Genomic DNA, 144,179 nt, shown 5'->3' with positions numbered 1-144,179 from the left:
GTGTTATGACATCGTTTTTTGTTGTCGTAGTCGACAACACGACATTAATACTACGTGTTGTCATCGTGATTTGGTCGACAGTATGACATTAAATTCGTGGTTGGAATGACTTCGATATAAAATGCTTAGCTTTTTTTTTTCCTCAGTCAGTTTCCATGACAAACATTGCAAGAACAATTTTGTTATGAGGATGAAATGTTTTTGACAATGATCTGTTTGTGTTACTGTATCTTCATAATACATAATATCATGTTCTATATAAACATACCACAGAGTGTTCTCCGAGTATAAAAAAAAATGAGTTAACATGTTGTCAGTAATATCTTTTTCTCACGGTGGCTGATTTAGGACGTTTCTTTATGTCATTTTGACGTGTGTGCGGTTTAGGCAGCACATTTCGTTGTGTCGTCCTGGCACGCAGGCCAAGGCTAAATATAATTTTTCGTACTGTCGCGTGTTTCGCTATGGCGCGTTGTTAGTTTCGTTTGGTTTTAATTGAGAAAAACTACAAAGGTGCATATCTTTGTAATTATATTTAGAGTGTATGGAACGGCCACAGATAAAACAAAATTGAACATTTAACGTAATAGAGTTTTAACATTAAAAATACAGATCACTATAGGAATTAAAATGCATAACGCATCATCGAAATTGACCAAGGCTTACGATTGAGCTAACCTCTGTACCAAAATGTTTAAATGCATTTTAAAATTTCTGTTTTGTCAATTCAACGCTAGATCTATATATATATATATTATCTTAGCATAATATGTTTTATCGTGGCACGACACACCATCACTGTAGTCGGATTTAGCGACATAGATGATTTTTACATGTAAAAAAAAAGAACGATGTTGCAATATAATCGCATCTAAGTATTTATCATCGGCCTGTCAGTTGTTCAAAACCTTAGCCGTTGGTGGCAAAGTAACATGTATACTCGTACTGGTCCAGTGGCCCGGTGGTCTAGTCGGTACACGCTTGACTGTTAATCCAGAGGTCCTGGGTTCGAATTCCGGCCCAGACACGGGCAATTTATGAGATACGAGGGTTATGCAGTAAATACTTAAACTTGTGTTACGACGTATGTGCAATAACTGGTACCGTTATAATCAGTAATATGTCTGCTTGTAACTGTAATTAATAAAACAGAAAGATATCGCACAAAACAAAACATGAGACAGCAAAGTGCTAACGGCGAAGTCGATGTTTTGATGTTATATTTGTAAAATCATTAATAACTGCAAATTAAGTTACATAATTTTTACACAAGAAAATCCACCAACATTTTGAACATATTTTTATGATATTCATTAATGAGTTGTCTCAATGGTCATTCGAGTTTAAAATAAAATACGTTTTGTCTAGGGCAATCCTATTTTTTAGAAAAGTACTTATTCCCACTCCCCACTTCAGCTAATACAAAGCGCATGTGTTTTCTCATCTAGTGTTTTCCGCTGTCATATAAAATTAAAATGTCTCTAAAAGTAATCTTGAAGAAGCAGCTGGTCATTAAATACGACACAATAGATTCATTTGAATACGATTTAACATTTACCATCATTTGTAAGCAAATATGTGTTAATGTACAGTACAAAATGCATTTTGAAAGAAATGTACTCTTAACATCAAAAGAGACTACTTTATGATATGTCTATAACACACTGAGAGCTACGGTCATCTGAGTACCGCCTAGATTCTACTGCGGCGGAAATATGCCAATCAAGACGTTAGTTCCTTCAATAGAACTACTGATATTTATCATTAGGTCGAATGGCATCGTCACAGGAAAGCGTGGTTCCTTAGCAAGTGTCGAATGTAGAGTTAACGCACCCTTTTTCATCAACTTCTGCAGAATCCCGAGGAATCGGTTGATGCACGAGCCCGTATGGCGAGTGTACCAACGTAGCCCGAGTAACAGTGCATATTTTGTACATGTCGAACGGGCATTCCGATATGTGATAATTTATTTGACAATTAAATATATGTAAAATAAGTATGACTCCCCTTTCTCCGATATATCGGTATACAGTGAAACGGCATCCTCTTTACACAACTTGAAACACAATTTATTCTTCCTGATTTAATATATCCCTTACGCCTAGCCCTTTTTAAATGTAAACATTATCGTGTAAAAGAAATAAATCCCCATATTCTTCATATCCTTAAAATGAAATCTACATGCCTATTTATTTTGTAACAAAACATAGAAAATTTTGCTTTGCACCAAGCCCTAACGCGATCACAGTTTGATAGAGACAAAAATTTGATTTTTCCAACATCGAACTCGGACTGGATTGATAAACTCAAACATGGTTGGGGAGATCTACAAATAAATTGAAAAATATATAACAAATACCATCTGCTCATCAAATATTTAATAATTATGGAAAAAATCCTTCAAACCTGAAATTTGCAGATCATGCTTCGTCATGTTTATGCTTTACACTACACATCATCAGTAGGCTGCATAGGTCCCAAACATTTTTAATAGTTTTAGTGTGAGATATAAAGTCGCATGTCAATTTTCTCGATTCAAATTCATTTATGAACGAAATGGATGAAATCGCGACTTTTGAGTCAAACACGCGCAATAATACAATAATACGGTCGCCTATAACGAGAGGAAGCACTTATTGCAATTTGAAAATAAAGTAAGGTTGAAAAATGATATTTATTGACATTTAATAAACAGGCAGACGAAAAGATTTTATAAGTCTGTCTTGGAACTTTTGGCTTCGATAAAAACTGATTCGATGCCCATTTTTGTCCACGCTGGACCCGGAACTGCATATCCAAACCGTTCACCAACAACGCGTGCTCACGAGAATCTCCTTGTTTTATACACGTGTTTTCCCTGTTTGTGCATGCCCGAAATCTGCAAAAACAAAGGTTTTATGCAAGAATTAATATTGTGTATCGTAAAACCCGGATTGTAAATAATCCATACAGTTTACACACACATTTGAAGAAACCAACTTTGCCAAATTTGCTGATTTCTTGTAATTTCGTATCAGAAATTAAAGACTTGCTTAAGATATATAAATCGAACTGATAAAATATTCGCACGCATACGTTAATGATTTGGCATTAACTTACCATATGCATCATGCAATGAACTTGGAAAAGAAGAAAAATAACTTCAAAGTCAGAAGAAACACTTAACGTTACAGATTAAACACACAGAAGCACACTTGTTTGTAATAAAGTCTCCGCGTTTTCCAGTTTTAGAACCTTTCCCAGAATACTTTGAATACGTTTTATTGACAGATGTTATTTGATCATTGCATTGAATACAATCGTTTACGTTCATTCAAGTGTCTACATAGGTCGACAATGACGTCATTATGAACCAGTGTCCGATGTTTATGATTCTTGCCAACTGTATGCGAAACCTATATGTACATAGTCTCTGTTTAGATAGAATGTTAACCGTTTGTACCGCATAATGAATGTTTGACATTCAAGTACCAGTGTAAAAGAAAAAATCTTATTTCCATTTGAAATCGACAATAATAAGGTGCCTTTCCCTTTCTTGTCTAAATAGTCCGTCATTTCCCTCTACCGGATAACAATAAATGCAGTAACAGTACTGAGTTGACACTGTTAGAACTTATTCAAACAGCATTTCTTCTTAATATTTACGGTTTTCCCCATAGTATCTTATTTAATTGATACTTCATGCAATGGTGATATCATTAAAATAAAAGATCCCTATGAAAAGAAATGGCTTGGTTTGTTGAGGAAATAGAATCTAGAGAAGGCAGTAGTTTTAAGGTAGTTAGTGTCCGTTGCTTGAAAATTTAGTATATGTATACACGATATCCTGAAAAACAATTTTTGTAACCTATTTGCTGAAGCTGTATAAAGATTGTTGATTGTTAAATAACATTACCCCTTTACACACTTATGGGATCGGCCACAACATAAACACAGAAAGGTGTGGCAAAATGTCCTGTGCAATACCCATTTGTTAAATTACATTACTTCGTCCCTTCGGTCAATAAAGTCTTCCTCTGGTGTATATCACATCATATTGAACGCTCGAGAGTCAACAATTGTTTTATTATAATATCAAAGTTCCAATATTCCTAAATGATGGAAGACAAAAAATTAGAAACCTTCATAATTAATTATGTAAGTATCAAGAAAGTGTCATATGTAGATCTAGTTGTTTTTGTCGTATCAGACGCTTCCCTTTCATTTACAACTTTATTCCTCTCAGGGACAAACTCATTGTTTGTTTCTGTCGTCTGTTTTGCTTTTCAGTTAGATAACACAACCTCAGTTGGAAATAAGCTGGGGAACAGTAAAAAGGCGGAAGACAAACAGGAAGTTGCTGTTTTTCGTTTAACTTTAATGACGCACAGTTTTACTGGGACCCAAGCAGAGTTGTATATTTAGGAAACCCGCTGTCCTATTTTATACCTTTACGTTATATCAAATATAATGCCTGATTGAAAGCGAACCATCCAATGGACTGAAACGGTAGTGTTGACCAATCGATACAGTACTAACATTTTCCTCCATGTTTGGATTTTGTTTGAAATTCCCGGCTTCTCCTAATAAACAAAACTACATTGGGGATGCAAAATAACCAAATACAATATAATGGCTTAGAGCCGTAATTCTAAACCAACAACACCATTCATTCATATTGTCAAATAGGCAAAAGAATTTCTTTAAAGTTTAACGCTAAAAACATGTGGGTGATCGACTCAATGTTTGTAAAGAAAACATACTTTTAAAGACAAATCGTAAAACAGAGATTTTATTATATAATAAATAATAGATGAACATAGTTTTTTTTCGAATTAAGATTTGTTCCCAATCACTTCGTCTTTGTCCTGTTGACTTATGTGTTCAGAAACAGACGATTCTTAAGATCGAAATGAATAACCTTGTCTAGACAAAACAGTTGACTAGATCGATGAATACGAAAGAGTATGTCAGAAAAATGAAGCACTGGTTACATTTGACGAAGAGAAAAGCAGGGGTCATCATGATACAAAATCACATAATAAGTACCCATACTAAAATGAGTTTTACTAAATACAATCTTCTCTCTTATTTTCTATCAAAATGCCAAATATATCCACAATGAAATTTGACAAAAAACTGGCATTAATTTGTACCATCGAAAGCTTAGAGCGAAAATGGTCTATCTGCTTCTATTTCAACATACAGATAGACCAGTTTCGCTCTAAGTCTTCGAAATGAACAAAGTATCTGCAAAATAAATTCAAGCTTTTATATATTTTACTTGTGTGTTTATTTTAGATATTTATAGTCGTGTTTAATTTATTATATAAAACACTCGATTCTTACTGCCGCTACCTGCATGTGAAAATTCCTTTATTTTGATCTGAGAAAAAAAAAGATTTAATTGAAACATCAAAATCGTATATCCGAAGCAGTTCGTTATAACATTTATTTTTAGGCATGCATCACTGCTTTCGGACCAAAAACCACTTTACTATAACCAAGTTTTCGTTTTAACCGAGTTCACTTTATCCGAGATATTTATATGAGATTAAGATTGATGCAAACCATAGGGTATTAAGAAATTATTCAATATATCTGAATTTCCGCTATATCAGATTTTCTCTATATATATGGATATTGCTGTAGACATTTTTCTTCCTTAAATATATCATAACATAGTTAAAATGCCATTAAATACTTAATTAGGATGACCACCTTAAAATCGTCGTGTTAAAAGTCCGAAATGGACAAACTTTTCTTCAGGCGTCGAGAATTTTGAAGTGTGATCTATCGTTTGTTTAAGAAAACAAAGAAAAGGTAAGTGACATGTACATTTGAAGAACCTATATAATTTCTGAGAAAAAGTCTTATTTTTAATGCATGATAATGTAATGGACAAGATAATGTAATGGACACCAGACTTTGCCTATGTCACTTGATAATTACGTTGACATTGACATAATCTGCACATGTTTGCAATGAAATGAACATTGAGTGTAAGTTATATAGAAATAGGCCGTCCCCTCCAGCCAAAAAGGTCAATAAAATGTTCTAACAAAGCAAATTGGGATGATTTCAAAAGGGACCTATCGGAGTTTGGAAAGAAATTCGCTGATTCTGACCACTCTGACCTCGCCTCCGATTGGAATCTGTTTAAAGATGAACTAAATCGACTAAGTTCTCTACACATTCCAACAAAAACTACTAAGACACGCTGCGACCTCCCATGGTTAACTCCCAAGATCCTTAGGCAAATCCGCAAGCGTGATAAAATGTACACAAAATTGAGAAAATCCAACCAATCCCCATGCAATAGTAACACTTTCAAAGCCCTTAAATATAGCATCCAAAAACAGCTAAGGAACTCGTACTGGTCTTACCTAGAATCAGTCATATTCATGGACGATTTACAACCAGGTAAAAATAAGAAATTCTATTCCTTCATAAAACATAAGAAAACAGAAAATTGTGGTGTAGCACCTCTTAAGCATGAGGGTCTAACATATACTGACCCTGCCACCAAGGCCAATATACTAAATAGGCAATTTGAGTCGGTCTTCTCAAAACCACAACCACTCAGTTGAAGCAACTCTGCAAAAAAGTTACTACAAACACTTCAGCACCCAATATGCCCATGATCTCCGTTACAGAAGAGGATGTTGATAAACTCCTGCAGGGGCTGTCTCCAAACAAAGCCTCTGGCCAGATGAACTCTCACCAAGAGTTCTAAAAGAGCTACACCACGAGATAGCGCCCATCCTTACAATTATATTTAGGTCATCCCTGGAAACTGGCTGTGTCCCGCCAGATTGGAGAAGTGCAGTTGTCGCCCCTGTTTATAAGAAAGGCCCGAAATCCAAGGCCAGTAACTACAGGCCAATATCTCTCACCTGCATAGCTTCCAAATTATTGGAACACATTCTAGTCTCCAACATCATGACACATTTTGACACTAATGACCTCCTAAGGCAGTACCAGCATGGCTTCAGATCTAAGCATAGCTGTGAATCACAACTGATCAGCTTTACACAAGAAGCTTACGACAACCTTGAGCAAGGTCAACAAACAGATGTAATAGTAATAGATTTTAGTAAAGCATTCGACAAGGTTGATCACAATAAACTGATATTTATACTTAATGAGCTGGGTGTCCACCCTCTGGTATCACAATGGATAAATCATTTTTGAAGGGTCGAACCCAAAGAGTAGTTGTAGACGGCTGCACTTCTGACACCCTGCTTGTCCTGTCCGGTGTCCCTCAGGGATCCGTCCTAGGGCCCTGTCTCTTCCTGGCTTACATTAATGACCTGTCAGATTCTATTAGAAGTAAGGCAAGATTGTTTGCAGATGATACCATAGTATATCTTACAGTCAAGTCCTCATCTGATGCCCAAACACTACAAAAAGATTTGTACGCCCTTGAAAAGTGGGAACGGGACTGGTCAATGGAATTTAATCCAGACAAGTGTGAGATGCTGAGAATTACTCGCAAACGAAACCCTGTCATGTTTCCTTACACCCTGCATGACAAGGAACTGAAATCTACCGATACCGCTAAATACTTAGGTGTTACACTAACTAAAGACTTAAAGTGGTCTGAACATATTAATACTATTTCCTCTAAAGCAAACAACTCTCTTAAATTCATCAAAAGAAATGTTTAGACAACAAACAAAAAGGTCAAAGAGAAAGCCTATAACACCTATGTCCGTCCACAACTCGAGTATTGCTCATCCATCTGGTACCCCTGGCAAAAGTTCCTCTCATACAAAGTCGAAAAAGTGCAAAGATCAGCTGCACGGTTTATCTTCAACGACTATAATTATACAAGCAGTGTAACCCAGATGATTAACAACCTAAACTGGCAAACTTTAGAACAACGGCGCATACAATCTTTTCTCATCTATTTTTACAAAATCAGAACGAATCATGTATGCGTCGACCATAACCATCTTACTCCGACCAGAAACCTGAACTACCTAATTCCACAGTCCCGTACTCAATACCCAAGAACTCCTTCTTCCCCCGTACAATTAGACTATGGAATGGCCTTCCTCAATATGTACAGTCCAGCCCCAGCCTCAATATATTTGCTGAGCGGCTGGCTACTGTACATCTGCAGTAACTTCCTCCACTATGTTTTTAACTTAGCACCTGTAGTAATTTTTATTCTTTGCACCTAATGAGTTTTCTCATTTTTAACACTGCCCAGACAAGCGCCTTCCAGTTATAATCGTTAATGATTGTTGGAAGTACCATGTAGATGTAGATGTAGATAAATCCAAATTAAGACTGACTGATGGACTACTATTTTTCCAGATGTAAAATAGATTTCACGTTTTTATATTGACTTTTATATCAACAAAACAATTCTTTAAAATTTAACTCACCACTTTATGGGCTGCTTTTTTTTAGATTATTCGCAATAAGGTATCATATTTTATATTTTACAATTGAACCTACTAAAATAGATGAAAACCATTTGTAACTACTGCTGTTCAAGTTTTCCTGTAGTACGAGAACTATACGTTAGAGGTGTCCGACTTAACAGTATAGAATCTATATTTCCACAAAAATAAAACATAAAGTATATGTGTTCAGTCAGCTCTTTACAAATAATTCATTTTAGCTGGTTATACAATTGATAGCTCATAGCAAAAAAATGTCTAGAACAAATGCCATATTTCCAACTCTAAACCAGCGGAAACAAGCGTGAGAGCACTTGACCGTAATAAGTTTTATCCGTAATGTAGTTTTAGAACCGCTGTCTGTAGTTATTGACAGATGTCATTTGTTTATTGCAATAAATGGCATCATTTACATACATCCAAGCGTCTACATCAGCAGATAATGACGTCATTGGGGACCTATGGTCGATATGTATGGCACATGGTAACTGTATGTCAATCCCCTTAGTAGTGATAACTATTAGCATATTCTGCATTTGGACGGATTGTAAATCGTGTGTTTATATCTGATGCACGTTCAACATTTGCAAGAATCGCTATAGCAGACAGAAGCTTATCAGACATTCAGTTTATATGTGAATATAAATACAGTGTATGCATGGATGTGTATATGACTGACTGGTGTGTACATAAAAGTATATGGACAAACAAATACATATAGACTCTAGGATATGGCAAACAAATTAAGGATAACATGGACATCACCTTTGAACTTTCAGCGTCTTAAACATCAATGCGGGTAAAGATGTACATACACGCTCTGGTAATCTCAACATGCTCCAAACATGCATAGACGAAGTGAACCACAAAGACACAGATGATAAAACAAACAAATTAGGGAAAACATCTAGACACCGCCAATTTAAACAACTCTGCGGAGTCTCGATCGGTTAATTTGCGTAAACCAGTCTAGATGTCATCAACGTGTTCAAGTCATACCTAATGGTAACAAAATACATTAGCATTTATCATATAAATATTACATAAAAAGAAAACCTAACCTTTAAAGCACGATGTACGCACGAACTCAATAATTTTACTAACGACAGAACAAAAAAGAGATTTAGCTGCATTACGCATTCCTTTTTCCGTTAATAAACAATTCGCTATAGCTTCATAAAACATTCAAGTTCTCATTATACTTGACAGATCAGAGGCAGTCTACATTTCAATTTGGCCAGTCATATAATGGCATCATTTTATAATGCAAGATGTTGAACTTATTTTACAAGCAGACGTATGAGATCCTAAGAATTAGAAACATGAACAAGAAACTACTTAAGCATATTTTCCTGTCAAATAAGCATGACATTTACTGATAAGGCTTTTTAAAATTGCACAGCCGACGGTTCAGAAAACGACTGATCACTATATCTAATAAAATTTGTTTCATTTAATTTTGGTACACTTCATGGACATTACTGGAAAGACAAGACATCGGACAATTAGCCTTGAAATACTTTCCTAATTTTTAATCACAGGAGGAAGGGTATTAATTGTGTTAGAATGATTATAAGCAATTAGAAAATTATTGCTTAATCTAGCAACAGTAATGAGACAACACTTTAAGAATTCTCTAATGAATAAATCTGTACATCAAATATTCATCACACTAGCAATTTTCATTTAGAGCAGTTATCCTCATTAGATTCTATTGCACGCTACATTGACGTCATTTATATACAACGCCTTCCATTCTGCATGTAGAACTAGCCAGAGGTACACCTAATTTTCCTGAAGGAAACGACAATTATATATGTACAATCTTGACAAAAGGTGTGTAAGGGACATCTGTGTTAAGAGTCAGAATAGATTAATCTTATCTTCAAATTAGTTTCAAAGTTGTCCATTTGACTTAAATGTTCAGAAGCTGGAGTCAGTTCGAAACAGAAAACGTGTCTCTATAGCAAATCTACGTTGACCAATGAAAATGAATGTCAGGAAAATATGACACTGGATCAATTCTACTTGGCGTATGTTTTCGAAATATTTCTGGTCCATGATAGAAGCCATCACATATACCTCATATTATATAATTATAAGTAGATACATTTCAAAACAGGTAGTAGTAAATTTCTTGACGTTGTTTTGTCTGTTACCTTCGTTGAATAGAATTCAACACATTGGGAACGTATGAAGTGTATTTTCTCGAAAATTGAAATATGTTTCTATACCATAACGAAGATTTAAAGTTCAGTTTTGTATCCGCAAATACATAAAAGGTAAAGCGATTTAGTGATGCGCTGTACTGTGCATGGGAATCAATACATGTCTCTAAAATGAGTTTTAAAAGATAGAGTGTTGAACTGGGCACTTGAACAATTAAGGTGAGCGTCCAGAATTTGGGTGTGTTTTATATCATGTACTTGACTTTAAAAACGCTTCCTAACACTCTACTCTAGGGGTGCCTTTTCATGCAAATTTATATATTAGCTTTTATAAAACTTTGATCAAGGACAAGAAATTCCAGATGCCACAAGTCATCAAACAGGCGACACGAAAATACTCATTGACAAATGATTTGTATATTTGTATATCTGGAACAGTTGTTTCCCGTTAAAAGACAAGGACATTATATAACTAGAAAAGTATCTTAAGCCTTATCGACAGAATTTATGACGTGTTTTACTCATTTTAAAGCACAGCTGACGTCTCTTGCACGCGAACATAAGGAGAAAAAAGGGAATAAAGAGAAAATGTGCCGCCTCGGTTCTGTTTAATGTCATAATAAGATACACTTGAATAGAACAAAGTTTATGCTATGTTAATGATAAGGTATAAAAGATTAAACATGGTAGCATGTGTTTATATGGAAAGATTGAAAGTTTAACTATTTATATGAAACTTTAAGACTGAAAAAAAAAGTTTTACAATGGTTTACTATCAAAAGTAAAAATACATACTATATTGACTAAGAAACTTTTATTTCATATTATATTCAAGCATAACATTCCTATTCTTTTCGTATTTGTTGGGGAAGGGCGTTAACAGGACAGTAAACGTGTGCAAATATAAAGTTGCTGTTAAAACTACTTTTTTATATATGCGCTTTCCATTGACAATGTAATCACTCTAGGCCCTATAACGCGTAAACTAACAAAACGTCAGCATCAGCAGAAAACATCGACGTTCTCGCATGTTTTGGAGAAAAGTTAATGACACATTTCAATATATTGTTTATCTTTTAGCATTTTACACTTATATGCTAGCAAAGCGTTAGCCAGGTTTGTTTCGTATTATAGCGTCTGTAGAATCCCCTAGCGGCGACCTAAACGGTCATGTGACAGCAACACTTTCATCTTCAACGCTCGGTCGACCTAAACGGTCATGTGACAACCACACTTTCATCTTCAACGTTCGGTAAAGGCAGTACTAATTTGAAATCATTTGATATTTGAATTGAAATTATCAGAATAAAGAATAACACTTTTATTCTTTCTATAAAATGCATGTTTCTCCCCATTTCATTTGATATACTTAAGTTGAAGCGTAACATATTCTTGTCACAATTTCTGTTAAGGACGCTCGCTACAGTTTCGTAATTTTTTCTCAATATTATATAGATTTTGATGAAATGTTTTGTATAAAAAGATCATGTTATGATGTATTGAAAAATGAAATAAAAATACTAGGTCACCAGCTTTGTTTCAATTTAATTTGCCCCTAGATATGGTGCTATTTTAAACATTTTTCAAATTTTCTGTAATCCTAAAATATCTTTCAGTAAAGTAAAATAATCAGCATAAACTTGATTATCTAAGCATTTTTATAACGGAAAACAATATATCTATTTGAAACAAGCTCAGAAAAATCAAAAGAACATGATTTTGCAAAGAAAGGAATACTTGATCAGCAGACCCAAGGGCTATTTTTCCAGTTTTAAGTTGGTACTTCGCTATTTTGTCGAGTTTCACATAATAGAATTTAATCAAACTCTGCACATACGTTTGGTTATGTCTACCTAATCTAAAACAAAAAGAAAATTGATAGGTCACCATATTAGATTTCGCTTAAATCAAATTACAACGAGGTGGGGTATGGCGGGCATTTATACAACGCAGGTTGGTACGAAATACTCTTTCAGTGTTTGAGCAAATGACTTAGAAATATATATTATATATTATATAAGATTATCAAACGGCAGATTTCTTACCAAGCGGATATCAAGGTGTTTCTGAAGCATTTTGATGGCATAGAACGATAAAAGTTTCCGCCCTTTTTTAACAAAACCTATAGTTTACGAATGTACGGTACGGGTACGGTACGGGATTAGAAACAGCTGTGACTCAATGCAGAGTTTGAGGTAGCAGTTGGTAGTTTCCAGCCACAGATTCGAATTGGCCAGGTCAAAATCTGTCATTAGAGATAAAACCTTGAAGTGAAGGCTGTTTTGATGTTTGAAATATTTGTTGATGTGAGTTTGTGATTAACAAGTTTAAGAATGGTATGTTGCAGAAATTCTGGCAGATGCGAATGTTAGCTTGATTGCATCATTTTCATATAACTGCTTGAAATGCATATATACCACTATCAGCATTGAGCGTCTCGTGAACTGTCAAATGTCATATAGGCCTCACACAGTTGAAAATAGTGAAAAAAGTAATCGGTTGACAGGTATTTTTGTCCAGCTGTGCAAGTAATACTTGAAACTGAGTACAGAATGCAAGTGGCCATTTGGCTCTATCATTTCCCCTAACATTTTAAGGCCAGTTGGAGATATGGCTAATTTGGGCTGAAATGTCATGTATTTTCGCGGGCTGAAATTATCTTTCAGGTGTCTTGTGGATTAAAAAAACCTATGCTTTGTATGAAGTTTACTATGTATTTTATTTCTTCTTCAAGTAAGATGTAAAACCGGTATCTTTTTATTTTCAGGTCTGCATCTCGTAAGATATCGGAAGCCGTCTGACTTGGCCACATCGCTCGGAAGTCCGAAGTACTAGAAAAAACCGCCATCTGCTACCTTAAGACATTTGTTAACTTTTGTAAGTACTATTTCATGCTTTCTTTTGTGTTGTTCAAGCTCTCCAGTATGTGTTATTTAAAAATCCGAGCTGAATGGATTCATCACATAGACAGATGTTGTTTGATATGGTAGAAGTTAAGGGGAGGTAACTCTGATTTTACCGGGTAAGTAAATCTTATTTTTGTTTGTAGAGTAGGGTTTTCTTAAAATTTCTAGCGGGAAACACATTTCTTTTGTAGTTTATATTAAATTTAAAGGAAGAAGGACTATTTAAAGGAAATACAGGTGCAACTTTTTGGCATTTTGTAAATACATGGCTGTTTCACAAGGCTCGGAACTGGATTTTGTGGTGATATTTCTTTCGAAGATATTTCTCGAGTGGCAGGTATGATTTTAGTTCTTACAAATTTCTATTGTGGCTTTATCGGTGTCAGGACATGACGACAGAAGAAAAGTGTAGAGAGTGGATACATCTTGGGTGCATTTAAGGTCCTGGAGTGAGGTAACATTTGCAGATATTTGTTTTTAATTAAGAGAAGATATGGTTTCTCGGAGATGTACTGGGAGATTGCTCGAATTCGTTAAATAGATAAGTTTGGCAACAACAACAACAAGAACAAAAGTGCATTGTAAAATATTTATTTAAAGCTATTTTATACTTACTGTATGTAAGGTAATATGAAAAAGTACTTGTAAACAGGGGCGGCTTTTCCTGAGCTTGCGGACTTGAAGTACAGTTAGTCTTGGGTAAGTAAGCTGTGCTGCTTTTAATTCTGTTCCTCAAGTATGCAGGGCTGTGCACAATGCTAATACAGTACATTTATGGCCATCATGTAATAGTAGGTAAGTCTTCTTTTAATGTCAGAAAGATAGATGCAGTAAGAAATATGTGTGTAAAATGGGGCCAAATCCACAATATTGTAGACATTGTTTGGACATGTGCAATTTGCAAGAAGAACAAAGCATTGTTTAAATATTGGTTGGATTTTATTTGTCATAGATCATTTTCTTATAATCAGGTGCCAGACAGTCCATGGAGATGCATGTCTTGGTCCTTAAGGTAGCAGTTGGTAGTTTCTAGCCACAGATTCGAATTGGCCAGGGTCAAAATCTGTCATTAGAGATAAAACCTTGAAGTGAAGGCTGTTTTGATGTTTGAAATATTTGTTGATGTGAGTTTGTGATTAACAAGTTTAAGAATGGTATGTTGCAGAAATTCTGGCAGATGCGAATGTAAGCTTGATGGCATCATTTTCATATAACTGCTTGAAATGCATATATACCACTATCAGCATTGAGCGTCTCGTGAACTGTCAAATGTCATATAGGCCTCACACAGTTGAAAATAGTGAAAAAAGTAATCGGTTGACAGGTATTTTTGTCCAGCTGTGCAAGTAAACCTTGAAACTGAGTACAGAATGCAAGTGGCCATTTGGCTCTATCATTTCCCCTAACATTTTAAGGCCAGTTGGAGATATGGCTAATTTGGGCTGAAATGTCATGTATTTTCGCGGGCTGAAATTATCTTTCAGGTGTCTTGTGGATTTAAAAATCTATGCTTTGTATGAAGTTTACTATGTATTTTATTTCTTCTTCAAGTAAGATGTAAAACCGGTATCTTTTTATTTTCAGGTCTGCATCTCGTGAGATATCGGAAGCCGTCTGACTTGGCCACATCGCTCGGAAGTCCGAAGTACTAGAAAAAACCGCCATCTGCTACCTGAGCGCTGGTATAAATAACAGACTCCAGTATATGTCGGATTGAAGCAATTTGAACTTAAAGTACTTTAAATGTATATATTTTGTAACCATGGTGATACTTACCCTAACCTTTAGTCAGTATATTGAAAACCCGCCCGCTTAGCTCAGTAGGCAGAGCGTTGGTCTACGGATCGCGGGGTCGTGAGTTCGATCCTCAGGCGGGGCGTATGTTCTCCGTGACTATTTGATAAACGACATTGTGTCTGAAATCATTAGTCCTCCACCTCTGATTCATGTGGGGAGGCTGGCAGTTACTTGCGGAGAACAGGTTTGTTCTGGTACAGAATCCAGGAACACTGGTTAGGTTAACTGCCCGCCATTACATGACTGAAATACTGTTGAAAAAAGGCGTTAAACCCAAAACAAACAAACAGACTAGTCAGTATATTATACATTTTGTACATTAAATGCATGCGAACATACAATAATTTGCGAATTTTTGCCGTACGCGACATTAGATAATCACTTCCTGGCAGAAGTCTGCAGTGAGCTACACCGATTAGAAACACAACCAAATTGGCACGGTGTTGGGGTAAATATCGACCCGTCCGAAAAAACTGTAGCGAGTGCCTTTAATACTTCGCTATAAAATATAAATAGCGAACGGTTGCTGATTATTCAATAACGTATTCCTGCGCTAAAATACAGGGTCATTAGAAAGCTTTGAATTATATTGAAAGAGCAATTTGACTTTTTATTATCAGCTGACTTAGCAATTAAGCCTCGATTTCATCGCATTAATGGATAGGGGAATACCATCAAATGCAATTTGTTGTTGTTTTTTCATGATTAAACGATAACATTGAAAAAATTGATTTCACTTTGATACTTTGATACTTTCCTCTTAATAAAAGATGAAACAATCAGCTTCTTGAAAAATACAAGGAAACAATAACAGATTCAATCTGATATATGACAATATCTATACAGAACACAGAACAATCTAGTCTAATAAATCTTCGATCAATACCTCTCATCAAGATAGAAATCCTGTGGAAAAACAATAATTGAAAATTGTTTTCATTATTTGCAACGACAATGCTTATTATGTTCATTTCCTGTCAGGGTTACCATGTCAGTGACAACAGAAAACGAACACCGCAAATGACAGAACAATATTAGCATTAGAGAGCAAATCAAAATGAATTTATTAGGGAATGTTGATGTTGCATAATTTTCAATAATAATTTTAAAGCGTATATGAATCAAGAAATCTAGGGTTTAGTTATACCCTACCTTTACTATTCGACAATCTATAGCATATCGAATATGGACTTTGGTCTCCAACTAGTGACCTAACGGTTGGAAATAAGAAACAACATTAACATTTTGTAGTTTATTCAGAATTTGCGATCTGCAAACGTACATATAATGTATACAGGAACAAATAGCTTGCAAAATTTCAAAGTACCAAAGGAAAAATTTGCTAAGAGATGAACAGAACCAAGCCTTTTTGCCGACGATCTTCACACATTTATAAAAATGAACACAAAACACATTTCCTTCACACACACATATATTAAATGTAATTTCAAATTAGAATATATACTTTATATAAAGTTTTCTCACTAAGTGGATTGTTATTATTTCCATAAGAGTGACGTAGTCCGTTCAATATTCATGTATAATAGGAAGCTCGAGGGGTCATGCAGAGGCTCAGAGACGAGCGTGCAATTACTAGTATATGGCTTGGTTGCATTCTACGTCTTAAGAATTAATTGGTAATCCTATGTGATGCTAAATTGTACTGCATTAATGTACCATGTATAGAGACTTGTGTAATATAATCATTGATATCTGACCTAAATACACAAACTAATATATCAAATTGATAATGCTGAATATATTCCATTGATCCTATTCAAGGTAAATGTTACAAGTGAAGATGATGAATTGTCCTGCAAACAACATCGTTCTGCAGGCAAAGCATGAACTAACAAAATAGACTAGCTCCTAGACTATGATATATTTCGTTGTCCTTTTTTTTTCTTAAAGTTTGTGAATATAGCCTTTCTATATCCTGAGTCTTACACCATATTTGTCATATGATAATATTACAAACAGTTCCCTGAGAAAATCTGTAAAACAGACTGGCATTTTTCACTATATACATAAAATAAATATTCATTGCCTGTATAAATACCGATGCCTTTGCTGTCCAAATGTTCATATCACAAACATTTTGTGGCTCAGCGTGAAACTCGTATCCAAAGGCCACGGAAGAAACTATTCAAAATGGACTCTTATTCGACCATGCAAATTAGTAGTGCATTCAAATTGCAAAACAAAAACAAGAAAGAATGTTTCTAAAGGTTTTTTCTCTCCTGTTTATATTACAATATTACCTTTGTCTTTGAGCACCCTGGTTAATGTTAACGCTGTTCCGTCTTCTTACTATTGATGTCCTTTGCTTTACAGCCGTTCAAACCATGAAGGATGTTTTACTTTACCACAGCTTAAATGAATTAGTTATTTAATATTTTATATGGTAAGAAAAATTGCCCTAAACACAGGTGGTAACGTGCTATGGCCAATTCGTCGGAAAATTTTACTGTCAGATGTACCACACTTTTTTGCCATGTGGCATTGTTTATAGCCATTGCGACAATAATTTATATTTTTTGTTCGTTTTAATTGTTTTGCTCCACCGCCATAAAACGGTAGAGTTCTGCTGTGAGTTACCTTTTGCGCCCAAAGGGACACAAACCTATAACTGAGAATACGAGGACTTCTCCGTACTTAATCACCTTTATCGAAGCACCTGTATTTTTTATTGTTGCGGAAAGGCTAGGTAACTAAAAAGAGATTGCGCTAGCTCTCTGATGAATAGGTCATGCTTGCCCCGCCAAGATTCCTATTAGTAAATACAAACAGTATACAGTCTGCCGAACTACAACGTTACACTTCAAACGTGGTTTAGATACACGAAATCTCGGCGCCTTACCTTACATCTTATCTAGCTTCCTGTTAGATAGTTACTCTAAAGTGACATTAAGTACCGAATTATTAAGTCTTCATAAAAGATAAGAGCAGTTTTGTTACCAAACAATTTTAATACATTTCACTGTATTGCCTCACACGATATAATAATTATTTGAATATTTTTCTTTGTATCTGGTTTCTTGTGTTATTTAGAAGAATTAACAGAAATATTGAATCATTGAATACAAGTTTTTATCAAAAGTAACATTTTATTCATTAATTATTTTGCTTTGTCTTACTTATTCGTACTTTTCGAAGCGCCCGTCAAATGGTTCAGATTATTACCTGTATTTTCCAGAGACGAGGTTCATGTTAAGTTCATTTTACTTGGACTGCATGTGTTTTAAAGTTCACAACTAGACAAGTCTCATATGTTTGTTTAACTAGATTTAGCAGAAAACCAAGTTATTTTATAAACTTGTCAGGCAAAGATTTCTGTTAATTCTTCTCAATCCAGTGCCAGACACAAGTGTCACGACTTCTATGCAAGACAAATGAGTTTCTCCTCTCGTTATTTCCAGTTTCGGGATTATTTTACCATTGTGTGTACAGCTTATTCTTATCTTGTCTTTTCAAGAGAATTTAAGCTGCAACAAGTGTTAATGTGTCATTTATAACCGGTGTCAATCACGAATAATACAACTCCCGCGTTCCATATTTAGAAAAGTAATTCTTATTCTTGACGCCTACTGAAAATCTCGTTAATACAAACCTTCAATTTAGAAAATATTCTTGGAAGTTGTCTTTGTCTCCAATTTTCCACAACTCGACGTATAAATCACTTGCAGTTTTTAGCCTGTGAACAAAAGGGTAATTTGTACCACCTATTTAGTATTTTTAAGTTGTGTCTAAAATAATATTTGTAAAGAATATCCTTTGGGAGCATAGAACACAACCAGGCAAAAATAATAGCAGACACCAAAGCTCTATAATCATACACCCTTGCCATGTAATTATATTTTAGCTCTATTTTAGACGTTTAAATATTTGGCTACCTTTTTTAAACTAGAACAAGTTTTTAAACACTTATAAACTATTGTCTCAGCATTTTTCAGTTATTCCGGCAACAGGTCGGTATTGATTTCATCTTTATTTCCTGTTTATATCTGGGGTGAAGGTCATTTAACAGCTGATTAAAACTTTACATTGATTGGTGGATGAAAAATTCCACAGGTTTCCAAATGGAGTAGGAACTGTTAGACAGTATAATCCGTTGCTAGGTTCCTGTGGAAATAGTTCGACTCTGTCACTGTGATACGGAGTGATCTCCCGTAAACTTACAGTCAACTCGTCCCCTAGTCAACTCGTCCCCCAATCAACTCGTTCCCATTTTTTGTCATTTCGACCCCCCTAACCCCACCCACTCCGCCCCAAACATTTCGGCCCCTCGTTTTTAGCCTTATTTTTTGTCAAAGTTTCCTAGGTTATGATTAATATTATCATCAATTAATTATCTGAGTAGAAATGAATGTGATTTGCCCTTGGTCCTGTCAGGCGCAAAATACATCCTACGCGGGGTGCATTTTGCTTCACTGGACAAAAAACGTATTTGCTTTCAGGCGGGTGCAAATCTTGCGCATGTAAACACAGTGATAAACAAATAAGTGATCCCGGTTATTTCGTTATAATGCATTAATTGAAAGTGCAGGATTAAGTCATATTTTCGCATATAATAAGATCTATTACAATGAGTTCTCTGCACTGTTATAAGTATCTTGTGTAAATAAACAATTGGGTTATTATAACAGTAGCTTGATCTTGGATGTTGTATTCGGCCCGAGTGGATTTTGTCTGACCTGGATCACCTGAGGCGCGCAAGCAGCAAGTGTAATCCGGTCTAGTAAAATCTACGCGAGCCACAGATCAAACTACTGTTGTAATGACCCTTACATTTTATACCTCTATGTACTAAACACAAACCAAACCGTAACGTTACGGGTGATATTTAAATTGAAATTCTTTTTAGTATGCATTGTAACGTCATGACATCATTTTTGTTTTCGCACGTTGTATTTCCGCGCTTAAACAAGAAATGTATTTATAGAAAGCATGATAAAATGTTCCTATGTTGCCAATCTCAATTAAGCAACATTTTATGATATTTTTATTTTTCCTTTATTCTGGCAGCGATTTGATTAAGGATGCAGTATGCCTTGTCACCAGTGTAGCTTCGAAGTTAACTGAATTGTATTTCGTGTGATTTAATGTCTTAGCTGCTACGATCTTAAGTTCATATATCTCTGTCGCTTCAAGTACAAGGTTTGAAGTACATGACCCTCAACAGGTGTTTTATATTGAAAGAAGAAATTCTGAAGGAAAATACAGATATTTAACACTTTTCAGTGTATTTCTGTTTTACTGTTATCCGTAGAAGTCTGCTAAGTTGATGATTTTATTAGCATGTGCGTCAGCTTTCTTATACATTAAGCTTAAAATGTATATGTCGTGATGCCTGTATTTCCATAGTAACGCATGTTCTCCAATCTTTAAACAACTATGTATGATACTGGGGTTTTCGGCGGCTTCAGTGGCATTCTCTTTATGACCAAAATGAAATATTAGGTCACAATCATACACTTTATATGGTACCCTATTTATCTTAACTTTTGAAGTAGCCATGACTACAGAGATGTTTGAAAATATCGCATATCTTGCTTTTTATCGTAATTTCTCAGAAAAAAATATTAAATAATTTTATCTTTCTCGTTTAATGTAGATCTAGCTGCAAAAGATTTCACTTCTGAAGTAAGTAATAATTTCGTTGTTATCACTACCCTTCCGTTTATTCATATTAAAACTTTCCCGTTTTGTTGTTTTTTTTTTTGTTTTTTTTTTGTTGTTTTTTTGTTGTTGTTGTTTTTTAAGTATCGAAACGGCATCAATCTTTTATACTTTATACTTCAGTTCATTCATATTACTCGGTTTTGTTTCAAGGACAGCAATTTAGTTGCTATGTCCGGCCATAATATTCACGTTTTTCAAATTTGAAAAAATAAACAAACTGTTAAAAACGGTAGAAGTTAAATAGGAGTACGCTCAAATGCTGACAAAATCTTTTTCATATCTTTACTCTAAACATAAATAAATGATTATTTATTTTGCTTCAATGCGTTCCTTCTAGCTTTGATGGAAAAAATATATCAGAAAATATATTTAAAGTAGGCAGTAGTTATATCTACTCCTTTTATGAACTACAAGTAGAGTGGACAGACCTATGCCCGGCGCATACCAACGGTCGGCGTATATCACGTTTCTCTGGGAATTTCTCAATATATAGAGACTTACATTAAGCCTTCTTTACACAAGGAAAACAATCCGTTTATATAGTGAAATTGTTGAGTGAACACCGTTTGTTAGTCCTAATCCTGTCCATGTTATATCAGTGCAAAGGAAAAGTAACATATCTATGTTAAATGCTATGCATGAACACAATCCTGAAATTGATTTTTTCGCTTTTCTGATATTTCTAGATATTTTCCCATACTTTGACGCATATATATGGGTAGTTGCGATTCTTCTCTTTCCAGCAGTAGCCTTTTCAACATATTTCACCTTATGAAATTCTGTGGGTTTTGACTTTTAAAAAAAATCGTCTGTTTGTTGACAAATTTCACCACAGAAAATGTCCCACTTTCCCCAGGGCATTAACTTACTTGATCTTTACATAGTTTTCTATTCAGATTGCTAATCCATGTGGCAATTATGCATGCCTGCTTAGAGGTAAAAAGTGCATTGTTTGCATGAGTCAATAGCCACCTAAGCCTACCATAAAGTCTTAGCAGAGTTGTCTCCATTTTTTCCAAATATTTTACCCAGGATCAGTTTTTTTCAGCTCAAATACTAGTAACTCTTTTTCAGAAAATGATATTTCAATATTTTTTTCAGTCCTTGTACTTTGATGCAGTTAACTATACATATATCTAAAATAGATAGTTCCTACTTGAAGTTTGTACTTTTAGTTACACTGTCTACAATACATAATAAATATATATTTAAAATATCAAAATACCAAAACGAGTGCGGTTCAGTTCCGGTATGGTCACGTGATCACAGTACAGCAGACGATGCAAAGCTAAATCGCGTTCTAATTTGTGTTTATACTCGCATTAAAACAGATTTTCTGGTTTATCAGGTATTAAAGAAATAACTTGCGGATGGAATATTGTAAAAAAATCATTTTTCTTTTTGATAATTTTATTTCTTTATACTTACATAAGCTATAAATTCTTATCAGAGCATTATTTTTTACGGACCCACTGTACTTCACATTTCCGTAGCTGTTCAAGTAATTGATATACTATGTGGACTAATGGCACTTTTGAATATATTTTCAAATACATATTTTGTAATTTTAGCACAGAATTTTACCCTATCAAGCTAATAAGTGTTACTTTTAAATCTAAATCTAAAATTACCTACCTGTAGATTTAAGGTCGGCTGTGTTATGTGGGCCTTAAAGTCGCCTGTTTTCTGTTTATGTCATGCCACGCCATCAAAAGGTGCACAATAGTAGCCAGATGGCAAAAGCTGTTGCTGGGATCAACAAAGGAAAATCTACACACAAGGTTTCTCGTATGTTTTGAATTCCCCAGTCTTCTCTGAAAGATCTTGTTAGGGAGCGATACAGAGGTGTCACAACATCATTTGGTAATACTAAAATTATCACGACAGATGAAGAGAATAGTCTGGTGTCATATTTAGTTTATATGTCTGAACGGGAATTTCCCTTGTCGAAAAAGATGGTAAGGAACCTGACATGTGAACTGATAAAGGAGTCCGACAGGGATACCGTGATTAACACCATGAGAGGACCTTCTGATAAATGGCTGAAGAATTTTTTAAAAGGCACCATGAAGTGTAAGACGTGCACATAGCCTTGACAGAGCAATGGCAGCTATCACTTCTGATCAGTTAGATCAAAATTATGACTTACTTGATAATATTCTAAAACGCTTATCACTTCATAATGATCCAACAAGAATTTTCAATTGCGACGAAACTGGGTTCAGTGGAAGCATAATGCAGACAACTCTGTTGTTGTCCAAAAGGGTGTTAGACAGGCGTTCAAGGTACAATTGTCTCTGTCTGGTCACATTACTGTAAATTCAGCCTTGTCAGCTTCAGGTCAGACCTTACCACCTCTTATCATTTTTTCCAAGAATTTTCCCAGAGCTTCATTCTCTGACGGATTGCCAGACAGCTGGCTGTTCGAGACATCTGAGTCTGGTTTTATTAACACAGATTTGGTTTGCAAATGGTTTGAGCACATATTTTTAAAGTAATGTGGCAAAAGAAGTCCATGTCTACTTACTATGGACAATCATTTATCTCATGTGTCAGGTAGTTTGATGAACTTGACCACTGGAAATGAAATCGATCTACTTTATTTTCCCTCCCATTCATCTCACCTACTGCAGCCTTTGGATGTTGGATATTTCCACGTTTTGAAAGCTAAGGTCAGTGAAATTATATCTGGCCTTGGTTATGTTATGTCTAGGTCTTTACCTCGACACTTATTTCCAAAGGTACTACAGCAGGCCATGAACAGAATTACACCTGCACCTGCTGCTGCTTCCTTTTCAGCCACAGGTATATACCGTTATAATAAGTCTTCTTTGAAGCCTCTGGCAGATCGTGGGACTGGAAAGAAAGCACTGAACTCCACATCAGGTAATCATAACGCCTTAGACAAGGATCAAAACTCTCATACAGTTAGCAGTGATGCCCCTTATATGCTTGTCAAGATTGGCATGATACCAAAACGTCTTGCCAAAACTTTTATTGAACCACCTGTTGTAGAATCTTCTAGGAAAAGAAGGACCACGTTATGCAGGGTGCTAGGGTGCTAGTTTCTAAATCTGTCCCTGAATCAGTCAGTAAAACAAAGAGGAAAACGCCACTGTCTACTGCTAGGTCTGTTAAATCACTCGCTGCTAATAAAGAAGCTTCTTCCCTAAATACAGCCCCTTTGTCAGTTAATACCACTGTCCCGGTAGATGCTATGTCTGATGACGGTGTCTGCGAAGTATGTATGAACAGCAGGGCATTGTACTGGGTTGGGTGTGATATTTGCGGCGCTTGGTATCACTATGAATGCTTACATCTTCAGAGCAGACAGATGTTGATATAAGTCTGGTCTGTGAAACAATATGGCTATGCAACACCTGTAGAAACACAGAAGAATAAATACGCACTCTATCATCATTTATTGACTTTACACTGTTAAATAAGCAATGTTATGCTGAATAAAATAATGGAAATATTTCATCAGCTATCATCAGTTATTGATTTCATGTATTTAGACTCACATAATTGTGAAAAATTATCTTCAAATGAATTCCTTGAGATAATTGTCACGGTGATACATCGTACAGCGGATATAGCTAGTTATTGAGCTGTAAATAATGGCGTGTTTTGAAAATCTGCATTACCAATGGTAAGATTTAACATTATTTCAAAACCTTCAAGATAAAAATTATGTAAACGGCGAATTTTATTAAAAGTGGAATGATTTCTATGCCCGAAAGTACATCCATATAGCTGGTAACGTGCGCAATGGAGTTTATAAATAGACTGATGATCCGTTTGCTCACTGTCGAACCCTTATTTTTGTGCATACATTTGTATTTTAGTAAAGTAGTAGGTAATGGCCGATTCATCGAAATTCTGAATCGGCAATTTTCTTTTATTTTTAACTAGGGATGGCAACGAATAGCAATTTTGGTATTCGAATATTCGGTCAACCTTCCGAACGAATATTCGGATATTCGGTCATCAAATGATCAACAAATCAACTCAAAAGCTTATGAATTTATCGTATCCTTAGCAGCGATCAGTATTAATTCTACTTTCGTTCGGAAGTAATTCAGACATTGGCGAATTAAGATTGACTAATCGTTCTCATCGCTTGTTCATCTTTTTTGAATATAAAATATTTGATATTTGTCTTCATTTACGTAAAAATTATATAGGTTTTACCTACTTTTACATGGATGTAGCCCTCCCGTAAGTAAGGTTCTTTCCACATATATTACATGTAGCCGACTTCCTATAGGATGATCGCGTGCAATACTTTAAAAAGACAGGCGGCATTTTGACAGTAGATTCACGTAATTGCATGAACAATATTTACAAACGAGATGTAAAATTAAGACTGTGGGGGTGGGGGAGTCTGATAAAAGATATATTTTGCTTAACTTTACCCTTTGTCTGAATATTGAGTAGATTCTACTAATTTTATTTTTCCATACGAAATGCATTTATTATCAAGAGGATGATCCGTTTTACATGAAAATAATATTCATCACATTTGACTTGTTTTCAACTCTTTTCGGCATTTTTCTTTACTTAAATACATCTTAAATCGACTTTGATTTTAACATTCATACGAAAAATCCTGGATATCTGACTATAACAGTATTTTTGTATTACCCAAATGAATTTTGACACGAGTGTACGGGGTATAGACATTTGCAGTACAGGGTATAGAACGTTTTCAGAAATATCCCGTGCGGTGTATAGACGAAGAAAATTGAGAAGTAATGAGGGTTTCATAATAATAAACTTTCATTCAATATGATTACTTAAAGTTATCTTTTCAGAATGTCAACAATGATGTACAAATGTGGAGCCAAAACATGAAGCTTAAAAAAAGATAATGGAACATTATTTTATGAAACCTCATTTCATTTCTTAAGTATTATTGATATGTTTATTCTTCTTTTTTCATTAATAGTCATGTATGTATCTCTGCATAAAATTGTGTAACATTATACAATAATTTGTCAAAAGATGCATGCTGCAAACATTTAGGGGTCTTTCTGATAAAAGTACCTACACTTTTTTTACTTACATTCATATCTTTTCTGCTGCATTTATTATGAAAATCAAAATGTGTTAGATATCAAATCAATTTTGTTTTTGAATTATTTTGTCCTTGATTTGCACTGTGTAGACATGTTAACATTTAAATATGTGCACTTGTTGTCCATTCATATATAGCAGAATTATGGCTCTTCAGATTGTGCATTAATTAATTACGCTTCACATGAATGTTAATCAGCTTGTGAAGATACCCACTTGAAGTTTTTGCAGAAGTTATGACCCTTGAGTTAGTAGTTTTGAATTTTTTCTAAAATATGGTTGATATTCCTAACAACTTTCTATTGAAGACAATATCCCAATTCATCAATTTCTACATTGAATAAGAAGCTGTTATGTTGCATTTGCTGGAGAACCCAATTTATTCTGATTAAATCTTGCACAATGACTAAGGCATACATGTATATTACAGACTATCACTCTCATCTAATCCATACATTTTACAAATTGCAAAACAGCTTCATTCCCTGAAAATATTTAAACAAATAACCTCTGAGTAATGAATAAGGCTCTTACTTTGTACCATAGACCTCCCACAATGACATAGACAATAAGAACAGTTACTAAATTATAATTAAAATGATATACTATCATTTAATAAAGTATTCTGAAACTCTTGTGACAGGCATCACAACTTATCTAATACCTGTGTTTTCAAGTAAACTTGTCACTGGGTAAACCACATTCTTTAACTTGTATTCACTTTATAGTTTTTCAAGGGAAATTAATACATTTGAAATCACTCTTCTATACCACTTTTGAGTATACATCTGAATATTTTTCACCAGAAAAGACAAAGGATGATTAAATAATAACAGTTAATTTCATAAACTTTAAAAATGGAAAACTTAAAATCTAAATCAGATATTAGTAACAAATCACAGCAGTGTAACTTATTCATTGTACTTATGGTTAGAAGTGCATCTCTTTAAGAATTTGTCTTCAATGAGATTTTTTTTCAAGAAGATAACTTAAATAATTCTTGCCCAAATCTAACCTTTTTATAAGTTAAACCATAACCAATGAAAAAAGTTAATGCAATATATTTTTGTGAAAACAGTAACAATGCATCTTGTTTAACATTTAATTTCTGAGAAGAATCCCATGTATCAAATTTGTAAGAACATTTAAGCCTAAAGTAAACATAAAAGAAACAGCTGCAAATATAGGTATGTAGTACATGATACCATTTTTGCAACTTCCAGTAAGACACCTAATAGACAAACTAACATTCCCATCCGTTTTCAGATGTGTACTTCTAATCTATACTCCGTACAGATTAAAACTATCCCCCTTACAGTATACAGGCGAGAGTAACTATACCCTGTACAGTCCATGCATGTGACTGATGATGAATTTCTTTGCAAGTTGAACACGAAAAGCTCCATTATTTGGCATGGATTGATTTAAGATTACAATGAACAAATTGTACGATTCACATTTTTGATAACTGATGCAGTTACGTTTCTAAACGAAAGAAACTTTGCAGGTGTGCTCAAATCGGCGGTGAGCATCCGAACTTTACACAGTTAATTTCGTCTTTTTGGCCATAGCAATATGCATAAAATGTTCCATATGCATTGTCTATACACCCTAGATTTTTACAGAAGTTTGAATTAAACGGCCTTTATGAAAAAAAACCCATAAAATATGGATTCAAAATTTATTACCTCGATCTTCTTGTTTATTTTGACTCACTGGACCAGCTATATCCGCTGTACGATGTATCATTGTGATTTATGTATAAAATGTGTTTATTCAATATACAAATGCAGAATATAGATAGGGGTAATTTACGTACATGTTTATGTAAATTTAGTTAATCAATATAATTTCTGTCTTGTGTTAGATATGTCTTATACTTCACTTTAATGCATAATTAGCTCAAAATTACAACCTGCAGTTTAATATGCCGTACGCCGGGTGTTGGTATACTTCCATACGTACCGCACACGTTTTACTGGTACTATTTTTAGCTCCCGCCTATTACGTCACTATGTAAACAATATAGTTGCATACTCGAAGATTGTTCTACAAACTGGCGATAAAGAAATATGGTAAGTTAATGTTAAATCATTTTTTAGATTTAAAATATGTATTTTTTACGCCGGGCATTGGTCTGCCCACTCTAGATATTTAATAGTGTAAATATGACGAAAAACTGGATGCGAAAGAAACTCTTTAGCATGCAAGCTATTTACCATAAACGTTTAGACGTGGCGTCGTCAAACGTAATTTTTACGTTCCGCTCGATGGCGCTCTATTACGCCTTTTTGGCCTTAAGGAACAAACAGAATCCATCACATTGAGTAAAATCCCTATTGAAAATATACGTTACATTTCTTTCATGAAATATTTTGATCTCAATATAATTTCTAGTTCTATATTTGCAATTAACCTAATAGATGTAAGAATGTTTATTAAACTGAACCAAAGGAGAGGCTTTAAAACAGAGCATTGCTTCCAAATCCATTTATTCGCGCTTTATATTGGTTGCACAAAAAAGGTAGGCAAAGGGAGGTAATAAAAATTAGGTGATAAAAAATTTACAAACTTCCATTTCTAATAGATTTCGGCTGTGCAAACCTTTAACAAGTGTAATAGTTTTCAATTCATATCATTCTTTTATATATTCTTCAAATCACGTTGATTAGATGTATAATAATTATGCTAAAATAACTTTATCTTGGTTTGGCAACCAGTATAGAAAAAAAAAATCATTGAAAATTCTAACATGAATTTCACATATAAATGTGGGTCAATTGCTGTAATTTCGTTCAATTCCATGACTCGAGCAAAATCTGGTTATCCACCTTTAAAATGAATAAGAAAATAAGGTCATCATCAGTAGTTTGCAATTTTATGTTAAAATGGTCACGAGGGAGAATGTGTAAGGCTCGTATTTCATTTTTTTTCTATATGAAGTAATTATATAACTGGGTCATGAATATTTATGAAGGAAGTCCGGTTACACCTATGACACGGGATAAGATTTCAACATAATACAATACTGAATTAGTTTTCAGCCTGTTCGCATTTGCTCATGAAATTAAACCGTATTTTATGTAATTGAAATATATATGATATCAGAAAATATTGTCGCCATGAAACACAGAGGAAAAGTCAAGACAACACTGTTAAAGTTTTAAAAATGAGTCAAAGGATCTATAGACTGAAACCATTCTAAAAATGAGATTCTATGGTTTTACAAAATTCAACATGATAAGCCGCTATGCTCTATTTCTTAATGAAATAATAAAACACAAAACTTGTCATTTATCTCTATTATTGACATCACCTATGACGCAAATTTGATATAGTCGTCGTAACAATTGTATTCTATGTTGTATAAATAAGTCACGGTTTTTCTTTTTCTGAGAAAGGATGACAAAAGCACGAATTCTGTTATGTCAATTAATGTTACCACTAAATGTCTGTTTTATTTTCTTCTCGTGATATTTCTTTGTTTGATTGTAATACGTTTTTGGGTCGTGTAACAGAGTATTTATTTTTTTTAAATATTAATGTACTTTAAACTACTGCAATTGTATTTTCCCCACACAATACTTCCTAGATTTCCTTTCGGCTTTGTATTTGTATTTTCATAAACGGTTATTTACATATACAACTTAGTGTTTATATGACATTATAATGGAATTTAGGTTGACTATACAGACGTGCAGTTTCAGCATGTCGAGGAAAGTACATTTTGAAAGCACTATTACTGACAATGGAGAAAGGCAAGAACATGAACTCTGGTATGCATTTAAGGGGAAGTAATGATAATTTTAAGATACATGTACGCAAGACTCAAGTACATGTATAGAATAATTAACTTAATCCATATTACGTCAAAGAGAAATACTTAAGAAATAGTATATCCCAAACAGTGATTTGTCATTGAATAAAATCATTGTTTGGAGTTTAGATGCGAAGGAATAAGATCTATATCACGAGGGCGTAGCCCGAGTGATATAATAATAGAATCTACGTACCTAAACGACAAACAATGATTTTATTCATGAGCAAATCACAGTTTCAGATATATTATTTCGATTCTAACACGTTATATCAAGGATTATTATGTACGTCTTTGACGATATCCATCAAATATTTGCCTGATTTCTGTTGATTTCTTTTCCAGCTCACTGCTCTGCCGTCTAAAGCTATGACGTAATAATTGTGACGTCAGAAAAATTAATTGTTGAATAACACACAGTTTTCATCGTTAAATATTGTGTCACTACCCCTCAAAATCTATAAATGTTATATATGTAATGTTATGTAACAATTTGCGAACGATTGAATTTGTTTGAAATTGTGATATGAATAAAGATTCATTTCCCACGATTTGATTTATCATGCTATTCAAAACATTATGTCCCAGAGCTAAGAAGGGATTTTACGACTGCGAAATAGCAAGAAGGAAAAATCAAATAGCATGTAATCATATGAAAAATAGAGATCCAAAATCATTCGTGGAATAATAGACGAAAAGTTTAAATCCATCTAGTAATTATTATAGTAACGGTACATACGCAGTTAAAACAGATACAATATTTCTTACTTTGTTTCTATGCGTCCAAAATTTTCATGACTTGACTAAATTAAGTCTAACCTCGTAGATATCTATCCCAGGTTCATTTTTACCACCGGAGAAGTGTTTACGGTAGCACAGACGTGACATAGATGTTTTATACTATTGCGTGCTGATAGCTAATACGTGCTCACGCAATAACTTATGCATGTTGGATTGTAAACTAATAATGAAGTGACATGAGGGTAAAGTAAATCTAAAGTAAATGGATCATATTATTTTCCATTTTGCGCAATTTCGTGTAGGACAGATTCCTTAAGCACACCTTTTATTCTATACCGAACAGCAAAAAAACTATCCAGATGTATAACTAGTATATGTTTTAATAAAAACTTAAATTTATAAATTTGACTTGTGTTTTCTGAATACCACATTACACTTGTAAGAACTTCATGAGGTAAATTTAAAAATATCGATCAACCGTGAAGTCAATAGTCCCAAATTAGCCGTTTTGCGCGAAATTTATGTGCGCGTGCAAATAATGATTTTCTTTGTGAAATTTTATTGTCATTGGAAACATTGATGATTGACTCACTCGAAAAACAGCAAAAAGTTTAAAAAAAAATATTGTTATTGAATCAAATTCAGCGCGAGCGCGCAATTTGGATGTTACAATGCAGCAGATGCGCGGAAGATATAGCCAGAATTTCGTGCTATTGTGGGACTACTAACTTCACGGTTGATCGATTTTTTAATATTAACACGTGAGGTTCTTCAAGTGTAATGTGGTACGAAGAAAACAAGTCAAATTTATAAATTTAAGTTATTTATTAAAAATACCCCAGTTACACATCTGGATAGTTTCTTTTGCTGTTCAGTATCGAATGCATTCTGCATGGAATGAAGCGTTTTTCATATTTTTACTTTGAATTAAGTATCTTTTGTGCGGACAAGAGCAGTATGTGTCGGTTTTATGGTAACACCACTGACTGGCATTTCACTAGGAACTATTTAACTCCCGTACAAAAGATTGAAGTTGTCAGACAAAGGATGATTTGAATAAGTGACCTTTAACCTTAACTTTTACCCCGAAATGTTAGCAACTACGTATTCACGCCAAAGCTGCGCCAATATTATCTATTATGTGCGCACGTATTAGTTTTCACGTGCGCATGTATCAGAATTCACGTGCACACATGATTGTAAAGTAATAGTCAGGTCACCTATCTATGAGTTTGATGATTCGATCTGAAGAGTAAGTAAAATAAAATGAAGAAATATGATTCTAATTCAGTAAAATGTCATATTGCATAGTGTCCGACACTTTTTTAAAGCAGGGTCTAAGATTTATATCCGTTTGTTTTTTCAATACATTTAGTTTTTCTTCAATCATGATTCAATTTTGTGCATTCGATTGGCTTGTTATCGTTTTGTAACACTGTCATTTATGTCGCTTTTCCAGCTGGAAAATAACGCGTCCGTGAAAGTCAGAAGGGCGAAAGGAGATATCTATCAAAGAGCGACACTTGACGCCAAATGAATTAATTCTGTATGAGAAATAGATATTAACGAAGGAAAGAATGACACTTAAGGGCAATTGCTTTTTCACACTTTTTTTCCAAAATGTCATTTGCAACCATCTACTTCAAAAGGTCAAGTGTAGGATATTTTATAGACGCGCGACAGAGGACACAGCAAGGCCGCTCGGAAAACTGGAATGTGTTGGTTTTACAGCAGTTTTTCGGCGACGCCGTCTAAATTCGTTTTCGTTACTTATGCCACGTGACTTCAGTTTGCAAATCAAACTACTTGATAACGCATTATAGATAATTTATCAAAATGGAAGATTTATGCAACACTCTGTCTGATTGGACGAGAGTGTCAATTTCTTTCACTCTGTTGATTGTGCTACGCTGAGTGAAATGTAGACAAAGCGTTTATCCTAAACGACGCTGTTCACAGTTTTAAAGCTAACTTTGGCTCAGTATATTTAGCAAGAATATTGATATATCTCAAAATGATAAGTAAGTTTAATAAATAAGATAAAAGCCTGTTCAAATGCCAACATATATCAAATAGAGAAAAAGCTGAATACGGTCTGCGTATCACATGAATAAGGTTGTGATAACAGTCTTTTATGTAGAGAAGTGCTTTTTAAAAGATTTTTTTCCTTGTTACTATTGTCGTCTGTATATGAATAGGTTTCTTGCTTTTGTGACTTATTCAGATTGCATATTAAAATGAGTACTTGTTTGCTTTGATATATTTGTTATAAATTATTTAACTGATTTATTATATATAAATATTTTTCTTTAGTATGGTATGCAAATATTGAACTCAGCTGAAATCTGTTTCATTATATATATGCTATATAATCATGACTGAATCTCATTACACTGAAATAAAGTTACGCTACAGTTTATCTATGTGATATGACTACGGTAAAACTTTGCTTAGGAAACAGAAATATTGAAATAATTACAAGTGTATGTCTTGCTTGACCTTCACTTTTTTATAGGTGTGACGTCATTGTCCAAAGATTCATGAATAGCGAATATGCATTTGTTAAAGCGGGATCAGTTGGCCTATTTTAGAAATAAATAAAAATAATAAATAAAAAAATCCTTTAATTGATTTTTTCTCATGTATTCTAATCAAACTTGTTTTGTAGCATCTTTATTAGGCCCGCAGCCAACTTTGTTCAGCTGGGACATTTGACCCCATTTAGGGGCTGCTAGAGCTTAAACTATAAATGCCTTTATACAGCGTCTCATGAACAGCTTGGTGGATCTTTGTCATACTTGTCTGGAGCATCATTATAAGATCCTCTTCCAAATTTATTTATATAGGAACTTGGCCCTATAAGGGACCACTATAGCTAAAAGTTGATATGCCTTTCTTCGCATTAACCACTAAAATGTAATGGATTTTTATCAAACTCAATGTGTAACAATATCGTAAGGTCTCCTGCTATTTTGTTACAAATGGGGAGAGGGACCAATTTAGCTAAAAATATAAACACGTTTAATGACCTCTTCTCATGAACCGCTTCATGAATCTTCATCAAACTACTGCTGTAATTATTCGTCTAAGGATAAACGAAACAAAATTACAACCTTAGAAACCTTTGCGAAAAATTAAAAGAGAATCATTTAAATTGTTAAAGTGCGGTGTTTAGTTTTGCAATTTGAAAAATGTTAGATGAAAGATGAATGTTAGATGAAAAATTCATAAACTTCTTTCCTTATTATAATTCGCCGACCATCATTTTTAAAGATATTTCTTGTTGCATTTAGTAGCGAACCTGTATTGACAGTCGGTAATTTCCGTCCCATTTCATTTTCTCCGTATGCGTTTTCGGCATTCTCCGGTTGTTACGATAAACAGTGCTTGTATGTGCTTCATGTACGACCGTAGAATGCCGAAATAGCAGTAATATGGAAATTGACAATCGCCATTACGGGTACAACAACTGGTCTTAGAAGAAGAAGAAGAAGCATTTTATTTCAACTTGTACAAAGTACATCATCATAAGTACATACAAAATCAAATGTACAATTAATTTCTATGTCACTATGACTCTAAAAGTAATACATTCAGTGCCAAATAACAGTCGTTACAGGCTATACGTACATCTTAATAACAAGAAGAAAACAAAACAAAACATAGGATGAAATGTAATTAATTGTGTAATAAGGATGTTCTACTATGAGTAAAAACTAGTTTAATGTATTTCGTCAAGTTTAGTAATATTGACATAGATTTCTATTACATGATTGTATCAGACATCAACATATCGATAAACTATTGCATTCTTATATCAAAATAACATGGACATTTAAGTGTGAAATGAAATTCGATAGAAAGAAAATCCCTCCGTGTGCAGGAAGATATCTGCTCATGTGGGCTGTCGTCAACAGAATTTCATTTTTCCTTGTGTCAGTTATTTTGTTTCGCATTCTGGTATAGAGGCAATGTCACCACATATGATTCTCATATGAAATGATTATCATAAGAAATTCATGTAATTTTCTTATGATTATCATATCATTATACGATCATATCTTTTCATATGTAATCTTCCAAATGGTTTTCATATCATATTCATTACAAACAATTGAAATATGAAAATCATAAACTGCTATCAAATATCAAATGCTTATCATATCTGGCCCTTTTTATGATTAGCAAATTAAAGGTCTTATATGAAAATCATGATGATGATCATATCAGTTTCATATGTTGCGAGATTCATATATACCTAAAACACTGCAGATTAAAGTCTTGGACATCAAATTTAATTTTATACAGTCGATTTCTGTATTGCTCAAACTATTGGATGTAAAGAACACTTGATGTGTTCAAAGTGTTCATAAACAAGATTATAGCAACTGTGATGTTTTATGCTATTGTTTATGATAAATTATCAACTGATGCTGTAGAACTGTACCAAAGGAAATCTATATTAACGTGTTTTTTTTGTATGTACATTATGCGAGTACATGAAAACCGGATTTTAGGCGGGACACACAGATGTCAAACCTATTACAAATAAACTAAAACCGGAAGAACCTTGTCCCTAGCCGCTCCTATTAGCCCTCAATAAATTAAGTGAATAATTGTCGTGTAATTGTCTTTAACAAACCAGGATATGTCTTATCGGAAATCTAAGGGAGATATTATATATAAGATGGTGGAATTTAAGATTAAACATTTCACATTCATACAAAAATAACATGACAACAAAAAAAATCAAAGTCGGGTTTGTTTCAATTTACATGCTTACATGTAACATTGTAACTACCTTTTACGAGAATTGCAGGCAAGAATGAACATGCAAAATCTTATCTTTAAGGTGTGCTGAAATTTAAATAAAGATCGTCTAATTGGCGTGACTAAACCACTCGCTATATTCGAAAATGTGTATGAAACTAATTGAATCGGCACTTCTGGTGATATATTTTAGACCGAAGCACTGAATTTATTTCTGGCAGTACTTTTAATTCTTTTGAGGAAATTACACATTACTTTTTTTCAAATCCCATTTAGCTTTAAATGTTGATGCAAATTGTCCAAGGAAAAACTCTCATTTGAACAATTCGTGATAAATTGTGTTCATGATCATAACAAATTCGTTCCAGCGTATCGCAAATCTTATCTCAATTTTTGTAAAATCTTAACATTATTTATCTAAGAAAATCAAAGTAATTCATATACAGTATAATGTTTGAGTTACACAACACAAAATTAATCAGATGTAAATGACTATATCACTTAAAAGGATATGACGCAGTCTTTCTGTAAATTTCGTAGCATCTATGTATTACTCACACGTTTTTCATATGAAAAAGAAGGCGTTTGCAGTTTTTTCGGCGTACCTTAGATTTCTAAGAATTTTGACTAACAATACATAAAACTATTGTATTACCTTTTTACCGTCATCCGAAGCGTAAAAACGTCTATATGCAGTCATGCATTACACCAGGGCTATAGTTTTTCATTGATTACGTACGGAATATAACACCAAACAATACGACAGTTTATGACTCACTTTTATACATCTTTACATGTATAAAATACCTAACCATACTTGTCTTTACATGTATAAAATACCTAACCATACTTGTCTTTAAATCTGTATCTGTATACATACATAACGCACTGTGGTGCTAATAAACATAAAACGCATAACGTAGGCCTGGAATGAAATAATTTACCCCAAACTGATATAAATAGTTTTGTTCAAAATGTAGGTGCAGTTATGTCATTTTAAGTAGCAAAAATCTTAATACTGTGTTAGCTTTCAAAATGCATTTATGACAAAAAAAAATGGTCTCGAGGAAAATGCCACGTCACCGTTTGCCACAACTCCTCAACATCTAACAAGTTTGACAGCATTCGACGATTTTCAAATCCAACCGCCATTACTTTCATTGCCCCGCTTTATTGCTTAAATTAATGTTATAAATTTTGCACACATTCGTCATCGCGACATATAAATTGAGTAAAGAAATAAAAAAAAAACGGCGGATAAAATGATAAAGCATGTTAAAAAGTACAATGACTTTGAAAGTGAATAATAATTATATAAAACTGACTCGTTATAATTAAAATGTTATTGCCGCATTTAAATAATTTCTATTGTACATAATTTATTGACGCTGATCTCCCACGTCAATTACACTTCTTTGTAAAGTGGTTCAAGGGTGTTATTGCTTAGAGCAATAGCTATGTAAGTTTTATGGGGGATTTGAACATCAAATACGATAGATTGGTTTCACTAATAAATAAAATGTTTAAGATTTGATCTGAGGACAGAGATTTTAGGAAAACCTACATAAATAGTTGCATTATATCTAACAGGCATCTTGTAACAGATAAGATGTAACATAATGCTTAAGGCTGTAAAGTGATTGTGCACAAAAACTTACTTTTCATCCTTAATTTATCATTCATCGACAGCCGGCTTTGTGTTTGTGTGCGTTTTCTATCGATATAAAATGCTAGACCAGGAGTTTTTTTCCAATCGCTTCAGTTTATAACATTCGCTCAGAGAGTAGGATGTACCGGTATTGTAAGCGGAGTTATTAAAGATTTTATACTGATAAAGGAACAAATTCCTCAGCGTTATATCTATTGATGTTTATAAAGCAGCGCGCGGATATATAGCGACTATACAATTTAATATTGTACGGGAAATATTTTCAAAATAGCGCTAAAACGTGCAAACGTAATACACATGCGCGTATGCAGAGAAAATAAATGTTCATATGATAAATGAATGGTACCTAGCTACTGTGTAACTTTAAGTGTGTGAGGATTTAATAGACCACAGAGCTATCTAGTTTATCTTTTTTGTGGCTAAAAACGTGAATGAAACGCGGTCTGAACTGATTGATTTTTGCTCGTATATCCTTTATCACTATACAGGTATATATACTCCTTTTTTACTTTAAGGTTTGTCTTATAAACAAACAGTGTGTAATTATTTCGGTGTATTTCAGCAAAATCCGGATAAAACATATCTAGTGTATTTACCGTGCGTTGAATAGATAGATCAATCTCTTCTCGACCTAATTATTCTGAATTGGAGTTTACAAGATTTATTACTTACATTTGTAATGTAAAGAGTTTTGATATTGTATCAAGGAAGTGGATGTAATAAAGACAGCGAAATAAGATGGTAAATAGTATGCTTTAAATGCTTTAAACCCAGATTAATGCGTGGACTGTGTTAATATATTTACGAACAACCTACAGGTCATTGTTATAATCTATAATGTACTTACATGGGTATGAACTTATTACTATATACAATATTGCGTTTACAAATATTTAAAATCGATTTTGTTTGCACCGTTTCGGTTAATTGCCTATTCAAATATACTATCTATAGAAATACGGTTTACTAGTTATAGTTCATCAAACTGGAGTCGACACAGCACCGCGGAAGGCCGCGTAGACCGTATCCACCCAGGCTTCTTTTTAAAAGATCCCAGAGCAAGGGGACAAATGTTGGAATGGCGGAGGGGGCTCACGACAGGGACCCCCTCCCACCCGATACGAGGGAGGAATATGACAAGACGGAGAAATGGCTAGACGAGCACCCGGATTTTGTACATGATTATTTTGCTCGAAAAGCAAAGCGGAGTATGGTGGATGGGTGGCTTATATCGCATGCAATTAAACACACAGCCGGACTTTTGCAGTCCGACGGCAATTCGTCGACTGGATCGAAAAATAACTCGAAAAATAATTCAGGAGCTAATACACCTGTTCGAAAAATATCTGCCCAAGAATTCGAAAAAGGAGGGATTCTTAATCCTATGATTAGTACGGTTGAAGGGGTACCGACGTTTTTAAGCCCGTCGCCGACGGCGCAGTCCCCTTCCCAAGGTAGGCTGCAAAGCAGGTCGCGAAACGAACTAAAGGAGCTAGATGAAAAAGAGCTTATGTATGAGCTAGTTATGGATATATGCAATGACCTGGATGTAACTAGTTTGTGTTTCAAGATATTAAACAACTGCTGTACTCTGCTAAATGCCGACAGGTGTTCAATGTTTCTCGTGCAGGGCAAAGGTACAAATGAAAAATATCTAGTTGCCAAACTATTTGATGTTAATGGCGAGACCTCCCTTGAGGAGATATCAAATGCAAAAGAGGAAATTAGAGTATCCTGGGGTACGGGCATTATAGGATACGTAGCAAAAACTGGCGAGGTGCTCAATATTCCGGATGCATATAAGGTGAGTTACTCTTCTTTGAAACACAAAAGTGACGAGAAGCAGCGCTTCTGAGCAGGCTGCTCTAAATTTGCTGTCCAAATATAATTCACAGTTGTATAAAACATGTAATTTGGTCTCTATGATGAAAGAATAAAACGAGATTGACAAGACTTTAAATTGGCTATCTCATGCGTGGGAACTATCAAGACAGTTAAAGTATAAAGATTTCCCTGTTAGATTAAACATGCAAGTGACTCTAGGTAAACATGGAAAATTGCCGACATAATTAGTTTTGTGTATGTATATGCACTACCTACATAATTCTAGTACGATTTCCATACATGAAAAAAACATTTATATGAAAATGACCGACATTTATACTGTTTTTAAAATGCTCAAATTATACCCATTATATCGCATATGCCATGAGGCAATTGCCGGCAATGTTTCGGAAAAATGTTTCGAAAATAAACTCCATAGCTGTTTTTTTTATTATCTACGACAGTTTTATAATAACAAGATGTACATGTACTTTTCGGAACTTAGAGGTACATTGTAATTGTCTCGGGGCCGAATCGCTATCTGTGACGTTTTGCCAGTGATAATTTCAAATTTCGCCATAAAAACACAATGATATATTACATCAATTTCCGTTCCAGATATTTAGGGAAAGTAAATACATGAATGAGCCAGGGTGATTTATACAGGCTATTTCAGCGTGTTTGCATAGATAGCTCCTTAAGCCCTGTAAACATTCGCTGGCATACTAAACAAATTAATATCAGATATAGATCAAGTATAGACTTAAGGCAGATATGCGCGTATGTTTTAAATTAGATTTGTGCTAACAGGCAAAAACGAATACAGCTTCCTGCTTTGTGTATATCGCAGATGGCCTGAACAAGATCTTTTTGTTTTTGCTTAGCACTATATTACTTTGATTTACCTTTCAAATCTTTCTTGGCAATCTGTATTTATAAAAAAAAAAAAACACCATCGCACCTGCTACAGCGGTTATAAATGAAAGTGCACAAAAGAATTATAAAATTAATAAGACACTGATACTGCTTTTTTCAATGTTCAATTTATTACCATGATTACGCACACGCAAACTTTATATTTCTTAAAGACTGTTATTATAGGACTTAAAGTAGGCAGTGTGGATTTTTTATGATATTCAATCTCGCGTAGATATTTTACAAACACAGGTAGAGGATCAATTATGTGACGTACAAAGATTGTTCTTTAAACGACATTAACGATACATTAGTGTATTTACTCGTTGCTATTAGCATATAGAATTAAAATACACTATATACTATATAGCATTTTGCTTTATGTATACTACTAGCTTATGTTAATACGTGCCACAAAATATATTACGTTGTGTAAAATGTGTCAGATGATTAAGTATGATTTATAACGCACAACAGTTCATCTCACAAATAGATGAACCCTACACGTTATAAAATTCATGCAAATTAGATACTAGGTTTTAAAATATAAATATTAATATTGGACAATATAACAGGCTAAATACACTTTGCTAGTGCGAAAGGCTACATGTATTTTTTAAGCATTAAGTATACATTCTTTTTTTTATAGAATATAGACTTCATTATTTATTTGGGTTGCATAAGAATATCCTTTGAATAAACGGGAATGAGTGTCTTTTAAAAAATAGATGTATTTCCGAATGTCTGTATGGCTATATTTAACATGAAAGTAGACCTGAAAATGGACAGCTTGTGTCTAATTGCCTTTGATTTCTATATAAAAAGATAAATATGCACCTTAAGGAAGCAGAACTGATAGTAAGCTTTATCTGATTCGGATTTTTATCAGTTACTAATGCTCATTAATGTCCTGGACACTGATTCTGTTTAAATAGCATACTAATATGAATGTAGAAACATAGATAATGTACTTTATTAGTGTGATAAAACTGATGTATGGTTAATTATTATATTGTCCTCATTTTTTGTGCGCTGGTAAATTTGACAGCGTGCGCGTGCCATATCTAACGGCGCGTGTCTCATTATGAGCAATATCATATGTTTTCTACGTTCTATTAAAAGGGACTTATGAATGAGGCTTAATTCTGATTGGTCAGGCGCGCTTACGTCAACGAACCACTATAAGAACCCCCAGCAATGTTTACATGGATTACCCGCCTATGTCCCCTACTTTGTCTTAATATACCCCTAGTATTTACAGAAGGCATTCCTGCGATAAGATATCAAGATTACGGCCGATAGTGCCCTTCAAACCGACACTTCATTTGTCAAGCATGTCAGCAATTAAAGCAGGCAGCGGCATAAACTAGCTCCCATTATAATTAGCCATATTATCATTGATTCTTCTTAAGAGCTTTTTCAATCAATAGAATAAAAGCACCTTTTTAATTAGGGAGATTAAATTTTGCGTAGGATAACGGAAGCTTCCGTTCAATGTTTCGACCTGAAATTGTAGCTCGCAGTTGGGAACAAGAGTAGGTGATATTGATATTAATTAACCTGGTTTAGACCATGTTCTGCTATTGATTGTAATGCCATTAATTATTTCAGATTAAATACATTATCATTTACTCTGTTACGCATGAAAGCAGTTCATTATTTGTATTGATTATACAGTCAACTATGAAAATGTGTTTTATTGAAATATGCATGCTATATTTCATTTTACATTTTTTTTGCATATGATAACAATAACCCAAAATAGCATTTTCTGCTTCTTAACGTTTAGCCTGCTGGCGGCAAGTTATCTTGCCTTTGCGACCAGTGCAGACCAAGACCAGCCTGCACCTCTGTGCAGTCTGATCATGATCTGCACTGTTCGCTATTCGGTCAGTAAATTTTCAGTAAACACCCCTACGAATAATAAATAATACTGCCCAAATTTTCAATGTGTACGTTTATATAAGCGTTGGAAATGTTTCATATCCACTGTCGTTATAACAGTTACATTTTAATCGCTGCCGTATTCAACTGCAACTTATTTGACAAGGTTTAGAGATTCGAACATCCCTAGACTGGGGAACGAGTTATGGTTCCTGTCTATTATAACAGCAGCCTTGACGTTGATCAGTATCAAGATTTTGCTGTTTTGAGACAGGCCTTCCGTTGTACTTTTATTACCCAGAACCAAGGAAATAGTGTTTGTTTACAGAATTTGGCGCTATCGATAGAGTATGTGGAAATTTGTCTAAAAAAATAAATAGTTTATACAATGAAAATCAATTTGCTATTACAATTATCTAGTTTAGACAGGTAAAGGAATTTGTAAATTGTTTTAAACTGCAAATTTACATTAACAAAAAAGCTGTATTAAGCTGTTATCTCATATGACGAACAAAGTGTTATGAATAATTTTAAAATAGAAATTAACGTTAACAGCTTAACCGAATTCCTGCTGCAGCAAGGGATTTTCCCGTAACTTCTAAATAATGCTTTGGAGATAATCTGCAAAATGGTACCGCAAAGTTAAACACATGCTGGGAATAATGACAGCGAACATAATCTGAACAATTATAAAGGCATCTCCGAGTAACAAACTCGCCTCCAATATTTACAATGTGGTTTCAAACATTTTACGTAGGTACTGTGTTGTACAACGTCCTTCCGGTAATTGTTTTACGTTACTTATGTGTTTATATCTACCATTCATCCATAACTTAACTGTGTTATTTTAGATTGCAAATCCGTTTTGCAAATGTGTCTCGCTTACAGGTTAATTACAATTTAGTCTATAAAAGATATAAAACACATAAACATACGCTAAAATACATTAATGATAACCTGTAACTGAAAACCTACCTCTTTAGAATGTTTTATGGTTGACTGCTTCAATGTCTTTATGCAATAGATTATTTTTGAAATAGTATACAAATGTATTTGTATTTGTATTTATACTTCACGATAATACACAGAAAACTCATGAAACTTAGAGAAAACTGGCGGTCATTGTCATACTTATTTGTTAACGTTTCGCAATGGCATTACTGATATGATGTCTGTATGTCATTTTACAAAGGGTACCATGTTTTATGGCCTTTATGAAATTGGTTTCCGAAGCATCCGCAATATAGGTAATATCAAAAGTAGACAAATAACGAAAGAGTATTACGGTATTGTTAGTGTCTAACACATAGGTACAATGAACGCATTATATTATTTTTATCAGCTGCATCTACTGTATGGTCTCAGAAAATTCAATATTTTCAAGTACAACGAAATTTTTCTTTTTTTTATATCAGAAATTTGAAAGAAATGTTTAATTACTCCAGTTTAATTTCTACAGACCGAAATTCTTTTATTAACGGTCGATGAAAAAAAAATATAATACTAGTATACAGCAAGTAAAACCGTTCGCGTTCGAGCATACGTAAAACCATACCCTGTTCGTAATACTATTTTGAACAGGGTTTAGCACCTACATATTTTTAAGATAGAAACTAAACAAAAAAGGAAGAAAAAATGTGCTTTAGGCGTCGGCTTCTTAAGACAAGTTGAATCAATGACTGCCTGTTTAAGGAAAGTGGTAGTCATTAAGGCAGGTTAATCATATTAAATATTTTCTATCGCGTTTTTGTTCGATGATAATTCTTCTATTAAAGTTAAGCCTTGCATCACCTGTAATAAATTTTATATCAAAAGACACACATATAATATCCTAAAACAAAAGAAAAGATACATGTTGAATTAAAATATCGTCTGCTTTCAGTCTGTTTTAATGCATACTGTTACGCATTCGTGACATAAATTTGATCTATGTAGTGTACTTATTACATAAATAATACCAACACTAATAATGCTTGTATTAATAGTAATAAAGATAACATAATGCACATTTTTTTTCAAATATTTGCCTTAATTTGTCTTAAGTAAATACGACAAACCGAAACTTAAGTTTTGAGATGTTAAGAGTTAGCGGAATGCACTGTTTTGTGCTTACATCATTTTTATGAACAAAGGTATACGTGTCGAATATCACTTAAAAAGAGATATGAAAATAAATCGTTTATATGAGAGTTTCGCTTTTAAAGCCTCAAAGTTCTATATATCAGATGTATAGACACAAATTCTAACACTTTTAAGATTTTCTTTCATACAAACAAAGGAGTATTTTACCCTGTATTGTCTTGTTGATTAGAACACGTTTTGCAAAATGACCTACTTTTTTGGCTATTCCGGTTTACACCTTCGTATTTAAAACCCGCATTTTATTCCATTAGTATCCCTTCCTGATGTAATTAGAACGTATAAGAATGATTAATTACGACGCATCTTAACGAAAAAAAAAACGTGTTTTATTTGCCAACGTAGCACGCAAAACTAAAATCTATTTCCAAAACAACTTCTAAAGAAAAAGAAATAAAACATGATGTATTCAGAAACGTATCACCATTGGCTACATTGAATTTTCATTTTCACGTTAAAATAATTTAACATCTCAGTCTCCTATCCGTTGGGACTACTGTTTGTTTTTAGAGTATTTATCATCAAGTGCATGGCGTAAACATGACACTAGTTTCTGATTCCTATTCTTCTGTGTTTAAGTACAAGTCACATCCGCTTTCTAAACTAATACTATTGACAAAAGTCGATTGAAATAGGAAGATAAGCAAAGAGATCTAGAATTGATTGATGTCTGCAGAAGTACATTAGAGTACAAATTCTTTCTGATTACAAAGAGCGAAATGTTATACCAGTAAGCCGTATTTTATTATTGCGATGGAATTTGTAAGCACATTGCAATAATGCGGACATCAAAATTCCAAATTATGTATCTTCTGAGTGAACTTCCGTCTATTTAAGAAATGACAAAAAGTTGTTTTTGCAAACCCTTTATATAGAATTATGTTAAAATGATGGCTGCGTTCGTCCACCACTTAAAAACTGGAAAGTCGTCATCTGACCTAGCATTGTGTCATTGTGACTTAAACTATCCAGCCAACCAACAAATGTATTTATTATTTTCGAATCTTTTATTTACACGAAGTTACGCATAAAACGAGCGTCTGCCACCTAGAATAAAAAAAAAAATACGTGAAAAACTGACGATTACGCTTGAAAGGCTCTACAGGTATTTTACTGATTTCTAGGTGGGATAACTTTGCCAAACAACGATTTTTACCGAAGCCCTAAAAATTTAGATTAATTAGTTGCACTTTTGAATAGAAACAGTGACGTTTAGGTTTTCATATCGAGTCATTTTAATTAATTAGATTCTAAAATGAAATTAACTGCGGCTACAGAAACTGCAGTAATTTTAATTATTTAGAGATTTAAAATGTTTGTGATCTGATGAATCAATTAATTGTCTCATGACGTCAATGAAGTGTCTCGCGAGACACAAGGCACTTAAAGGGAGAAAATTTGGATAGACATTCTAACATTCTTATTATATTTATGTATAATTCATTTGAATAATTTGACAAATGTGATTGATAGTGAATTTATGGAATGATAACATAAAGCGACACTAGCTTACCCGGTGAAAACTTGGTTTATAAGTAATCTATTCTCTAGTGATTGGCTTAGCGTCATTCACTGGTTTTCAGTTTTTATTGCGTATGACACGTATATACCGTCTTGTAATATATCGAAATTACTTTGTCTTTGTTATTTCTTATTGTATAACGAACTGTCGCATAGAACCTGCGTTATGAGTATATAGACGAGATTTCCTCAACAAGTAAGGGCAACTTAGATCTAAGTTTATCTTTCATAGTCTCAGAACTTATTGATAAAAGGACAAATAACGAGCTTATTACTTCTCATTAGAAACGCTTTCCGCAAAAATATGCCACTTTGCTACATTAGAATTCTCAGCTTATTAATTAACAAACGCTGACTTCAAGATTTTAATGATTTATCATTAGATATTGTAGATTCGCGCAATGGTTTTCTAAAAGCGCAGTAGCCGCACGTGGATAAAGAACAATAACATGGGACACGAAAAAGCAGTAGAAGATGCTTCAATTAGATCATTTCCGCAGATTCACTAAATTTATTGATCAGTAGCTCTTACATTTCTGTATTGATGTTGTCAGATATGCGCCTCTCTTGTGTCGTTTTCAAAGTGTGAAGCTGTCGTTGATTAAACCAGAGAGTTTTAAGTATAATACCGCATTTTTATGGGTTCTTTTTTAAGATCTACGGAAATATTTCCATTGCCATTGCTGGCAACTGCTATATTCTTTACTTCTTGAATTCTGTCAAGAAATTACTTTTTGTTTCCTTTGCATTATTACTTTTCTGAAACAATGTTTCTTATCTAAATTCTGTAGCAATATGAAAGTCAGCAAGAGAATGTCCTACGGAGTTACATTTATTATCAAATTAGATTAAACGGTAACGTAGGACTTGAACATTATTCCTCTGGACTGAAAGTAAAATTGTATAATGCATACACCAGTCCGGCTTCATATATTGTAATTCTAACGTCAGGAATCAGCTACAGAATGCAGCATTGACATTGGTTAATTTCAAGAGTGTGCTGAAACTAGTCTTAAGCTAGGATTTCTTATCTCTATCTAGGTCTTACCTATTTTCGGTAACGTTTTCGCATCATTTTGCGTTGTGTTTCAGCGGCTTTGCTTCGTTTTATTGCATAATTGCCTTTACCTGTCAACGGGGAGAAGGGTGAAAACAACGCTAGCTCAAACGTACATCCGTACAGAATTTATTTTTCATCTGCAAATTTACTTCTGGAGAAAAAATATCTTTAACTACGCCGATTTTATGCCATTTCTTTTGATAAATTATTATTTGATTATTAAAATCGTGTCAACATGTAAAATTGATAGAAATATGCTATTTCCAGCAATTTTCCCGTGGCAGCTGAGTATAAGGTGACTTAAAAGTTGAATAAACGATGAAAATGTGTAAGACAGTGTAAAAACATTAAACGTACTTACATGTTAGGTAAAGCTTCACTCTTAGTGATATCATGAAAATAAAAGTGTAACTTACACTAAAAACTATAAAATGTAATTTCGAGAATGACATTTGCCATGCCAAGGTCGTGCTGGTTAATCTTAAAGAGAGTGTGATTTAATTCTGTTGTTGAAATCCCTTTTTTACTTACATATAGCTGTCTTATTTTATAGTTGAAATTGGTATAGCAAATTATCGGTAAATCGTTTCTTTATAGATAAACACATGAATAAATAACTTATTAAAATTTAAACGAATGGTATAAAAATTATATCTGTGAACATGTTAAATTATTACAAAATGCCAGCAGTTCGTAAGCTTTATCGACATCTGGATGCACAGTACCGACAGGGGGGAGGATTTTTAAATTTTTAAGCACCCACAAGCCAAGTAATATCGAAAGCAGTCCGCAATTTTTTGAAAAGGGTATTATTAGCGTCAAACCCATTCATTGTTAATATTTAACATTATACTATATCAAAGTTTACTAGCAGTTCCTTTTTATTTTTTTTAATCCACCGCCACAAGTGGTGGGGGGTTACAGGAATGGTCTCCGTCCGTCCTTCCGTCTGCCCGTAACACTTTCGTGTCCGCTCCATATTTCCTAAACCCCTTGAAGGATTTTCATGAAACTTGGGTCAAATGATCACCTCATCAAGACGATGTGCAGAACCCACGCAGGCTCAAGGTCAAGGTCACAACTCCAGGTCAAAGGTTTTAGTCTTCCATTTTGTGTCCGCTCTATATCTTTTAAACCCCTTCAAGAGAAATTTTATAAAACTTGGGTCAAATGATCACCTTATCAAAACGATGTGCAGAACTTACGAGTCAGCCATGCTGGCTCAAGGTCAAGGTCACAGCTTAGGGTCAAAAGTTTGAGCCTTCAATTTTGTGTCCACTCTGTATCTCCTAAACCCCTTGAAGGATTTTCATGAAACTTGGGTCAAATGATCACCTTATCAAGATGTTGTGCAGAATTTATGAGTCAGCCATATCAGTTCAAGGTCAATATCACAGCTAAAGGTCAAAGGTTTACCCTTTTACTATCCATAACAGTGGCGGGGGATTTAGCTGTCATTCAGACTGCCTTGTAAATATTGAAACGAACACGTAAATACCGCTGGCGGAGTTCTTTCGACTGGAGTTGGCATTGCATTCTTTTGAACACAATAAATGAATTGTTACGAAGACATATTTATATGCATTACAAATGTGCTTGAATTTTGACCAAATTTTAATTTATCTTGGCAAGAAAATAGTGCAGACGAATTAATTTGCATATTCTTATGTTCATTATGTTAAGGAGAAAACAGCACTTTTCATTGGAAGAAGTTATATATATAATAAAATTTGAAACACTCTCTACTTTTTTCGGTTCATGCTCATTTTTCTATGAAAGTTAAGCCATACATCTCTTACGTATCTGTCATATTACTCATAATTTAGATTATGATATATTTACACGTACATTAAATCTTACATCTGAAATGCGGCGAGCCGTTTGTATATGTCAAATTTTAATGACACCGTTCAACAAGTCCACTAATTATGAATAATAAATTGTCACATAATCTGTATTATTTGCGTGGTATCCGAATGTCAAACTTGCTGTTGTAAGATTTTATGTAGTTTTTTGTTTCCGAAGTTGAAACAAGGATATAGGTTATATTAGGAACATACCAGCTTATCACCATATGAACATAGAAGGTAGATGAGCCATTGTGGTTCTAATATGACGCATATATCAACTATTAAATATTTATTTAAATGTATTATTGAATTTAAAGTTATTATATTGAACATTAAAATTTTTCATTTGTTGCATACAGATATTAGTTTTAACAGCGTGTGTCATTTATCTGAAATAAATAATTATAAAATAGTAATAATGATCATTATCGTCTGGGACACTGAATTTAAAAGCGACAATGCCAGTAACTGATAACAATATCTAAAGATCTAAACGGTCAGCCGGCCTCTAACGCAATAATTCCCTCCATCTCAAATGGAGACATTCCGTTAATATCTTGTGAGCATTTCTGAATTCTATAGACCGATGTGCCGGAAAATACATTGACGCATGTGAACTTAAATGGACACAGTTGGTCTTTAACAGATCGCAACACTAATCTATTTACATATGTAAAGCCGGCTTATCGCTAAGGACATGCTGCGGTCTTTTTATTCGACAAAGTCCTTTTACGCTATCTTCAGGCTACATGGAACATCTTCATGTAATCTGATATATGTGAAACCTGCCATTTATTGCTGTTGTAGTAATTTATGTGAATTGCAACTATGCGGACAAAAAGCATAACCCCTTCTCCTAAACAGAAATAAGTAAGTCGCACAACTTAAAAGTTTCGTCTACAGCGTGTATAAAATGGATCAGCTATTATGTATAAAACAATGTTGACCAATTTAGATAAATATTATAAAACCTCTCTGATCTTTCACCACTTTCTTGTTATGCTATTAATAGATTATTAAAGATATGACAATTTACATTTGCAATGATATAAATTATGTGAGAAACATTTTTGCCACTAATCAGAGCAGAACAGAACAGAGCATACACTTATTGAAAAAGACACAGTTTACACTTTATAAAATTTGAATAATAAGATGTATGGACAACAGTATTCAATTATGGATATGCAAAATTGACTTTAATTAGTAATGTTTGCATAGTGAAGAAGAAGAAGAACAACAACAACAACAAAAGAAACCCCAACAAAATCGGTGTATGTTTTTGTATTGGGGAATAGTCTAGAATTCTGAAACAGCATAAAAATAGTTTATCTATGTAATGAATTCTGATAAAAAGAAGAAAAAAAGTTGTGCCTAGATTAAACAGCTAATGTAACTCATTCCAATACTTCTCCCATCTATTATTTTAAATAAACTTTAAAAAAAAAAAAAAAAGACATTTAGGAAACTATCCTTCCTCGGGAAATTTGAATTAATTAGTTTACACATTTCAACAGAAATGAAAAAAATGAATTTTGTGTTTCCATTGCAAGAAAACAGTAATTGAATTTAAATCTGGCTGCAGCGGTGATTTTGATTAAAAAGAGATTTGATCTAATGAATCAGACAATTGTCTCGTGACGTCATTGAAATCTCTCGCGCGACTTAAGGCGATTAATGGGATTACAAATACAGAAGATTTCGACATACTTTGTAACAATCTTATTATATTTATGTTTCGTTAATTTGAATAATTCTACATATTTGATAAGCGTGTCTTGGCGGAGAGCGAACATATCAAAACGTGGAATGTAATACCATAAAAGACAAAAATACTCGTTTGTGATTAGCTTAACGTCATTCGTGTATTTTTTTCCATGCTCCCAACATGTTCTAAGTAAGTCAGAGTACAACTTTGATAGTCTCGGGACACATCTATGAAGTTAAATATCCTATAAGAAACGCTTTTCACATTGAACAACCAAGGGAATGTTTGCCTTTATGCTGCAGTAAAATTCTCATTCTTCACCAGCGAAAACATCAGGCTGATATCTGTGTTTTTAAAAGGTAATCTCTAATTATAACTGGTTTATTTTTCGACTGCGAAGTAGTTTACAATATGACTGAAGAAAATGTTTATAAAGTGCAGTAAGATAAAGTCAATCCACTTAAGAAAAATGTTCAGTGCATCATCTACTACATTATACAAAACACAAAAGAATCTCTCCGATATTCACGGAGATAGTTCACATTGATCACCCAGTATATACTAATGCATATAATATTTTGATCAGGTGTCTTACAGTATTAAAGTTGGGGTTATTATTTGACCATGCCTATGTCTTGTTAGTATATTATGAGCGTAATGTACCATGGCAGGAGAAATAAAATTCGTACGGAAAACCACGCCCTTTCCTGATACCCCGAATCCTGGTATGACAATGCTCTGCCTATGACATAGGATGCACGGGAGTAATTTCATTTACCTCAGAATTTTCGAACCACTAAGTTGATGTACATAATATCATATATTGCATGATGCCGTTATAGAATCCCGTTAGACATTATTTAAAATCAGGTGAGCATGTGACGTGATATATTCATCCAGTATATCTTCATCAGCAGCGTGTTCACTGCATATGTTTACAGTCTTACAATAGAATTTACTTATCTATGTATCAGGAAACATGGAATGAATCTGAACAATTTCAGACAGCGCCAGATATTGGAACTGCATTGAAACTGCGAACGTAACTGTTAGAACTCTAACATGTCAATCATTTTGCTGCCCTCTTTATTCTATCATTTCTTCCATTAATCGGAATCAAACATCATTTATTTCATTTTATGATCAATATGGTTCATTGTCTGTTTCCTCCTGGCCTAATAGCCCTGGCAGGAATAATAAATAATTGGCCTAATTTGTGCAACTAATGAAAACATCACGGTATCAATTAGATCGTTTATGCAGAGTTCATCTCTAAATTAGATTAATTGATCTTAACCTATCACTGACAAACTTTTTCTCATACTGCTGTTGGCCGATTTTGATAAATACTTTCAAATTCTTGTTATGCTATAAATAGATTATTAACAACTTTAAAATATTTAGATGCACGACGATTAACATTTGCCGTGGAAACATTTTGTCGCTACTGTAAAATCATTTAATCTCGTGGGCATGAAATTTCGCGGTTTTGTTCAAAACGGCAATTTCGTGGGGATATGAATTCGTGGATTTCAACTTTTGAATTTTTTCAACAACCTTTTAGTCTCACTGATGTAACTAATTCCAATATACAAAGTTTACGCGCAGCCCCTTTCGCAATTAAAAAAAATCATGCCATCCTTTTACCAAACGAGATCACTTTAAATCTTATCTGTTACTTATAATATACTAATTACTAGTTACTAATAAACTCTAAATATGAAAATTAAGAACGATCCTTTCTTGGGAAATTTTAATTGATTAGTTACATATTTCAGTAAAAAGGAAAACAATGAATTCTGTGATTTCATTGCAAGAAAATAGTAATTGAATTTAAATCCGGCTGCAGCGGTGATTTTGATTAAAAAGAGATTCAGGCAATTGTCTCGTGACGTCAATGAAATCTCTCGCGAGACTTAAGGCGATTAATGGGATTACAAATACAGAAGATTTCGACATACTTTGTAACAATCTTATTATATTTACGTTTCGTTAATTTGAATAATTCTACATATTTGATATGCGTGTCTTGGTGAAGCGCGAACACTTAAAAACGTGGAATATAATACCATAAAAGACAAATATACTCGTTTGTGATTAGCTTAACCTCATTCGTGTATTTTGGTTGTGACGAAATACTGTCAAGTCTTTTTCTATGATCCTAAGATGTTCTAGATAAGTCAGAATACAACTTTGATAGTCTCGGGACACATCTATAAAGTTAAATATCCTATTAGAAACGCCTTTCAGGCAATTTTTGCCTCTTAGCTGCAGTTAAAATTCTCATGAGCATTCCTAGAGCATACTAGTAATATTATGTGAAATATTCACCAGCGAAAAAAGTCAGGTTGATATTTATGTTTTTAAAAGGTATGCTATCTCTAATTATAACTGTATTATTTTTCGACTCCAAAGTAGTTTACAGTATGACTGAAGAAAATGTTTATAAAGTGAAATAAAATAAAGTCAGTCCACTATCTACACTCAGTTAAGAAAAATGTTCAGTGCATCATCTACTACATTATACAAAACACAAAAATATATCTCCCCTATTCACGGATATAGTTCACATTTTATTGAAATGAAGTATCACCCAGTATATACTAATGCATGTAATATTTTGATCAGGTAAAGTTGGGGTTATTATTTGACCATGTTTATGTCTTGTTAATGTACGCGCAATGTATAAATATAAGGCAGGAGAAATAAAATTCGTTGGGAAAACCACGTCCTTTCCTGATACCCCGAATCCTGGTATTACAGTACTCTGATTATGACATTGTGATGCAGAGGAGTAATTTCATTTACCTCAGAATTTTCGAATCACTCAGATGATGTACATATATATTGCATGATGCCATTATAGATTCCCGTTAGACATGATTTAAAATCAGGTGAGCATGTGACGTGATATATTCACCCAGTTTATCTTATCAGCATGTTCACTGGATATATTTACAATCTTATAGAATTTACTTATTTATGTATCACGAAACTTGGAATCAATTTGAACAATTTCAGACAGCGCCAGGTATTGGAACTGCATTAAAACGGTAAACGTAACTGTTAGAACTCCACCAAGTCAATCAATTTGCTGCCCTCTTTATTCTTTTACTTCTACCATTAATCGGAATCCAACATCATCACACTATAACTTGTGTATTTCATTTTGTGGTCGATATGGTTCATTGTCTGTTGTCCCTGGCCTATTAGCCCTGGCACGAATAATGAATAATTGGCCTATTTTGTGCAATTGATGAAAACATCACGGTATAAACAGAGTTCATCTCTAAATTAGAATAATTAATCTTAACCTATAACTGACCAACTTTTTCTCATACTGCTGCTTGTCTCATAACTGATATCCTGGTAAAAGTATCTGGCGTGGCAATGTGATAAAACTCAACTTCTAATATGATGCAGACGTAAAAGTAATTGTCTTTGATGCAAACCGCTCTGTTCCTTATTACTCCATGCATTCTGCCTGTTTCATTTTTATTTTTCATTTTTATACGCCCGAAGGGACGTATTATGTTATGACGCTGGTGTCCGTCTGTCCGTTAGCAATTTTGTGTCCGCTCTGTAACTCTTGAACGATGTGCTGAGCGCATGTTTTGGATGTCTCGCTTCAAGGTCAAGGTCACACTTAGGAGTCAAAGGTCATATCAGTTTGTTTCGTGTCCGCTCTGTAACTCTTGAACCCCTTGAAGGATGTCAAAGAAACTTGACACAAATGTTCACCACACCAAGACGACATGCAGAGCGCATGTTCCGGATGACTTGCTTCAAGGTCAAGGTCAAACTTAGGGGTCAAAAGTCATATCAGTTTGTTTCGTGTCCGCTCTGTAACTCTTGAACTGCTGGAAGGATTTCAAAGAAACTTGGCAGAAGTGTTCACCACATTGTAACGATATGCAAAGTGCATGTTCCGAATGACTCGCTTCAAGGTCAAGGTCACACTTAAGGGTCAAAGGTCATATATGACTTTGCTTTGTGTATATTGCTCTGCATTGCAGTGCTCTTGTTTTTATTTGGCAGATCTCTTTTTAGCTCACCTGAGCAATGCTCAGGTGAGTTTTTGTGATCGCTCAATGTCCGGCGTCCGTCTGTCTGTCTGTCTGTCTGTCGTCTGTCAATATTTAGCTTGTGTATGCGATAGAGGCTGTATTTTTCAGCTGATCGTTATGAAATTTGGTCAGAATAATTACCTTGATGAAATCTAGGTCGAGTTCGGAAATGGGTCATCTGGGGTCAAAAACTAGGTCACTGGGTCAGATCAAAGAAAAACCTTGTGTATGCGATAGAGGCTGTGTTTTTCAATAAGTCTTCATGAATTTTGGTCAGAATGATTACCTTGATGAAATCTAGGACGAGTTTGAAAATGGGTCATCTGGGGTCAAAAACTAGGTCACAGGGTCAAATCAAAGAAAAACCTTGTGTATGCGATAGAGGCTGTATTTTTTCATTAGTCTTCATGAATTTTGGTTAGAATGATTACCTTGATGAAATCTAGGCCGAGTTTGACAATGGGTCATCTGGGGTCAAAAACTAGGGACTAGGTCAAATCAAGAAAAACCTTGTGTATGCGATAGAGGCTGTATTTTTCAATTAGTCTTCATGAATTTTGGTCAGAATGATTACCTTGATGAAATCTAGGACGAGTTTGAAAATGGGTCATCTGGGGTCAAAAACTAGGTCACAGGGTCAAATCAAAGAAAAACCTTGTGTATGCGATAGAGGCTGTATTTTTTCATTAGTCTTCATGAATTTTGGTTAGAATGATTACCTTGATGAAATCTAGGCCGAGTTTGACAATGGGTCATCTGGGGTCAAAAACTAGGGACTAGGTCAAATCAAGAAAAACCTTGTGTATGCGATAGAGGCTGTATTTTTCAATTAGTCTTCATGAATTTTGGTCAGAATGATTACCTTGATGAAATCTAGGCCGAGTTCGAAGATGGGTCATCTGGGATCAAAAACTAGGTCACTAGGTCAAATCAAAGAAAAACCTTGTGTATGCGATAGAGGCTGTATTTTTCAATTAATCTTCATGAATTTTGATCAGAATGATTGCATTGGTGAAATCTAGGTGAAGTTTGAATATGGGTTATCTGGGGTCAAAAGGTAGGTCATTAGGTCAAATCAAATAAAAACTTTATGTATGCAATAGAGGCTATATCTTTCAATTGATCTTCATGAAATTAAATGAGAATGAATGTCTTGATGAAATCTAGGTCAGGTTCGAATATGGGCCATCTTGGATCAAAAAGTAGGTCACTAGGTCAAATCAAAGGAAAACCTTGTGTATGTGGTAGAGGCTGTATTTTTCAATGAATCTTCATGAATTTTGGTCAGAATGATGGCATTGATGAAATCTAGGTGAAGTTTGAATATTGGTCATCTGGGGTCAAAAGGTAGGTCATTAGGTCAAATCAAATAAAAACTTTGTGTATGCAATAGAGGCTATATTTTTCAATTGATCTTCATGAAATTAAATCAGAATGATTGTCTTGATGAAATCTATGTCAAGTTCGAATATGGGTCATCTTGGATCAAAAAGTAGGTCACTAGGTCAAATCAAAGGAAAACCTTGTGTATGTGATAGAGGCTGTATTTTTCAATTGATCTTCATGAAATTTGGTCAGAATCATTGCCTTGATAAAATCTAGGTTGAGTTTGATTATGTTTCATGTGGGGTCAAAAAATAGGTCACTAGGTTAAATCAAAGAAAAACCTCGTGTATGTGATAGAGGCTGTATTTTTCAACTGATCTTCATGAAATTTTGTCAGAATGATAGCCTTGATGAAATCCAGGTAAAATTAGAATATTGGTCAACTGGGTTTAAAAACTAGGTCACTAGGTCAAATCAAGGCAAAACCTTGTGTATGCAATAGGGGCTGCATTTTACACTGGATTTTCATGAAATTTAGTCAGAATGGTTGCCTTGATGAAATCTAGGTCAAGTTCGAATATGGGTGTCTAGGGTCAAAAACTAGGTCACTAGGTCAAATCAAAGAAAAACCTTGTGTATGCGATAGAGGCTGTATTTTTCAATTGATCTTCATGAAATTGGGTCAGAATGATAGCGTTGATGAAATCTAGGTCAAGTTCGAATATGAATCATCTTGGGTCAAAAACTAGGTCACTAGGTCAAATCAAAGAAAATACTTGTTTATACTCAAGGTTTTTGCTCCAATTTTAATGATAATTGGTCAGAATATTTTTTCCACTAGGTCAAACATGTTTACACTGTTATGGTGTGTTTTTCAGGTGAGCGACCTAGGGCCATCTTGGCCCTCTTGTTTGTACTTACAATATTTTTTTTTAATTACTTCCCTTTTATGTTACTATAGATAGCTTATTTTGAAACTTTTTTATTATTGGCCGTAGGGAAAAACGGAGACCACTTTTCTGTGGTACAACATGGATGGTACCTCTAATTTTAAGGTGTATTTTTACATACCTGTACCTGATAAGGATTTTTTTGTAGACTTTGAATATTTTTTGTGGACTTAGATTTGTTTTTTGAAGTTTTCCTTTTGTTGTTCCAGTCCTTTGGGGCTAAAACAGTCAAGTTCTTAAAATTTTGCTCCCATCCTATGATGTAAGCCTTCGGGCGTATATTGCTCCCCTTGGCGGCGCTCTTGTTTTCTTCGTAATCACTCCTCTTACGATATTTATGGAAGTTAAAGGTAACAGTGGTCAGGGGTAGAATAGAATGTCATTCGTCTACATTGGACAAAGTAAAATAAATGCACCAGTGTGAATTCAAATATTTATATCAAAATATTGTAATTAAGCTTAATTAATCCAATTGTTAATCCCTGAATTCGAATGCAGCCATGTCGTTTGTAAGTTTCAAGATTTATATGCTGTAGTTTCTAGCTCGGCATTCTGATACAGAATCACGACCTTTGAATCGAGAAAGAATGTTTACCTAAACTAGTAACTTAAATGCAATTTTGATCGTTACTCAGTTATCTGTTTAGACAGGTATATGAAATAGTTACCATTATAATTAAATAGAACCATGTATGGTTCTGCAAATTTACTTCCGGAGGAAAATATCTTTAGTTGTGCTGATTTTGTGTTGTCTATTTAGACGTATAAATATGAATAACTATTTGGTTAGAAATATTGAGTGAACTGGCTGCTAGACTAGACTGATGCTACTTCCTGAAATTTTCTTAGCATTAATCGCAAAATGGTACCGCAGCGTTAAACGGACAGATATACCGTATTCACGTTCAATAAACAACGAAAACATAAGACAATATAAAGGCATACAATACCTTTCTTGTCCTGTACAGTGTTTGACAATGTACTTCCGGTAATAACAAAATTTCTCATTAGTCTGTTAATGATTTTATGATTTTAAAGGGACAGTTATAATATTGATAATAAAGATGTAGTACACCTGAAAACTGCACCGACAGTTTCGAGTCTGACATTAGCCATTTGATCGTCGATACTTGGTTTTGTCTTAATAGACCCCTTTATCATTTATACATGTACACTTTTTCTTCTTGTTACCATTTAATGTGAGCCGCATCCGATAAAATAGGATCACTATATAACCAATAAATAATTGTTTAAACTAAAAAATATTTTTTAAAAGAAAGTATTGAGGAAACATATCAAAATCTCAACGACCCAGAGGAACTGATTTGTGAACATTTGGAAGGGGCTATCTTAATCAGCTGCAAACTGCAAGCCAGATGATATCGAAATCAGTCCGCAATTAAAACAGCATACAGATAATCTTACTATACATTAACTATTACGGTGTATTTTTTCATGCATTTTACTTTTTGGTATCTGAAAATGTTACATATCCAAGTGTTATGTAGACACATGCACGCTAAGGATTTTATAATAAAGAAATTAAGAAAATAATGCATACTTGCTACGCCCCTTTTACATAGCTATCATATTCAATGATATTGTCCACAATTTTAGATCTGATATATCTACACGTTTATTAAAAGCTATATCTGAAATGTTGCGAGGCATTTGTATATGTCAAACTTTGATAATTGAAAAGTAAGTTTATTATGAGTAATGAATGTTCACGTCATCTGCATGAGTTTTGAAGTGTTCGAACATCAAAACTGCTATTGTAGACCAGAGGACAACATTATTACGTTCTCTATTCACTGCATACTGCGCATCAGCGTGTGACATTAACTTGACGTCTGAAATATACACTCCATACTAGTTTAATATTACAAAATATGATAACAATGATGAAAAAAATAATGATAATATCATGCTGGAACATTCTTTCAAAGTTGTGCGTGGATAAATACAGCTGCTGGGTAGGCCGCGTGCTTTTGACTGTTTCATCAGTTATTACTTAACACCAGAAGCAACAGTAACTTAGTATTACAAAAAAATCAGAATCCATATTTTAAGTGTTTTCCAGTGAACACTAAAAACAATGAAACCGTTATTATTTGGAATTAATCGGCCATTATATCTTAGAATACCTAGCAAGAAGTCCTGATGAAAGTTGATTAATTGAAATTGTTTCTATCTGCACAAACTACATAATATAACCTTTACATTTTCTACATTTTATTGAAATATTTTTCACTGAGACTATTTGAGCCGTGCCATTAGAAAACCAACGTAATGGCTTTGCAACCAGCATGGACCCAGACCAGCTTGCGCATCCGCGCAGTCTGGGATCCATGCTGTTCGCTTTCAAAGCCTATTGGAATAGAGAAACCGTTACCGAACAGCATGTATCCTGACGCACAGCCAGATCTGGATCCATCCTGGTCGCAAAGCCACTATGTTGGTTTTCTCATGGCACGGCTCATTTAATCATATCACCAAGAAATATGGAGCCATATCTCAAACATATATCTGGAATTGCTTGCATTTCTGTTGTTCTTTTACATAATAATCATCGCTTGTAGGCATTACTTAAATTTCTGGATCCTAGTCATCATTAAATCTTTAAATTATCACTTTCAAAACTAAAACCAGTAACAAAGTGGCCTAAAGAAGAACAATTAGCTTACACAAAAGAGTATTTGAATTGCGGTGATATCAATTTATTTATTTCTTATAGTATCTTTCCTGCGTATTGGAATATTTATGTTTGGCATTTCTATCTATTTTGACGTTGACATAACTTAGTACATTCCGTGCATTAGATAATTCATTAAATCGTCGACAAACTACATTTGTTTTTAAAATATTTAAATTTCATGAACAAGATATATAAGTAGCGCCGCCTTATCTGCATTTACAATGATTTTGTTACTGTAATGGAATTCTAAGCAGTCGCAATGATATGGACACTCGAATTCAAAACTTAATACTTTCTTTTATTAAAATTGTTCGACATTCCAAATACAGCTTTGCGGTTGATTTCCATAGTCTTTTATGTCAAAGTTTGACCATTTTAGTATTTACACTGTTTAATTTCATATGGTTGTTTGCACACGTATCATTCATTATGATGCAACATAGGACGTTTACCACGCCGATAGTTGCCGTTTTCTTCGTTTCAGAGATATATGCATTGAAAATTATACAATATTGAATTATTTCAATCGATGTGGAAGAAAGAGGAAACTAAACTGTCAATGCAAAAATGATCTCATTACACTTTCAACTCGCCCACATATTCCGTAACCAGTGGAAACTACTGAACTTAAACGAAAATGAATTTTGTTGTCATTTTATATTTCAATATTGTCTCAGACACTTTACTTTTAACTAAATTGCTTTTGCAAAGAGCAATATGTGAAGATATTTATGCTGAATGCCATGATTAACACAATATGCAAGTTTTCTCAGGCTTGGAGAAAACCAGCTTTACAAAACATTCGAATGAGTCGATTTATAAAGATGATTAAAATATGACCGTAATTTTTCCAATCATCGTGATTTCAAAATAGTTTTGTCTACCCAACGACTAACATTTTATTGTAGACTGTTGCTACGAAATATGACAATGTTCATCACACTATACAGGTTGCTCAACCCAATTCGTATTCAAAGATCTGGTGTCATCCTATTACATGTTCATAACAAACAATAGAGACAGAACCATTTAAGCTTTATACAAGCATTACTATTAAAAAAAAAAAAAAAACGTTTGAAACTGATAAAATTTTGAAATGATGTTTTCCAATTTGGTTTAGATTAATTATTTGTACATTTAAATAGAAACCATGACTTGTTGGTTTCCGTGGCAAGTTAGTTTCACTAAATTGATCTAATCTATCAGGAATTGGCTCGTGACGTCAATGAAGCTGAAGATTTAAGCACATTGTAATAACGTTATTTCATTTATGCTTCATTTATTTGAATACTTAAAAGATTAGCACAGCTTAATGTAAAGAGAATATGGAACGAAATAAATAAGGTTACGGAAGGGCAAACTATTCACTAGTGATCAGCTTAGCGTCATTCCGTGTTGCCGCCAAGTCCTTTTACTATGTGGAACAAATTATTTACTTTCTTTTCTGTGTTGTTCAACGAAGTATCGCACATAACCGGCGTTCCATTTTGTTTTGAGAAATAATGACCAAACTTTTCCGTTAAGTAAGAGTACGTAGAAATTAAAACAGATGTATCACTTCATGGTCTCTGGCCAATATTCCTCATTAGAAACGCTTTCTGTATTAAAAACGCATTTGTCTTTGCGGAGCAAACATTATTTGATAAACGTTTGATTTTCCGCGCGCCTTCTGTAAGATTGCAATATTTGGATATTGCTGTTTCCTTCATTAGTGTCCAGTACTCGAAATGGCTATATGTGGATAAAGAAACAGAGAAATTAAATAAGCATTAAGCAGGGAACAAGAAATAACTAAATATGTATTCGATTGCCATTTTCTATTACCACTTCATTTGTATCCTTGCTTTTTGTTCCGGACTGTGATCTTCCCAAGCAAATGTTTCATTTTATATTCAATAATTTAAGGCAGCTTTAGTTTCGACAAATCTCTGAAATAAGCTAAGATGAAAAGACAGACTTGCTTTCATTGAAAACTAAGTCAGTATTAATGGCTTATAATAATATATGATTTCTAAAATCGTTGGGACTTCTGTTGATGTTTTATTGTTTGTCTTTACAAAGCTATTAGTTAACATGCAGGCATAACACTTAAGTCCAATTTATGATTACTGTGTTATTAAAATTGCTTAGACCTCTTTCGAAACAGATAACATTTACTTGCGAGATATCCTGACAGACCGGCACTTGCTTTTATACAAAAGGGTACTTGATTTGACTTGATATCAAACTACATGTATTTATTATGAAAAGGTTCTTTCGTATACCATTTAAGTTTGACATCCATGTTTAAAATACAATCAATTCCCAGTTCTTATATGGCTCGAACTTTTATGATATTTCCTTTTAAACTCTTTCAATAATAAAACATGCACAAAATATATAGCAATCCAAGTATAATACGAAAACCTTCATGCGACGATTTGTCAACCAGTTTACTTTAACATTTACGCCTTTGATTCAAATTTGTTCTATTTTGATATCTCCATCATGAACAAAAACAATTCGTAATGAATGGTCTGTACCGCACATATTAAGCCTTGTAATTCATTGTCTTTGAGATATATTTTTATATGACTTGTTTCCTTAATTATATATCAAAATATATTCTATCAGAAGGTTATAACTATAATTCTAACCTTTTATATTTCATTGACAAACTAAATAAGTATAACCGGCTTACCCGCACAAAGACTAAATAAAGGACATGTCAGAGTCTTTTCATTCTACAAATCCCGTTTTTATCAAACATTTACATGTAGCTTAGTGCTACAGCAATTTTATACCATTAAGCCCTTTATTATTATTTTTTCAAGATTTGCAAGTAAATGGCAATAATGTAGGTAGCAAAAGTGAAAAGTTAAACCAAAAATAAAATCAGATTTTTTATTTTATTTATTTATTTTTTTTTTTTTTTTTTTTTTTTTTTTGAGAAATTTTGAGAGGTTTTCATTTTTATAGATTAAGATAATATGAATAAATCAGATCAAAAAGATTGATTAACCTTGTTATAAATCTTATGGTCCTTATATCAGGAGAACTAGCGTTGTTGTTTCCTTTCTAACCTCTTATCCTATGTATAGTTTGCAGGCAAGCATATTTGCAATTAAAACCTCTCGTTTTAGAGTTTTACCAAATTAAACATGTATTACTCTCAATTATAACTTAAGAAAGAGATAAATTAAAGACTTCGAAACTACACATTTAGTAAGAATCAAGAAGTTTTGGTTATCATTCATTAATTAGAGTTTAATTCTTGATTGCTTACGGCCCTCACGTCATTATGCAATTCTTCGGGCAATTAACCCATAAACGCACAGGTCAATCAGGCATAAATCTTTAATACCTATGTCTTACTAGTAATTTATCAACAAGCGACCGAAACCGTAATATGGAACCGGTTAGTAAACAAATGATGTCATATTTCTAAACTACGTCATAATTTGAACATGATCACACAGAAATACTTATTCAAATAAAAAGATGCTGATATTATATTTATTGTTACATACAAACATAGTGGTAAACGTGTAGAGGGAAAACTTAGATAGAAAACGGGTTTACTGTTGATGAATTATCAGCAGGAAATAGTTAACAGCAACACAAAACACAATGATACTTATGTTCAACATGACGGTCATTCTAACTTAAACTAGCCACATTGTCGGCGTTCAAACGTTCAGCGGGCGGTTATGATCAAATAATACGAGGCAGGCGCCTGCAAAGATGCATAATCGGTGTATTTGGCTCGTAATATCGCTAAAACAGCACCATTTTCATAACTAAATATAGTAACATTGGAATTAAATTGTAATGATTTAGAGATCTGAAATCTAATTACGTTGAATCAGATAATTGTCTGATGACGTCAATATTCAACCGCTAGACAACGCGCAAAAGGAGATTTATGATGCAGAGGAAAGTTTGGACAGACTTCCAAATAACTTTATTAGTCCCCTACTGGTTGAAAACCAGTTTCGGGACTATAGGAATGCATTTTTCCGTCCGTCCGTCCGCAATTTCGTGTCCGGTCCATAACTGTGTCATTCATTAAGGGATTTTAATATTACTTGGCACAAATGTTCCCCATGATGAGACGATGTGTCATGCGCAAAACCCGGACCCCTAGCTTAAAGGTCAAGGTCACAATTGGAGGTCAAGGGTCAAAACGGGCTTTTTTCCTGTCCGGTCCAAAGGGATTACAATATTACTTGGCATAAATGTTCCCATTGATGAGACGATGTGTCATGCGTTACACCCATCACCCTAGCTTAAAGGTCAAGGTCACACTTTGAGACCAAAGGTCAATAGGATTTTTTTCCTGTCCACTCTATAACTTTGTCATGCAAAACAGGATTTGAATATCAGTTGGCACAAACATTCCCCTGGATGCGACAACATGTCATGCGCAAAACCCGGGCCCTAGGTCTGAGGTCAAGGTCATACTTAGAGGTCAAAGGTCAAGGTCAAATTCAAGAATGACTGTCCGGAGCATTTCTGCTTTATGCATTGAGGGATTTTGGTGTAACTTGGCACAAATGTTCACAACCATGAGACGGATTATCATGCGCAAGAACCAGGTCCCAAGGTCTACGGTCAAGGTCATACATAGAGGTCAAATGTCAAATTCAAGAATGACTTTGTCCGGAGCATTTCTTCTTCATGCATGGAGGGATTTGATGTAATTTAGCACAAATGTTCACCACCATGAGGCACCACCCTTGTTTTTAGAATTCCGTCCCATTGTTGTTACTATAAATAGATTATATTGTAATGTTTTTATTACTGGCCATAGGGAAAAATCGAGACCACTTTTCTGTGGTACAACATGCATGTTACATCCAATTGTTAGGTGTATTTTGACCTATCTCTACCTGGTAAAGAGTTCCTTGTCGACTTATATTATATATATTTTTTTTATTATCGGCCAAAAAAATTCCATGTGAAAACAACTGTAGGTTTTTATATATGCAAATTTTAATCCAAGTGTTTTGTTATAACATATTGTATATATAGTACAATATTTTTCATACATCATTGACAGATATCAGTTCTTTATGTTTACACAATATTATTTACTGCAGTAGAGAAAATTAGGTGCCTTCCGGTAGGGGACATTGTATTGCATGGCAATACTTCATTCACTTGTTATATTTATGTTTCATTTATTTGAATAGTTGGACAATGTTAAATGAACGTGGCTTGGCAGAGAGCACGTAATGGAACAATGACACGAAACAATTAGCTAAAGCGGACAAAACTTGGTATAAAACAGTGAATATGAAACTTAGCGTTATCCAATTATTATCATAAATAGAATGAGCACTCTGATATAATACCGTCACTTCTATCTTAGCATCCTTTTCTATATAGCAAACAGTACCTGTTTCTTTTCTCAGTATTTGAATACAGACAGATTCACTACGTTCTGCCAGATATTGCAGTTTCACATAGCTGCTGATCAAATAATACGGTCATACGTAGATAACCTATTGATATGAAAGTCGAATTGATCTGCGACAAGGTAAAGGCAAAAGTAAAATAATCTAGTGTCATTATCTAACAGTTTTATTTATCTGTATTTCTCTTTGTATTCCTGATGACTTTCTTATGTCTTTTTTACAGGCAAATAAAAGATCCTTTTACATAATTGACACACACACACACACACACACACATACGCACGCACGCTTGCGCACACACTATTATTTAACGTGAATTTAACGTTTGATTAAAATATTCTGGTTAAGACTGATAGAGACTCTTGGTTTATCCCGTAATTTTGTCGAATATCCCTGGAAACAACTGAACTGCGATTTTATAAAAATGAAACTGAATGTTGGTTTTTATATTTCAAAATACAGGTAGTTTCGTATTTTGCACTCCTTCCAAAAATCATTTTTGTTTACTTTACATGATTACTCTACAGATATTTGATCATATGGAATATTTATATCAAAGCTATTTTGTTGAAAAAAAAATCATATGTTAATAAATTTTGAAAAATTTTTTTTTTGACGAAACAAATACATTGTCACTGTGAAAAAAAGAGAGAATATTATTGAACTTCCATATTATCCTTTTGGTATATGTACGGTGCAGTGTAAGCCTTACTCTGCATCTATAATAAACTTGATCACTTCTCATTTATTTCATAAAATTTTCTCGTCTCGGCTGATTTATGATAATTAGTTTAACTATTAATAGAAACAAATACTTCTAGGTGTTCAAACCAAGTTTTTATCATTAAAACGATACATACTGCAGGGAAATAGCCTATTTTAATTATTTAGATATTTGAAACTTTGTGATCTAATTAACCAGATAACTGTCTGATGACGTCAATGAAATCTCTTGCGAGACATAAGACGCTTAAGGGGGTATTAATACCTATAACGACTCGGATGTACTTTCTTACAATACATTTGTAAGTGTTATAATTCAAAGACGGAAAAAACTTGAAGCGACAGAGACTAAAGCGGAAAACAAATTTGGCTTACTTCAAAGAGCCATTAAGTAACTATTGAGTACACTTGAATAGGGTCAAGTCATTTGATATTTGTTTCAGTGCACTGATTTCTTATCTGTGAATTTTTGCGAAGGGACAAGCAACTTAGAATTAAAAGAGATGTTACATTGCACGTTTCATAGTCTCGTGACGCATCGATAAAATGTCAGATAACGAGCTCATTTATCCTCATTAGAAACGCTATTCGCAGGAACCAAGCCTCTGCAATTCTTATGGGTCTTTGTGGAGCCTATGATATGAAACCAATCCTCTTCGCTTTCAGCAAGATTTTGTAATCATATATTAAAATATCACGGTAATTGCTCAGTAATAGAAATGTATGTAGACACGGAATGAAAATTAATCAGCTAAAAGGAAACTACTAAGTCTGCACAATCATTTGATGGTCGCATTACAAAAATGCAATATCTAAAGGCTTCTCATCCCTGACATTATTTCTGTATCCAATTTGACACCTGATGTCTTTCTCTTGTCTTCTTTGCAAGCAAATAACTATTTATCCATTTAGAATTTGGGTAGACACTATACTTACTATAAAGCTACGGTTCTTTTAGAATTATCCGTGCATTTTGCTTTCTATGGCATATTCGGGATATGTCTGGTTTACCAGTCTGTACGAAAACGGCCGATAAAGAATTCAATTATCAATACGGCATTAGGTCGGGGTCAATTATTTTTATCGAACTCGCATTTGACACGAAGGGAGTTCCTCCGGCCACTCTACCAGTGTCAGTAATCGGCAGCATTATGGTTACAGACCTCTTAATTTCTTTTTCACTATCATTATTTGGAAATCGAGCGCCGCCACTTCATTAGAGATATTCGTTTGTTACTGACATCGTATATGTCTGTTGTCTCTAACCTAGAAACTCTGACAGGTAATATAGATAACTAGTCTTATTTGCGCAAATATTGAAAACATGGTTCAATTAGATTGCTTCCTAAATGACATTGATTTATCAAGCATTAATTGAATAGTCGTAGCTCGAAATATGAAACTATAATTGATTCATCCATAGCGGCCTTCGAATTACTTCTAGTTTGTTTGCTTGACTGATTAAGTTTTGAATCACACGGACATTATTTAAAGGTCAAATGGTGAAATTGCAGCTCATTAAAAAGGGTGAAAAAACTTTGTTTACGTCAAATGCAGTGTTTCAAATACTAGTACACTGCGGTAAGACGCAAGCCAAACGATTCGAAGTCAACAGAAACCGATAATGCTTTTAGTGAAAACAACCTCATCAAGTGTATTTTATTTAGATAAAGTTCAGGTTTTGCTCGTGGAATTGTTTCTCACAGGCTTCTAATTTTCTTTTAATTAATTGTCATAGCTTCTGGTCCACACACTTCATGATTGCCTGTGGTCAGTAGATGACTGTTGTTAAGTTGGGGGTCAGTAGATCAAAGGGGAAGGATGTAAGGAAATCGAGACTGAAAACGGGACAGACCACCATGTGTGCATACGTTTTTTTACAAACAGTCATGCGATAAATATACATGTATTTCAGGTCTCCCTAGATGTGCAATTTGGGCCATTTCTGCCTCAAAATTTAGTGTCCCGAAGTCGATATTTTACTCGTTTTCATCATAAAAAGCAACTGAATTGGCAGGCCGGAATTGCCATACGATGAAATGTTAAGTGAATGTTACACTTTCGCTCTACTGCTCTGACATTTCTTAAAATTGATTTTTATGACATTTTAGCGCCGATATCAGCGCAGTTTTGCGAAATTCCATACAATTTATTGTCCCCTACCCCTTTAACCAAAGAAACATCTGAATTATGCGTCAGGTATTGGAAAAATGAAGAAGAACAAAGTCAACTTGGTTTAGAATTTCAAACGAGTCTCAGATCTCTGTAACTCATTTTGAAATTCTGTTTTTATATTAACTGACAGGATTACTTTGTAATAATATATAAAAGTTATATGGTTTAACATATCTTGAGGCGAAGTCATCTTTCAAAATTGTGAATGTATCGCTTTTGTCATCTGAGTTTTCAGACGGTCATTTTTTCAAGAAGACTTACACCGTTTTGCCATTCATAAGTACGATAGTGTATTTGTTTTTTTTTAAGATTAAACTTGTACAAGTCAAATTTATAATATTTCATAAACACTACATTTAGAAACGAAGTCTGCTGATCTAGTGATACACATTTTTGAATAGAAACAATTACTTTTTATTCATTTAGTTGTAATTATCTGCGGCTGCAGAGAAACAAATGTGAGTTGAATTATATAAAGAGTTGAAATTTGCTCGTTCAAATGAATCTGATAACCCTATCATGACGCCAATGAATGATCTCACGAGACTTAAAAGCTTAAGAGATATTACAATACAGCAACAAAAATTGATAAACTTTCTATAATAGTATTGTATTTGAAGTTTATAACTCGACAAATTTGATGATCATGAATTGAAGGATAGTAATGGAAGTATAACATAAAACGACAAAAACTTAAATTGAAAAAACAATGAAAAACAGCTATAAAGGGGCGAAATATTCGCTTAACGACACTCATTATTTATCTTAAAAAACAGATTTCACTAAATATGGAGTATTTTTCTTTCGCAAACGTTCCTGTTTTTTTTCCTTTTAGTAAATTGTGCTGTTTAAATGACATATCAAAAACAACTATCAAGCCTGCTATCTTTCTATAAAATTAAGTTTTCTCCCTTTTTGTATTTTTACCCATTGGTGTTCAATAATTCAAATCTCCGCACATGTATGTAAATAAAGGGACTAAAATAGGTATTAAACAGTGTAAAGGGAAATCACCAAAATAGTTACTTGATGGTCGAGTTGGTGTCTTTATCTATAGTCCTTCTGTCTGTATTATCTGGTTTTGTATATTTTATACGCAGTTACATATCTGGACTTTATTCTTCCTACGTGAAAAGCTAAATAAAAGCATGGCGATTTATTTTCAGTAGACAATCGATTGTTAGAATAAGTTAACATGTTTTCAAAGTTTCCATAGATTCAGTATATTAAATGAAAACAGCTGTGGTAACAGTAAATACCAATAGAGACATTGGTGTGACTTATTTCCTCACATTGTTGTCTCTGATCGCAAGGACCATCTGCTTCTGGTATATTGCATAATTAGTTTGAAAAGTGTAATGAAAGTTTGGATATTTGAATTGTTTTATTAGGAGCCTTGAAATCGCACCACCATTAGCGCAGGGACAGCGCCTCTGAACAGCACCTCAAGTCAGCTAATTGCATCCTTGCGACATAAACATTAAATTAGCACTGCCATTATTTGGAGAAAAAAACTTATCGGCCTGTTTACTTCACTATATTTATATTCACTATATTATATATCACTATATTTTACTATCGTTTAGTTTCTTTTGTTTCTGACAGGTCATGTAATTAATGAACCCTTTTGGTACAAGTAACGAAAATATGTTTTAGTTAGATAATTCCTTAATTGAGAATTAGTAGTTTTGTAAGTTTTTTTTTGTCTGTATGCATTCTGAGTGTGATATTATGAGAACTATGCTTTAATTCACTATTTTTGCCTGTATACATGTTATCTATCTTGTATTGCTGCTTATAATCATGACTCAGAACTACCTTCAAGTAATTTTTAGTTTGTTTGCTTCTTTTGATGTGTTTTAGTAAGCTATTATTCCTAAGATGAAAATTTAAGTAAATAACAATAATCCGGACATCAAAATTACATTACTATTAAAAAAATCCCTTTTAGATAACAGTCAAATATTTTTGTTAATTACATTTTGTGTTCTGTGTTAAATCATTGATGACTTGTCGAACGATTTAAAATTGCACTACTTATGATTTCATTTAAATAGAATTTTGTCTGGCGCCGAAAATATCGAAGAAATGAAAACATGTAAAGAGTGTTAAGTGTTGATCTGTTTTACATTTTAAAAGTGTCGTAGTGAAAACGTGTGACAGTTGTGAACAGGTATACCGAAGTCAAATTATTTTGTTTTACAAAAAAACAAATTTGAAAAACATTTGAGGTTTCTTTATCCTTACTTTTATATAAAATAATATTATGATATAAAGGTAATAGACGCCGTGGTATATTTCAAATGGACCTTGTAGCTATGGTATAAGAGCAAATATACAAATCGTAAGACACATTCTTCACCTCGGATCTATATACTTTTCAGGTTTTCAGGCAACCCCATTTGTATTTAAACATTTCGAAAGTTAGCCTTTGGCAAAAAAGCTCCTATTGTCTAATTTATAACATGTGATGAAGATAAAGTCCGACACTGTGTTTTCACAGCTAATTTAGATTCACCAGAAAGAGGTTATCATAGTCAGTATAAAAATGTAATTTTTATTGGATTTAAACTAGCTGAGACTAATTGAAAAGCTTGCGCAGGGATTAAACATTTTTAAATTAAAACGAATCAGATAACCATCTTATGACGTCATTGAATTCTCTCATGAGAGTTAAAGCTCTTAACGGAATTATATTGAAGATGTAGATTTGGTCAGACAATCTCATAATCTATATAAATTTGAATATTTCGACCAATTTGATGATCACGACTTGGTAGATATTGATTAAGACAGCGTGAAATGACGACAGGTTTAGCTAAAAAGAATTAAAAATGTAAACTGAAAATAGTAGGGCAATACTTCAGCTTAGCATCGTGTTTATCTAGGCCAATTTTCAACAGTTATGAGTAATTTTACTACTCACACGAAATACCGACATTTACTTTATTTATACAATACGTTTAGCTTCTTCTTGATGCTTAAACAAAAAAGTCGCAGGAACTTGTCTCATAGTCCCAGGACATACATATGACGGCAAATAGCGGGTCCATTATTCCGCTTCCTAGAGACATACCTAGTTGCTTCTATAACGGTATGTAATTCTCATAAAGCCTGATTGCGCTTAACATATCAAACAAAAACAAAACTGATTATCTCCACTTTCTGCAATATTCTCATATTTTGATTCTGCAGTTACATAAATTGGTTCAGCAATTGAAATAGCCATACGTAGACATAAGAAGGAGGCATAAAATAAACATTACTGAGATGAAAGGAAATTACTAAAATAATAATTTGATTCTCAAGTCAGAAAAAATGCCATAATCTAGCAACTTTTCGTCTGTATCATAATTTCAATTTCCGGTCTCCTACGTGTCGCCTATTATAGTTTCCACAAGCATATATAACAAGGTATTTACATATTTGACACAATATCAGTTATTCAAAGTGGCTTTATTTTCCGTATGATACAAGCAAAAAATACGAAAGTATTACATTTTCTTCTCAGTAGAAAATCAATAGTTGAATAACCTCAGAAGTAGAATACAGGTTAACACACATATTATTTCACATAGCCAAACTGATTGTGATTCAGTAGACTTGCATTGTTCAGAACACCAAGAAGTAGCAAACTGTCTTATTGATTTAGCTCCTACAACGATAGAACAGGTAGAACATCTCCAAACAAATCCTGCGAACTTGACCCTTTACCAACATGGCTTCTGAAGAAATGTCTCGATGAGCTCTTGCCGCTGATAACAAACATCATAAATACATCAATGGAATTAGGTTATGTACCAAAAGAGTTTAAAAGTGCTAGGATAAGACCCCTGCTTAAGAGACCAGGTCTTGAACCAAACATTCTCAAAAACTATAGGCCTGTATCTAACCTCCCTTTCATTTCAAAAATCTTAGAAAAGGTAGTAGATGCGCGTCATGAGCGGCACTTGAGTGAAAATGAGCTACATGAGGGACTGCAGTCTGCTTACAGAAAGTTTCATTCCACTGAGTCGGCTTTGATAAAGGTACAGGATGACATCCTCACATCTCTCGATCAAAATTCTGTAACAGTCCTCGTGCTACTCGATCTTCCTGCGGCTTTCGACACGATTGATCACCAAACACTGTTACACCGGCTCGAACATCATTTTGGAGTCACAGACAAAGCACTTGCATGGATGTCATCACATCTTAGTGACCGATATCAAACTGTATGCGTTGATGGTGAGTTGTCGACGCCTACGTTGATGAAATACAGTGTGCCCCAGGGATCAGTGCTTGGTCCAAAGAACTATATCATGTACACTAAACCCGTGGGTGCCATATGCAGACGTCATGGACTTCTTCATCATTTCTACGCTGATGACTCTCAATTATACCTATCTTTTAAGCCGATAGAGGCTGTGGCCACAAGTGAAGCTTTGCGCCGCATTGAGAGCTGTCTGGCTGAAATTGTCTCGTGGATGAATTCCAACATGCTGAAGCTCAATGCTGGTAAAACTGAGGTAATGCTATTGACATTAAAGCGTATCTCCAATTACATTGATGACGTTTCTGTGAAGGTCGGTGATTCTGTGATAAAATCTACGAAATGTGTTAGGAATCTTGGAGCAGTATTTGACAGCAGTATGGATATGGAACAACAAGTTAACTCGGTGTGCCGGGCTGGATATGCACAACTTCGCAGAATAGGTCACATCAGACTGTATCTTACCAATGATGCCACAAAACCCTTATAAACAGCCTGGTTACTTCACGGTTTGACTACTGTAATGCCTTGTTAAGCGGTATTCCAAACAGCACACTTAACAAGTTGCAACATGTCCAGAACACTGCAGCTCGCGTAATCACTAAGACACCCCGTCGCAATCATATAACACCGGTTCTGAAGGAGCTTCACTGGTTGCCAGTGAAATACAGGGTGCAGTACAAGGTTCTGACCCACACCTTTAAGGCTTTACACAATCAGTCCCCTGCCTATATTAGGGATATGCTAGAAGTGTATAAACCGGCCAGGACCCTAAGATCACAAGACACGCTGTCACTGGTTATGCCAAAATCTAAAACCATGATGTACGGCAATCGCAGCTTTTCGTGCACTGCTCCAAAGCTTTGGAACTCCCTTCCTGTCAAGATCAGGGAAGCTGACACGCTAGCTGCCTTCAAAAGCCTGCTCAAAACCCACTTCTTTGTACAATATTTTGTTAACTGACCGATACATTTATGTTTTTATCTTGTTTAAATTATACTTGTTTTCATTCATGATTTTTGTTAATGTGGAATGCATTATTCTTGTATACGTATTTGTTTGTATTTTTGCAATTTATTCTGTAAAGCACTTTTGAACGTGTACAAGTGCATGAAAAGAGTGTTATATAAATGTGGTATAATAATAATAATAATAATAATAATATTAATACATATATCAAAAGAAGACAAGGACGAGGAGAAAAGCAATTATGTAGGAGTACATTCGTTTGATGGATATTCCAAATCATCTGGTTAAGAATGGTGAGACATTGATGTGACTCGATAAAATTATTGATTTTTATTGGAGAGGATTGGACTCCATTACATTTATTCGAACAATGCATGAGTAAACTCCCTTTGCTGGAACCCAGTCTAACAGGCTGTTAAAATAGAGGGATGCAAGGTTTCGGACAATTAGTTGACATTCTTTCATCATATTTATCTTAAAATAAATTCAACGAAAGTTTCATAACAGAATTGTATTTATAATACGTCATGAAATTTATTATCAGATCGAGCCTGCTGTGCCTTTAAAAACAAATTGCATACCAGAACTTACTATTATTTGCCTTTCCATTAATATAAGGGGAAAAAAGCAGCATCGCTAGTCAACACTGCTTACATCATCTGATTTGTTTACAAAGACTGTTATTGTTTTGTTATTGACATTGTTCAGTTTATATTGTCTCTGGCCCAGTAACCCTGCCAGGAAATATAGATAATGGTTATTCATTGAGCAAATAAAGAAACATGTTTCAGTTAGATTGTTTTCACAGGATTCCTCTCTAAATTACATTTATCGATCAAAGGCAATAGTTCGCTGGCGGTTTTCTAGATGGATATTGTCATATTGCTTTAGTTGTATAACACATATCATTGTCGAAGTGCGAATCTGTAATTGATTCGTTTAGAGCGGCCTTATTGTTACTTTGTACGATTTCGATAAAGAAAATGTCTCACTAAAATGGCATACATAATCTGAATGATAAAGTTTGTTGTTTTGATTTTCCAGCAGGGATAGGTGTAATGTATGTTATAATAAGTATGAAATGTCATTTTTTTGCATACCGGACTGGAGTTCCCGATGATTTTACCGGAGCTGTGAAACTCCTTTTTACACACCGGGTTGAACAAGGACTCTCGAGCTGTAACTGACATAACGAACTACCTTTATGTAGAATCCGTATAAAAGGAAATTCCTTGGTGGTTTCTTTTTGTTACTTATAATAAATTTCTCTTTTCAAAAACTGTTATTTTACGAAAAAGCATAAAGCTTCGTTTGAATGCAGATGGTAAAACAAAACCAGAATTATTACTTTGCTATTGACTTTACAACGTTATAACGTACTTACTGCTTGCGGACGTAAATATTCTGCGCTTACTTGCTATAAGAAATCCATTGTCAGATTTTTTTTTTTTGCTAATTGATGTATATGGCTACAAGACGAACATTCTATCACTGGCTGCGTGTGCAGATAGAAAGATCATTCTCTCGGTAACTCTTTAAGCAATAACTCGGCTTAAGCCGGATATTCCAATTTGTACCTACAACAAGTTGCAGAATCTGCTAATGCTAAGACAACATGTTCATGTCATTTTCTCCTTGATCATTGTAGTCAAATGTAACGTGTGCGTGGAACATATGCTACCGGTATCTGATGTTCTTAATTAAATCACCTTATAATCAGGATTTCTTAAAATCTATTCATTCATGTTCACAAACATTATTTTGCTGTAACTGTATATGGTCTTATCACGTATCTAGTGAAATGAATCCTGACAACATTTAATGAAAAGCTCAGTTTGAAACAACGCTAAACATGCTACTAGCCTGACTTCGAACGTCTGAGTACTTTTATTTCTGAAAACAAAAAGAATACACATTGTACTACAGCAAAACCGGAGAATGTAGAAATAAATTCAGAACATAATTCAGACGCGTTTGGGGGTAGGAGTTTTGCTGCCATCATAAGCTAGTTTAAACTCCCTAGTGGCGGTTGTGCTGATGTAGAGTGTCCCGCTATGTTTCTCTATTTGTTTTATCTTTGTTGTCTTCCTGTTTACTCTGTTTCAGTATTTTGTGTCACTGACAATAACCTAAAAATCCATACATACACCTGTATAGGTTCACATTTAGGGGGTTGGGTGGGATGGGGGAGGGGCGGGGAGGGGCTGCGTTCTGTAAACCTCGCGAATTACTAACTGAACATTGTCCTTGACATTTTGTTGTTCATCTAGTTATAACTGTGTCCACTGAACCCGCTATTGTGAAAGGATCACTAAAACCGATATAACTTGAAAGGATGTCAAAGTACAGTATATGCTTAATCAAATTTATAATGGAACTAAAGCGGTAATATTACGCACCACGAACATTAGTCTGATAAAGGATATAAACATTACCTTTATTAAGATTATGCTTATTGCATGAATGATGTTGCCGGGGACAACACAATGACTATCAACGATTGGTTAGACAAATCGAAAGAGCAGGTTTGCCTTCTTTAATCGGGCGCATGAATATCGTAAACAACTTGTCAGTGATTTGGTTCACAAAAATATATAGATCCTTAAAAATAAGTCATGAAATGCAGAAGGTTACCTTTCACAAAAGGTACAATCTGAATTAGCAACAGTATTTACTTTATTATTTAACTGGTACATACCACTGAACCTTGATGGGAAATTATGATATTAAGTACAAAAACCCCAGTAGTTTACAATGTATTTTCAAGATTGAATTAAAAAAATATTAAATGTTTGTATTAGTCACATTGACTTAAGGGGATGGTTCTCATCCACACCCCTCCATCTAAATTCTAAATTAATTAATAATCATAATGTTTTATTCTCTTACAATGAATCATGTCTGAATCTGGGAAAAGAAAACAGATGTCTCGCTGTAGGATGAAGGGAAGTACATGATTTTCAATTTTCAGTTGTTTAATTGTGTTTAAATTTGTATTGTGCGGTACATTTAATGGCTTTTCTAATCCTTAAATCTGTCAACCAAGTTTAATATTTTTAATAAGAATATTTATTGTAATGTTAATGACTTAAACATCTCACATCTAATACAATGAAATTGATTGAATAGTAGTGATTATATTATTCATCTGCAACTTAAAAGAATAATTATGTCTGAATATTAGTGGATATTAGTAAATGCCATTTGATCAGATTGTTTATATATATATATATATATATATATATATATAGAGAGAGAGAGAGAGAGAGAGAGAGAGAGAGAGAGAGAATATATGTTCAAACAGTGTCAAAAGTTTAATTATAATTAATTTTATAATTAATTAGTTTATAAGTTTATAATTAAACTTTTGACACTGTTTGAACATATATTTTTTCTCATACTCTATAATTTTATCTTTATGTTCTTGTATCCTTCCGGGATCCAGTGTGTTTGAAAGACATTTCGTTGATGTTTTTTCTTTAATATCTCACTTATATATATATATATATATATATATATATATATATATATATATATATAATTTTTAGTGATTGTGTTTTTAATTACAGCATTTGGTAAAGGTTTTTCGCAAACAGCATTGTAAATTGTTTCAAGTAGAGTTCAATAAATGAGTTGTATTGTCCCATTCGTTGACCTAATATTTGTCAATGTTGATATGTTGATATTGTTAATGAAACGCAGCTAGAGCTTTGAAAATGCATAAAACATTATTTTACCTTAAATATTGATTGAAAGAATAGTAAAAAGCTAGAACAAAACAAAATCGGAAAGATCAATGTTTTAGATATGCCAAAAACTAGAATATTAACATAGCTCCTACTCCAGTTATTTATGTGTAACAGTCGAGCTTGTCAAACACTAACCTTAGTGAAATATCAAAGAATAGGTTGGATGCAGACGCATTTTACCCTCAAGTATTTTACATTTTTAACCATTAAAAGATTTTATAAATTGAAAATAAATACTTTGACCTTGGCCACATACATTTATTCGATGAAACGATTTATTGGAAGCATTCTACTTGAATTATGTGTATAGCATGAGTGGTGTTGTCAAGGATCACTCAAAAGAGAACTAAAATGTTCGGTCCAGAGCTATTTAACATATGATTAATGACTTGTATCATTGTTGTGCTTTGAAAGAGTGTATAACACTTATTTGCTTTGCATAATCACTTTACCCGCCCTGTAAGGATGGAATGTTGGATGGTTTTTTATTCTTAAATAGGTTAACGAGTTTTAAACGATTTTTTATCGAGCCTTTGAATTAGGTTTGTTTATTGAGAATTTTGTGACAGAGATATAAATACAATATTAATGGCAATCTATAAAAGCCTTTTACTTAACTGATTGTGTTGGTATAATATTTATACCTTAATATGCTTGTTACCGCATATTTTCGAAAAGATATAGTTCAGGCGTGCCGGAATTCATATTGTACAAATGAAAGACGGTATATCGTTATTTGTTGGTATAAGTTATCTAGGAAGTTTCATATATTGTCTTTAACACGCAAAGTAGTAATATAAGACGAACGCTGATTGGCTTGATACAGACAAAGTGACATCAAGAGATGTATTAATCTTGATTTACTAGTTTCATGTAATATTTATACAGTTGTTTAGATGTTTGTAATTAAGAAATATTTACGACGAATTTTCGTTATATGGGTCAGGATATGTCCCGGAAGAACGCTAATCGAGTTGCTTAATAGTATCAATTTCCCCGACAAACTCGGTCATTGTAATCGATCAACCTAGATTTGTGAAAAATACATATTGCTTAGTCTTTATTAGATTTTGATGAACAGATTAGTAGTGCCGATGATTTAGGGGGTTATTTTAGTACTGTCACTGTCTACAGTGCTAGGTTAGTGCTTTGACTGGAGGTTAAAAGTTATGTCATGGGCGTGGCTGAAACTTGGTTGTTCCATCCCGTCAGAGGCGACCACACTAATGATGTCAAAAAACATACATGCACCTTTTGTTGTGAAGACCTTCCGTCTCATTTGTCTCATGTAATTAATTTTATTCTAGCCAGTTAGGGTATTCATTACATTAGTTAAGGGTTGTAATCTTTATAATTTCTTTCCGGCAGAAAACATGGTCAAACTCCTCGGATTGAAATTGTTTTGTCCAATTTCTTTTGACCCTTACCACTGTAGGTTCGAGCCTCACTCAGGGCGTTGAATTCTTCATGTGAGGAAGCCATCCAGCTGGCTTACGTAAGGTCGACGACGGTTTACCAAGGTGCCCGTCCGTGATGAAGTAATGCACCATCAAAGCTGGAAAATTGTCATATCGCCTAAATTGTGTCGGAGTGACGTCAAACCCAACAAAAACAAAACAAAACAAATCAAACAAAAAATCAACCTTTGAATTTACTTGACAATATTTCACTTTTAAATTGAACGAAGACACTAAGGGAAAAGATGCTTTATGGAAGTTGAAATGGCAGATGATAGTGAAAACTCGCGAGTTTTTCATCGTTAAGCTTTATTTTGCAAATGAAAATATGAAATAAAAAAGTAATAAGCGTGGATCGTGAGAGTCAAAATTATTTTAAAAGACATACGCAATAATTTTCTCATAAATTATTCAATACAAAGTGGAAGAGATAATTTTGTATCCGTTTTGTGTCATGTTGTTATAATAACAGTTTCATTGATTTTGTCTGTTATGATGTATAAGAATCTTGGAAATTAATATGCTAACATGTGACTTTCTCCTTTTTATTTCATTAAATCTTTCAGTTCACAAAATATCAATTTTAAAACTCATTTCTTTGATTTAATTGTAAAATGTCATTTTGAAGATATTTAAAAACGGAATTTGATGGAAAAATTACTGTCGTTCGGCCTCGACGTTGCTTCTCACTCATTTGTGTCAACAGAAAATAAGCGTTGTACTATGAAACAGATTGTAAGCATTTCAAATGGAATGTTGATAGCGTGAAGTATCAGTTCATAATCATTATACACTATAATGGAAACAGGAGAATATTATGAATAATTTATGATGAGAGTAGGTGAATTCTTTAGAGGATACAAATGACGTCATTCCACGACTAAAACCTGATAATTCTTTTAGATTAAAGCCGATTGAGATCTCCCGATGCCCTTTCTTCTGATCCTGAAGGTCATTCAATATATTATGATTATTAAAACGAAGCATAACAAAGCATATGCGTGTATTCCTTATGGCATTTGCAGAACAAGAGAACAACGAAATGAAACAGGCCAGAAAACAGTTGTCAGGGGAATTGAGTCCCATTGCCTGTCACGGAAGTCATCTGCCCATTCAGTTGTAATGCGCAGCGTGCAACTGTAAATGGTTCGAACACAGACGTTTCGAATGTCTCAAAATAGTCTGGACAAAGTATGTCAAGAAAACAATATAATTTTACCAAATTGAGTCGGAAAAATTCTGTGACCAAGAATCGTTCGACGTTTACAAATAAATAGATACCCCTGGCAGGTGTTTTTAGATTACCATAAAATGTTTAATTGCTGCCCTACTCAATACACTTTAGGTACTGACGCTTCCATTTAGCTACTCGCTATACCAGGTCTGAATTATTGAGAAATGTACATAAATATCTAAAATAATACTGCACTTGGCTTATCCCAGTCTACTCATTTCACAATCGAAACATTATGGACTTTTAGCAATAAATTGTTTTTCTGCTACACCACTTTCTACCTTTCTGTCTTACTTCTGTAGCACATTTCACTTGTGACTGTATGTAAACCATACATGTATATGCACAAACGGTTAGCAAGCCATCTAAAACAGAATATGTAAATATCAACCACTGTCAAGAGCATTCGCATACAGTTAACAGGTGCCATAAATATCGAAAATAGGTCCGGAATGACGTCATTATCCGCCGATGTAGTCCCTTGTAGACCATAATGTAAATGAAGGTAAATAATGCAATAAACAAATGAAAGGTACAGTAAAACTAAACACACCAGATATTGGGTGTTTAAAGAGTTGAAGTGCAGACCGTATTAAAGTAAAGTATCTTACGTGTGTTTGTATTGTAATGTCTAGTGGTTTCTTTGACCTTGTACATTTGTAGCATTTAACGTATTTATGGTAGTATTTCATCAGTCCGAGTTATATCTTTTGATATGAGTTTTTAATTATGTTAGGTACGTCCAGTTTTATATTCACCAAATTCAGTAACTACTGATCCCTGCTCTGTATTATTGTAATGTTTTGTAATTGTTATGCGAATGTGTTACTTATAAAAAAGAGATAAAATACATTGTATGGATTCCTTAAAAATCAGTGATGCCGCAGGTAGTGAAATAATGTATCAAATTTTGACCAGCGTAAATACAGTTTTCTTATGAGTGGGGGGGGTGACGGTGTAGTGTAACTTCAACCTTGAACACTGATCACAAAGGATAACCACATTGTTAAGCAATATTTTACATCTATTACATCAATATAAACTAACCAAAACTTATAAATTTCAGGACCCACGTTTCAACGCTGAGATAGACATACGTATGGGATATAAGACACAGAGCATATTATCCATGCCAATCAAAGACAACGAAGGCGAGGTTATAGGCGTGGCTCAAGCAATCAATAAGGTTATAAATAGAAACCTTCCATTCGACGAACATGATGAGAAGGTACGCAGTAGTTTTCATTTATGTATTATTCTAACACGATCAGCAGCAATTGCTATATAAACGTATAGCGAAATTGCCTATACATGAATCTACGATAAAATATAGCTGTTCCATTTCACCCTACGATTGTAGTAACCTAAGGGATTCTGCTCTGCTTCCATTATATGCCTATTATATACGCATTTTTATTCAATGCAAATAGTTGCAATACAACGATTAACGAAATTTTCTGAAACAAACAGTTTTTTACTTACAGTAATTTTGTTTATTATATACCTGTATAAATCCTGTGAAAAATCGGCCTGTATTTCACAATTAATTATGAACAGGTAGAAAAAAAATCCGTATTGTACCTTTCGTATTGTATGCTGCTGGACTACTTTCATTAATATGCATGCCATGACACAGTTCTATAAATAGCACACATGAAAACATCACTTAGTTCCATTTTAATATCGATAAACATTGAATAACCAAACAACAAACAAAGTTAGATGTAAATAATAGAAGGGTCATTATAACAGTAGCTAGATCTGGGATTTTGTATTCGGCTCTCGTTGGATCACGCTCGGCACTTGCGCGCCTCGTGAGATCCGATCTGGCAAAAATCCACTGGAGCCGAATACAGCATCCCAGATCGAGTTACTGTTATAATAACCCTATTGTATTACTTGGAAGCAATTTTACCGTTGGTGAATGTTTGCAGGTCTAGACCACTGGCACCAGAACAGAAAGAAAACGCCTCTGTACATGTTATACCCTACCCCTAGGTATTCTATAAGAACCATGGTCATGAACGGGAAAATATACTAACCCGTTTCAATCATAAATTTCTCGTATTAAACACGCATCGGTGAATGGGTACCTAGTGTATTGAACAAGTGATAATTTATCTTCCATCGCGCACCAGTCACATTATCTCAATATTCCATATTGCTGAGATTATCAACATATTTTTTTGCTTTCGTCAACGTTACAGCAAAAAAACTTGCTTGACCTTCCCTAATGAACATCTGGTCCTGAGGTCACGGCAGTGTGCACATGTTTGGCGAAATGTAAACAAACAAAAACAGAATTTTAAAAAATCACATTTTTACAATAAAACCCGAAATGATGAATGAAGTTCATCTTGTATATGATCTTTAATTTGAAATCGTACATTGGTCTGCATCTGTTCTGTTTATTTTATTAAGTTTGCACATTTATGCTGCATTTTCACATTTCAGCGAACACGTGTAGTAAAATGACGACTGACATACATTTTCGCATTAGCCAATCAGAATGGTTTTGTAATCTAGAACGGAACTTCACCAGGGAAGTTCAAGCAAGTTTTTTTTTGTGTAACGTTGAAATAACTATAAACTACGCGTTGTTTTTCTAAAATAAAATGTATTGAAGAAATGTGACCGGTACACAGTGGACGATAAATTACCACTTGTTTGATAGGTATGAAATGCGCGATTGCAACGAGTGATTTTATTTTCCCGTTCATGACCATGGTTCTTATAGAATACCTAGGGGTAGGGTATAGCATGTACAGAGGCATTTTCTTTCTGTTCTGGTGCCAGTGGTCTAGACTGCCAATTCAACATCAGTGTCATCTATCTGGCCCTGCATTTTACAATTTCCCCTCTGCAGTTAATGCTGACACGATAAATGTCAAATAATATAAAAGTCAATAATTTATAATCCATGTTCCAATCGTCTTGACTCTGGACAGTGTTTACTTAGTTTGTATGCCAAAATGACCTGGTGTGTATTTCATTGTTTGTGTATTCAAGTGTCGTCATAAATCATGTGTACTATTTTTATATCGTAAACTTTGAATGAAGTATATTTACTTCTGTTTTCTTGCAGATTAGACTAAAATGTTATTGAAAGTAATATTTTTGCAGCTGTTTACTTCATGCTTAATTAAAAAATAGTAAATATCAGAAAATTCCCTTATGCAACACTTTCAAAATGTAGGGAGGTGTTTATAACTTCATGTAGCTCACCGAATGACGTACTGGGATGAAATGTAGTGCTGTAAATTGCAAAGTATTTGCTTGGCTAGAATCGAAATAATAAATATGTTCCAACAAGTTAAAGAGTAGCAAAAACGCTTCTAGGGCACACCTATATAAATATATCATGATCATCTTGTAAACTTTTGGTTGCAATGTCTGTGTTAAAATATTGGTCATCAGTGTAAGGAACCCCAGGATTGGACACAAGTACAAGACTAAATTTAATACCGTACCGAGTGGTTGGGGCACAAAAGTAAAGTCCATGATATGCAGGACTCAAAGTATGAAGACATTTTAATGACTGCAATTGATATGTCTGTAAGGCAAAATAAGTTTTGCTCTGATTTCAAGGTACTGTAGATAACAAGAGGGTCATGTGAAGTAGAACTCAAGGTCCAGGGTTCAAACCCAGGTCGGGCCAAGGAGATTGATAGAATGTGTTTCTTATCATGCCAAAAGAGTACAAGTTGTCCGAATTCCATTGCTATAGCTTCGAATACAGAAAGTAGGTCAGTAGGTCATTGTAAAGGTCAGTGAATGAAGAACCTTCCTACTAAGTTTGAGAGTCCGAGACCCAATCTATGCAGAGTTATAAGATTTTTGGTACTAAAGGCCACAGTGACCTTGATGTTTGCCCTACTGATCAGGACCAAGCTCTCTATTAAGTTTAAAGGTCCTAACCCCAAGCATTACCGAGTTATCAAGCATTTTGGTACTAAAGATCATGGTGAGCTTGACCTTGAACTCCTGCCCATATTTTATTAACTGATAAAATATAGAGACATCGTAGCATCCGCGCAGTCTGGTCAGGGTCCATGCTGTTCGCTTTCAAAGCCTATTGGAATTAGAGAAACTGTTAGCGAACAGCAAGCGCAGGCTGGTCTGGATCCATGCTGGTCGCAAAGCCACTATGTTGGTTTTCTCATGGTGTGGCTCATATATGATTATTGCAAATATCATTTACAAGCTGCAGCCTACGAATTCCCAAATGAATACAAACAAAGAAGATTGAGAGACAAAAAGCAATCGTATATAAAATATAAAATTAAGTTCATTGACGTCACAGGAGAAAATCACGCTGATTTGAAATGGAGATGAACTGTTACTGTATTCGGAGAAACATGTATCTAAGCATACTGTGCGATGTATGCTTTTGATATATTTCTCGACGTCTATACCGTATTGTCTGGAATGTCGAAAAAGTACGTTAAGTAATTTAGCCTCAAGTTACATGGTTCAGTATGTGAATCATTTCGAGTTAAATTATTGCTTTCCGTTATGCTCAAAATAAAACGTATTGAAATTGAACAAGCCCGATGTGAATGATACCGATCATGTAAACTTTCTACATTTTGTTTTAAAATATCAACCAGTCCAGGTAACAAACAAAACTGGGTCGTTTTAGATTTCCTCACGTTCCAATAACAACATGCTCTTTGTATCTGATGTCAACATAACACTAGTCAAACTTCGTGCAGAGACCTATGACCTTTGCATTTGTGGTATTACCTCTTGTCGTTGACCATGTTTTGCATTGTTATATTTAACTTTAAAGTCCCTTAAAAGATATTTTCTTCAATTTGTTTTGAACATGAAGCAATTTTCATCAAAACTTATATTATCGCTGTGTCATGCGCGTTTTCATCAATGTTTGCATCATACCAGACACAAGATAATTTTTCAGACTCATCAGGGAAATATTACACACCGTACTAATATAAAGTATTACCATATGAAAATGGAAAGCCCTTAATTTGTGTCGGAGTAACCGATGATGTGGTAGTTAATTGCAACATCCTGGGATACCGTTTGCTTTAAAAAAAACTTTATTCCAGTTTCAAAAATGTTGCAAGGTTTCAATCAATACAGGTTAATTTATATTAAAACTATTGCTTTGGAAGGTCGCAGTAGTGCATGGGGTAAAGACTTGTATTTGTAAGTCATTGACGAATTTAAACGTATGCTTTTTGGTATGTTTAAGTGGGTAAAACGAACGTTTTTTTATTATAACATCAAAATGAACTAAAACTCAGTATGCATTTTTCACATTGCGGTTGTAGATTGTGTATGGAAACTTTCTTATGTTTGCTTTAATAGAATTACACCGTTTTCTGGATACCAATTGTTGGTACAATGAACAAATATTTATATAAAACATCAAAATGTGAGTAATTATATATAATAGCTTTGATTATTTGATTTTATTCAGGTATTTGCATCATATCTCGCCTTTTGTGGTATTGGTTTAAAAAATGCTCAACTTTATGAAAGATCTCTACTGGAGAACCGCCGGAGTCAGGTAAGTAAAATAGTGTTTATATAATAAATATACATATACATACATAATGAAAAACAATTTCTTGGTGTAATAATTTTTTTGTGAATGGCAGTACAGATGATTTTAGTAACAGAATAAACAAAAGCAATTCTATAAGCATTGAAGTTACCTTTTGATGTTTAATAGAGCACAAGGAACATGCAAAGACATTCCTCAAAGTACCTTACATCTTGTTTTAACAGGACTTCATGTTTGCATGTTTTATAGTTTTAAGGAATGTTAATACGGGTTGACTTCACAGGATGATGGTGGCTAATTTCGTTCTTTGGTGTTGGCTCACTACTCAAAACACGCTAGCACAACAAATAAGCGCGCCGATACGACAACAAGGTATTTGTCACTCTGACGGGAACTCTTATAAGTCAAATAAAAATTCGGAGTGTTTGCGTTTCGTCTTGACGCTTACACGCCAGAATGAATAATTCTTGCATTTGCGTTTTCTCCGCCTCAGACAGAATGATGCAATTAATTTATTTCACGAATTGGTGCGCACTTCATTTGTAGTTCTGGCCAGAACGAGTTGGCAAAAACTAGCAACATCACAGGATAAGAAACATTTTATATTTATTTATTCATTTATTTGTTATACAGGTATTGCTTGATCTTGCACGTGTAATATTTGAAGAACAGAGTAACGTTGCGAACCTGATTCAGAAGATTATGATGCACACGCAGTCACTGTTACAGTGTGAAAGATGTCAGGTGATGCTAATTGATGAATCGAGTAAGGTAATATCTGTTATAACAAATTGATCTATTATTTTTAATGAAACCTTAATCAAAGTCGTAAAGGAAAAAGTAATGGAAGTCTAAAACTAAACCAGTGGAAACTTATCTTCACGTAACAACCTGTTTTATTGTAAATAAATATCATAAATGATGCACTTGATATAACCACCAGATGAACACTTTGAAAGTAAGGATCAGTCATGGCATAATGAAACGAACACCACACACAATCATGATTAGCACACCCATCACAGGTTGAAATATAGCCTTGACATGGATTTGTAGGAAGTTACATTTAATGTTGCGTGGCAAGGCAGCCTTGTTTTTCGACTGCAAGTCTAGCGGAGGTGTGTATGTGTGAACACCATTATCACCTTATAGGGCTATAAAGTTAAAATGTTAAATTAAATGTGAAATCATCAATATTTTGGAGATAAGGGTTAGAATTTATGAAACGGATATAATTGCCACGGAATTTATCTTCAAAACGCGCAAAATGGATTAGCCGTTTTGACCAAAACCAAGAAATTAAATGATTTCACAGTTCTATCCTACATTTAGGCATTAAAACAACATGATTTTTTTTTTTCTAAAATTCTAAAATTAATTGATTCTTGCAAGTGCAATCTGCACAAAATCGTCGCATTTACAGTATTTAATTTATTTTCAGAAATGAACATATTTATATTAATTCCATATCTAGAAAATTGTTTCGTTGTCTAACAAATATGTCTGCTTTCCTTAATTGATTCTGTCAAAATGAAGAGACATATGAGCACAAGGGAATACACACGACTCATTTATGTGATATTGCTTCCAAAGAAAGTTGGAAAATCACGCTTTTCGTTAATATGTTACAACTAATTGGACATGTTAGACTTGAAGACAAAGTTAATACAATTGGTTTCTTTAAGACTAACAACATTTGAAAAATACTATGAACCAGACGCAATTATCAGAGAAAGCGTATCTGCTGAGTTCACATATTGGTATATTTCGATTGTCAATTTTCGTTATACACATTACCAATAAATGTCACATATTTCTCCGACATATTGCAGGAGACGTTATTTTTCAATATATTATATTTTGGAGAATAGTACATGGATTTGTTCGAGCATATTTTACTCATACAATTTCAGGTTAAGAATAACATGCGTAAGCCAGGGAGAGCATCTAAAACGGTGACAGTTTTTAGTGGTATCAGTCCTTCGCTCACAGTTCCTCTAACATGCACATACATTTCTAACACACATAGAATATCTCTCATCTACCTGTTTTATCCCATGCCGGCGCACATTTAATTGTCCCACCCGCTACAACATGAATCAATCAAAGAAAGCTTTAGGGTCCAGCGTTGAATTTCTCATTTTGAGATTGAGTTTGTCATTATTTAGATTAGAGGTCATTGTCGATTGAAAAAAAAATAATGCTAGATGTTCATGATATTTGGTAGCCAAATTTTGCTAAACTTAATATAATACTTGGTATAAATTGACTAATAGGATGTAGCAAATCTTAGTTGGCTGTATGCATGTAATACTCTCAGTTTTGTTTTAATATTCTGAAGAAACATGGCGTTTGATTGTGACTATAGATACACTATGTAAAGATTAACGTCACGGTGGTATTTCAGCTAGCACAAGTAGGTTATTAAACTTAGTATTTGCATTGCTTATGGGAGACTATGCATTTGGTTTAAGTTTCTTTGACGTTTCAAGAAATTTAAGCTCAGCATAAAATGTAATCAAGTGTGTTTATTTCCTTCAAAGCTTCTTGCACGACGAGTTATATCACGCTTTTAACGAATAAGTGAAATCAGTTAGACATATTTATTTTGGTAACATATGGATTGTTTTATTATTTTGTGAATAGCTTTATACGATAAGTCAGCGTCCTATGATTATTTATTTTCAATTCTTAGTTACAGTCGTTTCTCTTGCCACATAGATAACTTGATTTTCAGCCAAATCTAAGTGTTAAATGTGGAACCTGGTATTCTATATATAATCTATTTTAAATGCTGCGTCTTAATTCGTCATGGTTTCAGGACAATTGTTGAGGCTGTTGCTAAAAGAATCAGAGTTACCGTATTGTGTAGTATTCCAGTTCCGTTTGTGATTTCCGTTATAAATTCTTCATATGTTTTTCTGATACTCTGTCCGAGATTTTCATTCGATGGTGGTTGGCAATCTTGTGTTCCTCAGAAAATTACATGTGCACTCCGGAGAACGTTGATGATAGTCGTTTGGGTACTGCTGTTACAGGGCATTTGAGTGTGTTGTTGAGTGTGTCATATTTTGCATTTTGTAAAACAGCAGGCAGCTGAAATATCAAAAATGTTTAGTAATTAAAACACCTACGTACATAGTTAATGGATTTCTATGTGTAATGAAAGGAAAAATAGGTTTCCCTTGCAAATCGTGTTGGCCACAGAATCACTTAATTCAGATACGATACTAATAATGAATAGATAGTAGAAATACTAGCCAAATAATCTTCATTGAGTTTATACATGTAGTTGAGTTTCTTTTATAGAACAGTTTTTGTTTATCTAACTTTGTTGTTTATGTGCAAGTTCCATATACAGTTTACAAGATAAGTACAAAACACCCCGGTTTGTGAAAGGATTCTTACTCACTGTTTTAACCAAGACCGGATTTAGCCTACCTATTCAAACCCATGAAATCATCGCTTACCAGTTTATGCTTTTTACCATTTTGATATGGATATACTATATTAATATATTTATTGATATAAATAAGATATTATGAAGAGCTTAACTTTTGTAATTAGAATATACCCAATTACAACACCTAACCCTTAATCTATTAAACAAATTCTGTTAAAGTGCGTTCATTTTGACATATTAACAACGTATTCTGGATAAATAACAGACTATCGTGCAAACGTAATAATCATCAAAGACATAAATCTCGAAAAGTACTTCAGATGTCGAGCAAAAAATGGATATTTAATACGTATTATGTCACCTGTAATAGAATAATTGGTATTTCAGAAGTACCTTCAGGAAATATTTGCCTTAATGACTGCTCTTGGAGTAGCTAATAAAACATTTACTGCATTGTTAATGACTGCTTGTGACGTTTCTAGCACTTTGATGTGTGATTTACAATTTACCATAATTCTAGTTTAGAAATTGTTTATTAGCTAACATTAATGTATCGGGTATAGGATATTTTATCCCTTTTCGATTTGAAAAAGGAACAATGCCAAAAACGCTCCAGTTCCAAGATGCATTGAAAATTACTATTTAAATAAAGAAATCAATCCAAAACTCTACAGGAGTATGGTATTAATGATAATCAAATCATTGATCAGTGTATGTCAGAAAAGTAGATAGATCAAAATATTTCGTTATAGAACTTTATATAATATATCGACGTTCAAGAAAAAGGTCGTAAGTGAAAAAAGAGTATTTTTGAGAAAACTGCAAAATACTATCTTTTTTGTTTTACAGATTTCTAAACGAAACTCTTCCTAGCTATGTAGCAATATCATAACTTAAGTTTTTAAATACCGATAGCAGCCATTGTGATGTACTTGTTGAATTGTACAGACTCTTGTTTTATATTCATTTATAGTTGAATGTGTTTTTCTGTAACATACGACCTAGTACTGTACGAGTTTTGTATTTAATAGCACATAATATAAATCTTATAATATCGAACATGTCAGATACGACCATTTGCTTATAGATTTTTCTCAATCAGTCCGAAAATAGGTCGTATGTAATAGGTACGACTTTATAATATTGACGACATGTGATCTTTGTTTCACATGTATAGGTAATGATCGAATAATGCAGTTTCCAAAAATGCGTATGTCATAAAAGGTCGTCTTCTGAATGTTCTGTATGAATATTTTGTTCTCTTTTTTTTGATAGTTTGACTCATATACAGGTTTGTCATTGAAAGCCCCATTTATATGTAACAAAGCATATACAAATTGGAAAATTTAATATAAATAAATATTGAGACAATGAAAATTGTATTACTTCAGAATGAATCAATAAAATTGTTTGTCTCTTTGCAGGGTATTTTTTCTCAGGTATATGATCTTGCAACAGATGATTTTGATAACAGTGAAACTTACACACGAGAGGGGTAAGTTAAAAAAAACAAGCTATTTGTAAAACATTATTTTTAGATAAAGCTTGGAAATTGTCGTATGATCTATAACTGTGTCAGTATGACATTAACACGAGAGAAACAAACAGAATCAATACAGAAAAAAACATACAGAAAAGCTTAACAGTACTAATAATTCTATAGTAACACTTTTTACATATATATATATATATATATATAGGATAAACTAATTTAAACAAGCATGTATAATTATATTGTCATAATGGCAAAGACTTTGCCTCAACTCTGAATATACAAATGTATCTATAATAATAACAGTGCCATTAGCACAATGGAAAGCCTCACGAAGCATTGAGATGAGGAAAAAATGCTTACCAGTTGAAACAAAACTAAGTGATTAAAGTTGATCATGACGTACTCATCTTTTAAAAACATGAAATTTTGTTGAACTATTTTTTTCTCTTTTTTTTCAAAAGTCACTGATTTCTGAAATGAGTCCATTTTTATGTACTATTATGTATTTTAACAGTGCTAACATATTCATTCGGATGTTCAGGTACTCAGCTCTTCTACCATGTATATAGTACTTTGCATATAATCATTTAACATTTCATTTGTGCAACCTTTTATAACACTTTCTGTTTTAAAGTAAACATTGCTGTTTAGCTATAAACACCGTAATGTCGTTATAGTCAGTCAAGTACATTCAGTTGCCAGCTTTCTTCATACATGCATATATACTAGAAGTTCAGCCAACGCCGATTTTAAAGGCATTCTAGTCTTCTGCTATTAGAAACAGTATATATGACTGTTCTGTTACTCTTAATTTATTACTGTAAGCTTCATCACTTTTTTACCGTGTTGTTTCTCTATTTTTGCGATGATAATCGTTATTAGGTCAACGTGTAATGTATAAAATTAATATCCTAAATAGTCACGTTTATGTGTCTAGTTTGTGGTAATAATGATACCAGAAAGTATTTTATCATTTGATCCCTATTCAGATATTAACTTTTCTTCCTGCAAATATTTGATAAAATGATTGATAAAAAGGTTTTCACTGCGAGTAGTATAATTGAAATTATGTTAAGATCAAACAGTAAAAATGAGAAGTTTTTTCGTATAAGAAAAACAATGGTACTACACGATTAGGGACCTCCATACATTTTTCAAAAATATTTCAAACATAAGATGTATCATTGCGACTTTTGTTGGTAATATTGTAATATGTTATTACGCTCTGGTAATTGAACATGTCTTTTTCTTCTGAATCATGTTTTATATTACTTACAAGTTCTGACAGAAACGCTTGGATTTCTATCATATTTTATGCTATTTATTCCTGATACTGCGCGTTCTATACTTGCATAAATTTCAATAAGACATCTTCTATGGTTACTTCCGTATAAGTGGTTATTTTTCTTTTTTTAGATTTTATTTCTTCACTTTTTTAAGATTCTGTATAATGACACTCACTGCTTCAGACGACATGTCTTTCGTAAAGTTATATAATAGTATAATAAAAATGGCATTGCTAAGACGTTTAAAAGGTGTGACTATTCTTTGCAAGCAAGTGCCTTTTAAGATCTTGCAGGTGTATGCACATGCGACTGGGGGTCTCCATAAATTTGTCAAAAATATTTCAAACTCACGGAAACGAAAATAAAATGTTTCATTCCGACTTTTGTTGGAAATATTGTATTTTATTACGCTCTGGGAATTGAAAATGTTTTTATCTTCTGAATCATGTGTTAGATTACTTACAAAGGGGATTATTTGAGCCGCGCCATGAGAAAACCAATGTAGTGGCTTTGCGACCAGCATGGATCCAGACCAGCCTGCGCATCCGCGCAGTCTGGTCAGGATCCGTGCTGTTCGCTTTCAAAGCCTATTGCAATTAGAGAAACCATTAGCGAACAGCATGGATCCTGACCAGACTGCGCGGATGCGCAGGCTGGTCTGGATCTATGCTGGTCGCAAAACGCACTATGTTGGTTTTCCCATGGCGCGGCTCATTTGTATCATACACATAGACAGGGAGGTTTTAACTACAGTCGAATAAATGCTGCTATTATTCCGATGGCAGTTATTTCATGTATGATGTCTACTTCGTGTAATTCTCTAATGTGTATTTATTTTTGTTTTGACGCACGGGCTATGCTTAAGAGCTTAAGAGCTTAAGTCTACTTAATGTCTGTGTGAAGCCGATAAGAATAATTCAATTTGACATACGCAAGACACAATAAAAGACTTAGATTAGTCCTCCTGCGTTTTCACCTTAACTTGCTTCAAAAATATGAAGGGATAAAAAGGGCATATAGTTTGACTTACTTGAAAACCAACTGCATAGTGCATATACATTAACAGAGTATTTGAACTGTTCCTTTCATTGTTTTGTTTCGGTTTCAGACCCACAGAGCCTCGGTTTCCGATTCAAATTGGTATAACGGGACATGTGGCTTCAACTGGAGAGGTTTGACCCCTTTGATTTTATATATGCTATAAGTGTAAAACATGTGGCCCATCATATGATAAGAATCTCCTTTGTGTCCTGTACGTTAACAAGAGGCCCAGAACACATTGCTTACTATCTGCATCTTAGTAGTTTATCAATAATCATGCTTTTTAAGAAGAACTACAGAACTTTTTAAAATGTTTTTTTTTTTTTGCATGGCGCGTTTATATGAAAGCAGTATCTGATTTTACAAGAAACTAGCGTCATATAGATATGCATTCTTTCTTAATCTGTGTCAGGTCTTTAAAACTTCTTCCCTTATGGAACATAAGTTCCTGGTATGGTTTTAATTTCTTCGTAGTCACGTTATTTTGTCAGCCTATTAGATGACGTCATATCATTCAGCTGAATCCTAGTATCTGATGCTGATAAAGCATCAACAGTCGATTCATGAGCATTTTAAACATTTCCCAAGAGTAACATATTTTCAGTTCTTAATTTGAAATTTGTTCAGCCTAATAATTTGTTTACATGATTTAGGCCTTACATTTGTAACATTAACATCTGTTTATTTTTCCTTTCAGCCTTTGAACATACCAGATGCGTACAGTGATCAGCGATTTGATCCAACGGTAAGTTCATGTTTGTAACGCCGAACTGAACATTGTCAACAAAATTTGAATAAGATTACACGCTTTATTACGTAAGTAGTCGTACATTATTAGAAGAAATGTTGACATTTTCGGCCTATGCCAGAATGCCTTTCCGAACAGGTTTGGAAAAAGATTTAAGCCTCAGCGAGAATTGATACTTGGTAGACAAACTGACAACTGGAAGATACCTTTTTCACAAATCAAATACTATTAAGATATATTTCAAATTATTTGTATTTGTTTTTTTTTCTGCTATGAAATAAATTAGTACATAATATGTTAAAGAAGAAATATTATTGTATTGTAATTTTTTTCCTGAAGGCGGACGAAAAGACGGGTTTCAGAACGAAGTCAATATTATGTATGCCAATCAAAAATGCTGAGGGTCGTGTGATGGGAGTTAGTCAACTCATTAACAAAAAGGATGGGACGCCCTTCACTAAAAACGACGAGAATCTCTTTGAGGTATGAATATGTGAGTCAAACATGAGTTTTTTTTGTACGTTCAAAAGTTATACAATCAGTATAAATTGGTTATTGTATAATGATTTAAATGTGAATTGAAAATCACTAGTGTTTTACAATTTCGCTGTATATATGCAAATGCATCTTGATGAGCAACACAATATTTAAGGCAGGGTAACAAAATAACTATATTCAAATGGCAAATGTCACTCGTGCCGTTGTTTTTGTCAAATTAAGAATGTTGTTTCTGGGTCAAAGAATATAGTTTAAATTGACCGAAATACCGTTATTTTTTCAGCATTTTTACTTCATTACATACCATTTCACAATTTCACATCTATACTCATAGGCGAGTCCTTTCATTTTCCAGGCATTTGCAATATTTTGTGGAATGGGAATTTATAATACTCAGATGTATGAAACTACAGTCCGGGCCAGTGCAAAGCAACGGGTAGCTATAGAAGTCTTATCTTACCATGTGTCCGCACCATCCGACGAATGCGCAAAACTAAAGGTAAGCATATTATTGCATTTTTTATTTGAATTATCTAGCAAAAAAGGTATAAAATGTCTTACAGTGTCGGTATGGTAATCAAAGAGAAACTGACAGTACCTTTAACTAACTGGGCTGTTCCAAATACAAATATGGATCAGATGGAATGGTAAATAGCAAAATTTCTGAGTGTACAAAAAGAAATTTTACCTGTGGAAAAAAAATTCTTATTTATTAAGTAAGCAAAAATATTTGTAAAATGACTGGGAAGCGTAGTAAGTACAATAGTCGGGTTCCTGATCAAAACTAAACAGGTTCGAATCCATGTTGAAGTTTGTCGGTAAACTTTTTCCTTTTTAAAAATTTCCAGTTACATTCCTTTCAAATATCTTTATTTCATGAGTAGTGTTATCTGGTTTAAAGAAGTTGATATTCTGCTCTTCTATTAAACATTGTAGACATATCTTATTATTTTCCATTCTCCATAGTTTCTCTAGATCTACCAACAATTATAGTTGAATCCCGCCGAAAGCACATTTCAAGAATGTGAGCTTAGATAACTGTTTAGCCTTAGCCCGTTATTTTCTGTATGAGATGCACCTTGCATAAAGATGGTATACACAGGAAACGATTTATTTTTCATTTGTTTAAGAAGAGATTGTAAAAACAAGAGGTACACAAACCGCCAACCAAATTTTCACTTTTACAAGCATGCGTACCGTCTTCGAGATCAAACTCTTCAATTAGATGACAGTTTTAATAATCACATTTCATTATATATTTGTACTGCATTTACTAACCTACAACCAGACTGCTCAGTACACAACAATGGCGTATTTACTACTAGTCACACATAACAAATTATTTGTGCCGAGTATATCATGATGTCATAAAGTATATGACGTCATATAGTTTTTAAAAGATATTTTAGCTTTCTCAAGATGTACTGTAGAAGAAGATAGGATGTTATATATGTAATTTTGATTTGCTGATGAAAACAATACATTTTTAAAGAGTGGTTTGACCTTGTGATATATTTTAGCCAAAATTAGAAATCTATATATTTCATACACGTTTGTTTATTCATTCATTTATTCATCTAAATATTTCTATTTCTATTTATTTCATAAGAATGCAGTTATACCATCCTGTCAAGACTACCGTCTGCTCGACTATGATTTTAATGATATAGCTCTAGATGATGACGATACGATAAAAGCTAGCATTCGAATGTTTGTAGACTTGGACCTTCTCGAGAAATTCAGAATAAACTACGATGTAAGTTGGATGACTTTTATCTACATAATCTAATTCGTATAATGGTGTTAACTCGTATTTATTGCAAAGTATCTTTATAACGTTTTTGTATTATGTGTACGTTTTATCTTTACCAGTGCGAAATTTAATATACATGTGAAACAAAATCAGACAATGTGAAAGAAATGAAATGATAATTGTATCTTTACAAGATTAAATACGCGAAGACAGTTTCTATACAAATTATTACATTAACGATTTTACATTTAATATGAGTGTTTTAGTATATTATATTAACAGTGAGAAATAGTATTTAAAATAAATTAAGAAAATTGCATTGATTAAATATAATCAAGTTTAGCAACTTCATTGTATTCTAAAATAATTAATTTCAGACACTGTGCAGATGGTTGTTATCTGTGAAAAAGAACTACCGAAATGTAACATATCACAATTGGCGGCATGCATTTAATGTGGCACAAACCATGTTTTGCTGTCTCAAAGTGAGTAAATATGATATATACATAAAATTATAGATATTTAGTTCCATTAGAGTCCTTAATAGCGGAATGGTCCTAATTGCTACGGTTTTCGCATCTTGGTAGAAGACAAGTCGTTAAAGTCACTCGATTTCAGGCTGAAACTTTTAAATTAGTTTATCTAATCAAAATGAAATATTCAGACATTGTCACTTTATATAAATAGCATTTAATATTTCTGACGGAATTCGTTACTTATCGTTTTCATTTTCCCTTTTTCTGTTATATTCGTAAGTTTATTGTCTGTGATTTGACAGTAGAAATAATTACTTTGTTCAGAATTTTGCCTGCGGATTTTTTTTTAATGAAATGCATGTATCTGTGTTCACTTTTAGAAAGGTGAGCTGGACAATGTTTTGAGTGACGTAGAGAGTCTAGCCCTTGTTGTTGGCTGTTTGTGTCATGACTTGGACCACAGAGGAACCAATAACCAATTTCAAATCAAGTAAGTTATCTGTCAAAGTTAGATTTTTGTCAAAATATGCATGTAATCGAGGTCTTTTGTTATTATTCATACAACTATTTGAAGTAATGTCATATGAATGATGCCATCATTCGAGTGATTTAATATTGTAACAACAATTTATATACTGTTTTGTAATATCGCTGGTTTGAAAAGATAATTGTATCAATAAATTGTATGAACACTTTAAGTATTGAGGATACCTTGTAACAAGGGTAAATTCAAATTTGTTGAACTGTAGCAAATTCATACTATTTCGTGTAATTAAATGTTTTAGATGCTAAAATCTCATTTGTTTGTCTATGTCCCTACAATAAATCATTTATACATGTTTGAAGTACATGACCCTCTAAGGATAATTCATATTGAAAAAAAGGACAATATAAACATTTAACACCTTTCAGCTTTTTTCGGTTTTAGCCTTATCCACAAAAACCTTCGTTGTAGATTAATGTATTATTATATGAGCCGTGCCATGTGAAAACCAACATAGTGGGTTTGCGACCAGCATGGATCCAGACAAGCCTGCGCATCCGCGCAGTCTGGTCAGGCTCCATGCTGTTCGCTTTTAAAGCCTATTGGAATTGGAGAAACTGTTAGCGAACAGCATGGATCCTGACCAGACTGCGCGGATGCGCAGGCTGGTCTGGATCCATGCTGGTCGCAAACCCACTATGTTGGTTTTCTCATGGCGCGGCTCATATATATTAGCTTGTATATAAGGTTGAAATATATATGCCACGAGACTTGTGTTTCCATGGTAACGCATTTTTCCAGCGTTTCTGCTGTTATTTATTCATAATTTCGGCATTATATAGGTATTTAGTATCAAATCGGAGACAGGTTTATGCAATGTCTAGAAGAATAAATGAGCCGCGCCATGAGAAAACCAACATAGCATGGATCCAGACCAGACTGCGCGGATCCATACTGTTCGCTAGCGGTTTCTTTAATTGCGGTCTGGATCCATGCTGGTCGAAAATGCACTATTTTGGTTTTCTCATAGCGCGGCTCAAATATACAATCAAGTCTAGCTTTTCGTATATGATGTCGTAACTGATCACATTCCGCTTACGACTGGATATGTACACATTCAGATACTTCCGGAAGTAGCCAGTGAATGGCAAATACTATATATGTTTATTTTCAGAACCATGTCTGCTCTGGCAGAACTATATTCTACCTCAACTCTGGAACACCACCATTTTGACCAGTGCATAATGATATTAAGTACAGAGGTAGGTGTAACATGTTTAAATGTTTTCTTCCGATGTCCTACAACGATTTATATCGTATACTATCCACTTTTAAGTATCTGTTTGTCTTATAATATCAGCTGCATATAGTGTTACGTGAGAGTTTTATATTAATTAATTAAATCAGCAATGTCGGCAGTTAACATTTGAAGATATTGAATTAGACTGAGCATGTTTATCATATAATTATGTTAAGATTGGCTTATGATTAGCTTAATCTTACACTTATTAAGAATTTGGAGTTACTTGTGCCCCCAGTGATAATTAGATAATTATGAATCTGAAAACATTTCTGAAATTACTGTTTTCTGAGAAAAAGGAAAAAAGCAAGCCTAGTCTTCCCTAAACAATACAAACATTGTACATGTAAAATATTCATTCATTCTTTTCAAGTTTTTTTATGAAAAGAAGACTGATATTACATTTAGCTAATTTTATCTTTCTCTACCACAGGGCAATGAAATTTTCTCTGGATTGTCTCAGGAAGAATACGAGTCAGTTATAGGTTTACTGGAATGTGCAATACTCTCTACAGATCTGGCATTATATTTCAAGTAAATAATTATACCTTTATTACCTTTAACATAAGCATGAACTTTGTGGTATCCAGCGAGAAAATGATTTCATTAACAAGACTTTGAAATTGCATTTTTGTTGTTTGGTTTACTTATAGAACAAGTTTGTAAAAGTTCTGTGTATTTTATACGGACAATGTCTAAAACGTCTACAAATATTCCAGTTCTTGCAGGTTTTAAAGATTTACATTATAAGTCCCTTACCAGTGTTTCATCGTTGTGGTCTGAACCCCTCTCCGTCTGTCCGCCTGTTTGTCAGTCCGTCTGTCTGTCTGTTTGTCAGTCCGTCACCTGAAGCGGGATCCTGCGATATCTTCAAAATATATGACACTTTTCTTGAAAATTGGAATACGCTTAAAAGACAACATACATATTCTTAGTGTGTTGTTATATCAGTGTATGCGATTGTAATTGCAAAAAATAATTTTTAAAAAGGCAAACAAAGACAAAGTGGAATCCTGCAATACCTATATGCTCACTGTGTTGTTAACGTTCTTTCAGATATTAAAATAGATTTCTAGTAGGAGTGTATCATTCGCAAACTTAAGACATTTGAACGAATCAGATTTTTTTAGTGCCTTAAGTGCAATAAACGTTAAATCACAGAATATAAACAAGTTTGTGAATGATTTTGAATCGGAAATAGATGATGTCCTGAATAAGCACGCTCCTCTAAAAGAGAAAACTATAATTCAGTGAGCACCCAAACCATGGTTCAATGAAAATTAACAACATCTAAAACATCAAGTTAGAAAATCTGAGCGTACATGAAAGTGTTACGGTAAAAGATCAGTTTGAGTCGTATAAAGCAGTAAGAAACAAATGTAATTTCAAAATTAAACGTCAAAAGAGAAACACACTCGGTGAAAAGACAAAGAACGCTAAAGGTGATACCAAGACTCTGTATGGATTAGTATCTGAACTAAATGGTGCCAAATCTGAAAACCCACTGCCTCAAGGGGAGTCTAATAATTAATTGGCCGATATATTTGCTGATTTCTTCATGGCAAAAATCTCAAAAATACGTCAGTCCCTATGCGAATACCAAAACTTTGAACCTTAAGTAAGGGATGTACAAAATTTACTGAACTGGCTCATGATGAAGTGAAAAACTCATTAGTGAATTTAATACTACGTCTTCAGATCTAGATATTCAAGTTGCCAAGACGTATTCTGAAGTCACATGCAGACGAATTTCTCCCTAGTATCACTAAATTGGTGAATCTCTCATTACAATAAGGTGTTTTTCCTGTGAAAAACAAACCAACTGTTGTTAGACTTTTGCTAAAAAAGCAGGTCTTAAACTAGAGCTTTCCAACTATCGTCCTGTGAGTAATTAATCATTTCTGTCAAAACTTTTTGAGAAAGCTGTTCTTTACAGATTAAACAAACGTGTAAGTCAAAACAGCTTTTTGCCTCAGAACCAGTCTGCATATAGGAAATATCACTCCTGTGAATCTGCGCTGCTTCGGTTTGGTAATGATTTTCTAAGTAATATGGAGAAACAGGAAATCATGGCCCTTTTTGCAATTAAATTAAGTGCGACATTTGCTACTGTCGCCCACGACATTCTGTTAGATTTCCTTAAAACACAGTATGGTATCTGTGAAACAACTTTTCAATGGGTAGACTCCTACCTAAAGCCTTCTACATGTAAGGTTGATATCAACAATGTATATCTGTAAGACCGCCATCTTGAAATGCAGATGCGTTGGTCCGTGGCAGTATCTCACCTACGCTGGAACACTTTTTGATGCCATTCCCAAATCAATATCAGTGTTCGGTTTTGCTGATTATCATAAAAAAAAATAAAAGCTTTCGTTCCACATCTGCTTCTGTATAATCACAAGCGGTCGGAGACCTCGAACGGTGTGCAGTTATAATCAATGACTGGATGAATAGAAACAAACTGAAAACGAACACTTCAAAACTGAATTTATTATGTTTGGTAGCAGACTTGAATTGAACAAATGTTTTACAAATTCGATTAACATTGCTGGTGATGATATCAAACGTAAAGCATAGTTAGATATCTTGGTGCATTTCTTGACGAAACCTTGAACTTTAAAGATCATGTAAATCGCAAATGTCGTGCGGCCATGTTGAATTACTTGTGAATAAAGAAGGTCCAAAAATATTTAACGTAGCCACTGAAATTTTAGTTTTGTCTCTTGTTATTCCACATCTGGATTACTGCAATGCCATACTGTAGGGTGTTGCTAACGTTGAGGTGCGTAAGATGCAACGTCTTCAAAACATGTATGTTAAACTTGTCCTAAACAGGAAGAAATTTGACAGTTCCAAAAAAGCATTGTATGACTTACATTGGTTGCCGGTGAAAGTAAGGATTGAGTTTAAGACTTTTTTTACATGTATAGCTGTCACATTGGCAGAGAATCTATGTATTTAACAGAACTGCTTACAGAGTATGTTCGTAGTAGGCAAGGTATGAGAGATCGTCAGAAAATTCTGAATTCCTTACAAGTGCAAAACATTTAATGATAGAAGTTTCTGTACTATTGGTCCAAAACTGTGGAATAAACTGCTGTTAGCATTACGCAAAACGAAATCACTTGATACATTAAAAGTCTAAAGATACTGTACTTTAGAGTCTTCATGGCATTGTTAAAAAAATCATAATTTTTTATATGCGAAAGTTTTGTGATTTATTACATTTTATTATTTATATTTTAAAGTTTGTTAAACTAAATGTACAACGCAACTGAATATGTCATTGTATAGAAATAGGCGTTTAATAAAAGTAATCAGTTTCAGTTTCAGCTTTTTTCTGTCTATCCATCTATCCGTCACAAAAGATAGGTCACTTGTTAATATTCAAAGTACAATATTTTGTTCATGGAACTTGTTTTGTATATGGAAGGTTATTCAAAGAGTATTCAGGATCTTCAGTTAAGTTTCAGTGTGAAAAAAATGACTCCAGTGATGTCAATATGACGACTGCTCCTTCCGTAGGGGACTTTGATTGCAAGGAAATGGTAATGTTTAAAATGTTACAGAAAAGTGACACTTCTTTTACACGTTTGATAAATAGGAGCTGTATGCCGCTGACGTGTATAAAAAAAACGTTTGTTCCGTACAGTATGCTTATTTTAGCAAAAAAAACTTTACTCTTTTTATTTTAGACACCGAGGAGAGTTTTTCCGGTTGGTGGAAGACGAAACTACAGACTGGGATACGGACGAACATCGTGACCTCCTAAGATCTATGATGATGACAGCGTCCGATGTATCGGCTATAACGAAGCCATGGGATGTTCAAAAAAGGGTAAATAGTTAGTTCTATTGTAAAGTATTGTAAATATAAAACTGATACAATAGCTGGCAATCGAAGGTATCCGAAATTATATGTATAAAAATCTATAAAAGTTCTTTGGTGTGACAGCACCCATCATTACATGCCTGTCAGCATATAAGTATAGGTTATAAATCATTTGTTAACATTCTTATGAGTTACGGACCTTTGGTTTTCCACTTTCTCTATTTATGGAGTACGTGGGAAGACGAAGCAACAACTAAATTCATTAGAAGGTCAGTAGATGATCTATAACGAATTTGTTACTTAATAAGTAAAATTGTTGTTAACCACTACCAACTCAATATTTGCCAGCTGACTGATCTACGTAATGGATCCACTTAATAAGTACCAATAAGTGAGTCAAAAATTTGAAAATCTATGGTTGCTGACTGAATGTTTAGGCTGATGCAAAAACCATACCAATGTTCATAGAAATTGATATTCAGATGGTTAATTCGTAAATTAAGCGTAAGCGTTGCCACATATTTTAATCTATCGAACCGATGGCACCTGGGATTATCTTGTAATCTGTATTTATTACATTTTCTCTTGACTGTAACAGGCCAAAATACATTTTGAAGTGTTTCTATAGAGGTTTTCCAATACGCAATTTCATTACCATTATAAAAAACCTTTGAATATTTCAGATTGCTGATTTGATAGCTAACGAATTCTTTGAGCAGGGCGACCTTGAAAAGTTACAGCTGAAAATAAAACCAATTGTAAGTTATTACATAATGTTTCTAACAATAAAAACGACGGATAATATTCTTGAAGGGTGCAGGAAAATGCAACACAATTTACACCATAAACTTAAATGTATATAGGATAAGACAATGTAACCAATGTAACCGTGTGTAATTAGTATAAACATTTAAACTTGAACTATCGAGCAACGTTTTATCTGGAACCTTGCCGCACAATGGAGGTAAAATTCAGTTTAGTTGACATTAATCTAGTTTTTATAGTACTAATAAATACCGATTCTAACTATAGAATAATTTGAATTTGAATATATTTAAAACTTTCAGCAAAGATAAAAATTACAATAACATAGACGAGAGGACCAGTTGTAAATGTAATGTGAACCCTCTGCTATGGTATGCTAGGACAGTGTAGGGATTGTTTGGCAGACTTTGGTATAAAGAAATTTTAGGAGCTTTTCTTATAATCACCTTATTTAATTTGTACTACATGGCAAGCTCTATCCGATATGTTGTGATTTTTGGATAATTTTATTAATTCAGAACATTTCCTTCAGTAGTTTCATTGCCAAGTAACAAAGCTTTTACATTATTTTTTCAGGAAATGATGGATCGGGATAAGAAAGACAAATTGCCTGTAATGCAAGTTAGTTTCATAGATGCAATATGCTTGCCGATCTACAAGGTAATGACAATCTATATGTAACAGTTTAAAATAAAAAGGTTAAAGACAGCCATACAGTAAGTCAAAATAAATCAAATGCGTAACTCATTAAAACTAGGTTGGTCTTTATGATAAAAATCTCTATAGTTCTCTTGCATATGGGTCAATATATATAGACATTTATCTTTTAGATATATAAAAGACATTTGCGGCTTATTTAGCCAAGAGTTTTTAAATAGCAGGACAGCCTGCTTGTAGTCATTAGATGTATAGCAAAGATACACCCGAGGCCTTTTTCCTGGGAAGAACCCGTACTAGCCTCTTTACTCAGTGGGAGACGCTAAAGAACATCTCAGAATTTTTTTCTAGTGCCTGAAAATGATTCAGTAAGGCTACTTTGATTCTAATAAAACGTTTAAAGTTGTTCAGGGCTTTTTGTACACGACTGTAAGCGTATGTGTCAGATCGCTGTATTTTAACAATTTTAGCAGACCTTCCCATGCCGAGCACATAGTTCTTCTAATAGTATCTTAATTTCTTATAATATTTTACAGGCTATTGCAAAAGTTTCACCCAAGCTACAACCACTCTTAGATGGGTGCCAGAGGAACAGAGACAACTGGGAAAAGATGGCCAAGAACATAGATAAAGTACAAGTCGACGAAAACGAACGAGAAACGGTCAAGCCACACAGCTGACATAAACTGAAATGTGTGCTTATATAACGTTCACGTTATAGCACATAGATATAGCGCATTTACATTATATAGTTTTCAAAAAGTGATATTTCAGGAATGAACACGCAATGAAAAGTTGTTCATTGACTGAGTAATTTCTGAAGAACACAAATCTATTTTACCCATATCAAAGTCCTACTCATTTCTCTGTGTAATACAAAGCATAATTAAGTCCATTCTGTTGAACTACATATAAATTCTACTAATTCTATAAGAATTTTGTAGAGTTGAACATACATATCTCTATGGGTAATATTATCCTAATGTCTCAGCAGCCTTATTAAACATAAATATCAATCATATAATACACCCTCAATAGACAAAGGCTGTATAAAGACACTTAACTTGAACAAATGATATTCTTAGCCGAAATAATGAGAAATAGTGATCCTTTATTAGTTGTCAGTTTCATTTAATGATATTTGCGTATTGCTGTTGTGTGTAGCACATAGAGCATTATGGTTTACCCAAAACATACATGTATACTTGTGTACATATTATTGTCTATTATGCAGCATATTGAAGGTTGTTATACTTTAAGTGTTGTAATTCTAGCGACTTTTATCTTGAAACTTGTTTGTACATTTTATAGCATCAAGCATGCACATGTTTTGTTCAAAGCATAATTCTGTGATATAAAGAACACCGAAGGAGATTTTTAAATGGTTAATGAAATTAAACAGGTTATACGTTTTATGATAAAAGTTTTAGCAATATGTCTAGGGGTCCCAATGAATGTGCGCCACAACAAAAACGCACTTATTTTTATTCGTATTTAGCCTGGGAATCCAGTCTGACAATTTCTAACTTTTTTCTACCAGCAAATTGACAATTGATAATATCAGAAACTCGATGAATGCCAATTAACACTAAGTTGGATCTTTAAATAATGCATAGATATTCGGTATGATTTCTTCTTACAAAGCACGAAAATTATCAACGAATTCCCAGGCTAATTTGTACTAATAACTTGCACATTGGAAAAACAGTGTCTAATTAAGAATGAGCAGTATTACACTGCAGAGACTTTAATGTTGTAATTATATTTTTGTGTTTAATGGAAGCAATGCTCGTAAAAGGAAACAAAGAAATGTCTCCAGTGAAATACTGTTGCAAAGTTCTAAAAGGAAAAGAAACGGCAGAAATCGGTAACAAATTTTTCATACACCAAATCATTGTAGACACCTAGAATTTCTTACGATTAGGCCATCAATATGTGTTTGTCATGAAAAGAATTTTGTACAAAATGTACTTTTATCAGGATTTCTTCTTCATGTGAACTTTATTTTATATTTGGCATTAATTAGCCACAAACATTATTTACTTATATAGTGCAAACTGTTGCACGAAAATAAATTTGAAATTTCTCCTTCCATATGGTTGTTAGTCAAAGATAAACTAAATATTAGATTAAATATATTAAACATCACTCACTTGGGAAGTTCAAACTAGATTATTGTCATGGTATAAGTCGCAGATGCTATGAGAAAATAGTTGTTGTATATTTTAGATAATAAGTCATATGTAATTCAATAGAAAGTATTGTGGAACAAGATCTAAGCAACAGCCTGTCCACTTTGCATGTATACTCAAGAAAAGAAGCAGTAAAAGAAGTATCTCTCTTTACTTCTACTGTGGCGTGGGTATTTATAACTAGAAGCGCACATAACGCATTGAAAACGTGTATTGAAGTGTTTCAACAGTCCTTAATCATCTTTATTATGATGTTTAGGTAATTTTGAATAAGACTATGATATTTTAGATGCCTACTTTATCTGTGATAGTAATGCAAAGAAATCCATGTTGTTGTTGATGTTTTTATAACCGCTACCATTTTAAAAGAGGTATGACACGTTAAAGAAAAAGGTACCTTAGGTTGTGTTTTATTCAAATTTGTTTTTATTTTCAATATTACGTTTACCTTCATGCTATACAAATGTGACCTTCTATTGAGATAAAGTGTATATCGATAATCATTTATGTGGAGGGTTTTCGTAACTTCTGAATATATACAGTGTTTTTACAGAAAATAAAAAAGGGAAATTAGGAATTGATACAGACGAAAGTAATACATTATCAGAAATGTCTTTCAGTTCAAAAGGACGTCCATTTTGAAGATCAACATTTCGTCAAAAGAGTTTCAGTTTATCACAAAACTGCCGTTATGATTTTCAGACCACCTATTCATGACGCCATGAATAGTATGGGTCTATAAAGCTGAACGACCTATTTTATCATCTAAGTATAACTGTGTAAATGGTCAAGGTTTTATCATTTTGCTTTTCTTTTTTCTAAATTGGTACAAATGCACGAAATATTTTCATACAGACATACTTATCACGTACAAAGTTAAAGATCTGTAAAATACTTATATGTATCAGGTACGAAATAAAAGTCCTAAAAAAACTTTATTTTACCAAACAATCTGGAAATAGAATTATGTTTTGGAGGGGAAGTAAAGTTACTTAATTTGATGTCATTGTTTGTTATGCTTGCATTAGAATGTTGTTAAATTGCTTTCATGTAAATGTGCATTGCAATTTCTGCAACTCGAGACCCAGTATAAAGATATTATTTTACATGACAATACTCAAATTTAGTCTTCACATTTACCATTTGTTTTTTCGGTTGTTTACTATAACAGTGTTTTTGTTAAATTAAAATATAAATACATTCAACGTCTGATATATGGCGAAAACATAAAACCCAACTGAGTTAACATTCAAATTATTACTGTGAAATCATTTATATTCGTGGTGGACTAATTTTCGTGGATTTCGTGGTTGAGTCAATCCACGAAATTTAATCCCAACGAACAAGTAAAATTCCCATTCATTTTTTGTTCTGAAGTTGAAATCCACGAATTCTTATCCCCACGAAATTGCCGTTTTGACCAAAATCATGAAATTTCATGCCCACGAAATTAAATGATTTTACAGTATCTGTATTTGTTTGTTAAACTCATATTGCTAATTTTACTTACAAGCATTTGAAAACGCCACATATGATGACAATGGGGGCACCTTTACCTTAAAATCTAATTTGTTATGATTTTAGGTTACTTTTTAATGAGAATGATATTTACATATTGAGTGCACCCATGTGATATTTTAGGTTTGTATGTTTCTTTATTTAAAAAAAATTAACAAAGCATTTGTGACATTATCTTCCTTAGCAAACATTTGAAACTGTGTAAAATGTACACATTTTTTATTTTCTTTTATTAAAAATGCGGACCATATCTTGTTTTTTTTTCGTAATTTACAGCTGAACTTATTACGGCACAAGACAGTTATACCGGCAAATACTTAAATTCGTTTTTAGCTCACCTGTCACGTTGTGACAAGGTGAGCTTTTGTGAAAAAGCTATTCATCCGTCGTACGTCGTCCGTCCACAATTTCTTGTGAACACGATAGAGACCACATTTTGCAATCGAGTTTTATCAAACTTGCACACAACTTGCATTGACATAATATCTCGGCTCTGTTTGAATACTGGCTAAATCCCTTCATGGGTCATGGGTTTAAGACTTATGGCCCCTTAAAGGGCCAAAATTTGCTATTTTGACTTTTGCAGCCATATAGAGACTTCGTTTATGGTTTGATTCGATGCAAACTTGCAAAATATTTTTAACCCTTAGATTCCATGATGAATCCGTCAGATCCAATCATACGTTCCGGAGTTACGGCCTCTGATTGATCCTTGGAAGAGCCAAAATTTGTGAATTATTTCTTTGCGAACAAGATAGAAGTGACATTTTTACCTGAAAGGGGCAAAATTGTCTAATTGAAACTTTCAGCCATTTAGAGGTTTCATTTTTGCTTTGATTTGATACAACTTTGCGCAGAATATTCATCTTGATGATCTCTAGACTAAGGTCGAAACTGTGTCATGTGGGGTCAAAAACTAGGTCACCATCAAATCAAAGTGAAAGCTTGTTAACACTCTTGAGGCCACATTTATGATCCTGTCTTCATTAATCTTGGTTAGAATGTTTATCTTGATGGTTCCTATGCCAAGTTTGAAACTTGGTCATGTGGGGTCAAAAGCTCGGTCGCCACTCAAATCAGAGGTTAGAGGTTTCATTTATGCTTTGATTTGATACAACCTTGAGGAGATTATTCATCTTGATGATCTCTAGACTAAGGTCGAAACTGTGTCATGTGGGGTCAAAACCTAGGTCACCATCAAATCAAAGTGAAAGCTTGTTAACACTCTTGAGGCCACATTTATGATCCTATCTTCATTAAACTTGGTCAGAATGTTTATCTTGATGGTTCCTATGCCAAGTTTGAAACTTGGTCATGTGGGGTCAAAAACTCGGTCGCCACTCAAATCAGAGGTTAGAGGTTTCATTTATGCTTTGATTTGATACAGCCTTGCGCATAATATTTGATGATCTCTAGACTAAGTTCGAAACTGGGTCATGTGGGGTCAAAAACTAGGTCACCATCAAATCAAGGGAAAAGCTTGTTAACACTGTAGATGCCATATTTATGACCCAATCTTCATGAATGTATGTTTATCTTTATGCCAAGTTTGAAGGTACAAAATAATTTTACACAAATTTTTCTTGGGTGACCCTTTACAAAGATTGTACAAATTACTCTGTTTCATCAAATAGCATTGCCACTAGTATGTGTGGTCACTTTATCCCTTATTTATGAAGTGGAAACTTTAAAAATCTTCATGTTTGATATTGTCATATTACATTATTCCCCAATGACTTACCCCACCTCTACCTCCCTCCCCATTCCCCCCTACCTCAACATACACATACACAGTACCTGCCTGTATATATTTAGAATAAACTTTTAATTGTTCAAGCAAGCAACTAAACTCAGGTGAGCGATACAGGGCCATCATAGCCCTCTTGTTTGTAAAATGTATTGAAGCAAACCAATACATGTATAAGGGTTCTTTTAATATGTATGTCTTATTTTGTTCTTTTCGTTATTTGAAATTTTTCAAACAATTGATCGTATAAAAATTTTATATATTTGTGTCACTATGTTTGTAGATTGTAAAAAACTGAATAAACATAAAACTTTTACGTTTATTTCTTATGCTGCGCTCATAAGTAGATGAGAGCAGATCGAAGACATTACTTTATTGTTATACAGACCGCATCGGTAGCAAAGTGGTAGAGCTCTCGCTACGGGTACGGGGTCTGTTCAGCACCGCACTGTACTGGGTAGTGTATCATGTCAGGTGTCAACGGCATGATATTTCAGTGAGGCAGCACTACAAAGCTGGACAATGTGCTCACTGCTTCAGGTAAACACTGCAAAAGACGCTAAACCCGAAAACACGTACGCAAACTTTATTAACAATTTAGCGTTTATTTTATAACGTTACAGTTACACTGATAGGGGTACGATAATATGCCTTATTTGTACAACGTTTATTTCAATTTAAACGTTTCCGCAAAATAATTTCTCTCTAATTACGATTTATTGACAAAAGCTTGGAGATGTTTTTTTTATTGTTTTCTGTTTTGATATTGTCCTATTGCTACTGTTCGGAAGTTATACCGTCATAATTACTTATTCTAAAGCGGCGTTATAGTGATATTATGTCCGCGTAAGATCAGACACTTTTATTGCATGTCTTTACTGTGAGGTAAAGCGCAGTATTAGGAAGGAGGTAAGAAATACTTCAAAATTCCTTGGATTTTGTTAGTATCGCGGTAGGAGATAAGTATTTTACTCACGCGGGCCTTGAACGACAAATCACATTCTGAAATGGTGAACAGCCCTTTTTGATCAGTATGAAAATATAAATCCACGGCTTTGAATTCAACCATAATTTAATTTCGGCTTCTTGATATACCTATACAGTAATAATCGACGTGTTTTAAGAACGCCAATTAAACTAAAATACATTTGAGCTTGAAAACACCTTTAGTGGACTTCATTCTAAAAGAGCGTCAGAAGAAAATGATTAAGCTTCAAAACCGCTTTATTTAGGTTGCGGCCGCAGAAAATCGTCCCATACTTGGACTAATATTACAATGTGCGGTCCATTAGAATAACGTAATCCACTCAATGAGCGACGCTTACGCCGGTGCAAGCGAAGGATGATATGTGTTCTATGTTTCAATAACCCATACGACTAGACAATTAAACCGACCCTATTATCAAATTGCTTGGTTGCATCCTCTGTTTTTATAAGATTTTGCAATAAATTTGATTAATAAACTGTTATCATTGAAATATCGTCCTTAACATTACTATTGTCAAACGACAGTTCCTAGTTAAAATGGTAAAAATTAAGAGGGAGAGCACCACAGTCGCATGAAATATATTGCATAACGTAACTGACGACAACACAAAGTACTTCCAAAGTGAAACAACCCATAACTTATGAAAATAAACCTAAAAGTAACAGTGGATTTAAAATATAAAATTTTCTCCAACATTTGGTATTTGATCCAAAGGAATTGAAGCTTGTGCTTTCCAGTAAATATTATTATTATGTAGTTCCCTGAAAAAAACCATTATATTACCATTTCTGAAACCAGGAGAAATATGTGAATAGTTTTATTCTACTTAAATCAATTATTAAACGATTGGATATCAGCTGGATTATCATCGTCGTACAGAAAGGTAACACCTGCGTCATAAAAGCAAGCAATAAACGTAGAATAATTGGGAAAAAACATGATTATAATATTTTTAAGTCAGTCTGTATTACTTGTCTGTATATTTAGTGTCATGTTTATAAAGCTGGAAAAAAGGAATATCAAATGTCCGACTGACTTTCAATTCTTCCAAAGAACTTATTTGCCGTAATCATTTTGGAACCGTCTGTGTCTGGGTCATATAATTGCCTTATGGTAAGACATTGTTTACAATCATTTATCAAAACTGATTTTGTCTCACCATGCTAAATTATTGTTTGTTTTGTCTGCAAATATCGTCTTTATTGCTCTTGCTGTATATTTCATTTACATTTTTGTATTGTAAATATTTATCTAAAATAACATTGTACAAAATGATATTTAATTTCTTTTTCGTTAGGTTTAATGTCACACCGGCAGAATTATAGGTCATAAGGCAACTTTCCAGCTTTCAAACTGACCCCAGGTGCCTCTTCATGCATTATTTCAACACGGGTGGGGGGATAGAACCACTGACATTCCGTAAACCAGCTGGATGCATTCCGTACGTAAAGAATTCAATGCCCCGAGTGAGGTTCGTACCCAAATCGGTGAGGGGAAGTGATTTGAAGTCAGCGACCTTAATCATTCGGCCACGGAAGACCCAATATTCAGTTTAAGAAGCTTTCCTGATTTTGACCCGCCTATGCGGGACGATATTACGATAGGATTTTTTAAAATGAAAATCTACGAAAAGTCCGTCTGAAAATCTCGCTTGTGGAGAAAAAACTTGATTAAAAGGTTCCTGCCAAGGAATATATTATTCTTCGCATTGGACCAGGAGCTTTGCTTAATTGTAATATGAACACACACTCTCAAGAATAACTTATCTGCGTCGGACCAGCTGCAATGCTTTATCGTCATCTGAAGGTTTATCTTTCAGGAATAAAGTCTCTTCGCTGGACCAGCTACTCTGCCAAACTGTGACCTCTTTGTCTCCGTCTCTTTGTCTCTCTCTCTCCGGTTGTGCTCAAACTCCGGAGATCTCGGCCCGGAAGGAACGCTCTACCACTGAGTTATCATGGCACACGATTCCATTTTCATTGAAGTAATTTTGTCTAATGGTAGAGCGTCCGCCTCCGGTGCTGAAGGCCGCGGATTCGATCCTCGGTCGCGTACCAGGGATGTAAAGCAAGGTACCAGTTGTTCCCTTTATATACTCAGCATTATGCGGATAGAACTGGCTCTTCTCTCAAACTCGTAATCTGGCATGAATGAGATGTGGAGACGAATGTCTAAATTGGTAGAATTTGGTTCAGGATTCACCTTGAATTAATTAGTGTAAAAATAGTAGAAAATATTATTTTAAGTGAATTTAGAAACCGTGGTTTTTCAGCTATTTTAGATTAATACTTTCACATTTAAATAGAAAAAAAATGATGCTTAACTTTTCCCAGAAATTTATTTCTGTTAAATTGAAATTACCTGCTGCTGTATGAAAACAGCAATGAATTTCTTTGTCCAATGACGTCAATAAAATCTCTCGTGGGACATAAGATTCTTAAAGAGATTTATAATACAAGTGAAGATTTGGACAAGTTTCATGGAGTTGGATTGTTTGACAATTTGATAAACGCCGCTTCGCAGATAGAAGTTAACGGAAAGACAAAAATTAAGTTGAGAAACACTTGGTATGCACTAAAATGGCAACATGCATCAGTACCATCCTAATACCTCTTTGAAGTTTTATAATGGGGATCTTAAAGTAGCTTTTGAGTAAGTCATTTATATTTTTATATCGGAAATACAAACTTGTCTTTAGTCAGAGAAGTTTGGCATTAACACTCCTTTCAGTTATCGGGACTATTGGCGAGCTTTCTATGATTAGTAATAGCGGTATCGAAGTATATTTTTCAAAATGTCACACCGATAAAAAGACAAATAAAAAGCTCAGCATTCCTTATAAAAGCACTTTATCCTACCTTCATATAAGATATAGCACAATATCGGTCTGCCTAATAAACTTTGCTTTATCTAGTCAGTACCAAGATGTCACTTTTGCGGGAACTTTTGAAATCACTTATTTTATCAAAATTTTGCATCTAAATCATCACCATTGTATTGGAAATGTGTGAACTTAGAAAATGAGTGGTCAAATCAAAGGTTTTTATACTAAAACAAAAAAGCTATTGCTATTTTTCACTTTTACAGCACTTCAGCCGGAAATTTTGAAAACATTCTTTTCCGAATTTTTCATTGAAACTGTTATCACTGTATTGGAAATGTTCTAACTAAGAAAATAAGTGGTAAAATCAAAAGTTTTTATCCAGAAAGAAAAAAGTTATTGCATTTTTTCAATTTTCCACAAACTGAATTACACTAGTTAGCAAACGTCATATTATACGACGTCAAGTCTGCACGCTGTTGCTCTTTCCAACGACTTTTCCCCGATTTTCTGAACAGGTAGGATAAAAAGAATATTATATTACTGTCTGAAAAAAATTAAATTTATTAGGCTCGTCTACGAAACAAATATAAGGCTCGACAGAGCCTCGCCTAATATATTTTCTTCAACTCGCCTGATAAATTTAAATTTATCAGACAGTAACCTAATATTCTCTATATCAATACTTTACATTGAGCATAATCAAAAGAAACAAATGAGTTGGGAAAAGAAAATATCACAAAATACTTATCATTAATTGAACAAATCCAGAATATTTTATCTTTTCCGTAGCATTCCTCTCATGGATCGAAAGCTTTATTTAACCCAGACATTATCATTGTCTTTTGTCCTTTAACTCGTGATTTATTTAGATCGGTCTAATCGGAATGCGTTATGTGCACATTTTCATTAAATGTCTTATAAAATATACACGAATGATAAAGCAAAGAATGAAGACGATAACAAAGTTGCTTGTAATTGTTTTCTTTTGTGTTTTATGCCGTCTTTCAACAGTAATTCAGTTATGTAACGCCGCGCAGTTAACCTAAACAGTGTTCCTGGATTCTGTACCAAACCTGTTCTCCACAAGTAACTGCCAACTTCCCCACATGAATCAGAGGTGGAGGACGGATGATTTAAGACACAATGTGGTCTATCAAATAGTCACAAAGATTATATGCCCCGCCCGAGGATCGAACTCACGACTCCAAGATCCTTCGATCTGCGCTCTCCCTATTGGGCTAAGCGGGCGGTCTGTTTGTAATTGATTTCATGTGGAATCTATTTCCTTTGAAAATAAAACCCTTTGCTTGTTTCTGCATTTACATAACTTTCGAAAGATACCAACTTGTGACATCCAGGACGATTACAGACTTCAAATATGACACAGTTAAAACGAATTTATATATGTCATGTCGAGGGAATCCGTATCAGAGTAGAACGAAGCTCAAAACTGATACTGAATTCGGAAAATAATGTAATGAAAACTTTATATGTAAATCTGGAAGTTTCACCACCTCGCTAAACAAAGTTTTAAAACGCAGGTAATATTGGTATTTCTTGGGAGGCGAAGAGCGCGGAACAGCCTGTCAACTTTGTTGCTTCGTTCACACGCCTTTTGTACATTATCAGTTGGTTTCGGCTGCTACGGACTTAAAATTGACTTAACATGCAAAATACACCTTTGGTTCACTTTATATGTGAACAATTGCAGTTTGCCTACATCGGTACGGGATGAATGGCTGCATTATTAACAAAGAGGTCAATAAGAATTACAACCGCCATCCTTGGATATTTTCTATCTGTCTGTTTGTGTGAGTCATGGGGTACAAGGAAGAAATAATAAGGAGTACAAATAATGTCACAACTGCAATGACTTACATATCTGCCTTGAGTTCTTTAGCATTTAATGTACTTTTCATCGTTTGATTGTTTTAGAAATATGTATAGAAAATCTATGTGAGTAAACGTGTTACTAGCTTTTTGGATGTAAGTAGGTAAACGTGAAACATTGATACTAAATACATATTTAACGGATGCGTTATACTACAAAGCATTGCCCTATTCGTTTTATCGATAAGATACAATACTTGCCTGATGGATTTCATAATGCCCGACTGAAAGACGGTACAGGGATATCTGTCGAAACAACTGATCTAGAATGTAAAACGGATCGTCTTTGTACACGCAAATTGACAATATTGGACGAACGTTGATTGGTTGAATATAGACAAAAGTACTCCAAATGATATACGATATGTTGTTTCTCTAACTACGTTCTGTCTGTACTCAAATGAAATATGTAAACTGATATGTACTGGAAAGGTTTGAAATTAATAGCTATTTATGACGACGTTTGTTATATTGGTCAGGATATATCCCGGAAATACCTGAATCGTATCTCTTTTACAATAATACTGCATTCATCATGATCGGTCAGTCTATTTTAATGATGAAAAAAGAATTTCCTAGGCTTTACTAGATTTAGATGTACAAACATGTTGAAATGGGATGGATCATTTACACCGCGGTGTCTTTTTACTGCGTATAGTGCTAGATGATTACTTACAGTAGGGAGGCAAAAATGCAAAAATGGCATGTGACTTAGTAACGATTAAAAAAAGTACAACATTTTTTTCACTGATATCAAAAGATTTACATGTACCTTATTGTAGCGTGACACTGAAGATATTTTCTGCTCCCCTTGTTTTGTTAATTATAATTCATGGCATTTTGTGTTATTATGTAAATTTTATCGCAATAGTTTCTTTGTTGCCACAATAAAATCTGCTTTAAATCTGCCTGACTGTATGTAAAGTGTCTTCGTATTATTTTCTTTTTATCGTTCGTATTGGTTGCTATATAGGAAAGAACTTGTTTTGAACCTAGTTCAATAAAACAACTATATTCATCTTTGTAATTTGTCTATCAAATTCTCATAAATGTCTAGGGGGATAATCTCATATTAACTGTGATAATTGGTAGGTTTATCAAACAAAAAATACAACAACAGTTTTACTTCTAAACTAAACAAGGGCGCAGCATCAAAAACTACTGTACTTTTTGACAATTAAAGTTGTATCACTAAATGTTGAGCTTTAAATGGCATTCCTCACTTCGCAAATGAATTAATGCAGGGTGCTTAGTGCGGATTGTGCGAGTCTAGACCATTCAAAAAGACATGGGCAAAAGTATGCTCATAAAACAATTCGAAGAGAAATTCTGTTCAGTATTTTATCATGGTTTAGTGACAGTTTCATGTCCTCTTCCAGTCAAAATGTATTAAACAGCCTTGCAAATTATTATCTCGAAAATTGGCATCCATTCAATACAAATAATGGCATTGAGTCCCCAGATTGTACACGTATAATATTTTAAATTCAATTAAAGAAATGAGCTTGAGTATTAAATTCGATAATTTGATGAAGGACTTCAAATATATGAAAATAGCATCGGTCACTCAATCTCGTAGTGGCTATTACCCCCGCGTATCATTAGTCACTACTCTGCTATCTAAGTTAGAGAGCGCAAGTATTTCAAACGGAACATCTGTAGCGGGTAATAGCGAGTAAAATGAAAACAGGAAAAGGTTATGAATATTTCATTATTGTAATCAGTGCCATATTTTAATACCAGAGAGTTGATAAATTGATTATAGGATACACACGACGCTAATATGACTATTACCAGATACATCACTTAGATAAGGTATCATGTAATACAATTAGATAATTACTCCCATTGCATCCATTTCTTCTGAATTATGCATACTAAGATATTTCTGTACACTGCCCTCTAAATTTGAAACATAACTGAAGTTGAAAGTAGGTTTTGTGTTGCACAATTAAGTTAATTGGTATAAAGTCCATTATAGTGTTTGTGTCAGTGGCGGTACCAAGGTTGTACCCGATTGTATTCCTTCGTGTGTTTCTTGTATTGTTTTGAAGTGCTATTTGCATTGATCCTTTGTCATTCCTATTCAAATAATCAGTTTAAAGCCTCTAGATGAACATTGTCCAGGCCGTTGAAACTATCACCGCCACCGAAGCAATTTACTTGATGAATGAAAACAAAGAAGATTAAGAGATAAAAAGCAATCAAATATCATCCATTATTGGGAGTTTGAGAAACATAAATGTTCAGTTTCAATCTTTTCATCAGCTTAGTTACATTTGATATATGAGACCTATGTTAAGTTTAAGTCTATTGACGTCATTAGGGAAAATATTGTCTGGGACCCTTATGCAGTGTAATGATACTGAAATAATCTAGAAATCTGTATCAGCATGTCGACTATGAATACTTTTATAATGCGAAAATCTGTGTTAAATTTTTATGCATTATTGAATTATCAATTATCATGTTATACATTTTGTGAATTGAAAATCTATTATTATCATTTTATGTTTTTTAAGATTTTAAAAGCATACGTCTGTCTTCCGGAAGGTTTTAATCAAAATAGGTATTTAGTGTAATCACTTTTCTAGGCTTAAACGTGTATGGCACCTTGTAGCTGTAATTTGTTCTAACACCAGGAAAAAGCTTTTAGCGGGTATTGCTACATACATACATTCAATGCATGTCCATCGTTTCACATAAATACATACAATGCTGATGGTTTATTTTAGAGTGAGACCACGTTTTTGTTAGAACGTGGCTGCCCCTACTAGGCCTTTGTATTTGTTTTCAAATTTATTGTTTTTGCGCGTGTCTATGCTTTGCATTGTAATCTATCAAATGATCTATCCCAATGACAAGCAAATATGTTCAAAGACCTTGTTATGCACATTTTCGTTGATGTTTGCACAATACCAGATACTATGTAATTATTCAAACCTCCTGGGAAATATTCAGCATTTATATATGCGACCGTACACGGAAATTATACTGGCATAAACTATAACCATACAGTTGCGCGTGACACTAGAATTCCCTTGATTATTTTAGCTTTATGTCATGTTATGAATAAAACCTTAAGATATCATTCACTTCCTTTTTAGAACATAATATCCATTTAGAACAAATGCAATGTTTCAGATATTACATGCGCATTTGAAATGAACTGTCATGTGGTGCTTATTGTTTGGATTTGTGTGTAATTGTTGACGGCGAAAAAAAACTGACTGACCACAATAAGTTTATTTAAACGAGAGAAAATTGAAATAAAAATAGTCAATATACCAGATATATCGTTTTATCTAAGAGCTTATGTAAATACGCGGTAAGGAAATAAACTTCATTATTCCGACAACTACGTAAGGGTTTCACATTTAGACATAAATCTGTCAATAACTGAAAAAGGACAAAAATGAAATGTTTGTCGTAAATATTACATGCAGTTCTTTTACAAAAATGTTTAAACGGGTAAAATGCATTTTGTTTCGTGACAGGAAAAAAGGGTTTAACACTGATGTTCTATCCTTTTCTGTTAAAGATAAAGTTATGTGGCTTTGAAATTAAAATATAGAGACGATGCTAAAGCTATTGTTGGTTATCAAGTGAGGGGCAATGCAGAAAGTGCAAGTAGTCAGTAATTCTGTTTCATGCGGTTTATATTACTTCATGTGTGTATCTTATCTCGCCGTTCTGTGCTAAGCTGTATGAAAAATATCTGCTAGAAACCCGAGGGAGTAGAAATGAATATATTTATATTTAACCCATTAATTGGAAAATTGCCTAATCCACTCATAAAAGTATTATTTTCCGAAGTAATTTTGATGAATGGATTAGACATATGAACACTAAAATGCACATAAAATATTTATGTGATATTGCTTCCAATGAAAGCCGTGACATCACGTATAACGATGCGTTGTATGTAAAAATACATATCAGCCTACATCTCTGCTATATAAACTGCATAACTGATAGATCTAAATCACTCAACAAAAATCTCAAAATACTATTTAAGTATTCCCTCACAATATCTAAAAGCGCATAGAATAATTACGTCCATATATTAAACATCAGCAAGTATAAACAATCGAGGATTCCTTCGATTAGAAGTAAAAACAACCCTGGCATTTATTTGTAAACGACCTTCTTCTTCCATGTGCAGAACTGAAAAGACCCAAAAGGAAATTAAATCGCAACAAGGATATTAATACACCAACAAGACATTAGCTAATTTAAAAACGGGTCCTTACAACAGGATTGGAGCCCCTTCAGTAACCGGTTTTGAATGGTAATCATTAAAAACACAATAACAATTAAATAGATAGTTTACCTAGAAGACAACATTTATACTAGTTTATCTGTAAGAAAGACTGAACGTGTTTCAGGAATGATATTACCCAGATGCATTTATTCGAAATAATGTTTCTGTAAAGTTTTCCAATTGCCTATTTTTATTTACTCTTAATACTAATAAATTTCTTTAATGTCTCTGACATATTGCGGGAAACATTTATATTTTTGTAGAAATCATGGGTGTTTTCAAGTAAAACTTGACTGTATATTGTATTCATGCAGAATTATTACATACGTACGCAATGGAGAGGCTCTGAAACAGTAACTCCTTTGTTCATATCTCCTCTAACATTCACACACATATCTAAAACACATAGAATATCTCTAAAATACATGTTTACTCATATTTTACGCACTTATTTACCATACCTATTACGACGATACAGCGGGGTGGATGTATCTAAAGAAATTTCCACTTGAATTTGCTTGAAATAATTATAACAAAAAATCAAATTCGTATTTTGTATGTTAAGAATTGTTCTTCGAAGAGATCACTTTTAATTCGTCTATGTTAACCAAAAGAATGACGACTCCTTTTTAGCATCAGCAACTTGAATTAAAATGTAAACAAAAAGCCTCTCTGTATCACTAAACACGAATGTCTTTCGATAATCTCTTGAATGAATAATCAAATGGAAATTTCAATTATGTGTAATTAATCGTTTCTGATATCGTATTAACGTTAGCTTGGGACAATTCCTTTGATTTCAGTGAGGAGCCAGGTGTCGTTTCCAGTATTCCATATATAACTGGTTTGGGTCTACATCAATAATCGGCATGATTTTAGGAGGAATGGCCATGATTTTGCTGTAAGATATAAACGTTTTTCAGAGTAACATCTAGTGGCATGAGATCTTTGTTAACACAATATTTTTGTTTGTTTTGAGATGCTGTGCTTATGATCTCTTACGGATTTTAGTCGATTATGGTTTACAATCAGTTGCTTTTCAGGATAATGCATGTGCTGTCTGAAGTAAGCCGATCCCGTCATCGGGGCGCGATCGTTTGTAAAATAATCAAATATTATTTTATTTGTTTAAGTTGTTATATAAGGTCAGAAAGTAGATATGAAGCTGTTAAGACTAGACTTAAGAAGTTACAGAATGATTTATAAAAGTTATTTACTAAATGCTCTACTATGTGAATAAACATCAAAAACGTTCAGACTTGTGTTGTGTTACGTTACACGTTTTTTTATTAATCAATGTTTTCCAGATAAATAAATATCAGATTATCGGGCATGAGTTATAATCAGCAAAGACGTTTATTTCGAAGAGTACTGCCAGAAGTCTAGCAAGAAATAGACATTTATTGTATTATATATCATGTGAAATAGACCCTTGTCTAGAATAATTTATATTTCAGAAGTATGTGCAGGAAATATTTGCTTTGATTTGCTCTTGGAGTAGGTTATAAAATATTTACTGTTTTCGTAATGAATGCTTGGTACGTTTCTAGCACTTTGATGTGTGATTTACTATTCACCATAATTCTAGTTTAGAAATTGTTTATGGGTTATTATTTGTTTCAGGGAATTAGATTAGTGCAACCGTTCGTTAACTATTACGATTTGAAGGGAAATTATAGGCTATAACATTTGTTTCTATTTCACGAGTATCAATATCATAGGAACATGGAACTGACAGTAAATGATTCAAATAATAGACAAATGTTTAAGGCACTAACCTCCAGATTTTGGCTTAAATGGTCTTTCTTTAAAATTGAAGTTTGGTCATATTTTAATCATTAGAATAATTATGAGGTTTTGTTTCTAATCTTAAAAAATCAAAATCAAGAATAAAAAAGATGCCCGCGTCGGGAATCGAACTCGGGCCACCGCGCAATAAATTTTTCCGCTGTCGTTACCAATACCGCCATTGAGGCCTACGTGTTTAACGCGTTAAATATAGATATTTATAACGAGGCAATTTACCTCGAGTAAAGTTCCAAACGCGTTTCTATTTTCATCGTAAAAAGACAACTAATTCTCGTGTGTTTCCATAATATATAGTCTGTCAGTAATTAAGTGCCAAAGAATTCTTAAGAAATTCAGCATTAATTTCCAGATATCTAAATTTGTTTTTTGTTTTCGAACGATCTGGAAGCCAGTGCTATAATGTAATAAAAATGTATCATTTCAACTATTGTTGATATTGAATATTTTATTTTAGTAATTGAAAAGTAGACACATATTGTTTTTATGTTATGAAACATGTTCTTTGTGTAGTTCTGTGAATCATTCGACGCCGCCCAGGAGGCGGCGTCGAGTATATAAGCTACACTTTTATTTTGGACCCTGTAAGATGGTAATTAATAGTTTCGGAGTGATAAACTGAACACAGTGAATAGTTTGTAAAAGGACCAACGATATTGCACAATAGATTTTAGTGAATAAACAAAAAATGGCAAAAAGAAAACATAAAAAATGTATGTAATGCAACTTATTACGTGATATAAAACAATGTTAATTGTCTTTCCTCTCCTTATTTGTAGAGCAGAAAATATTGTTTTATTTACAATTTCGTCAAAATGCTGATCCGATTTATTGATAAGGGAGATTACTCTGTAAGTCAAGTTTTCTATTTCTGATCTTAGCATGATCTACTTACCTATCTCATTTTCTATTAATAGAACACACCGCAGATATACCATACTGCAACGCGTGAATTGCTGACAAGTGAGCATTCATGTATTTGACAATAACCTTTCAGTAAACTTCGAAGAGAATATTAAAAAATAAAAATACGGAAAATTACACATTGCCTGCATAAAAGTCCTTGAAAAAAACGTATTAACAAATTAAATAAAGGAATCAATAAGCATATATATGTTGAAATGAACGAAGGAAGTGCCGCTGTTAACTTATTTTTAACCTTTTGTCTTATTTTCTTTGTTGATAGGTAGTGATGTTATTTCAGAATGCGCACATTTTTGCAGATTCCTATTTCTAATATTTTTTTTTTTGCTTATGTGTCATATACTCAGTGTTTACAGATATTCACTGCAAACCAAGATGTGCGAGAAAGAGCCATCATTTGGCTGAATTTGTCAGTGACAAGTTAATTCTTCTTTAAATGTGGTTAGATCATAATATCAAAAGCCATGGGACCATAACTTATCAAAGCATCAGTGACTTTCAAAAAGATTTCCTTATTGAATTTATATTTTCATTGATTTAATATGACTAGTTATTTGCTCTGGTTGTATTCTATCTTGATACTTGTTTCTTTTTTTTTTTTACTTGTACAGATAGTTTGTTTTTGTATCTGTCCATTCCTGACTTAAAAAAGCATTTTTATTAAAACATTTTCTACACTTTGGCAGTGGGTTATTATGCTTGCTAAATTTCTTGTAATATTAGATTTGAATATAGACACTGACATATTCCTAGTAACCTTACGGTTCAACGAGGACTTCAAGTTAATCGTTCGTCCGAAAATAAATGAGTTCTATGATATTCCAAAAGTGTATAAGAAAGATTCATGCTTTGTAAATAGGGGCAATATAGAGATTATTCATGTTACATCATTCTTTTCTTTGAGACAAAATTTTTGGTTGTTCCGGCAACGGAAACAGTAAAATGCTGTGTATAATCTGCATTCTGAAATCTATAATGTAGGTGACTAAGGTCCATGAAACTTCATCAGTGAAAAGAAAACACTCATTACATTACATGATAATAAAAATAATGTTTTCTGTGAACCACAACTTTGAAATAATTATCTTTTAACATTTCCTCATTTCCCAACAAACTGCATTTCTGTGAAAGTTCATACACACGCTCCTGCATATCAGAACTTTTCACAGGTGCTGACCTTAGTGAAATAATTACTTTAATTTTGTATGTAAAGGGACAACCTACTCGCAATGTCAATGTCATTGCAAGTAGGGGATTTGTATTGCATGATATACTTTTCTATCATGTTTATTCTTCATGTTTTAAACAGTTTATAACATATATTGTTTTATGTGCTAATGTTGATAATTTGTAGCCAGTGAGACTAATAAAGTAATGATTATTGCAATAAATGTACTTCAGACACAACACTTGGCGGCGTCTTTGATGCTTGCATCAATGAATTTCCTTGTTTATTTACTGGCTTATTTAAAGCAAACTGTTAGACATTGTTACTATACATGATCTGTATACTATTTTCACACCATAAACCTGTACAGGTTGACTTTAGTTTTAGATGTATACCATTAATCAACGAAAGTGAATGCATTAATGTTGATGTTTTGAAATGGGACAGTGAAAATAACGTAACTATAGAGAAATGATTGTAAATGAAATTTTTAATATTGATATGATTATAAATAGTGTAATTACAAATGATGTTGAGCTTGATATAGGTATACAGAGAATATCTGACATATTGTACGAAAAAGTGTTTTTGGAGAAACTAAAACAATAGGAAATACGAGAAATAATAGAAAAAGAAAACATAAAAGCTCTTGGTTTAACCAGGAATGTGAGGACGCTAGAAGAGACTTTAAACGTGCAAACAAGAATTATTCTAAGAATAGATTGGATCAAAATATAGAAATACTTATTACTAAAAGGCGCCTTTACAGAATAGCTAAAAGGCGTGCACGTACAAAATTTCATTTGAATCAGAAAAAGAAAATGTCATCTTTAGCTGGTAAACATCCGCAAAAGTTTTGGAAAGAAATTAAAAAATTGAGAAAAAAAACCTAATAAAAATGAATTGTCATCTGATGAATTTTATAAGCATTTTAAAAACTTGTTTTCAAATGAAGAAATATTTAAGAACGATTTTGTTGAGGAACAGCTGAATAGTAGTGATATTGCTTTTAGTAATGTTGATCAACTTGACATTGATTTCACGACCGAAGATGTTATTACTGCTATTTTTTCCCTTAAAAGTGGTAAAAGTGCTGGAGTAGACCAACTTATTCCTGAAATATTTATTGAATGTAAAACCATTTTAGCACCAGTGTTATGCAAACTGTTTAATCATATTTTTGATACAGGTGCGCACCCCGAATCATGGTGCAAGGGTGTCATTGTACCTGTGCCCAAAAAAGGTGATCCAAATGATGTAAATAACTATAGAGGCATCACTCTCACTGGTATTTTTTCAAAACTGTTTTCAATAATGTTAGACATGCGATTGCGCAAATGGGCTGAAAGTAATGAAATGTTGAACGATTTTCAATTTGGTTTCAGAAAAGACAAAAGTACTATTGACTGCATATTTGTTTTAAGTTCGATTATCAATAAAATAATAAAACATGAAAAGAAAAAATTGTATGCATCCTTTATAGATTTCCGAAAGTGCTTTGATTTATTGTAAGAAATGGAATATGGCTTAAATTACTAGAGTCAGACGTGACTTTAAAAGTAATTAGAATTTTGCATAGTATGTATAGCTGTGTAAAGTCTTGCGTTAGAGCAAATGGCTCCCTGACAGACTATTTCGACAGTTTTATGGGCTTAAAACAAGGTGAACCACTTTCACCTTTATTGTTTATTTTCTTCGTAAATGATATGTATGAAAATTTGCAGACAGATAATATTGATACATTTACATTAGAAGAGATACAGATATTTTTATTGTTGTTTGCTGATGATACAGTATTATTTTCCTATTCCAAGGAAGGATTACAAACCCTCCTTAACAAACTGCATGATTATTGTACAAAATGGGGTATTGTTGTGAATGTGGATAAAACTGTTGCTATTGTTTTTAAATCCGGAAATAGAAATGAAAATTTTGAAGTACATTATAACAATATATTGCTTAAAGTTGTTAAGACGTTCACTTATCTTGGTGTAACATTAACGTCCAATGGTAATTTTTACCAAGCCCAAGAAACTTTGTCTAATCAAGCATTAAAGGCACTTTACTCTTTGAATTCTTTATTTGATGCTATTGCTTTGAATATCACAGAAAAGACAAAATTATTTGATAGTATGATTTTACCGATCCTTACATATGGATCAGAGATATGGTGTTTTGCAGAAAGCACTAGACATTGAAAAAGTTCATTTAAAATTTTTGAAACAAGTTCTTGGTGTACGCCAACAGACTACAACATCTGCAGTTCTCGGCGAATTGGAAGATTCACATTATCAGTATTAAGAAAAGTCAAAATCATTAGATACTGGTACCTTATTTTGAAATCCCCTAACTCCCTATTGTACAGACTGATGTTTTTAAAAGATGCAAATGGAAATCTGTTAAATGATTGGTCAAAAAATGTAAAAAAAATATTGTCAGACTTAGGATTTTTATATTTGTGGGATGCTGAAACTGTTACAAATACACATATCTTAAATATTGAACAAAGAATATATGATCAACAATTACAACAATGGTGTGCAGAACTTAGTACCTTCTCTAAATTTGAAAGTTACAATTTATTTAAACAGGAGTTTTCTCATGAAAAATATCTAGTTTGTGTTAATAATGTGAAACATCGTATAGCATTATCAAGGTTTAGGTGTTCTTCACATAAATTAGCGATTGAAGAGGGTAGATTTAGAAATATTGAAAGAAACCAAAGTCTTTGTACTAAATGTAATATGAAACAAGTTGAAACAGAGTACCATTTTTTATTAGTGTGTCCATTTTATAATAATTTGAGAAAAACATGTTTACCTAGATATTATTGTTCTTGGCCTAATATAAATAAATATAAAACAATAATGAAATCTACACAGAGAAATGTGATTGTTAATTTAGCAAAGTTTATATACATGGCGACTTAAAAAAGAAATGAAATTAGTTAACTTTATATTTGATTTTCTGTTTATGTGTGTTACATTTATGTCATAGAGATATGTTATCATGAAAATTGTTTATACTACACTTTTCTGTTCTTATAATATTGTACATAAATGTATAAACCGCCACACAGTAATTTGGCGATGGACATATATATACGTTTATGCCAATAAAATATTTGACTTGACTTGACTTGTTAAATTGCTTACAAAAGGGGTTTTATGTTTTCTAGAGATAGACATGGAAATTTTATATACAGACAACTACCTGCTGCTATTTGTCTGATGGCAGTTATTACATATTAAGTTGTCTGATGGCAGTTATTATATAAAAGGATGTTCAAGCATGATATATACTTTTGTGTCATTCTCTTATTTTTTTGACGCGTGTGTTATGTCTATAGCTTTATGGGATTTTTCGGAGCAAATAGAATAAATTCATCCTGACAGGCACAAAAAAAAAACAATTAAGGATGTACGAGCGTTTTTTTTCTTCTCAGGATATCCGCCCTGAAAAATGTTTCTTTGTATATTTTTTGTAATAAATTCTATGCTGAAAATCAATGCTAAGTCATCAAATATGGTTAATGATATACTATTTGACCCAAACGATCCTACTTTTTGTAAACAAATTAATTTTACCCTTATTTGCCGTAATTTGATGTAAGATGCACAATGGGGTAGGGGTTGTAATTTCAAATATCTATTTAAGTAGATCAGGTTTGGTTCCGATATTTTTCTAATCGATATATAATTGAGCCGCACCATGAGTAAACCAACGTAATGTTTTTGCGACCAGCATAGATTCATACCAGCCTGCGCATCCTCGCAGTCTGGCCAGGAGCCATGCTGTTCGCTAACGGTTTCTCTAATTGCAATAGGTTTTGAAAGCGAACAGCATGGACCCCTGACTAGACTGCGCGGATGCGCAGGCTGGTCTTGATCCATGCTGGTCGCAAATGCACTATGTTGGTTTTCTCATGGTGCGGCTCAATTATAATGATAAGCTACAATTGAAATAACTTATATTTTCTAGGAGGTATAAATCGAAAAAAAATATCAGAATTCACTAGATTTAAACGGTTTTTTTTTCTAAATATATCTCTTAGATGCAACGTAACTCCAAACTTCTTTTTTTTATTTTGAAACATTCTTATGAGTAAATAAAACAGCAAAATATGTTTAAAATTTTAACAACAGAAATTAATTTGAAGAATATACAAAATCCATTGAAAAATAAATGGTTGGGATAATTATGTTAGCATGTTATAAATGAAAAAGATCTGTTAGTAATATTATGCTCATATAATACTGGTATTATCATGTATTCATACTGAGCTGTAATACTTGAAATCCCTATAACATTAAGTGGGATACTATATGTTTAAAAAGTACCCCCCCCCCCATTTTTTTCAATTTTATTCATTTCAGAAATGCTTAAACAGTAGGTGAAGAAAATACCCCATAAAAAAACGAGTGCGGTGACCTGTGCTGTTTCTGCTCTTATTTGTCTTAGAAACAAGTATTCTTCAAGCTCACAGAGTAACAAAAAATTCTGAATAGTATGAAAAATTATCCTACATCTTTTAAAAGAATAATTTATTACGTGCGCGTTTTCACCTTAGGTTGTACCGAAACAAGTTGAAACTTGTTTGGAACCCATGTACAAAGTGCAGCGGTTTTGGGGGACAGTCAATCTATGCTTTTCCCTTTATTCATTTATTTCTTTTTCTGGCCAGCTGAGTATTGGGGCACAATTCAAATAGGTATTATAGGACATATGGCTACAGCTTTATAATTTTATATACTAGTATGCTATTAATTATATACATTTAGCTCAACATATCAACAATAATCGATAATTATGTTCTTGTTAGTCGGTATTGAAGACAAATGAATTGTTTTACTTTATGATGTTATTTGCAAATAAAGTTTCATCAAAGCATTATTTGATGCCACATAATAAAGGCATCATATAAATATAATATCTTCCTAAATCTGCATCATGTCTTTCAAATTGATCACACAATGGTTTTTTATTACTGTATGTTTAATAGTTTCAGCTTCATAGGAATACGTCATATCATTAAACAGCGATGTTCTGCTTGAATCCATGTCTTTGATGATAATAAAGAACCAAAAATCGATTCTTGAGCATTTCAAACATTTCCCAAGAGTATTATATTGTCAGTGCTCATTTTGAAATTTCTGCAATATTAAAATGTTTTGAACATTTTATAGGCTTTATATTTGTGACATTAACATCTGTTTATTTTCCTTTCATCCTTCGAATAAAACAGTTGTGTGCAACGATCCTCGATTTGATCGAAAGATAAGATTAAGTCTTCTTGTCTGCTACACTGAATAAAACATGGCGAAAAACGTTTAATTTGAAATAATATTGTCTATAACAAGCGTTAATTGTCGCATCTTGTTAGAAGAGATTCATTTTATCCATTAGATTTATTGTTGTAATGGAATGGCAAATTTAAAAATGAATTACCCGTTTCATGAAATATTTTCAAATAATATCTCACTTTTCATATATAGAAAAAACGTAATGTAGACATTCACAATATTTACGTAGATCATAACATATTGTTTCGAATATAAATACAACTGCATTGTTATATCTATTATATATTTTTCATTCCTTTATTCATTTATTTATTTGGAATGCAATTATATCGTCTTTTCAAGACCATCGGTCTTAATGATATAGCTTTTGATGACGACGACCAGATATGAGCTTGCTTTTGAATGTCAATTATACCCTTTCTTAGAAACTACATCATCTTTAAGCTCCCAAGTGGTTGGTTTTAAGTTGTATTCCTTAACTTGATCGTTTTGTCGTCGTGTGTTTGCTTTGTCATTGTGTGTGCATGTTTGTCTTTTGTGCTACTTTGATGCAAGTGCTCGTGCTGCGGGTTGTGCTTTTGGCAGGTTGCGTTGTTGAAACGTGTCTTTACCGGTTGGACACTCTTTCACGTATTTTTCATAATAAGACCTTGGTAGGACAGGTCATAGAAACAATATCCAGGACCTTTACTTAAAGAGTAGACTCTTACGAACTATTGCAAAACAAAGATGTCAAAACTACTATTTTTGTCTTTGTGTGTTGTGTTAGCTCGTACACATGAGCTTACTTTCTTTTTGAATTGCTTGATGTAGAGATAGTACCTAAAATGTTAAATTATAAAAAGCCATGAAAAATTTAACTTTGGTTGTTTAAATATAACATTTAAAGCGGAATATAATACATAAGTCTTGATTTGATCATTTTGAAGCATGTTGTTTACGATTTTCTTATACGTCTTATTTAATTCCATGTATCCCCTCATGCAGATAGTACTACCTATCAAGACATTGATCAATATTTAATCCCCAAATATACCTGGATTCTTGCGGAAAGAACATAATTCAATGCAAAAGAAATGGTCAAATACATGATTACTCTATGACATCGGAAAATGTTTTAAGTCTAATAAAATAAATTCAGATCCACTATTTAAGCTGCAATTTAGATATAACGTTATTTCTACCATATCACACATCATATAATACAAAAACCAAGAAAGAACTCTTTAGCATTTAATATGAAATTTGGAATTGCAATGAAATGACTTATCACTAAGTTTTTAACCTTACAGTTACTTCATTCTTCCTACTAACTGATGTCATACAGGGGTACAGGTTTATGCAGGGAAGGATTATTATTTGTGTATAAAATTGATCTCTAGTAGTATGTCTACTTGATGCTTTACAAATGACTATAATGCCTCAATACAGTCTCTAGATTTATTTATTTATTGTTAATCTATTTCCAATAATGGTATATACTTGTATCAGTTCAGCTATGAAAATGTGATGATTAAAGATTTTGTATTGAACAACTACTGCTATCTTCTACAGGGAACACGTAATTTCATCCCAGGACAATGTTGAAGGCGGCGGGTTCGTAGTGGCTACCAAGCACTACAAGTCAGCGTGTCTTCTACCTCTTCGTGTCTTTTTTGACAAAGTAATTTTAAGGAATTCCTTCTCCGTGTAACAAGATATCAATTTTGAGAATAAACATAAATGTTATATAGGACTTAACATATACAATTTATCATTTGCTGTTTGTTCCAATGCAATTAAAGTTTACACTTTCAGGCAATATTATTATTGTCTTGAGTCCTTGAAACATTATATTGCCGTTTCTGAAACCAGGATAAAGTATGATAAAAGCTCCGTTCTTTTTCACATACGTCCTAAAAGCAAGTACAAAACATACGTTATTCAGGAAATAATGAATACACTTTTTTGTCAGTATGTAGGCTAATCAGGCTAGCCTTAAAAGGGGCCTAACCTTGAAGTACATGCAAAAGAAATGTTTCAAGTAGTTTTGACATGGGAAATATCTCCTTTTCCACCAACTAAAAGTTGCATGTCATGGCAAGTGCCCAAATCTTGTAAAATGGTCCCCGAGCACACATACCAAAATTTAAACATAAAATGCAGTGCTATACTGAAATTTACTAAATCTACAATTATTAGCTCTGTTAACGTCATTATTTTTCATATTCAAGGGCAACTGGCCACTTAGATTAGCTTTAAACAACATTTCATTCTTTGATTACCTTAATTTATTATAATATATATTGTTTTTCTTTTTAAACAGGGGTTAAATTACCCCACCCACTTTGTTAAAATGCACAGTACAGATATAAAACTCAGAATATCAATTTCTTTTTTATTATTTAGACATCTATACTTATTTAAAACAAGAATCACTTTGAAAGACTGGAAAACAGTTTAATGAAATGTATTTCATTGTTTCTGGCTTACACAATTATGCAAACAGTTTTGTACAAAGAAGTGAGTTTTTCATGTAAAACAATGTTTTATTTTGTCTAAAACAGATTTACATTCATTCAAAGGATGTAATACTTATCAGTCACAGTACAATGGATATGAACATTATCACAGTGTGTCAAGATAATATATACTACATCTATAAACGTTTAAAGGAATTGCTAAAGTGGAAGTATTGACTAAATTTAAATTCACTTAAGCCTACTGTTTAAACTTAAATAAAGTACGAATACATGTATGAAAATAATCTCAGATTTAACATTACAAAACACTAGCACATCAACTCTAACAAACATCTGAAGCATTGTCCAAATTAAGCTGATACTGCTATTCCTTTACTGTTAAACAATTTAATTTGATCAAGGGGTCTATATTGTACCCCACCCACTTAAAATACTTATGAAACAATGTCATATTTTCTCATCTGAAGGGTAAATAATGCTAACGTACCATTAACAATCACAACAATATTTATTTATTCATAGCTGCATTCCATCAGAAATAATTTTAATTAAATACAAAGTGCACAACACACCGAATATTGTGCATATATATGTTATTTCGAAGATGATGAAAACATTTTCAGCATACTATTTGATAAATTTTAAATAAATATTTCATACTGATTCCCTCGTTTGTGTTTTACTTCTCAAAAAAAGGAAAGGCTATACATAGTCTTCTATATCAATGTCTGCTATTGTAAGAGAGTTAGTGCAATTTGTACCTCTACAGTCACCACAACCAAATGAAAACTGCAGTCCATGTTTCCTGCAACTGCATCGTCTTGAATCACATTTCGTTTTGCAGTTACAGCGATGATTCCGGTGCTGTTGGTAGGTCTGCTTCTGTGTGTTGAAAACATTTAGGAATTTGCCTACCTGTCCTGAAGTTGACATTGCACGTCTGATGGTAAACTGCTTCAGCCGCTGGAAGGTCCCAAACGCAAGGGAAAGTTTGCTAATATGTTGACTGCCAATTCTTCATTATATAATTTAGGTACAGTTTTCTGAAATTCGAAACTACGAACAGGAAAGACATCATACCCACGTTTGTTCACACTTACTTTAGCATTTTTTGTACAAAAAAGACATTTTGTTTGAAAAATCAAATGAATCTTCTGAACGTAAAGACCTAGATGTAACAGGATTATTATTCATATCACTGTTTGTCAAAGAGTTTCGAATATGTATATAGTCATGGCGACACTGCACGTGTACATATTGTCCTTTACATGTAAAAATGTTAGTTCCTCTTGCTATGGTTGCATTATTGATTCCGTCGCTCCCCTTCTTACGGAGACATACAACTGGTTGTCCATCTTCCAATTGCCCTTTGCAAATAGGACACTCTTCCATAGTTCTTTATCAATTACTGGAAAAAAAGAAAATTGTATAAACCCATTTAAAGATAACCAATGACCATCTTTCACTAAAATATTTTATCGTATATATTTTCTTCAAGTGTATGTATTTTCCTGATCAGGTGTATTTAACTCAACTATATATACTAGAGCTGCTTTTTAGAAAAGCGCATGCCTCCAACAACTGCTTTATCAGACTTTCAGTGCTTTGATTATAAAAAAAAACAAGCTTCAAGGGCCATAATTCCAAAGTGCCTCGGGCGATTTGGCTAGTTATCAAACTTTGCCGAGCACTTACTGGCAACACACATTTTGTTCAAGTTTGGTGAAGATCAGATGAGAAATGTTTGACTTAGTGCAGACAAGCTTTGTGACAGACAGACATGTGCACACGCACACAGAGACAGACAGACACACAGACAGGAGTAAAGCAATATGTCTCCCACACAACTGTGTGTAAGTGGGAGACATTATAAATTAAGTTTGCATATAGAGGTACATTCAAGATTAAATGTCATGCAGGAAAGACTGTTAAAAAAGAGCCAAATTTCTAGTGGTAGAACAAATCTATACTGTATTTATCTTTACATACATGTGTACTTAAATCTAATTTATAGTACTGTTAATACACATAAACATGTTAATGTAATGTTTATATGAACTATATGAAGTAGTTGTTCACTTTTTGAAATACGAACAAATTTGGTCTTCGATAAGTATTTACTTTTAAACTGGGGATGTTGCATGGATTTACATACAGCTTTAAATAAATGTGTATTTGTGTAATTACATAATCTCTGCTAACAACATCTATAATGAGCAAACAATCGGACAGAACAAACGCAGCTTCATATAAATTCTTAGTGCTAGATGAACATATTTTATAGTTCAACCATAGGTTATTTCTTCAGAAAAAAAACTACATTTCCGGAACACTGTGTTATTACCTAGTTAACTCTATAGCATTGTTCAATCGTTCAGAGGGACATATGGTAAGCAATGTCCTCAAAGACACTCGTTTGATTTTCCGACTTCAGCATGTCAGTCACACAGAGTCAGCATGCATAACTGTAAAACAAAATATACCATTGCAGTGTAACATGTTTTATACTGAACTCATTAGTACAAAATGTACAGATGTATATTTTTTATACACACACTGCTTCGCTCCTGTGAGGTTACACTGTTTATCATATTAATGTATTTTAGATTGATTACTTTGTTTATACATTTTAATGTATGTTTCCATTGTACTTCAATTAGCTACACAGAAATAGATAAATCAGTGTTAATGCTCTATCCAGAATCAACATGTTGTAACTGAATTACCTAGATATAATATAATGTGCACTGCCTATATTTTCAATGGACGTTTTCAAACAATTTTATTGTAGTCAATCTTCCCTTTGCAGCAATCTGTCTCACATGATCAACGTGTCTAGCTGTAAATTAAAATATACCAATGTTTCGTAATATGTTTTTTCTGAACACCTTCAGTACCAAACGAACAGAATATTATTTACATACACACACTGCTTTTTCTCTTAAAAGGTTACATTTTTTATCACATTAATGTATTTTAGATTGTACATAGGTATTATATTAGCTACACCGGAATAGAGAAATCAGTGTTAATGCTCTATCCAGAATCAACATGTTGTATATGAACAAGAAACTTGTGTGAAATTACCTAGATTAATAAAATGTGTACCGCCTATCTTTTCAATTGACGTGTTCGAACAATTTCATTATAAGCAGTACCACAATCTTCCCCGTCTGTATCATATCTGTCACACAGGATCAACGTGTCTAACTGTAAAATAAAATGCATACTGTCGTTCTTTATCTTATTATTGACTAATATGGTGCAATTTATCACAATTATAGTTTTATCTAAAACTTCCTTTAAAAAAATCATTCAATCTTATACAGTCTGCTTAGAAAAGAAAATTTACTTTTTTTCTTAAAGGTAATTAAGTATACGGAAATTCAAAGAATTTCACAGTTTTAAAGTAAACTTACATTCATTTGCAAGCGCTAACCAGGCATTATAAGATACAGTTAATGGGCACCAGACACTCTGACGAGACACAACCGGCTCAAGTTGCCATCTTAAATGAGAAAAAAAAAGTAAGTTGAAATCAAATCAGTAAATACAAACTCACAAAAATATTATTTATACAAATACCTTGTCGAAAACATGCAGGAAATCAAGTTAATTTGATCCGCGTGGCACTTGATTCAATAAATTATAAATTTGTTTCAACTGTAAAAAAGGCCCTTATCCGCTTCCGTACATTATTTTCTAACAAAACTCTTGTTAAAAGAATGCATTTTTTTCAAATTTCGGCTCTTTTCTAATAATTTCAAGTTAAAATATCAACATTGATCGTTCTAAACTTTTATATAAATTATCATTTCTTTAAAAAATATACAAATTGCAATGACACCATGTGATATACCTTACCCGTCTACCTCTAGATGGTTTTAAATCGATACAAGCATTATAGGCAGCTGTCAATATCTATGCAGCTCTTTTTTATTCACATAAACAAGCTTTTAATATAAAAAAACAACTTACAGCTTAAAATGTCTCTGTTTAAAGCATCTAACTGTCTGCGGAATTTTGTTTACATCTTTGGAATTGAAAATATGGCGGTGCGGAAGTTATCGTATGACGTCATATTTCCCACGCGCTTACTGAAACACGCTAGTATGGTGTCCGCGTTTGGCCACCGTCAAATCTCATGTTTGGCAGAATTTTCAAGTTTGTTTTTGTTAAAATTGCAAGGTCGATTTTATGCAACTTTTGGTAGAAAGTTATTGTGATCATGTTCTTTCGCACAGTGTAATTTTATTTTCTTTTGCAAATTGTTCAAGGTCAAAACTCAGCCTGATTAGCCTAATGCTTTTTGTGCCTCATTTGTCGACTGCGGTGTCAGTTTGATCCCTTTTCAAGTAGTGAAAGGTGTCACGTGTGTCATCAAAGAAAGAACAAAACATAACTTTTTCAGTAAATAATGAATATACATTTTAGTTATTATATTTATTTTCTGTCTGTTTAATTTGCGTAGATGACAGGAAGGGACACGAGACGTTCGTATTTACCAAAGTATTTTAATCACTTGGGAACTGACTGTGTCTGGTTGATATAGTTGCCTTGACATATTCGAAATTACTTGAAATTATTCTCCAAATTTTTCAGTTTTTTTTTTTTTTTTGTCTTTCTTCTTTTGCTAAAATGTCTATTTGTTTTGTTGTCTTCACATGTCTTTCAAGCTAGCAATGCTTCCAGACGATTATTTTGAGAATATATTTTTCTTGCATACCGGACGGGACTTTTCAGTGTTTTCACCGATTGTGGAAATCTCCAACAGATGTAATCGGAGTCTAGACTGACTCTCGTGCTGTTGTTAAAATCTAACGAAATTCATGTACTAAATTCGTGTATTCATTTTTATTTTTACTAAAACCGGAATAAAAATCAACTGCCTTGACAGCACAAGGTTGATTCTTATAGTATATACATGTATTTTGAGTCACGTCAAATACAAAGCATTACGCTTCCGGTGATCAAATGGTGAACGATGGACAAAATTAAACGTTGTTGTGCGCCGTTGAACCTCACGGCGTCCATTTTTTCTACGGACATTCATTTCCCGCACGATATTTGAATTACGCTAGTATAAGTTGACATTCTGAACCTTTTTAGCTCAACTAAGCACAAAGTGTTCGGGGTAAGCTATTGTGATTCTTCACCGTCCGGCATCCGTCCGTCCGGCGTCCGTCCGTCCACACATTCCTTTAAACAATATCTCATCTGAAACCGTTTGGTGGAAGTTTATGAAACTTGGCCCGGATGTTCCTTGGGTGGTCCCTTTTCAAAGTTGTTCAAAGATTGAATTCCACACAGAACTCTGGTTGCCATGGCAACCGAAAGGAAAAACGTAAAAAATCTTCTTGTCCAAAACCGCAAGGCATAGAGCCTCAATATTTGGCATGTGACACCATTTAATGATTCTATATGAAGATTGTTCAAATAATGCCCCTAGGGTGAAAAGAATACCCGCCCCGGGTTTTACATAGACTTATATAGGAAAAACCTTTAAAAATCTTCTCGTCTGAAACCACAAGACCTAGGGATTTGATATTTAGTATGTAGCATCGCCTAGTAGATCTCTAGCAAAATTGTTTAAATTATGCCCCTGGGATGAAAAGAGGCCATGCCCCAGGGGTCACTTGCTATATGAGTTATATAGGAAAAAATACTTATTATTAAAAAATTATTTGATCATATTTCCTAGACTGTTTAATTATAATCACCTGATGACCTGACTGTGACCTTGACCTACTGACCTGCCTTTTTGTTTTTAAAGATACAGCCTTGAAATTTGGATGACATGTACAGTTTTGCACATCGTTCTTAAAACTGACTTTCAGTGACCATGAATATGACCTACAGACCTACTTAATATTTTAGCATCAGTTTGACATCTGAAACATGTAGCTCCTATTACTCAGGTGAGCTATCCAGGGTCACGTTGACCCTCTTGTAATACTATTTCTTGTACTTTGCTTCCTTCGTATTTATCCTATCGTTACAGTTCAGATTAAAGTTTATAATTATAAACAGATTAAATTTCAATTCCGAAAATGTATTCTTTTCCCAGTAAGTTAGCACTACAGTTTGACAAATTTATGTCTCGTACCATATTGAGAAACGAAGAAACTGCCAGCATTACATGTACGATGGATTATTAATTTACTCATCGTCGCATCTTGTTAGAAGAGATTCATTTTATCCATTAGATTTATTGTTGTAATGGAATGGCATTTTAAAAAATGAATTACCCGTTTCATGAAATATTTTCAAATAATATCTCACTTTTCATATATAGAAAAAACGTAATGTAGACATTCACTATATTTACGTAGATCATAACATAATTGTTTCGAATATAAATACAACTGCATTGTTATATCTATTATATATTTTTCATTCCTTTATTCATTTATTTATTTGGAATGCAATTATATCGTCTTTTCTACTCATCGTTGAAATTACATTATTCCTATGGAGAAAGTATTTGGGAAAAAAACTTTCTTGTCAATACTCTGTGTAACTGTAGTACAATTGGTAATATTTTACAGTTGCAATTATGTCATAAATACTATTAAAACCAAGAAAATATTTCCAGAGCAAATATGGAATGAAAGAAAAAGATTTTATTTATGGTTGTTAGTGAGATAGGAATATCTCAAGGGTAACATCTTAAAAGCGGCAACGAATCATCTGCACATGCTACTAACCTGCATAATTTATGAATAATATTGTCGGAATAAATAGTTAGTATCAATGAATGAACAAGATATATTGATGAATTTTTATAAACTATTTATGTCTGTTGTAATAAGACGTGCTGTGAAAGGTTATACAATATAACATGTTGTCTACAAAACTGCTTTATCGTTACTTGAAAAAGCATTGGATCACGTTTAAAAAAGAAAACACCGGATTGAAAAAACAACTATAATTTATTGAACAAGCATTAACAGAGTTGTTTACATGTAACGTTACTGTATATTGCTGTTAGTTGTGGTAAAGTATTTTTGTTGGAGTCTTTAAATCATTTGCGTTTCAAACGAAGAATAAACAATGACGCAATGTAAAATTCAGAATTTGACTTTAAAATTGAACTAAAAAACAATTCATTGTTATCAGTCTAACTGAGATTTGCTGATGCCTTGTTGTATATTCTTTTAATACATTGTTTATTTATGATAAGCGTTTTTGGGTATCGTGATCTTTTCTTCTGCTATAAAGCAGCTGGTGCTGATGAAAGGTGCCGACTGTTTAAACTACTTCTGTTGTGATGCAATAAACCTTTTCGTTGAGCTTCAGGAATGAATTGTTCATACGTGCTTGTATTCATACTGCGCAATCCATTGAATGTAAATGATATATGTCAATACTGTATTTCCATATTGAACATTTGAATTTCGTATTACACGCATATTGGCAATATGAGACTAGCGCTGTTTGACAGAATACATGCTTAAACATTGTATGTGATTTGTGACTCTCGTTAAACTAGTATCTTTTGCACATGCAATTTATTTACGTCTCTATAATGAAAAGCATTTGACAATGATTGCCATTATGTTGGATGATAAAGGGCAACTATATATCTCAAAAGAGAATGATTTGGGTGTTTTATAATTGAAGACTAAGGGAAATTCAGACCTTTCTGGGTTTTATTTTTATTTTATTTTGGTGTATGATTAAAACTAGCCAGATTAAACTGTAACACAAAACTGAATCTCAGCTCATAAAGACGTGCTGACCGCCTGTAAACTAAATGCTGATTAAGATCTCTATCCACAGGAAAAAATCGAATGTGCCATACTTGTGATCGGTCAGCTAACGGTTTATCGTGATATATCGGTCACAAGCACCGGTAAATTTAACCGGACTAGATGATCAGAGCCAAGACTGATGAAGTCAGAATATATAACAGAATTATTCTTTCTAAAAAAAACGATTATCTAGTCTGTAGCCAGACTAAATAAAGACAGATAAGTTATTAAATTATATGTTATCTTAGAAGCCAGCTTTAGTCCTATTTTTGTCAGAAAAGAACAAGCATTCCTACGTGTAGATCCACTCACCAAAACAATATAAAACTTGTTCCTTACATTTGAAAATGTCATACTTTCTTTCATTTTATCAGCCAAAGGAGTTTTTTCTTCAAATAGCTGTTGTATATATATTTCTCAGACTTGAATGACATCTATTTTAAATTCTTAGAAGGCGCGGCTGTTTGTCAGTGAAGTTGCTGTTTTAAGTAATATACAGGAAATTATTACGTAACTGTTCTGCAACTGACATGATAAAGCAGAGGTCACCTTGGTGATCAAGACTATAACATTGGACTTGTTTGTAATTTCAAGGATGTCACCTAATTAGACAGAATCATAAAACTTACTGAAACATAGAAGATAGTTGGTGGTCTCTGACCTAGTCACGTAGCGCCATTGAAAACGTTGATGTAATTTGATGCTTTTGGAGAGTTTCAAGATATATTTAGACATTATAAACGATGCAGTAGGGTGTAATACGTTGTGACTTTCATGCTGATACCAGAAACTTGTATGAGAGCTCTATATAGAATAAGTAATTATAGTGAAAATAAATTTCACTTCCGGAAAGTGTCTGAGTTTTCGGGTAGGAAAAGTTTACGGACAAATACTCGTCATCTGTTTTCGCGAGGCTACATTTTGACTGGCGGTCGGTGTCTTGGGACATTTGAGTGTTTTCTTCATGTTTTCTCTTATACTGTGGCATTTGACAATGGCGAGTAACGAGGCGGAAGGTTATGTACAATCCATTATGTCGTTACAAATGTGTACAAGGGTGGAGACGCTTGTTGAGACTCCTTCTATTGGAACACGAAAATTATCGGAGCCAAATAATGTGGACACAGATGTGAAGAAACTGCGAGTTGGAGTTAATGCTAGAAAAGAATTATATGTTTCAAAGACAGGTACTAAAAATGTTAAAGATGGTTCTAGCAACTCAGAAACTAGTGAAAGTAGACAGTGTAGTTCTAGTTCTACCACTTCTAGTGTTGAATCGTTGTTAGCTGCAGATATTCATATGCAGTTTCAAGCCATGAATGAACGTATGGATAAGTTGGAAACAGGTTTAGAACATAAAATAGCAAACAAAGTTGCGCAGGTTCTAGATAAAAGGGTTTCCATGGAGATGAATAAAAAAAAGAAAACTATTGATGATAAGATAGATGGTGTAAAAGCAGATATCCAAACCGAGTTTGCCTCAGATATAGGTGATATTAACGATAAGATTAAAGAGCTGAATGAAAAAAAAGGTGTACATGAAGTGAGTAAGACAAATGACATTGCCCTAAATATTGTTATTAGGGAGCTACCAGAACAGACAGATGAGAATACTTTGGGCAAAAGTAACAGGTTGATAAAAGGTGGTCTAAAGGTTGTTGGTGGTGAGTGCGATAGAGCAGAGAGGAAAAAGTCACACAATCCTGCAAAACCTGGTGTTGTGATTGCTCATTTCAAATCATTTGAGGATAAGAAGAAAATAATGACTCAAAAAAAACCCCAAAGAGATTGATTGATAGTAGGCAGTATGGTAACGTATTTATCAACCACGATGTACCATACGCAGACAGGCGGATGTCTGACAACATTCGCACAGTCTTAGGAGCCATGCGGCAGCAGGGTTTAACCATGAGGGGATCTCGGGTCATGGAAAGAGATGACCAAGAAGAGAATTCCAATACTGGAGATCTTGGTAACCAATATCAATCTGGTAACAATTCAATAATAATGTAAATAGAAACTATCGAGGTGATGATCGTTCTAATTTTAGGGGTCAAAACCCACATGGTGGGCACTCTAGTGGTTCTCGCCAGGGAGACAGTATAGATAGGGGTTTTAGCCCTGCTCGGGAGAGAGACAATAACAGTAACGGTTGACGAAGAACGGGCCATTGTGGCAGAGGAAATAGATATGGCAGCAACAGAGGAGACCGCCAGCATAATTTTTAGTTATTTGCAGGTTTTTGGAATGTTCGTGGTTTTAATTTTAACCCTTGTTCTGATAACTTTGTTTTACGGTCATCTTGTATTTTAGATAGCAAAATAGATATTTTAGCAATTGCAGAAACGCACTTACTTGATAATGATGTTATAAATATTGAAGGGTATCATTGGTTTGTTTTTAACCGAAAAAATATACATAAGAATGCCAGGTCTGGATCAGGGGGTGTAGGTTTTTTATAAGTAAACATATTATGGAAAGTTTCAATGTAATTGTAATTGATGATGTGTTTGAAGGTATATTTTGGCTAAAATTAGTAAACAAAACAGAAAACCTTTGTATACTACCTTGTGTTTGCTATTTGCCACCAGAAAATTCATCTCGTCCATTTGATGTGAATGCTTTTTATGATCATTTATTAACTAGCATCTACCAGTATCAGAAAGAAGGAAGCATGTGTCTGTTTTCAGACTTCAATGTAACATTAACCTCAGAGTAAATTAAAGATATTAGTGCTATTTCTCCAACATGTCTACCAGATCATTCATTATTGTCTTGGTATATTGATACAAAATACAGGTAGTGTTAGCTATGATGAATTTGATCTTAAGAATGTGTCAATCGAATTTATGAGCCGTCAATCTTTTTAGCCGAAATTGATAATTTGATTGTTAAACTTGAACAGAATGTTGTTAATGTAAACAGCATTGACTCTATATATAATCAGTGGTGTGATATAGTCAAAGATAATATGTATAATAGTATTCCATTTAAAACTGTATATAATAGGAAGAATTTTAGAAAGTTTAAACACAAAAAATCATGGTGGAATAATGAATTGTCAGACCTTTTGTCTTAATTGTGTGTTGCCGAACGTAAATGGTTGCTGTGTACTTCTAGAAATGCTAAAAATAATTTAAAAGCTGACTATGTCAAATGCCGGAAATCTTTGGACCGTGAGTTTCAGAAGGCTAAACGTAGACACTGGTACAATTAACAATATGATTTATTACAAGAATGTGATGTTGACCAGAATATATTCTGGAAATCAATAGGTAAAATTGGTGTAAGGCACGGTGGTAAAAATAGCATACCTGAAGAAATTGTTTTAGAAGATGGTACTGTTTCTACATGTATTAATGACGTACTTAGTAAATAGAGAATTCATTGTTTAATACTAATATACATGATAGAAATGATGATGTTGATTTTATGGATAATAGAACAGTTTTGTACCCTGATGATGATTTTAATGGTAATATTACTGTCTTGGAGGTAAAAAAAGCTATTTTCAGAGCTAAACGCGGCAAAGCTTATGGGATCGATGAAATTCCGGCAGAAGTTATACAAATTGATTTTGCTATTTATTTTCTTCACGTGCTATTTAACCTGTGCTTTGATAATGGCATTGTTCCAACACTTTGGGTAAATGTATCATTAATCCGATTCCAAAATCTGCAACTAGTGATCATAGAGACCCATTGTCTTATAGAGGTATTTCTCTTCAAATTTCCCATTTGGGTATAATCGGATACAAAATCAAAGGAGGGATTGTGTCCGTCTTTGTTAAACTTAGCATGGGGGACTGTGTGCACTTTATAGGTGTGCGTATTGGGTTGGGGGAGGGATACATCAGTAGGAATAAATCTGTAACCCCGTCGAAAGTCTTTAGCTTTTGAATTTTTAAAATCAATACCTCAACTGCTCTTAATTAAACTTTTGATTTTAAGTCCGACTTTTAATAATATTATCATGTAAGCTTATTGCAACAGTTCGTAAACTCTGTCACGAAGTGACAAGGTGAGCTTTTGTGATCGCGCAGCGTCCGTCGGTCGTCGTCCGTGCGTCCGTCCGTGCGTCCGTCCGTGCATAAACTTTTCCTTGTGACCTCTCTAGAGGTCACATTTTTCATAGGATCTTTATGAAAATGGGTCAGAATGTTCATCCTGGTAAATTCTAGGTTAAGTTCGAAATTGGGTCACGTGCTATCAAAAACTAGGTCAGGAGGTTTAAAAATACAAAATCCTTGTGACCTCTCTAGAGGCCATAAGTTTCAATGGATCTTCATGAAAATTGATTAGAATGTTTATCTTGATAATATCTAGGTCAAGTTCGAAAGTGGGTCACGTGCCATCAAAAAGTAGGTCAGTAGGTCAAATAATGAAGAAACGTTGTTACCGCTCTAGAGGCCATATTTTTCAATGAATCTTCATGAAAGTTAGTCTGAATGTTCACCTTGATGATATCTAGGTCAAGTTCGAAACTGGGTCACGTGCGGTCAAAAACTAGATCAGTAGGTCTAAAAATATAAAAACATTGTGACCTCTCTAGAGGCCATATATTTCACAAGATCTTCATGAAAATTGGTCAGAACGTTCACCTTAATGATATCTAGGTCAAGTTTGAAACTGGAGCATGTGCCTTTAAAAACTAGGTCAGTAGGTCAAATAATAGAAAAACCTTGTGACCTCTCTAAAGGCAAGATTTTTCATGAGATCTATATGAAAGTTGGTCTGAATGTTTATCTTGATGATATCTAGATCAATTTCGAAACTGAGTCACGTGCGGTCAAAAACTAGGTCAGTAGGTCTAAAAATAGAAAAACATTGTGACCTCTCTAGAGGCCATATATTTCACAAAATCTTCATGAAAATTGGTCAGAACGTTCACCTTGATGATATCTAGGTCAAGTTCGAAACTGGATCACATGCCATCAAAAACTAGGTCAGTAGATCAAATAATAGAAAAACCTTGTGACCTCTCTAAAGGCCATATTTGTCATGGGATCTGTATGAAAGTTGGTCTGAATGTTTATCTTGATGATGTCTAGATCAAGTTTGAAACTGGGTTACGTGCAGTCAAAAACTAGATCAGTAGGTCTAAAAATAGAAAAACCTTGTGACCTCTCTAGAGGCCATATTTCATGAAAAGTGGACAGAATGTTCACCTTGATGATATCTAAGGCAGGTTCGAAACTGGGTCAAGTGCCTTCAAAAACTAGGTCAGTAGGTCAAATAATAGAAAAACATTGTGACCTCTCTGGAGGCCATATTTTCCATGGGATCTGTATGAAAGTTGGTCTGAATGTTCATCTTAATGACATCTAGGTCATGTTCGAAAGTGGTTTACGTGCCATTAAAAACTAGGTCAGTAGGTCAAATAATAGAAAAACCTTGTGACCTCTCTAAAGGCCATATTTTTTAAATGGATCTTCATGAAAGTTGGTCTGTATGTTCATCTTGATGATATCTAGGTCAAATTCGAAACAGGGTCATGTGCGGTCAAAAACTAGGTCAGTAGGTCTAAAAATAGAAAAACTTTGTGACCTCTCTAGAGGCCATACTTGTGAATGGATCTCCATAAAAATTGGTCAGAATGTTCATCTTGATAATATCTAGCAAGTTCGAAAGTGGGTCACGTGCCATCAAAAAAAAGGCCAGTAGGTCAAATAATGAAAAAACGTTGAGACCTCTCTAGAGGCCATATTTTTCATGGGATCTGTATGAAAGTTGGTCTGAATGTTTATCTTGATGATATCTAGGTCAAGTTTGAAACTGGGTCACGTGCCTTAAAGAACTAGGTCAATAGGTCAAACAATAGAAAAACCTTGTGACCTCTCTAGAGACCATATTTTTTAATGGAACTTCATGAAAATTGGTCAGAATTTTTATCTTGATAATATCTAGGTCAAGTTCAAAACTGGGTCACATGAGCTCAAAAACTAGGTCACTGTGTCAAATAATAGAAACAACGACGTCATACCCAAAACTGGATCATGTGGGAAGAGGTGAGCGATTCAGGACCATCATGGTCCTCTTGTTTTATAATGTTACAGCTACACTGATAGGGGTACGATAATATGCCTTATTTGTACAACGTTTATTTCAATTTAAACGTTTCCGCAAAATAATTTCTCTCTAAATACGATTTATTGACAAAGGCTTGGAGATGTTTTTTTTATTGTTTTCTGTTTTGATATTGTCCTATTGCTACTGTTCGGAAGTTATACCGTCATAATTATTATTTATTCTAAAGCGGCGTTATAGTGATGTTATGTCCGCGCAAGATCAGATACTTTTATTGCATGTCTTTACTGTGAGGTAAAGCGCAGTATTAGAGAGGAGGTAAGAAATACTTCAAAATTCCTTGGATTTTGTTAGTATCGCGGTAGGAGACAAGTATTTTACTCACGCGGGCCTTGAACGACAAATTACATTCTGAAATGGTGAACAGCCCCTTTTTGATCAGTATGAAAATATAAATCCACGGCTTTGAATTCAACCATAATCTAATTTCAGCTTCTGGATATACCTATATAGTAATAATCGACGTGTTTTAAGAACGCCAATCAAACTAAAATACATTTTAGCTTGAAAACACCTTCAGTGGACTTCATTCTAAAAGAGCGTCAGAAGAAAATGATTAAGCTTCAAAACCGCTTTATTTAGGTTGCGGCCGCAGAAAATCGTCCCATACTTGGACTAATATTACAATGTGCGGTCCATTAGAATAACGTAATCCACTCAATGAGCGACGCTTACGCCGGTGCAAGCGAAGGATGATATGTGTTCTATGTTTCAATAACCCATACGACTAGACAATTAAACCGACCCTATTATCAAATTGCTTGGTTGCATCCTCTGTTTTTATAAGATTTTGCAATAAATTTGATTAATAAACTGTTATCATTGAAATATCGTACTTAACATTACTATTGTCAAACGACAGTTCCTAGTTAAAATGGTAAAATTAAGAGGGAGAACACCACAGTCGCATGAAATATATTGCATAACGTAACTGACGACAACACAAAGTACTTCCAAGGTGAAAAAACCCATAACTTATGAAAATAAACCTAAAAGTAACAGTGGATTTAATATATAAAGTTTTCTCCAACATTTGGTATTTGATCCAAAGGAATTGA

The 144,179-nt window shown here is 33.7% G+C and overlaps 1 protein-coding gene and 2 long non-coding RNA genes across 6 annotated transcripts; 2 read left to right on the top strand and 1 right to left on the bottom strand.

Annotated features, from left to right (window-relative positions):
* Positions 1 to 12,950: 12,950 nt before the first annotated feature.
* Positions 12,951 to 15,144, top strand: LOC128548627 (uncharacterized). Its single transcript, XR_008367192.1, has 3 exons — positions 12,951 to 13,067; positions 13,329 to 13,438; positions 15,052 to 15,144. It is a non-coding gene; the product is annotated as an uncharacterized LOC128548627 (long non-coding RNA).
* Positions 15,145 to 37,030: 21,886 nt separating this feature from the next.
* LOC123564662 (dual 3',5'-cyclic-AMP and -GMP phosphodiesterase 11-like) lies at positions 37,031 to 107,966 on the top strand. 4 transcript variants are annotated; one of them, XM_045358396.2, is made up of 20 exons: positions 37,031 to 38,826; positions 79,989 to 80,150; positions 84,369 to 84,458; positions 85,089 to 85,226; positions 86,369 to 86,410; positions 89,283 to 89,353; positions 89,868 to 89,894; positions 91,748 to 91,811; positions 92,378 to 92,425; positions 92,768 to 92,911; positions 93,282 to 93,425; positions 94,536 to 94,682; positions 95,057 to 95,164; positions 95,536 to 95,645; positions 96,814 to 96,901; positions 97,373 to 97,473; positions 100,638 to 100,779; positions 101,457 to 101,531; positions 102,115 to 102,198; positions 102,732 to 107,966. In XM_045358396.2, exons 1-20 carry the CDS (start codon positions 38,101 to 38,103, stop codon positions 102,873 to 102,875), a joined length of 2,655 nt encoding a protein of 884 aa, XP_045214331.2. In that variant the 5' UTR covers positions 37,031 to 38,100; the 3' UTR covers positions 102,876 to 107,966. The 4 variants fall into 4 exon arrangements, with proteins under 4 accessions (XP_045214331.2, XP_053393300.1, XP_053393299.1 ...); XM_053537325.1 differs by lacking the exon at positions 86,369 to 86,410 and having other exon boundaries at positions 37,034 to 38,826; XM_053537324.1 differs by lacking the exon at positions 89,868 to 89,894 and having other exon boundaries at positions 37,036 to 38,826.
* Positions 107,967 to 130,344: 22,378 nt separating this feature from the next.
* Positions 130,345 to 132,122, bottom strand: LOC128548624 (uncharacterized). The gene is made up of 3 exons (XR_008367191.1): positions 132,008 to 132,122; positions 131,626 to 131,746; positions 130,345 to 130,689 (listed from the first exon to the last, which is right to left on the bottom strand). It is a non-coding gene; the product is annotated as an uncharacterized LOC128548624 (long non-coding RNA).
* Positions 132,123 to 144,179: the final 12,057 nt, after the last annotated feature.

The sequence above is a fragment of the Mercenaria mercenaria genome, chromosome 2 (genome assembly GCF_021730395.1).
Source record: "Mercenaria mercenaria strain notata chromosome 2, MADL_Memer_1, whole genome shotgun sequence".
NCBI lineage: Eukaryota > Metazoa > Mollusca > Bivalvia > Venerida > Veneridae > Mercenaria > Mercenaria mercenaria.
The sequence above is the reverse complement of the archived record's forward strand: the minus strand, read 5'-3'. Positions and strand labels throughout refer to the sequence as shown.

Coding starts and splice junctions, on each gene's coding strand:
- LOC123564662 (XM_045358396.2), top strand. CDS start 38,101: ATGGCGGAGGGGGCTCACGACAGGGACCCCCTCCCACCCGATACGAGG. Junction 84,459..85,088: donor TGGAGAACCGCCGGAGTCAG/GTAAGTAAAATA, acceptor TTTGTTATACAG/GTATTGCTTGATCTTGCACG. Junction 92,912..93,281: donor ACGACGAGAATCTCTTTGAG/GTATGAATATGT, acceptor TTCATTTTCCAG/GCATTTGCAATATTTTGTGG.